The sequence below is a fragment of the Clytia hemisphaerica genome, unplaced genomic scaffold (assembly GCF_902728285.1).
Source record: "Clytia hemisphaerica strain Z4C2 unplaced genomic scaffold, Clytia hemisphaerica genome assembly, whole genome shotgun sequence".
Lineage (NCBI taxonomy): Eukaryota > Metazoa > Cnidaria > Hydrozoa > Leptothecata > Clytiidae > Clytia > Clytia hemisphaerica.
Genome location: NW_027103372.1, coordinates 404,218 through 528,712, shown reverse-complemented (window position 1 = coordinate 528,712; position 124,495 = coordinate 404,218). Strand labels below are relative to the sequence as shown.

At 35.2% G+C, this 124,495-nt stretch overlaps 8 protein-coding genes across 18 annotated transcripts in view; 4 read left to right on the top strand and 4 right to left on the bottom strand.

Moving 5' to 3' along the window:
* LOC136823526 (cysteine and histidine-rich domain-containing protein 1-like) overlaps positions 1 to 20,199 on the top strand; it is a 22,803-nt gene extending 2,604 nt beyond the window's left edge. Inside the window, exons 2-13 of the mRNA XM_067079715.1 lie at positions 10,602 to 10,684; positions 11,015 to 11,064; positions 14,833 to 14,889; positions 15,267 to 15,347; positions 15,742 to 15,809; positions 15,969 to 16,072; positions 16,822 to 16,880; positions 17,255 to 17,325; positions 17,496 to 17,601; positions 18,802 to 18,924; positions 19,116 to 19,181; positions 19,983 to 20,199. Of these exons, the coding sequence (XP_066935816.1) occupies positions 10,624 to 10,684; positions 11,015 to 11,064; positions 14,833 to 14,889; positions 15,267 to 15,347; positions 15,742 to 15,809; positions 15,969 to 16,072; positions 16,822 to 16,880; positions 17,255 to 17,325; positions 17,496 to 17,601; positions 18,802 to 18,924; positions 19,116 to 19,181; positions 19,983 to 20,099 (963 nt within the window). The 5' untranslated portion in view covers positions 10,602 to 10,623 and the 3' untranslated portion in view covers positions 20,100 to 20,199. The remainder of the gene's footprint in view (positions 1 to 10,601; positions 10,685 to 11,014; positions 11,065 to 14,832; positions 14,890 to 15,266; positions 15,348 to 15,741; positions 15,810 to 15,968; positions 16,073 to 16,821; positions 16,881 to 17,254; positions 17,326 to 17,495; positions 17,602 to 18,801; positions 18,925 to 19,115; positions 19,182 to 19,982) is intronic.
* LOC136823160 (collagen triple helix repeat-containing protein 1-like) lies at positions 11,888 to 13,611 on the bottom strand. The gene is made up of 3 exons (XM_067079365.1): positions 13,584 to 13,611; positions 13,119 to 13,258; positions 11,888 to 12,272 (listed from the first exon to the last, which is right to left on the bottom strand). Exons 1-3 carry the CDS (start codon positions 13,609 to 13,611, stop codon positions 11,913 to 11,915), a joined length of 528 nt encoding a protein of 175 aa, XP_066935466.1. The 3' UTR covers positions 11,888 to 11,912.
* Positions 20,200 to 25,230: 5,031 nt separating the features above from the next.
* Positions 25,231 to 29,085, bottom strand: LOC136823516 (nucleotide exchange factor SIL1-like). Its single transcript, XM_067079706.1, has 5 exons — positions 28,984 to 29,085; positions 28,277 to 28,783; positions 27,776 to 28,091; positions 27,184 to 27,498; positions 25,231 to 26,760 (listed from the first exon to the last, which is right to left on the bottom strand). The coding sequence occupies exons 1-5, from the start codon at positions 29,048 to 29,050 to the stop codon at positions 26,475 to 26,477; spliced, it is 1,491 nt and encodes a 496-aa protein (XP_066935807.1). The 5' UTR covers positions 29,051 to 29,085; the 3' UTR covers positions 25,231 to 26,474.
* A 10,654-nt stretch (positions 29,086 to 39,739) lies between these two features.
* LOC136823369 (uncharacterized) lies at positions 39,740 to 80,021 on the top strand. Of its 10 annotated transcripts, XM_067079553.1 has the most exons (29): positions 39,740 to 39,977; positions 40,165 to 40,385; positions 48,331 to 48,693; positions 49,017 to 49,256; positions 60,030 to 60,136; positions 60,432 to 60,597; positions 61,071 to 61,168; positions 61,292 to 61,391; positions 62,084 to 62,207; positions 62,499 to 62,658; positions 63,180 to 63,215; positions 63,447 to 63,520; positions 63,915 to 64,125; positions 64,463 to 64,619; positions 66,377 to 66,459; positions 66,782 to 66,982; positions 67,331 to 67,688; positions 67,960 to 68,028; positions 68,593 to 69,312; positions 69,885 to 71,269; positions 71,496 to 71,657; positions 72,247 to 72,421; positions 72,640 to 72,788; positions 73,133 to 73,407; positions 74,394 to 74,633; positions 75,675 to 75,942; positions 76,914 to 77,057; positions 77,441 to 78,906; positions 79,553 to 80,021. In XM_067079553.1, exons 2-29 carry the CDS (start codon positions 40,271 to 40,273, stop codon positions 79,920 to 79,922), a joined length of 8,016 nt encoding a protein of 2,671 aa, XP_066935654.1. In that variant the 5' UTR covers positions 39,740 to 39,977; positions 40,165 to 40,270; the 3' UTR covers positions 79,923 to 80,021. The 10 variants fall into 10 exon arrangements, with proteins under 10 accessions (XP_066935654.1, XP_066935705.1, XP_066935645.1 ...); XM_067079604.1 differs by lacking the exons at positions 39,740 to 39,977; positions 40,165 to 40,385 and adding an exon at positions 43,692 to 44,028 and having other exon boundaries at positions 77,441 to 77,703; XM_067079544.1 differs by lacking the exons at positions 39,740 to 39,977; positions 40,165 to 40,385 and adding an exon at positions 43,692 to 44,028.
* Positions 80,022 to 86,394: 6,373 nt separating this feature from the next.
* LOC136823504 (uncharacterized) lies at positions 86,395 to 87,538 on the bottom strand. The gene has a single exon (XM_067079697.1). It carries the CDS (start codon positions 87,508 to 87,510, stop codon positions 86,503 to 86,505), a length of 1,008 nt encoding a protein of 335 aa, XP_066935798.1. The 5' UTR covers positions 87,511 to 87,538; the 3' UTR covers positions 86,395 to 86,502.
* Positions 87,539 to 87,542: 4 nt separating this feature from the next.
* Positions 87,543 to 106,762, top strand: LOC136823456 (serine/arginine repetitive matrix protein 1-like). Of its 2 annotated transcripts, XM_067079651.1 has the most exons (13): positions 87,543 to 87,738; positions 94,288 to 94,377; positions 95,361 to 95,489; positions 96,141 to 96,311; positions 98,788 to 98,916; positions 99,285 to 99,441; positions 99,831 to 100,776; positions 100,948 to 101,056; positions 101,193 to 102,111; positions 102,321 to 102,678; positions 102,987 to 103,098; positions 103,727 to 103,888; positions 105,196 to 106,762. In XM_067079651.1, the coding sequence occupies exons 1-13, from the start codon at positions 87,715 to 87,717 to the stop codon at positions 105,313 to 105,315; spliced, it is 3,426 nt and encodes a 1,141-aa protein (XP_066935752.1). In that variant the 5' UTR covers positions 87,543 to 87,714; the 3' UTR covers positions 105,316 to 106,762. The 2 variants fall into 2 exon arrangements, with proteins under 2 accessions (XP_066935752.1, XP_066935759.1); XM_067079658.1 differs by lacking the exons at positions 87,543 to 87,738; positions 94,288 to 94,377; positions 95,361 to 95,489 and adding an exon at positions 95,817 to 95,868 and having other exon boundaries at positions 105,196 to 106,559.
* A 2,290-nt stretch (positions 106,763 to 109,052) lies between these two features.
* On the top strand, positions 109,053 to 110,236 carry LOC136823495 (uncharacterized). The gene has a single exon (XM_067079686.1). The coding sequence runs from the start codon at positions 109,122 to 109,124 to the stop codon at positions 110,145 to 110,147; it is 1,026 nt and encodes a 341-aa protein (XP_066935787.1). The 5' UTR covers positions 109,053 to 109,121; the 3' UTR covers positions 110,148 to 110,236.
* Positions 110,237 to 113,203: 2,967 nt separating this feature from the next.
* On the bottom strand, positions 113,204 to 121,824 carry LOC136823472 (VPS10 domain-containing receptor SorCS2-like). Its single transcript, XM_067079667.1, has 2 exons — positions 121,696 to 121,824; positions 113,204 to 116,735 (listed from the first exon to the last, which is right to left on the bottom strand). The coding sequence occupies exon 2, from the start codon at positions 116,679 to 116,681 to the stop codon at positions 113,280 to 113,282; it is 3,402 nt and encodes a 1,133-aa protein (XP_066935768.1). The 5' UTR covers positions 116,682 to 116,735; positions 121,696 to 121,824; the 3' UTR covers positions 113,204 to 113,279.
* Between the last annotated feature and the right edge of the window lie 2,671 nt (positions 121,825 to 124,495).

The window sequence follows — 124,495 nt, the reverse complement described above, 5'->3', positions numbered from 1 at the left end:
TATGATATAACACCCCTTTCTTAAATAAATGGCCTCTTAAAGTCTTTTATGTTTGCCGCAAGAAGGGAGAAAAATTTAATTTGACCCTCGGTTTTTTCTCTCTTTTTCTAGCCACTTCCCGCGTGTTAGTGTAGACACAACTTTAATCCGGGGAAAATGAAGCGTTTTCATTGGTCTAAAATCACCGATGGTCACGTGACCAGAATTTTTATCCAGGGAAATGCCGTGGCCGCAATTAGTGAGATTGACCATTTTGTTGTGATGATTTGAGCGGGCAAAATTTCTGTACACACCAAAATATGGCTTCGTTGGAATACCGGTTGAAACACTTGTGCTGCGTCAATCCGTTCAGCTGACCAAAATGACACAAAAATGACAAAATGAACTGTCAAGACATTCTAATATCTTTTTGTTTGGTAAAGCAACCAATTTCAAATAAAAAGTATCTTGACAAGGAATAAATAAGCTTTTCGTATAGCCAAACAGAATTACCATAGCTTTTACCAAAAGAAATATATCAAAGATTCAATTTCAGCCATTTTCAGCCAAATCCAACTTTTGTTCTTGCTGGGGGCTTCGTGGGAACTTATCCTGTCCATGTGTAAACATTCCCGTATGCTTGTTATGTACTTGACTACCCGTTGTCAAACCGGAATAGGACAGGGGGACTGCAATAAAAAGTTATGCTAGGAAAACCATAATTTCGACCTCAAAAGGTGACTTTCTTTGGCAATAACTTTTGATAGAATTGTTCCCCTAATTTCCCCTTTTCAGTAGGTCTTCCTCTATCTTATTATGCTTCAGAAAAACCGAAAACATTGCTCTAAAAGCTTAGCCTCACGAAGCCCCAGCTAATAATATAACCCCTGGTTATGTCTTTGTATTCTTATCCTATAAATATAACGGAACGTCCATTCTACGGAAATTGCTGTCACGTGAGTTTTTTCTACCGCGTGATACAAATCGTGCATTTTCATTGGATGTTGAAAATTTATTTGTTACGTCACAAGAAGTTCCAACTTCACATTTTTAAAAAACAAAATGGCGAAAGGACGTATTTTTGATGTTTATGATTATTGAAAGAATTCAGTTGATTTCAAGGTTTAAATTATTTCTTTTTCTTTTGCCATATGTACTAAAAGATTCTACAATTTTTGGGGAACTCAAATATCCAAAAGTTTTTCTATTTTTCATGGAAAAATGAGCTATAAAGGTAATTTCTTTGCTTAAGGTTTGTTTTTTCTTCATGAATTTTCATTTTCAACCTTTCTTTAAAGATTTAATATTTTATCAATTATCTTGGGATTTTCAGGGTTTATTCTAGAACTATTTGGGAGTAGAGAACTTTTTACAGATCTTAAAAAGGTTTACTAATTCTTTAGATATAGTCAAAAGTTTAGACATTGGTAAAACTTATTTCTCCGATCGAACATTGACACACGCAGTTCCAAATTTAGACACACGTGGCAGGCATGTCGACATTAGACTAAGTTACGGTACCATTCCAGCCAAGCTGGAATTAGTGAACAGCACGCTGAATATATTCGGCGTAAGGCAGTAATTTCTTTTGGCGTATTGGCGTAAGGCGTGAATATAAAGTAAGATATCGGCGTAAGTCAAAGCTTTTCAAGACAAGAGGAGCACCGCCATTTAATGCCTGATTTCATAACACCGGTTTTAACGCATCCACCTTGCTCTCCCTTGACCGTCATATAACAATGTAGAGTGTAAATAGAATATAAAGCGCTTTTAATTCATTATAATCCCTAAAATATGGCTCATAGTCATGATTCATTCAGTGCCGTAGCTACCAGTGGGGTGTTTAAGATAAAAACTGCAATTATTGCTCTTTTTGGGAATTATTACGGAAAATGGCAATTTTTTTAACGATGAAATGCTGAATCAGCAGAAAAATAAAGAAGTAAATAAATAAAAATTGCCGTTTTTGGCAATTATTGCTGTTTTTGCAAATAAAAGTTGATTTTATTATTGAACACGTGGTATTTGACACCCTTGCGATAAGTAGCCCACTGTGACTCGTTTAGTTTTGTTTTCAACTGGTTTTTATTGGAAATGCGGATAGCAAAATCGAGTCATATGTAAACAAATTTACAACGGGCAGGGTTTTGTTATCTCTTTCTGGCTGTGTTTCTGCATCGATGCAGGATCTTTTACAGGGCTCGAAATAACGGTCGGACATCGGACATTGTCCGACCCAATTGCTTACATAGAATTAGTAACTTCTTTATTTACACACAAAAACTCTCAAAGTTGCGATCATTAGTGGTAGATATTCATTTTGTGTGATGCTTTTTCTCAACAAATGAAAGCATGCAGTGCTGCAAATAAGGAAATTTCAGTTGGCCGGTAATTTTTTTGAGTTGAGTGTAACGAGCAGGGGGTCTGGTGGAACCATCTTAGAAAATTTGTAGTATGTGATGACTTAGATTGGTTAAACACCTATTTTAGTTTGAAAACTGTTCCTCTTTTAATTAGAAGCGCTATTAAGTATTTATCTAAGCCTCTAATCTTCAAATTTTAACCGGACAAAATGAAAAACTGAGCCTCAGAATGACCGGTAGACACTACAAAATGACCGGTAATTACCGGTCACCGGCCGTTATTTGCAGCACTGGCATGCTTCAAGTAAAAATCAAAGGCTTCTGGCCATTAATTGGCATTTGTTTAGCTTCTTCGTGATCAATGTGAAATTCTATCAGAAGCTTGTATTAGACTTGAAGTATATAGATTTGGAAGTAAGTGTAGTCTGTCAGGTGTATTTTCATTCAAGTAAAGATTACTCATAATTGTTAACAGAAAAATGCAGTAAGATGAAAAAAGTCGGTAAACACAAAACTGAATTACCATTTAATAGGATAACACCTTTTAAAAGAAAATTGTTTAGAAAGAAAATTGAAAGACGAATGTCCGATACATAAAAATCAATCGGAAATGTCCGACCCATTTTACTTAAAAAGCCTTAGGACATGTCCGACCCAAATCAATTTTTGATCGGACAATGTGTCCGACCACCTAAATATCGTTATTTCGAGCCCTGTTTTAACTTATTATTTTAGAACTTTTCATGTTATTGAGCAACGAAAAATTGAAAAATCTTTTTCTCTATGCAATTTTACTATTTTCAAACACCTCTTACATCTTTTGATGACAAAATTTTTCTAACACCTCTGACATCTTTTGATGACAAAATTTTATAGAATTTTTTATTTTAATTAGAGTTTGTTGGATTGTATTAGTATTAAGTTCCCTTTAAAACAATACAATGCTGACAAGTTAACGTAAGACATTGGCAAGTAATCCCTGAGAGAAGTTTATATCGAAATCTGCAACAAAAACCAAAGTGGTCTTTTCTACTGATTGCTTCCCGACGCTCCTTTGCAGCTGTTTGTCAAGTTTCCAACAATGAGGTTGCCACATTACAAACAGCCCTTCTTTTGGCACCCGTGGCCTCTCAGTGCCTTGCACTTCACAACGGGCGGCTTTAAAATCCCATCCTTCATATATTTGTTTCAATCCGTGATCCTAAGGCTTAAGTTTTTCTCATCTTCAATTAATTGAAGAAAGCGGGAATTTGATGTGAGAGTTAGATTGTCAACAAAGTGCCGTAAAAAATCATTGAATAAAAGAAGAACTTGAAATCTTAAATATTTTCATTATGAAGAATTGGTGCTAAAAGTGAAACATAGAAAAGTTTCATTTTTCAATGCATTAATCGAAATGGGGTATTTGAAAAATTTTCTATCCAGACGGCGTCAATCGAAAAACTTCATACAAAAATCGCAATCAACCCAATCAAAAGTAATCGAATAATTGCGATTCAATTGTTGAACGCAATTGAATCTCAATCAAACAGCCCATTCCTGGGTAATATTCGATTGTGTTCGATTGCATTTGAGTAAGGTTAGATTGGTTCAATTGATAGTTGACTATATTCGATTGGTTTGATTGATTGTCAATTACATTTGATTGATCTTCGATTTCGTTCGATTACGATTACGTTCGATGATGCGATTAAATTAAATTGGGTCACTCCATTAGGGCTTTTTAGCGTGGGGGACCGAGTGCTTAAGTACCGTACCAAAGTAAATAAAATTTATTACAATCGAACGTAATCGAAACAACCGAACGGCAAATCCTGGGTAATATTCTATTGCAATTATTCGATTGCGTTCAATTGCGTTAATTGATTTGGCGTTCGATTCGTTCGATTGACACTGTCTGGTTATATGTTCGATTTTTCGCACAAACCCCTGTAACTATGAGCAAGCAACCTGTTACTAAGATGTTGTCTTGAAATTGAAAGTTAAACCACTGAAAACGAAAGTAAAATCGTACTCCAAATTCCGTAATCTTAGGAGTTGTGATCTACAGTTAGGGAAACCATCCAGGATCCTGCCATTCTATAAGCCCAGATAAGCCAGCAAAAACTAAATGACACTTGTAAATATAAGTTTCTCAGGCAATTACTTTTTTATTTTCTGGTTTACAGACATTATGGGGAAAAGTTTTGGACAGGAGGATGGAAAAAAAAATTAAAATAAAATTAATATGAATTATTTTGATCCGTTGCTTGTGTTTAAAACGTTAACAATTTTGTAATAGAAAATTTTGTTTTGTATAAGAAGCAATTAATGTTTTGGTTCAATTGGTTCAGTGTATCAAATCTCTCAGTTTAGTTGACACTTTGGCATCTTCATTGCGTCACAGTGAAAGGTTTTTATTTTAGTTTTGAAAGACCCCATTGGATTTATGCAGGGCTGTCGAAGTTAGGACCACTAACGGTAGTGTTCGAAAATGAAGAAGACAAGAACAAAATCTTGAGAACCACCACAACTGGTCTGTATTTTCACTTACTGTAAAATCGAAAGAGAAATTGTGTATTTTTAAATATGCCGTTCCTTAACTCAAATCAAATTACTTTGGAGGTTCGGTGAAATGTAGGACGAATTGCCGTCCCATGTTTTGTCACAGTTTTTGTCCCACGTTAGAGCAGTTGACGGTATGTGCTTACCTTCAGTAAACTTTGAGTGCTTCATTGAAAATGAAGAAGGTAAGAAGATAAGAAATGCGCTGGATGATTTTCATTGTAACAGTAGGGTGGTCAGTCAAAATTTCAAACTCATTTACAAAATGTCAAACCAAGTTTAATGAAAAGCCCTTATCCTCCAGTATCCTCAAAAAAAAAATGAGGGGTCACTCATCTTTAAACCTTTAGTAGTTTTCCAGATATTTCATTTTTTGAAGATTTGTGTGCAAAAACCTCCCGCCATCTTGTTACCTCTTCACAGCACTGAAATCAAAGTGTCTCACAAAAGAAATCCTTGCGAGAAGTCTGGGGCGAGTGGGTTTTTCCGTAGCACAAGCTACAGACGGGGGTCACCATACCATTAACTTCCTTTAGCGTTTTCCACCCGAATCTATTTGATTAAAGATTTTTTCAGATTTGGAAAGAAAAAACATTTATCTTGTTAAAATAATAACGTTGGTTGAACAATATTGTAAATTTAAAGGAAATATTTGCAGTTTAAAGTGCTTATTTTAACTTCCTGAAACAAGAAGTTTGAAAAAGCGCACCTGCGAGTACTCATTTCAAATTTTGAAAGAACGAAAAGACATATCTTGATAAATCTTTTTGCAAAAGAAAGCTGAATAAATTCTCTTGAAGTTGGAAAAAAAATTTGTGCTAGAAAACTTTTCCTTCCTGGATTTATGTAAGCTCGAAGATTTTTTTTCAAAAGTCCTGCTTTTGTTACTGCCGCAGGCGGGAGCCTCAACCTCCCTAGTAACAGTTTGGTCAATCAATGCCGAAAGTTTAAAAAAGTTTTTCCGACGCAAAAAAAAATCTCAGCCAAATTTGAAAGCACAGTGTGCTTATTTACTGTTTGCTACATCATCTAGGCTAAAAAAAGTGTGAAAAGACACACCCCATTTTTTAATGAGTGATGATATTAATTTTTTGATTGCAGCGCTTACTGGAAATCGCAAAATGTTCCAGGACAGAGAAAAGTAAGAGGATCACTTCAAATAAAAAATCAAAACAAAAACGAAGAGCATGTTAAAAGTTGTCTAACTGTTGGTTGAAAACTATTTTCAAAAAAGTAAAAAGTTAGTGAAAAATTTGAATCAAAAAATTTGGTAGCCAACTGGGCAGGGGGCTCTAACGAAAATTTCCTGGCTGCCTGGAATGCCAGTGTGGAAACAATGCAAAGTCCACGCCGAATTGTTATTTGATTAAAGTGAGGTCCACGCCACGTCCGCGTCCACAATTGCAGGGGGGTAAGCCCCCAACAGGTCAAGGGCTGAGCCCTGGTGGGGGTTCAACAGGCAAAGCCCCGAAAGGCGTGAGATTTGATATTCTCATGCCTAAAAGTTGCTCAAAATTTGTAGAAAAGAGCTTGAATTGCTGGTACTTCTAAGAAAGAAATGTATAAAGTTAAATTAATCAGTGCAGTAGGAAGCATTTTGATATTAGGGAACATACCTTCAGTGACACCGTGAGGGCCAGGAAAATTTTAGAAATCTAGAGCTCTAATTTGGCTAAAAACACACCATAGACATATGATAGTAAGAAAGACTCACAATGGCTATTTTCTTTTGTTCTAGCCGTACATGTTGAACTGGTGGTACATTCATAAAAAAATTCTTTCTCTTTTGTTAAAATTTTGATTGATAAGAAATGTGACGTAACCATACCATTGTTTTGCGAAAGGGGAGATAATTATGCGTGAAAGTATGAATAAATTTTCTTCCATGAATTTGTTATTTTTGTGTTTGTAGAGAAATATTTCAGTCAGACAGAAGGCTTTTTGTCGATTTATGGTAAAAATCAGGAAGCATAACATATAGAAAACTTCCAAAAAACTCTTGCAAAATTGAATTTATGAAGCAAAAGTTTTAAGTTTGTTCTCGATGGTTTTACTTGGTTTTACCCGTAACTCATTGATTTATATTGCAATTTTATGTTTAATTAAGTGTATTCAGAACATTTAATTTTATGGATTAAAACCTCCCAATTACTTACTTAATTTCCATGTTTACAAAAAAGGCTACAAGCCCGCTAGATTGATTGATAAAAAAAGTTGCATTCACAAAATATCACTAATTATGCAAAAAAATAAAGAAAAAAATTACTGACCAAAAATACTGTAACTTTGGATAGCCAAATGGCTAAACATTAAAATTTGGAGGGAAGGTACCTTTTATCATTGTTAACAATATGTCCTATCCTTTTTGTAGCCCTTTGTAGTTAAGAAGATATGTGCTGGAGAATACGAAATACCTCGAAAACTGAAGTGTTATATTCAAGTATGAATATCTCCTCTTGTAATCAGTGAAAACTCCTAATTCTTTCTCCCAGTGAAAACAGAGGAAACCCTTGACAGATGGACATATTATTTGCTATTTGATTACTTAGGAAAACCCGCTAAATTTTACTTTAAAGCAAGCAACACTCTCTAAGAAAAACCCAAATGGCATAATTTATGCGTAAAAAATGTTGTTTATGCGCAAAAGAGAATGAGTTCTAACAGTATCCTGCAGTATCGCTTCGGGACATATTGTTCTCGAAAAACAATAGGAAACCATGGCAACCCGAGCTTCGTTGTGAGTCTTTCTCACTATCATATGTCTATGAACAGGGGGGGGTGAAGCAGTTAGTACAAGACATCATGCCTACTAACTGCTTTCTCGGAAGAAGTTAGTAACACTACCACCTTGGTACACTTAGTACAGTTAGTACTAACTGAATTTAGCCTTGAAAAAGGCTTTTGACCTTCATAAATTCAATAAAATCAAATAAAATAAAATTTAATATCTTAAAAATGATTCAATTTTCCATAGCTTTCAATAGGAAAAAACAATATTTTAGAAAATCAAATTTCTATTGCAACCAGCAAATTGTTTTTAAGATTTAAAAAAAAAATTTCTAAAATTTGAAAAAAAAATCTACTTCCCAAAAAAATTTTTTGGTAAAATATGGTCTTTTTTTTTTAATTTTCTCACAAAATCCTATTTTTTACACAGTTAGTACCAAAATTTGGCAAATTTTTAGTAGGGGACCACCCTTTTTTGCAGTTAGTACATCTGAGTACTAAGTGATTTTATCCAATTCATATGGCACACCACCACGGTACTAACCGGCATGATGTCTTGTACTAACTGCTTCACCCCCCCCTGCTATGAACACACTCAAAAAACTAAAATAACTCAAATAAAGGCAAAATTTAAAGGTAAAATACTACATTTTATGAAGAAATCACTCTTAACAGATTAAATAGGGGGGAGGGGCTAAGCACCCCCGGTAGCCAGTTGGGTGTTTAAGATAAAAACTACAATTATTGCTCTTTTCAGAAATTATTGCAGAAAACGGCTATTTTTTAACGATGAAATGCTGAATCAGCAAAATGTGTTGTCCTTTTAATTAAGGGCTTCAAAGATTTGATTTTCACTTTATTTAACGTTGGAAAATTATATATGTTTTGTTTTTTGCGCAAACCCCTGCAACTATGGGCGAGCACCCCGTTGCTAAGATGTTGGCTTGAAATCGAAAATGAAACCACTGAAAACGAAAGTAAAATCGGCCTGTACTCAAAATCTTGATATACAAGTTGAAGTTTAAACCACCTGGGGGCAAGTTTTTCGCCAAAACTAGGCTAAAACTTTGGGGCAGCCTGGAAACTTCAAAAATTGTCGGATTTGACTGAGATTTGGCACACTTGTTTCTCAGGTGAATATCTGGTGGTGTTTTTTTCATTTTTCTAAAATTTTGATTTTTGGGGCCTTGGGACGAGTTTTTTGCAAAAATGAGGCTAAAACTTTAGGGTAGCCTGGAGACTGGAGAGTTTTTTGTAAAAACGATATTTTGTGACTTCAATAATGAGGTTTAAAGCTGGTTTGTTTTGTTACAATCGGGCCTTTAAATAATATGAAGCTGTGAAGTTGAGCCCAGTGCGTTGCGCACATTCAACTATGATTACATTCATTCAACATTCAACTACAGAAATGCACCATGTAACCAGATGTAACTCATTTTTTTGGTTTGTGCTTTTTATTTCTTAGCCAGATAAGTTTAATTGCCACCATATACAAAGGTTTTGAAGCATTTTGCTAGGAAAAGCACAAAATTATATAAAAGGAAAGATTTGAATATTAAAATACTTGAATCCTTATATAGTACAAACATTGAAACAATGAAACAGACAAAGCAAAGTCAATCAAATACAGTGAAATTAGCTGAAATTAGCACGTCAAAACACTCAAAACCAACTTCGAGTTATTTCCATTCTTGTGACTTGATTTCTGGTTGTCTGGCAAGCTGTAGCAGTTTTTCTTTTTTTGAAAAATAAAAATAAAAGACTTAATAACATTGTACACAAACTGAAATGGAAAATCTTTTATCAAATGTAATATTATACAAAATATATAAAAAGGTGCTTTCCGCAGGGGGGGGCACTCAAGGTAAGTGACCTACCGGACGTGCGGCCCTTAAGGGTAGGTTTTTTATTCTTTGGAAAGTGCACTGTAAGGGTTGATTTGGGTGTAAAATTTTATAAAATACCAAATTTTGAGGTAAAATTTGAGAAATTTCGAAAAATTTTGCCCCTAAAAGGGCAAAAAATTTCGAAAAATTACACTATAAGGGTCGATGTTCAGCTAAATTTTACCTGCACTGTAAGGACCGATTTTAGAGACCTGATTTTTGGCCGAACGTACGGTCGTTTTCACCCCCTCCCCCCCCCCGGTGATTTCACTTATATACAGATTTTTTTTCAATTAACATCAATCCAACAAGGTTACTAAAAAACATAAAGCAATAGAGCGGATTTGTTTTTATAAAACTTGAAAGCTTCGCTTTGAATGTTTACACATTCAAATTCTTGTTGTTGCCATAATGTAGATAGGGCTTTAAAAAAACGTAAACAAGATTGGAATTAAGGCCGGTCTCCACTTGCGCATGCTGCGACTCTGAAACAAATCCAATCAAGTAAAAACAGGAAACATTAGGAGAAAATCAGTGTGCCAATTTGTATAGCTTAACCAGCCTTGACTTGAAGGTCTCGGACCAGCTTTGACCTGGCAAATTAGGCCAAATATACATGGGAATTCACTGGGTTTGTGTTTTTTTACCACTGAGATTAGTACAATGTACTAACTTCTCAGTGTGTATCAATTCAGAACACCACCCATTTTAGTACAGTGTACTAACTTTTTCATTGTATTTTTCTCAGTGGACCACCCTTTTAGTACACTGTACTAACTTTTTCATTGTATTTTTCTCAGAGGACCACCCTTTTAGTACACTGTACTAACTTTTTCATTGTATTTTTCTCAGTGGACCACCCTTTAAGTACACTGTACTAACTTTTTCATTGTATTTTTCTCAGTGGACCACCCTTTAAGTACACTGTACTAACTTTTCCATTGTATTTTTCTCAGAGGACCACCCTTTAAGTACACTGTACTAACTCAATTTAATCTAAAAAATACACCACCCCAGCAGCTATGGGCCAGTACACTGACTCGATACCCCCCTGATTTGAATTTAAATGAATAAAATTACTTTGATTCAACTTAATTTTCAGTTGAAAATAAAAGAATACAAAAATGCTTTATTGTTATAACAAAGGTTGTGGAAAAGAATTCAACGAAAATGAGAATTGTCAAGGTGAGTTTGTATTTCTATAATTTCTCATATATACATAAATTATGACTTCTTTTAATAGGTTACCCAACATATCATAAAGTACTCACTCTTTTTCTAATTTTGTTATGTAAAAGTGCACAGTGTATCAATTGTAAATCTTCTGTTTTAAAATCATCCCATTCGACTTTGAAAGTCATTTTTCCAAAAAGTCATTGCACATAAAATAATTGCTTTCTATTTGTTAAAATATAAATTTCAAATAAAAAGTTTGAGTTTAACAAACTGTTTTTATCACCTGGTTTTCTGGGTGACTCATGACAATATAATTATGAAGAATTTTTTTGATTGTAGAATCTTGTCAACACCATCCAGGAGCACCGGTCTTCCATGATGCTTACAAGGTAAACCTTTAAATGAAATTTATAATTATACCTTTTATTTTTTAGAAAGTTTTAGATTTAGTTCTGAGATTCTGCCACTTTTTCCTTGGGTAAATTTTGCTTCCTGGAAAAACACGTAAATGTCAATAATAAGATTATAAACATTATAGAACTTCTCAACGAAGTGTGTCAATAGAGAATAAAATAAGCGAAATTTTGAGCAAACCTGATTAGATAAAAGTTACAGCCTCTTATAATAAAGTAGGTCTAAAACGGCCAAAAATCATCAACTTCACAGTGCTGTAACTTTTTATCCAAGTGAGATATGAAAATCTAAAACACAGATTTGAAATTGGCAAGGTTCGATATATAATATAATCGAATATTCTAAAAAATTCAATGTCATGATTGTTTTCTTCTTCATTTTTCAACTTCTCAAAAATCTTTCCAACGGCTAAGAAAATGCTCAAAAACTAAAGTGTCGACATACTTTTCAGGCAGACTTTAACTGCAAATTCCAAAAATCAAATATGACCCACCATAGTACTAACTGTCATGATGTCTGGTACCATAACTGCATGACCCCCACCCCTGACCAACAGTGAAACCTGGACATTTTGAACCATTTTTTACTGAAACTTTCCGAGCCTCCTGTGATATTTTACTCTATCTCACTGAAACTTGCTCAATGGTTTGATGTCTAGAAATGTTGAGGTTTTTGTCGGTCTCTTTTTATTGATCATACACTCTGAAATTGATAAAAAACAATCTGATTATACCTTCCATTATCCTTCAGATGAATTTTGTATTCTTCAACCCAAATGACAAACATTATTTTGTACATTTTGGAGATTCTACAAAAAAAAAAATCATTTCTGTGGTGCTTCAATTTCTTCCACATAAATTCTTGTTGACGATTTCCAACCAGTCATTCCATCTCCAGCTTTTAAACCAGCACAATCTCCAATAGACAGAGCGACTTTAACTGTACCAGTGCGATTGATTTGGCAATGTCCAGAAAAGGTTCTAACTTGGTGTAGATCATGCTGTGATGGTACTACTGCATGGGAAATAAACACAATTCCGTCAATAGGTACAGGCGAACATTCACCGCCATTGAAAGTGATGAACCAGCGTTTACAGCATCCAGCACAGTTATAATTTCTTAGATTCCCGGTTACTTGAACTTTCAGATAAGTCTCTTTGGAATTCTTCTTGAAACTACACTCCTAGAAATTCAATGCATCAGATTTTCTTCATATAATATTGGCTTGCCTGCCCTTAACGCTTCTAATCTCTATAGGGGATGATATTCAAGAAAGAAATAGAAAATCTGAAAACGTTTTGAGTGAAGTTCAAAATCTTCATTTTTTCATCCTCTTTTTCATGTTTACTTTGGAAAATTTCAAAAGACTTTGAAATCTTAATATCATCCGCATAAAGTTATCTTTTCAACGAGCTATTATTTTTGATGATACATGGCTGGAACCCCCCCCCCCACCTGGCCTGAGGGGGGGCTAAAAGGTCGAGCGGCAATTGGTACCTGATTTTAGCCAGTGACTAGGGGGGACTAACCATGTTAGGTGTCACCTAATTTTTTCAGATGGACCTGGGGGCTAGATTCTATGTTTGGTGATTTTTTTCTGATTCTGTTTAGCAATAAGCTAAACTAACTGTTGTATTTGCTTGATTGTTTGAAAGGATATTTTGAAAAAAATTGACGTGTCATTGGCTTAGGGGTCACCTAAAATATTTGGCAACCAGGGGTTACCTAAATCTTAGGGGTCACCTGAATTCTTAGGGGGCATCTAAAACCTGCTGCCAAGCCATGTGATATCTCCTCTCCAGTAAGAGCAATACATCAAGACTGCCAAGGTTCTCCCGTACTGTTCGAGTATCATCATCGATACAGCACGGCTCTGATGTGTCGCAAGCACAGAGTATAATATCTGGTAAGCTGTGATTTCCCTATCTAGGGGTAGGAAACTATCCCGGGATAGGGCCCGGTCCGATGATATGGGAGGGTCAGCTTCTCTCTTTCTCTCTCGCTTTAGTGGTTACACTTAAAAACAAACCTTGATAACTCCTGATTGCCTTCTATCATCAATGTTGTTCCACGCGCATTCCTTCCAATTTCTAACAGCGTCCACACCATTTCGACCGTTCAATCCATTCACTCCGTCTTTTCCATTTTGTCCGTCCCTACCATCAATACCTAAAATAAACAATATATATTCACTGCATTCTCTATATAATCATGCTAAGGTCTTAACAATTCGAACTTCAATATTTATATAAAGTTTCAGTTGCCTAAAGATTATCACCAAAGTGGCATGAAACTGCCAGTAGCAGAATAAAAAAAGTGTCTTTTCTTCCTGACTGACGAACCTCAATTATCGAAATTTTTCAATTCGAACTAATAGTTCCTAGTACTTTCTATGATTTGAATTTTTCTGTAAATCCAACAAATTAAATTCCCCGTTCGAATTCTGATTAAAAGTAAGTAAGTGGAGTTAACTGTAAAATATAAAAATATCTACCATCAACACCATCTCCCGTTTCGTCCATCTTTTGTTTTGAATCGTGCAACCGTTGTTACAACACTGAAGAAAAAAAACACAATTAATGTTTTTTAGGAAAGTTAAATGATATCGGAGGGTGCGAGTTGGCTAGTCTGTCCTTTTTAATACACGCTTATTTTTTGTAAGAAATTTGTTCTCAAATCTTTATTGTTCTCAAATCTTTATTGTTCTAAACAATAGAGCTATTGTTCTGAGGGCCTAAATCTGGGACTGGTGTTCTTATAAAATTCTTCTTATAATTTAAAAACGTGTATTCAAATTCAATTCATAGTAAAAAGATATACATGTCCTGAGGATTTGCATACGTCACCAAAGGCAAATCGATTTACTACAGCAATACACAAAATCATGCATAGTATAAACTTGGTCATGTCTGCTTCAATCGATACTAAAAACAAACGAGAGAAGAGAAGCAATATGTATGTAGTTGTTAGATATGGGAACTAGCAAAGAATCAATTGTCTGCGTCCAATAGAACCCAGTCCCCTGGATACAAGGTCTTTAATTTGACCTACTTTCTTTATCCTCCTAAACCTTCCTTATTAAAACCATGATATTTTTTTTACCCCAAACACGCGAATTAAAAGCTGAGAAAATTCATCTTAATTTTGTAAGAAAATTGTTACCCTTGAGTGAATAAATTTTGCGTGGACAAAATTTTGTGGATCGACCTCTTTTTCACCCGATTTCTTTCAATTTCCTTAGAGTCTTGGCCAAAATTCGGATTTTAAATTTTTCGTCATGACAAATTTCTGCGAAAATGGGAAAATTGCGAAATTAATCTTGGCGAAATTTATTCCACTTACGATATGCGTTGTTGCAGAAACTGATAATGGGACCAATAGTTTGATGTCATTATTATAATATTCATTTTGTGTTATCAGCTGGTAGAAAAGATTTGCTCAACCCACTGCAAAATAATTATTGATATGATATACCATTTATTCGGCTTCAATAATCAGTAAGCATTTGCACAGGTGCCTCTCAACTTTCATGAACTTTAAAGCAAACTTTCAGCAATAGAATAAATAATCACCTTTTCGAGAAGAAGTAAAAAAATTCCGACAGTCAACAACTAAATTCGGATAGCTATAAGATGACATATGTTTACACGTGCCTCTCCGACAGTCATAGTTGACCTCCCTAGCTCCGGGACTATTCTCGTTAATCCTATAATTCTGATTTTATTGTTGTTTTTCCATTACAGGGATGGTCATGCTGCAAGAAACGATCAACCGATTTCACGGAATTCCTAAACATCCCTGTAAGTGTGAACATTTTCAGATGAAGGTTGCGTACCTCTTAATGATCAAAATCAACAAAGCCAAACTCACTTAATTGTCAATGGTGAAGGTTGTTTATCTAAACTAAGAAACTATTACATTACTAATTCGGTTTCTAAATCATTCCACTTCTCGACTACCATTTATAAAACAAAAAAAAACAAGAAATTCCCAGCGTTGAAAGTAAGAAAGAATGACTTGGTTCTTGACAATGATGGCTACAGTACAATCAATACAACTTTTTGCTCTGAGAGCGTCCCAGAAGATGGTAAAAATTGATTCTCCACAAATAAGCCAATGCCTATATTCTTCAAAATATCTTGGCATCTTGTATGAAGTATATTTCTTTACTTTAAAGGGCTGTTCCAAAGGCTTCCACAATCCGGAGAAACCAAAACTACCAGAAAAGAAGGTGGAACCAACACCTGACATATCTGAGGTATTATTCATAACAAACTGACGTATTCTTCGTCATTTTTTCCAATTTTTAAGTTGATTTGGGGATTTTTGAGACTAAATTTGCTTTTTGTCATGAAATTTTCTTTCAAGCAATTTAAACAGTCATTTTGACACACATTTTAGGTTGATGGAAGTGAAGAAAGTCTGGTTTCAGCCCTCTATTTCGCAAAAATTATTGAAAATCTTGGATAAAAACAAAGAATAGTTAATGAATCGCTGCAAATTTTTTTTGAAAAGCTGAATTTGGGAAAGTTATTTTATCGCGAAATGCAAAAGTTTATTACTGCCACCGTGGTCTATTATTATGTTTATTACACGAATTTCGAAAAATGTCTGCAGATAGCAAGGTTGTTGATGTTCTATTTGATTTTTAGGTCATAACGGACGGTTTACCGAAACTAATGAAACAAAAGGACCCCGACACTGTTCTAGAAAGACCTAGGTAGCTTTTCCAGTTCTTTTTCTTTCAGCTTTCAGGGGGTAGCCTTACTTAAGATAAAATACTTTTGTTACTTATTCACTTATTAACAACAGCTCAAAAGGTTTAATTTTGTTGCAGTGGTTGAAAGTCTTTTATATTTTTTATTTTTTTATTTTTCAGTGACGGTACCCCATCGATAAAATTGAATTTCAACATTTCACAATCCCTGAAAACAGCTCTCCAGAAACTAAAAGAAAAACTGAAACAAAATAGTGGTGAACAAGGTATAATAATGTATATTTCTTCGATGCTCCATTGTCCATATGACAGGGTTCTAGCAATGAAGTTGATAATGTTAAGAAATCTTTGGCTATTTTAAATCTTTCCGATTTTTGGATATCTAGACAAATTACAGGGTTCATTAATTTCGTACTAAATTCATACCATCATAAAGTTCAAGAATAAGCACAACGACCACAATAAAACCATTAAACTGGATTGGGCTCTTCCAGAAAAAATCCGTTCATGGGGGGTGGAGGATATATTATTTTCTTCATGAATTACCCCCTGGACATTTTGATTTTTAACCCCCTGGACACGGGTTATACCCCTGGACAAACATCAAATCAGCCCCATGGACACAAAAAATTACCCCTGGACATTGGAATTTACCCCCTGGACATTGGAATTTACCCCCTGGACATTGCAATTTTTTGGTATTTTTTTAACATGGACGGATTTTTTCTGGAAGAGCCCATTGGGCCATTCCATTTTATATCCATCCATCCATACAGGGGGTTTCAAAAATTGTATTTTCACTTGAAAAGGTTCGTCCACCCTCCCCCTGTATTGAAATCTAATGGAATGGCCCATTGCTACTAAATTGATGAGGTTGCGCTTATTCCCTCTGGTAGCACTTTTTTTCTTACTGGATACCCCTAACCCTAAAGCTTTCCTAAAGCATTTATGAATTTGACGATAGAATTAGTGTTGGTCATACTGAGAGATTATTTCGATGCGTGTTTGTTTTCAGACGATAACGATGACAGTATAAAAGTTGGAGCACCTTGTAAACATAGCGGGTGTGAAATGGTAAGCAAATCTCCTTTTTAATATATGTGTTAAGAGGCCCCTAGCGGTTTGCGTGATGGCGTAATTATAAATCAAGATTGATGGCGTGATGATGGGGCAACAATTAGAAGCGTGATTTGTGATTTGGACTATTTCTTGCTATTTTTGCGTGCTGATAACTTTCATGATGCGTGGTGGAGAAAATAATTTGCGTCGTAGCAAGCTGAAGGGTGCCTCTTTTTAGCTGAGGACCTCCTTACAAACATTTTTTTAAATGTGTACAAAAAACGAAAGTGCACAACTGTGTACTTGTGAATTATGTTACTTATATTTATTCCGAATGAGATTTTTCTCACTTTCTTTAGATAATGATTATTATTTATTTTTCATTTTAGAAATTTTTAGGAGAGGACCGAACACACGGAGAATGTACTTATCACCCTGGATATCCTGTTTTCCATGAAGGGTATGTATGGGGATAATTATATCTATGAATTCCCTTACACTTTTCGCTCAAAAAATCTTGAAACATGACGGTCAAATGAAAACGCTTTGGGGGTGGTTTGAGCGTAGGAGAATTACATTACCGTTAGAAATATAAAATAAAATTTCCTTGTCTTTACGTTACTCTTTCAGTTATAAATTTTGGACATGTTGCAATAAACGGACATCTGACTTTAACGAGTTTTTGAAGCAAAGTGGATGCTCAGTAGGAACGTGCGTTTGGATGAAACCAAGTGAGGTTAGTATGTATCTACACTAAATCGAAATCTATTTCCGAACAAATTAGTGGAGTACTGGGATGCCCATTGATATTCAGCGCCCAAAACTGCAAGCGTTAAATGGCCCCTAGAATGCTGGTTTGACTTTAATCGCTGATTACTAGTCACAAACAAGTTTAAAAGACTCGGTTAGCCAGATTCATTAATGCAAGCGTTTCCTTGTAAAAAAGTCCAAATTCGACATGATTGGACGAGGATTAATTGATAATTTTGAAATTTTTACAGAGCTTTTTTCCTTCGAATTTCCCACTGTTTCTGTACTGCTAATCGCTTGGTTTATAATAAATCGACAAAATTTCTTTCCGAATTTATCAAAGCCAAGGGTACCTTGAGATTTTCGTGAAGTTGAAAAATTGAGACTTATAAATGAGTAGTGAAGGCATAGTCGGTAAACTTGACCAAATTGAGACTTATGTTTTTACTTTTTATGGGCTTTTTGACGTAAAAAATACTGATTTTCTGATTTTGACGTCAATCTAAATGTCGCATTTTTGGGTAGTTTTTAAAGGTTGTAAACCCGATTTTTCTTTCAAGTTTGACCCTTTCAATGACAAAGTTTGCAAACACAAATGATCTTGTAATTCAGTTTTTTTTAGAAGTCGTAAATATTAATAACTGAATTAGCAAAGTGCTCTTCCCGAGTACATAGCCCTTTTCACCTTGTTGAAAATCTTCAATCCTGTATTTTGACACAATTTGACACCCTTAAGTCTGAATTTTAACGATAAACGGCAGGTTACTTATTTCAAGTCGACTATTTTTAGTTTAAAGCCTTCTTAACTCAATCCGAAAAAAAATTTAGGATAGCTATCTGAAACCGTTTTTTAGAAATCGTTAAAAATGTTGACCTATATTCTGGGGGCCACTAAATTTGTTTTTCGCTTTCTGAAGTCACTCAGATCGGCAAAATAAGATATTTTGAAACGGTATTTTGGGGAAAAAAAGGTGGTAAAGGTTGTAAATTATTAGCAAAACACAAAAAATGAGAGCAAATGTAAATTTGACCCAACACTGTAATATATTAATAATGTTTTAACTTCCGAATTTATTGCAAATCGTATTTTGCTTCTGCTTGAAATTGACTCTGATAGGTTTTTATTGCACAGCTTTTTACCTTTCTTAAGATCACTTTCAGAAAAGGATATATATTCTTGTTTTAGATCGCAGAGAAAAAGTCGGTTTGTCGTTACGATTGGCATCAAACGTCGAAAAATGTCATCATTTCCATATACGCAAAATGTTGCGAGCCTGAAAAGTGTTGCGTAGAAGCGAACCAAACCTCGGTAGATATCATACCTGTTTTCAATTCAAAACATCCACTTTGAGAAGTTTCTATATCAAATCATTTAAAACGGATCGAAAATTTAAGCATATCTGAAAATATTTGATTTTGTATTGTCTCTATTTTTCAGACAAAAGACTGGTCAAAAGAGACTCTTTTTGAGTTTAACTTCTTTACTATACTTATATTTAGATGAAAGCATCCGTGGCATTCAATGGTGGAGTCAATGTGTTCGATCTAGAAGTCAATCTTAACGGGGTAACAATGAAACTTGTTTGATATTTTTCTACCATTATTTGTTTCTGGTTAGTTAAGGTCGCTACCCACTCAGCATTTTATGGTCGGCGAACAAGGCGCACATCTCGGGCGCTTTGGTCGCTGAACGCTTTTCCTATTCCACTGACTCAAAATAAAAGGGAGATTAGTTTATTAAGGGGAGATATCATGCACATTTTTTCTTTTTTCTATTGTTGATATCTTTTTGCACACGGTACAAGAGAGTTAAATGTCTCTTCTGATTGGCTATTTAAAAAAGAACAATAGGGAAGCCGCACAGCCTAGCGAAAAAAAGTTGAAAAGTTTCAACTCTTCTCTTGTTGCGCTCAAAGCGACAGCCTTTAAAGGCTCAATTTATGCAATTTATGCAATAATTAAGCCGTGCGCCTTGTTCGCCGACCATAAAATGCTGAGTGGGTAGCGGCCTTTAGGTCTTTATCTCATTTTTTTGTAATAAGCAACTCTAATTTTCGGGTCAACTCTAGGGTTACTTAGCGTTTTAGCTCATCTTATGAAAAATTTACAAAGATCACCACTGATATTATACCATATTTATATAACTACATGTGGTCTAAAAGAACGACAAATTACGCATGCGTGTTATTAATGCAGGAATTGTCAGTCGAACCCACTGTAATGGGGCCAATGGCTAGCCTTAGCCCTCGAGGCTTAGCAACCTTGTTGCTAATAAAATGAAATGTGAATGATCGTACTGACACGAAATATTTATATGAATTTTGTATTGTATTTATCAAGCTTTTGATTGAAATTTTCATCTACCAGGTAATTGTACCGGAGAAAAGCAACGTTGAGTATCTTGGCACGAAATGCGAAATCAAATTAATAAAACGTGATCAATTCAGTTGGCCAAAACTCGAATTTGTTGCACCATCCAGTTAAAATGACATTTAATAGTTTTTTTTGCATTTTTTTTAATATTATGTAAAGGACACTATTATCTGAGCTAATATTTCTTTACTGGCCTTTGGATCATAGTACCTAGATGATTTGATGAAAGAACACTCTGACACTTTTTAATCCGGTGGACTAAGGAAATTAAAATCGAAAATTTATTCGTCCTTTCAAAGATTCTTTTTTATTTGGAGACAAACTAAAAATACTAAACTAGCATAGATATATTAGGCATTTATTATTTGATACTTTTTTATTATTTCTGTTAATAGATTTTCCGTTCCTCATGAATTTAAAGTCTTTTTTATTACTTTTTCCAGGCATTATATTATCTACTAAGGGAATGCTTTAAAATTTCGATAAGATTTTTTTCGTCGAAAAATCGCGAAATTTTCTGGTTAGCCCACAAGTCAGCTAAAAATGGTACTGAAAACGTCAAAAATAGTATCCATGGCAGTAGCAGTGTCAACCTTGGGGAAATCAGTTTCTCTTGATTTCTTTTGCAAATATAAAGGTTTACAAATTTTTTGTTTCGGATGTTTTACCAGGTTCGAGCCAGGTTAAAGCAAAAACTTATATAACAACTCCTTGAACTTTCATCTTAATGAGCTCAAATTGGAATGTCGGTACTAATTAATGTCTTAATGAATGACGAACGATAATTGTTGATATGTGTGGACGTCATTTAATTTTTTAAATGAAGAAAAACCTTTATGCAAAAATTCCGATTTCAAATCAAAAGATTCCAAGAGTAATTAACATGTTCATACAAACTTTTTCTTTTGTAAGAATAGCTTCTTTTAGAATATCAGGGTGTGATTTTGGAGTTAGAACAACAGGCCTTTTGTTTAGAACAATGCTCGCCCTCAGCCAAAAAAATTATATTCTGATAAAAAAAACGTGTACTTAGTGAGATAAAATCAATTCATGATATGCATCACTGCAATGACGATGTAAAATCAGTCAAACGTCACTTACAACCAATCAGCTGTTTGCTCCATGATGTAATGTTAGAAGACATTGCAATGGTACATGTCATGAAAATAAATAGTGTAAGGGATGGAATAACTAATCTTGTTTTTTTTTCTCTTTAAATAAATTAAAATAATGAGATCCGAATAATATTCGATAATTCTGGAATTTCTACATCTTAAGCCACGCCCAAAAAGTATTACTTGATAAAATGGTTTCAAAAAATCAATGAAAACAAAAAATTTCATCTAAACAAAACAGTCTTTTTCAGTTTGGACATAGGAAGCGGTCATAAAGTATCTACTAGAGGGGGCTGGAGGATTCTAGGGGGTACGAAAAAATTTTGCTACCCTTAGGGGGGGGTGCGAAATTTTTTTGACATCCCACCAGGTTGATTCAAAATGAATTTTTTCTAACCATTTATGAGTCTTTTTTTTTAATTTTTGCCCTGACGGCCGATCAACTTTAAAACTACACCGATCATAATCTATTATTTTGTCTTTGCATGCTGCAAAAATCTTAATTTTTAAGAAATATAGCTTGAAATTCTAGTCTTATTTTCAATAACTTCTGCACTAACTGGAAGCACCTAGGGGTCACCTAGAAGGTGCAATATCTCTGCACTTTAGTCATTTTTAAGGTGGTAGTCTACCGCCAGATTTCAAAAGTCAAAAAATCACATTTTTTGCAATAACTCAAGAACTTCTTTACATTTCGTAATGAAATTTTCAGGAAATGTATATCAACTATTAACATTTCTAAAAATAAAAAAAAATTCTAAAAATAACCAAAGACGGGGGTAAAATCAGTCAGGGGGTAAAATACTTTATTTTGCTTGTGTCAGGTTTTCTGAATAGTCGGCTTGACCTATGAAGTTAGTTTTTTTTTTAAATGACTAATATTTAGAAAAGGTCTGGAATGAGTGAAAAAAAAAATTGAAATTTTTTTCCAGGGGGTAAGAAACTGAAAAAAACGCTTTTTTGAGATTAAAAATCAGGAAACCAATTTTAAAACTTTTTAATCCATTCATTCAATACACAATCATGTAAGGAAACTTCCCTGAAAATTTCAAGTCTGTAGCTACTCTCAATCCTAAGATATTTCTGACAAGGTGAATGCAAACCCCCGGAAACGCGTTTTGAGAAAATCAAAGAAAAAGGCAAAAGTCTGCAAAAATGGGTATTATTTTAAGTTGGAAAGCTCTTTTCAAAAAATTTCTTCACTGAATACTCATCCAACCAGTCAGGTTTCAAAAGTTAAAGTAAAACATTTCACAAAAAATTGATAAAATATCCAAAAATCAACAAAAACATGTTGCGCTAAAGTCATGTATACATAGCAAAGTTTGCGGTAATCTTGCGATAACATCAAATTTGGGTGAAAACAGCCACATAAGTGTGTCAAAATGTTCATTGAAAGTCCAGCATAACTCTCTGTAGGCATGAAAACTTTTTGTGTGCATATTTTTATTCACATAGACTAGATGACAATGAGCAATGAGCTGGCTTCTTGACCGAAGGAAGGCTGTTATGAGTGGCGGGTGTCAGATGAGAATGTGCGTCTCCAGAAGTTAGGTCCAGTTCATTATAATGCACATTTCCATCTCTGTTACATCATGTTGTGCTTGGAAATATCTCAGTTGCATTTAAATCCACTACAAAACATTATGTGAGCCACCAAAAAGCACACACCGCCTCTCACCGCCTATATGCTCCTCAAAACAAAATGGCGGCAACTTAAATGTTTTTCGTAGAAATCCAGCAACATAACCAATGTACAGCAACTTTATGGCTTCTGTAGAGTCTATTCTTCATTTAAACAAATCATTTCCATCAAAGAAATTAAGTTTTGATCTAAAACCTGCCAAGAAATCTGCAGAATCATGCTAACAGCTTGCTTTTCAGCTTGTTTTGATGTGTTACACTACTGAAGCTACCATCTTTAATTTTAAGGATGACGTAATGCCACGGAAAATAATATTTTGACGCTCGAAAAGGGCGTAAAAAGAGCTTTCTTTTGGCGTATCACATTGCTATGTTTCGGCCGAGATTGAAAAAATAAGTCCTTAGCAACGGGATTTTTTCCGTTGCTAGGGCGATTTTTCAAGCACCCAGCAGGACAAAAATGCTCACTGCGACCTGAAAAATAAAGATATCTCTCTGAAATTTCCAGGAGATGTTCAGAAAGACCTAAGGATCTCAAAACACCCAAAAACCAAAATTCGACAATTTTTTCGATGATTTTCCATTTCTCGGTAGACTACCACCTTAAATTTTTGTAATAGACTTTTTAAGAATGTAAATTTTCAGGTTTTAGCTAAATGAGAGGGTTAAAAATTTAAAATGCTCTCTGTCGGCGCAAACCGGTTGTGCCTCAGTGTGCCACACAAAAATGATATAAATGAGATTGTAAAGTCCAGAAAGCGATGTCTGAAATCCAATTTCACATTTCACCAACATTCATTTAAGTTATGAACAAGGCATGGATTGCACGAGGGGGGGGTTGCTTTGGTTGAGTGGGGGTTCGAAAAATTTTTGGACATGTCTAGGTGGGTGCGAATTTTTTTTCCGATTTTCGGAAATCCTCCGCCCCTCTCTTGTAGATACTTTATGACTCTCCCTTAAATCATGATTATCAAAAATCCTGAAATCCTTTATGATATGAACATTTATAAATTTTTACTTCATTCAGGTGGGAAATTTATTGGAGAACGAGTACATGTGATCTTTCACTCTAGCGTACCTGGACTACAATCAGTGCTAAAATATATTGGCAATTTTGGGTATTTTAACGTTTTTCAGAATATAAAATGCTACAATTAAGGTCATAATATATTGAGAATTTTGGTTATTTTAACGTTTTTCAAGATTTAAAGTTCTGGCGAGAAAGTCGATTTTTGGCTATCTTTTTAATTTAATCGAATATTTCAATTTGGGAGGGGTTGGCAGACTTCCAGGCTATATTCTGAGTCTTATTGGACTATTTTTGAACTTTTGGATCCTCAAATCCTAAGGTCCTCCTAAGTCTTAAGTCTCATGTTAAAACTCGGAGTTAAAACTCTCCTCTTAAAGTAGGTTACTTTAGAGCACTTACAAATCGATTGTGGTTTAAAAACTTCCCGGTGGATTTCCCTTTTTTCTCAAATATTATGACCTTGATTGTAGAATTGCAGTTTCAGTACTTCCACTTTGCTTCATTGGATTTTTCGATTTTGGAGGGATTAAATGACTTCCAGGCTATATTCTCAGCCTTAAATTGGAACATTTTTGAGCTGAGCGGTTTTAAAGTCTTCAGGGAATTCCCCTTTTGTGCCAAATATTTCAGCGCCGATTGTAGACAGTTTGGTTTTTGTGGTTTAAAGTAAACCTAAATTTTGAGCGCCACAGACCTACATTTTGACGACCAAAAGGTACTGTTAGCATTTTATCTATCAAATCTATGCTCGTATTCTTTAAATGTTACCAACATATTGGGGGCCACACAGTACAGTGTGTCCCAAAGAATGCAGACAAATTTCATACAAAGTAAAATCCTCATGTAAAACAGGCTGCTGTAAGGAAGCATAATATGGAAAAAACTTAGTTATATTGGTGATTGTATTCTTTTAGTATTCAGACTGATTTTGACCAGTTTCTTTTCTACATCTCGAGGCTCCTTTTCGCTTTATCAAAGCGACCTTGGTTATAAATTATTTAATAATTACGGCCGGGGCGTTTATTCGAAGTAATACGGTATTTCAATCTCCAAAGCTATTCAATAGTTTTGGGAATCGACTATCTATTGATTGAACAGAGAATTTCAATTATTTTAAGCGGAGGATATTACTTTATATAAAAAATTGTCCGCTTTTTGGGGTGCACAATGTATACCTGGGAATTCAAAACATTAGGTCGAGATTTCGAAAAACGTACTTTCAGTGCCAGAACATTTTACCAACCAATAAGAACGTACTCTGACAATCCCAAGTGAAAATATCAACTCGGAAGGCTAGAAAAGAGATTTTAAAGTTGACAGGGTGACTCCTAAGTCCCTTAGCAACCGTTTTTTTAATGTTTGTTCCAAGAAATTCTCATTGAATTCTTTTAAGATATTATTTTCTAAAGGAGACGCGTCTCTCGTGCTGGCAAGGCAGAAAATACGCGCGCGGCACAGGAGAAAAGAAAATTATCTTTGTTCGAAAAACTAGTTCGATTTTCTCATAATTTCAAGAAGATACTTTCGAATATTACAATAAAGTTAAATTCGTAAAAAAGATTTTAAAGTTGTAATGTAATTATTCCCCACTAAGTCTAATAAATAAATTCAAAAAAAGTTAGTAAAAATCTAACAAATGTTTAAAAAGAATGTTATTGGCAGAAATTCAGTAGACTACCTGCTATCTCTGCTTACAGTTGATCCTTTTGAATGTAAGCCAAAATGCTAAAAAAGAGTTTGAAAAACAGAATATAAACTAATGATAAAACTACCAGAAAAAAAAATTGAAAAGATTAAGTCCACGAAGAATATTTTTACAAAACGTGCTGATATACTAAATTAAATCCTGACAAAATAATTTTCATTGTGAAAGAGAGGTCAATCAATTTCAATAGGCAATTTACACATCCAGTTTGATGCAAATTTCAAGAAAGTTGAACTGCAGTCAACTTCCTAACAATTAATACAACAAAAAATGTGACGTAATTGCCATATAAATATGTTGACCTTCCAAATTAATAGGACAGAAAATTATGTACAATTAATTATTCTAATAAAAATTCAAAAAACTAAATACTACATTTTTTTAAAGATTTTTTAAAAATAATCTAATCTACTAAAGTAAAGACGACACTACCATTAAATCCAAAAGTTGGTCTCAAGCCATTAATCAACCTCCAATCGATTCATCTTAAACAGAAGATACGGGAGATCAATTTGTCTATCAATGACGTCATACAATGCGCTCATTCCAAAAAAGTTGAGCTGCAGTCAACTTTATCTTCACCAGCCCACTGTACCGCGTCATCTTACAAAACTGATGTCCCGCATTTCAAAGGTTGAAGTATTTTGATCCCAGCTACGCAATATAAAATTGAATATGCTACTATGTTAAAAATATGAACGCGAATATTCTGCTTTATTCTGTATTCATATTGATTCTTTCTTTATGAGTTCATACCAAAATAAATCGCCTGTTCATCGACCTTCCATGGAAAAGTTTTTGAGTAGATTGGTACTCAAGTTAAAAACATGTGGTTGTTTTAATTCGACAAGTTAATACCAGTTCACAGCTGGGAATTTGTATCATTTTGGTTCTTCAATCTTAAAAGCAACCAAGATATCTGCCACTCAGTCCTTAAAGTATCACGAGAACAAATCCTTCTCTTCCACATCAACAACACACTACTGTGTTCATCAAACTAATTGTTTCAAAATATTTTCAGCAAGTTGTTGTTTCAACGATACCAGATAGCTCTTAAAATCTTGATCATCTTCTTCTACTATCGTTGTCTCAAGAAGTTTTAACTGCTTCGTCAACTCTGAAATATATTTTTCATTTTTGAGTTCTTTGACACATGATTGGACAGAAACGACGAGAGCTTGAATGACTTTCTCTTTCGAATCATAATCTTCACTTTGAAGCATTGGAACAAGTAGATGACACCAACCAGCTTCTTTGAGAGATTTGAATAATGGAGACCTGAATGAAAAATGGGAAAAGATTGTCAACAAATATAGCTCCCTACCAAACCTTAGCCGCGGCCTCTCTTTGAATACTTTAGGCGCGTACAAACTTTCACGAGGTCGAAAAATCAGGACGAAAATTTGATATTTATTACGATTTCGAGATTTTATAGATTTCCAATTTTTTTGAAATTTTTTCGCGAGCATAAACTTTCGCGAATTGCCCTGTTAAGAATTTTCAAAGACATTTACTTTCGTGAAAAAGGCCAAAATTTGCAAAAATCACGAAAGTTTAGAAGGGCCGTCCTATGAAATGCTAAAAGGTAGCAGTCAACATTCAAAATATTCAACAACAAGATAATCAAAAGAAATGGTTTTTCCAGCCCCCTGTATGGATATAAAATGGTATGGCAAAATCAAAAGAAAAAGAACAACTTACTGTTCTCCTGGTTTTATCTTTCCAGCTTGAATCAACTTCTGCATAATTTCATTTTGTTCAACAATGAGATCATACATCATGGTCACAGCTTTCACCTTCAAGGCATTTGATTCAGATTCTTTGATAATACGAAGAACTGAACCTAAACCTCCATATTTGACAAACTCATTTTGAATTTGATGATTGCCACGAATGACAGCTGATACTGCATATAATCCTTTCTTCTGAGTCAACTTTTCTTTTGCTAAGTCCAACATTCGAATTAAGAATTTCAGGCCTCCGTGTTTGAAGATTGCATCTTGAACCTCTTTGTTGCTGAAAAATAGAAGAATACCAAATAAAGTCAATTCACTCTATTCTTTCTGTAGTTTGAACTAAAATATTGGTCCCCTCAGCTGGAAATTTCCTTCCACTTAACCTTTCTCTGATTCGAAGAAGAATCAGAATCGTTCCTTGAAGATCGAATTAGAGAGAGTCAACTATATCTCAAAATGGAGGGAGGAGGAAACAATGGCTGTTGATCATAGAATAAAGTTTAAAATTGCCTGTTTAATACGAGCCAATGAACACAAAATTTTATTTCCATGTTTACCTTTGTGCAGCACCACCAATAACATTAGCAGCTTTTTCTTGTAAAATTTCACTCGAGTCATTCAACAAATGAATAACTTCTTTCAATCCACCAATCTTATCTAAATCACGTCCATTATCAATTTGATGCACGTAATCTTCAAGAGTATCGAGTGAAACAGATTTTTCTTTATCGGTTGCTTTTTCATCTTTTAGTTGGTGGACGATATCTTGCATGATTTGAACATCCGATTTGATATTCCAGCCCATGTTCTTTTCAAGATCTTTCTTAATCTCATCCATTGAACGAAACTTTTTGGCTTCGGTTTTTGGCTCATCTGAAATAAAAAACCATCATAAAATAATTGTTATGTTTTAAAATAAGGAAAAGTGATATCTGTGACAGGAAATCATTTTGCATGTATAAGTTTGTAAGTTTTCATTATTGGAATCAAAATACATCTTGATTTCAATGATTTCTGAAAAAAATCAATAAAATTTGTAATATTGTACCAGGACTTACCTTTTTCCTCACCAAAACTCTCTTGCAGCATATCCTTTGCATCATCAGACCAAGTGACATGCTCTATATCCTTTGTACCAATCTTGTCTTTGAAATCGTGAAGAACTTGTTTCAAGTGTGATTTCTTGTAATGTATCTTTTCATTTGAAAATGTATCATCTGGTAATTCATCAGCAAGAATAATTTTTGGTCCTTTCTTTTTCTTTTTTATCTCTTCAGTAGATTTACTGCTGGAATCTGACACATGGAATTGTTCTCCTTTTGTCACAGACTTTTGCTCGCTACTTTCAGAATCCATCAACTTAGCTTCTTTGACACCTGTTTGAAAGTTCATCCGAACATGGAGTCCTGCAGGTATGGCTTGCCCTCTTTTGATTACTTGCCATTCATGGGTTGGTATGAAACGCTCAGAATTGATACCATCCTTGATTGGCATCTCATCTGGGATGCCATCAACAACACCTTCACTGATGTCTGATACAACAATGTCATTTTCCCCATATGAAACTAAAAGATTAAGAAAAGAAAGTCAATTTTGGTGACTGACCAAAACTGAAAAAGAAGTTATTATCATTATTAATTGTCAACGAAACTGCTTTTATCTTTTATTTATAATATTTTTATTGGGAAAAAAGTTTTCAAACAAGATCAGTTAAGGTTGAAAAACTCTTTATTTGGAATAAAATTCATAAAGCAGAAAAACTTACAATGATGAAATGCAACAGCAACAACTAAGGTCCAAACAAAACACCAAGATAACGTTAAGTACTGCATCCTTAAACAATATTTCAGTTTTGAAATTACTCTGCCAAATAAAAGGAAAGTATTTTATTACATATAGAATTTTTATAAGGTTTTCCCTCCCTTAAAAAGCTGATGAAATTCAAGATAAGAGTCAAGATAATTATAGGCCTTTTTCCATGAAAAACAACATATATAATTTTCATTTGAGAGCAACATAAAGCCACTTCAAGATTCGCAATAGCTTATCTACTGATTTTTGGTGGTGTTGTGTTATGGGCCCTTAACATCTGACATCTGACGAATGGCTTAGAAAGCTCTCTATTATGAGCTCTTTTCATTCTCAGGTTTTTATTCATTGTATATAGTGTTTTAAAAAGTGAAAGTGAAAGTTAAGGTGGTGGTTAAGTTAAGACTCAAAGAATGGAAAGAAATTATGGCTTTCAGAAAGCATAGTGAAACTCCCTTTGGGCTAGTTATAGACTTTTTAATAAAATTCTCTAACTGTCTTTCTTTGATTTTCTAATTTTTTCCTTTAGAGATGAAACAATTATTTTATAGAAACTCTTTTTTATTCAAATTCAAGCTCATAACATGCTATCGCGATGCTAATGACTTTATAACCACGTTACTTAAACTTACCGTGAGTGGTCCTAAATCCGACAGCCCTGCCTAAATCCGATGGGTCTTTCAAAGATACAAACTAAAATAAAAACGAACCATTCGCTGTGACGCAATGAAGATACCAAAGTTTCAACTAAACTGAGAGATTTGATACACTGAACCAATTGAACCATATATAACAATAATTGCTTCTTATACAAAACATAGTTTTTTATTACAAAATTATTAATATTTTAAACACGAGCAACGGATTCAGAATAATAGAGGTAATTATTTTTACAACTCACACTTTTTCAATCACAATAATTGACATATTGACATTATAGTCATCTTGTTAGATGTTTTCTTTCGCGAGAGTTCTTGCAATAGTTTATTGTTCAACTTGGAGAGGGAATGTTGTTTGTAAACATAGAATTTTTTTTCATAGCAGTTATTTGGGGGGGTCGGATTTAGGCAGGGCTGTCGGATTTAGGACCACTCACGGTATCCATTTATCCGGATGCATTACAAAGGGTATTTTCACTTTCATTTTCTACCCATTGTATTAGCAAAATTGCGTAGTCAGAAAATAACCCCATGCAGCAATAGGCCTTTTCGCTTTATTGCAGTGGCCAAATTGCTGTGGTGAGATTCCAAAGGAAAATATGCAAAACCTATGCAAAAAGATAGTACTAATATCAAACTTACATGCATAATTGGCATTATATTATATAAAGTGTAAAAAAAAAGAAAGATCAATTTTGCCTCTCCCACTGATTTCAAGATCTGTGTTTTGAAAATTTGGTGTGTGTACTTCATTTAGTGGAATTTTTTAATGGCATCATAACAGAAAATGCTAATAACTTTAAGAACAGATTTCAAAAAGATTTTTAATGTTTAGCAATTTCTTTATAAATTATGAAGTTAAAACCTATTATCGTATTCTTTGTCAGCATTTACAAACTTTGTGTAAACTTATGTTTTCCATATTTTCTAACTAAATTTGAACCATACCTTTTTCGTTTCTGTATTTTTGCATATGATTCAAAATATGGCAGATTGAAAAGCGAAAGTCTATTAAAAACTTTTTGCATCAATGTTGTGTCATTGCTTCAATGTGAGAGTTTTTAATTATTCAACATGACATCGTGATTAGCAAAAGGTCTATTGCAAGGATATCTCTGCTAACAAAGAGGTCATTTTGTGTCAACTGACAGAAACCAGCATCAGGAGATAAAAAAACACAAAAATGTCCTCCTAGTTATTCAAAAGACTGTCGCCTTCACCAAAACATCTATAAAAAGCTAAAAAGAAAAAGGTCCGGGTGTCAAGAAGAATTTTTGTAGCTAGCTTCTTATGTATCAGTTTTGGCTGGCGTACCGTGAAGTCGGGTAACTTGCATTATAGACCTTTTCAAAAAATTTCGCCCTTAGGATTTTGCCTGGGGAAAATAGAAATGTCCCAAAAAAGGGATGTTCCACCAGTGGGATTTTAGGGGAATTTTTCCTGAGGCATAACCATTCTATAGAGAAGGTCTGGAGAAAGTTTCAGCTAGATCATATTGTTTTCCCGTAAATTATGCTAAATGACCCCACTATTTCTGCATATGTTTTGCATACTTTCTAAGGGAATTTCACCACGGCAATTCGGCCACCATAATTTTTGCATACAATTCAATATGGCAGATGGAAAGGCGAAAAGGTCTATTAGTGGAGGCTAACATGCAAGCCCTCAAATGACTGACCAATCAAAGCAGCAAAATTTCAAAACAAATAAACTACGAACGCAGCTTCGCTCGCAGCTCTACTCTTCCATTTTTGTTTTGATTTAACTTTGTATTTTATTTAAGGACCAGACAGGTCATTCATTTGAGGGCTCTATGCATCATGTTAGCAGCCTCCACTGATGCAAGTTCCCCGACTTCACAGTAATTTTATCAATAGACCTTTTTTCAAAGAGGCCACCCTGTTGAATAATTATGTACCTAGTCCAGCAGAAAAACAATGATAAAACCACGCATAATTATTTTAATATGCATGATACAGTAATATGCATGGCTCTAATATTGTTTTTATGGCTGGACTACATAATTATTCAACAGGACGTCCTCTTTGAAAAAAGGTCTATACAATATACTTTTCAGCACCAGACAAAAACACCGGACGGTCTGGTATCAACAAGGTTCATACTAAAACTGAAAATCAAAAATACTGTAGTGCAAATCTTATCCACAACATCGCAGGCAAAAAATACTAAAATGCCACTACAACCACCGCCGCCGCGCCGGCACAAAAGCAAATCAAAACTTTGTGCTTATGCATATGTTTACATGAATGATTAAAAAACCAAAATCTCAGACCTAAACATTGGAATAATCAAACTAAAAATACATATTTTCTGTTCCAAATATTCTCACAAACAGTAAAATTCTTCCTGTTTAAAATCGATAAAATCGAAAGTGATCCCACAGATGACAGATAGCAGACAAAAGTACTAAAATTTGTAAAGTTTCTTTCAATCCACATCTTCGGCTACCATTTATAAATAATGACGTCGATGACGTTATTCGAAATCCAAAATCAACACTGGTTTTTTTCTGAGTGGCTCGAAATTGCATCATAAAGCTTTTCCCTTTACTTGAAATTACTAAGTGAATACTGATTGGTTACTACCAAGATTTGATAGTTTTGGATTTTTGATCTATATGTTTTGCCATGTCAACTAAAATTTAGTTGACATGGCAAAACATAAAAAATTATGAAAAGACTGTGAGCCCGATGGCGACCTACTTTCCCGCAAAATTTTATTCGGCATGATGTACGCGCATTTTTTTTGCGCGCGCAATGGATTGTCATCACGGGAAAGGGCGTAAATGCAGAAAATGAGCATTTTGTTTTTAATGTTCAGATTGTTTCAGCCTTTGCCCTAACTAATATTTGGCATATGAAACAGATCTGTTTAGTTCTCCAATGCCATAATATTGAACTCACGCAGTTTAAAAATCACAAACCAGAGCCACTTTTGAGAAGAAACATTCGAATTTCATGTTAGGTTAGCGAGTTTATGTATTTTCATTTTAAGGTGAAGTTTCTGAAAGCGATTTTATGTATGTCACCTACTATTGATTTGTCTAGATCCTGGGTCAAAAAAGCGGGTTGTTTCAAATCTTGTCAGTCATTTCCTTCATCTTCAGTTTTGATACCGTCCACACGTTGATCGAGATCACCAGGATCTATCGATCTATAGACAGAACAGAAACCCGTAACCGTCTCTGTTGAAGATACACAAATTTACTATTACGGCTGTGCGATCCTCTTCAACCCCTTGCTATCTATTATCAACTCTCTATTTTCAACGTGAATGTGAAAAAAGTTTCAATAGTACAGCTTTATTTATCAACACTTTATTTTCAATATATTGTTAAAAAGATAAAAACTTTCGAAGAATTATAAAAAAAACAGCTTCAAAGGAAATTCGTTAAAAGTTACTATCCAGGTGATCAAACTTTTCTAAAATTTTGTGTTGACATTTTAAAGGTCTCTAAATTTTATCATATTCCATCTAGAACGTGAAGTATGATGAGCTATTTAGAAATGAAAATACTAAATGCTATAATGTGCGATCGTCCGTGTTGCCTCTTTCTAATTTACCGTTCATATGAAAATCACCATGACCTTTCAATCATTTATCATCCATCATTCTGTAAGATCATCAACGATTCATCTTGATAGCTAATATACACGTTTTTTTTTTTTCATTAGAACCCAGTTTATAAGAACATTTAGGCTGAAATTCGTCGAAAAATTAAGAACATCGTAAGAACATGCCCAGCCTCAGTTTGGAAAAAAATGACAAGAAACTACAATTTTTCTTCTTTTCAAGCAGTTTTAACCCAACTTAGGCATGGATTTTCTAAAATCGATAGTCAAATATTGTCCAAATTGTACCAATTTTATATGCTCTTTATTTTGCATGATATTGTCGATTTAGAGTAGTCTGAAAAATTAAGAACGCATTTAAGAACATTTAAGGCTGAAAATTGCTAAAAAAATAAGCACATCCAGGCTCAGCCAAATTTTAAGTGTTCTAATAAAAAAAAAAACGTGTACATCACCAAATCATATCTTTGTTTTAGAAAGACGAAAACATGAAATAATTATCCTAATAATCTTCCCTCCCTCCCATTTTTCTTCAAACAAATCCACATCTAATGACTAGCCACGTGGCATCGCATTTGTCTAATTTGCTTTGAGCTTGAGCAATGGATTTCAAATAGGAACATTTTGTAAAATAAATTGATTATCGGTTATATTTGCACATCTTATTATCTTCTATTTGGACGTCGCAAATATATTTTTTCAAGAAAACCAACCTCGCCGTTAAAATAAAAACGCGTGTGAAAATTTTTCTTTTCTCAAATAAGGGGTTGAATATTTTGAAAACTGACTTTTTCATTTTCCCCGTTTCTGATATTTGTCCGGTATACAGTATTTGATTACTGTAGGGGTGTGGCACGTTTGACTAAATAACACGGTGTCAAATAATCCCATTTCTAAACATTGGATAACCCCCGAAACATCGATGTCGAACTCTAAACCAAGATTAAATCTATTGAATCTATTTGTGTCACTTTCCTTTCTTCTTTGTACACTACAAAAAATACTTTAAAATATCCCACTCTCTATGCACACATCAAACGATATATAAAGCATTAAAGCTAAAGGAAAAAGAACGCAATAATAAATTATACATCTTCACTAATTGCTTTGGTCGAAAGGTTGTATGACCGCCAAACCGACGCCTTTTGACCAGCACTGTCTAATTAATTTAATGAGCTTTTCATCAACGAATCAATTTGATTGTAAGAAAAAATAACAACAGAGTTTATTTATATTCATTTGTCGGAGAATCCTTTGTGATCCATCCAGATTGATCTATTAGAATGAAAATTATTAGAATCGCTGCTGGTTCCGGTTATTGCTCTCTTCATAAATTATTCAAATGCAATCATAGCGACATTCTATAGCTTCCATCCCTTCTAATCAAAAGTTTTCCAAAAATAAACCGTAAAATTCAGTATAACCTTTTTGATACAGTATTTGGTGGGGTATAGTCTCAATAGTTTGATGTTCTTTAACTCGAATTTCATTAGCACCGTGAAAGGGGCTCCCCGAGCGGTTTGCGTGAATGCGTGAATGGACATTTTCGGTAGCGTGAATGCGTGAAAATTACAAAAAAAAGCATGAATACGTGAATGCGTGAATTAAATGGGCTATTTTGTGCGTGATTACGTGAATTTTCCCTTCTTCCACCGATTATGTGCAGTTTTCCCGAATTTCCAATGTTTCCCCGATTTTCTGAAAATCGGGTTATTTATTGCGTGAAACTTGAGGAAAATGCGTGAATTTCGAAAAAAAATTGCATGATTGCGTCAATTGAGGCTCCACTGGGGGTAGGACCTCGTGAAAATACTCTTAGAAATAGCTATATTCGAACCATCACAATTTGAACATTTTTAATGACAATGTCAGGCTGAGCCTGTTAAACGATAACCGCGCTTTTTTATCGCGTTTTAACAAAGTGTAACTGACTTCCCTTTGTGGAAAGATACTGGCTAACCAAATACCTCTACAACTAAAAAGTTTCAGCAACTCAAACAATTGCTTTCTGTTCCTGGCACAATAAACCAATGGCATCTCAGACCTCCACAGACCCACTGTAATTACAAATAAAATAAAGTCTTTCTCGATGAGATAGTGCTCAGAAACTTCATACCCGTGGTAAATATAATACACCTAATCCTGAAGCTTGACTCCCTGTTGGATTGTAAGTCTATGAAATTTGAAAACTCCTCAGATAACCCTTATTCGAAATAAGCAACTGAATATAGATTTTAATCTCCATCCATATTGACTCTCCCATTCATCCACAATGTCTGGAAGACTCTCACTAGTGAGATATGGTGATGGCTTACTAACACATAACATTAGTACAGGTTTTATTCCTAAAAGTAGCTTTGGATTCTACTTGTCCCAAGTCCAGTAATTTATCCTCTACATCAAGTACGATATGAACAAACACATAAAGAGTTCAAATAAGTTCCTTCAAATTATACCAGAAACTTCTCTACTCAAATTCAATTTAGCGAAAAAGGAATGATTAAAAATCAGTTAACCATCCTCCTTCCTTGTTGTACCACCTCCTAGCATGGCCATAAAAAAACCAAAGAAATGCAAGAAAAAGCAAGAAAAAAATGCGTCTTTGTTTTCGGTAAATGGCATCGTAACCGGATGTCTCTCTTCTCTTTCCGGGCATTAAAAGATTCTTTAATGAGCTCTCTTTAATTGCGACTCGAAAGTAATGGATGATTGATAAAGATCCCTGGCTATCATTGTTTTTAATTTTAAATCTTGGATAAGTAGAGCAAATCATATTCTTAATCTGAATAAAAAATGTGTCCCGACCACGTTCGTGAAAGAATCATCGGACATAAGTATTTTATCTTCCTCAGACATTAACAAGACACTCATCAACACAACTCTTCTCACAGGCCCACTGAGACACCTTCCCACTGGAAAAATTGTTGAAAATATAGTCCCCAATGGAAAATTATACTTTACTTTTTGTCTCCGCTGAAAATAATCAAATAAGAAAATCCTCATACTACGAAATATTGTGCTATTTTTTCCATCCCCACTGAATTTTCTGGCAATAGAATTCAAATCTCAAGCCATAAAATATGGGGAATTTCAATCCCCCATGAGTTTTGGCCCGTTATTTTTACCCCCACTGGCTGAAAAATTCCTACACCCTGCAGTTTCGACCAGGTAACTCAAGGATGGTGAAAGTGCTGATCAAATCGGATTAACAGATGTTCAATCAGGATCTAAACAAATTAAAAGTAACATACATGAATTGGAGGCTACTGTTCAAGAGGCACTGGAATAACACCCCTGTGTCACAGACCAGGTGGAACCCCTGTCTAATTGAAAAAATTGGCCAAAATTCCATTCTCCTTCCAAAAATACCTTACAGTTTCAGCCCCACTGGGAAATCGCCTTTGTTTTATCCCATTTGAAATTCAATGGAAAATACTGGAAATTACTGGAATGTACTCCACAACTATCTCCACTGAATATTTTGATCTAGGAACAATATAATCTCAATTGAGGTTTTGTTGAAAATTTTCATCCCTACTATGGGAAAAAGTCCCACCATGGCCCAGACTACACCATGGCTACGAGGTCAGTTGAGTATGGTGCTTTAAACTTAAAATGTGATTGCATAAAAGCCTCCATACTTAATTCTGAAACAAAAACAACGACATCCATTCATTTCAAATGCACCACGTAAAAAAGCAAAGGGTCAAATGATAGAAAACATTTAATAATTTTAATTGTTTCTACGTGAACAAGAAATTGACTGTCAAGCTTTAAATCACATCTATGTGGTCTGTTAGTAATGAGTTACGGTAGTAATTAAGCTGGAATGATCGGTCTGACGTTACTTTTCTGTTAATGGTTTCTTTTAAAGAAAATTTTCAAGTCTTTACTTTGGTGTGACCCTTCATGGTGTGACATATGTATAAAGTCTGAGCAGAGGAAGTTATGCAAAGCTGCTGACATGAATTACAAACTTATATGCAGATGGATATTTTTCCATGTCAGAGGTTGAGTTTTCAAAGAACATATCATATCAACCTCTGACGACCAATTATAGAAATTTTATCACGCATGCGTCACTCTAATCACTGTAGAAAGAATGATGAAGAGCTTCTACATGATTCCCAAATGTATAACAGTAATTACTAAACCATTGTAAAAATTCCTATTGAAATCTCAATGGGGATAGAAATTCTATTGTTCCAAGGTTAAAAAGCCGAGTGAGTGAGGAGTAGTGAAGAGTGAAGAGTAGTGAAAAAACGAAGAAAAAAAAACGAAAAAAAATGAGTCGCAGTGGGATGGTTTTGTAGTGCAACTTTTAAACATTGAATTTCGAGTGGGATGAAATCAAAGTACAAAGTCAATTTCCCAGTGGGGCTGAAATTGGATTGACGTCCAAGATCTTGGATTATCGTCATGGTTACTTTTCTCTGCATTGATTGCGCGATGAATAGAATCTCGATTGGTCGGCACAGCGTCGATACCATATGATTTCGGCCTGCGCTTTTCACGGCACTTGTCTCAGTGACAGGTGAGAATTCTTATCTTCAGCAAGCGAACGTAAATTGAAAGAGATGAATGCCAATACTTATGAAAAAGCATCTTTCTTAGTATGAAGATTCAAAAATATACTTTTCAATGCTTAGACGTCCCAGTGGAGAATAAAAGAGGATTCGTAGTAGCTTTCCGAGTAGCGTAGATAGACTGTGACATAAATATCTGCTCTCCTACACAAATTTTGCGACACGCCTGTCTACGCTACAATTCAGGACGAAATTTTACGGTATATATCTCAATGCTTTGGGTTTTCTAGTTATGAGGGCTCCCAGAGTATTGTAATATCCGGGTTTTGCGGCTTAAAAGCCAAGAACTCTTATCTTGCCTAAATCTGAAGCGTCAACAAAAAAGTCAACGAAATACCCTGAGTATCAGAGGTTAAGTTTTCAAAGAATATATTAACCTCTGAAGACCAATAATAGAAATTTTATCGTGCATGTGTCAATCCAATCACTGTAGAAAGAATCAAAGATGAAGAGCAAATATTACCTTATCAATGTCTAGCAGACTGTATCAGTATGCAGTTTACTATTTACGAATTCCCCAGAAACCTCCAAGTGTAATTGAAGTGAGTTTCTTTCGAAAGAAATTTTTTACATGATCCCCAAATGTATAACAGTAATTACTAAACTATTAATTATGGAAATGTCACTTTTAATTGAATCGAAATAATAGACAGGTTTTATGTTATGATTCTCTATCACTGACTCTTTTTAAAAAGCATTGATGATAATTTTTAGTTGTGTTTTCAACTACGGGAATGAAAATATCAGCTTTGAACTTAATCCAAGATCTTGGATGGTCGTTATGGGAACTTTTGTCTTCGTTGATTGCGCGATGAATAGAATCTCGATTCGTCGGCACAGCGTCAATATATGATTTTGACCTGTGCTTTTCACGGTATCAACGAAATTAATCGATTACCGGATACTTTTTCATCAGATACTAAAAGATCTTATTCACACGATCTTTCCCCTTTTTTATTACCGTACTTGATATTAGTGAGGGGATCAATAAATATAAACTGTAATCAATTTTAGAATTTTGATAAAAAAGGATTATTTTTCTGCACGGCGAGTAATACTCTATTTTTAATGATCCTCAATATGACGAAATACTGAATTGGATTCAAAATTTAATATTAATATTTTGTTTGCAATTTCTTATTGTTCAAAAAAGTTAAATTTATCGAGGATTTTCTTACAAAATTCATGAGCATTTTGTGCAGACCGAAGAAATCTGATTCACTAAAGCCCCAAACACATTAGCAATGACAACTTTCAAGGCTTATTTCCTCGTTTTTAGCATTTTTTAAAGTTTGGGCGAGAAACTCATTTTTATTATACACACCCGGTATTAATATTTCAATTTGGGTGGGGTTTATAGACTTCCAGGTTATATTCTGAGTCCTATTAGAACATTCTTGAACTTTTGAATCTTCAGAAGTCTCATGTTAAAACTCAGAGTTAAAAATCTATTCCAAATCGTTTGTGGCTATAAGATTTCGTGGGAATTCCACTTTTTCTCAAATATTATCGATATTGTAGATTCTTCATTTCATTTTATTTTTAACATCGAGACATTATGAGACATTTAGATTAACAGGTTGTCTAGAGGTTGAACTTGTTAGCGGTCAAAACTAGCTAGAATTTTTCTTTCAAGTGTGAACGTACCGTAAAGATAACTTAAAGTCGAGCTGAATTTATGAATGGAATTTTAAATAAAATATTTATTCCACATTTGAATACAAAGTTTTGAAAACTTTTTCCTGAATCAGGCATTATGTATTATGGCGAGTGAAAGAGCGAAGGCTAAATACCATATGATACATTGACAAGATGATATGCATAATAAATAAATCTGAAAAATCTTTTTTCTCCGTGCGGAAAAACTTTTTCCCAATGAATCAACGATGAAAAGTTGATATACAGACTTCTTTGAGTTTTCAAAATAACGCGAAAATAAAGTTTTAAAGTTGAAAAAAGAAAGAAATCAAAAATATTTTCGTCAATTGGTGGTAGCATCTCAGGGAGATTTTAATTGATGTTTTGAGGGTTTTAATGGAAAATTTTTCGGTGGTTTGAGAATATAAACTGAGATCAAGAAAAGAGGAAACGATAATTTTAACGTATTTTAACGTACGGTAAAGTATTTTAGCGTATAACACGTCAGAAAGTTCGCAAAAAGTGCCGCAACGTTCTTTGAATCTTTCAAAATATTAATGAAAGAACTCTTTTGCATTTTATACTTACAGATATTGAAAATTTGCGTAAAAGTTGAGGGAATTTGTTCACTATTATAGACATTTAGATTTTGTTATCACAGATTTGGTTGGTCGCAAATTTACTATATTCCTACCCTGGGAAAACGCCATGACGAGTAAGGAGACTTGACCAGCATTGAAGAGGTTTCATGGTGACGAAGTATCAGTATGGGTACACAATATCGCGAAGAATCAATACAAATTGTACTAAACAGTACAGTAGATGAGGAAAATGTCGAAGCTCATGATGAGTTTGAAGATGATCATAGTGCTTCCATTGAAGGTAAGAGCCTGCTCTCCCGCCGAACGTTATGTTATTTGAAAAGTATGAGCTGATTATTTACCCGGGGTACTAGGGCAAGATGGGTTACAGGGATGCTCCGCTGGTCAGGGTACCTTTTTCAACCTCCACGAGTCGCCCAGGTAGGGTCGCAAAACACCAAAATAGAAAAATCAGTCCCTCGTAGGGTGCCTATTTTTGGAAAATTTGGTGAAAAAGTAGAAAATTTGAGAAAATTTTGGAATTTCAGTCCCATTCAGGGTCACTTTTTTCGCAAATTTCGAGTCCCACGTAGGGTTCATTTTTCGAACCTCAGCGGAGCACCCCCGTTGATCGACAAGGGTAGTACCCCCCCCGGGATTATTTACTCTATCCTAGATTTATTAAGTGAATGTAAAAGCTAATGTATATTTGTGTCAAAAATTAAAAGTGAACATTAAAAATACAGTAGTGCGTGTGACGTTTCGACGGTTGTCTTTATCAACTAGATTTTTTAAGTTATTTCATAGGATTTGCGTATCTTATTTTAGCTACCGTTAGTTCCTGAATACTGAAAATTTCTAATTTCCACCCAGCCAAAACTTGACCAAAACCTGTTCTTGTTGCCGCTTTACAACGAATAAAAAAACAAGACTCTGGCGGTTATGAAAGTTACTCGACTTGGGTGGCCAGTACCAAATTTGTCCACGCATTTTTATACAGCAGAACAATTATTCTTGTCATAACACCCCCAAAAAAATAGCAAAAGGATCCTGGAAATACGTCAGGAATATATTTGATCATTAATGAAAATAAGCTATCTATCTATGTATCATCATCTACGGTATTTTCTACTTAATTTACATGAAAAAAAAAACACAAAAAATTGCCACCGATAAATCGATAGAATTGGTGCCTCATTAATTTTGTGCTTTACCGACACCAAAATTTATATTACACGTCAGCCTGCCAGCCTAGGGTGGGTTTCATCGTCTTTTTCAGTATCGCACTACTTTAATCGTAGAAATTTTAGCGAGAGTAATTTTAGCGTATATTAGCGAGTCAGGAAAATCTTGATTTATTTTAGCGAATCACGATTTCAAAAAATTTCGCGTGGATAAATTTTAGCGAATACTTGTCTCAGAAAATTTCGCGTGGATTAATTTTAGCGAATCGCCATTTCCAAATAACTTTTTGAGATGTATTTTGGTGAAAGTTCGAGATATAACGGAGGTTCGAGATAAGCGTGTGTTTTTAAGCCTACATTTTCTTCCAGAACTCTAGGGACCGACAAAAATAAATATCTTTATTAGTTTTCGCAAAAATCGTAAAAAAAAAGAAGAAAAAAACTGGATTTATTTTAGCGAATTGCGTTTTGGAAAAATTTAGCGCGGATAAATTTTAGCGATCTGTCGATTCGGCGTGTTTTAGCGAGATTAATTTTAGCAAAAATAGGGAAAACTCGCTAAAACGCTAAAATTAGTCTCGCTAAAATTTCTACGATTAAAGTATCACACTAGATTATGCTATAATCTAAGACAAATCACTAACTAAAAAATATGCCCGAAAGCCGAAGAAAATTTGCAAACGGAGTCTCTTGCCGAAAAGAATTTACAGTCGGTAGAGTTTGTCAGTCTTGTCGTTTCTTCGAAATTCCCCCGCCGATTTCTTACCGTGTACCACCATAACGGCTTTAGACTCTGTGCATATTCCCGCCTTTACTACTATCCCTGTAACAGACGATAACATCGTCTTTGCCGTTTGCGAGTTTTTGTCGGCTTTGGGCTTATTTCTGTGATTCGTCTTAGACTATAGCATAATCTATAATCATATGGTCGAAATATATTGAGAATTCAGGTTATTTTAACGCTTTTCAAGATTTAAAGTTCCGGCGAGAAAGTCGATTTTGGGCTATCTCTTTAACCTAATCAAATATCTAAATTTGGGAGGAGTTGGCAGTCTTCCAGGCTATAATCTGAGCCCTATTGGACTATTTTGAATATTTAAATCCTCAGATCCTAAGCTCCTAAGTACTAAGTCTAGCGTTAAAACTCAGAGTTAAAACTCTACCCTTCGAACCTACTTTAGAGAGCACATTTACAAATCGATTGTGTTTCAAAACTTCCTGGGAAATTTACCTTTTTCTCAAATATTATGACCTTGATTTGTACGTCTCTACGGCAGTGCAGTCTACGGTCACACAACAAACCACTCCATACCATATAGATTTTTACGGCGCTAAAATAGTGAGGTTAAGTATACCGGGATAATCACGACGACGGACGAAAAATATAATAGGCTAGTGGAAATACGAAATTTGATTGGTTGAAACTCACTAGCCTGTTAAATTTTCGTTCGTCGTCGTGATACCGGGATAATCACGACGACGGACGAAAAATATAATAGGCTAGTGGAAATACGAAATTTGATTGGTTGAAACTCACTAGCCTGTTAAATTTTCGTTCGTCGTCGTGATGTTACCGATTTACTTAACCTCACTAATATCAGTCAAGTACTATTGCAAACTAGGAGAAATGCGTGTATTTCGCTTAAATAGGATGATTTATCCTAAATAAGATAAAATCGATAGCTTAGTTAGGAGAAATAGCAGAAAAAGTTGATTTTCTGAACAACTACAGAGATCCGCGTCTTTTTAACTCTCTAAATCAATTATACTCATAAAGAAGATCATGTTAGGCCAAATGTCAGCTTCTTATCAGCGCGGAGTGAAAAAATATAAAACATTTATCCTATTTTGGATAAAATATACAAATTAGGAGAAATAATGCTTTTGTTACACGCTTTGCCGTATGAAAAATATGAGCGTGAATCAAAAGTGTCGAAGGACGAGAAAGTGTTCATTCTCCTTGACACAAACCACACAAACGTAAATTGCGCAAATGTGTCTACTACAACAATAGGATAAGTTTATTTATATCTAAGTTTCTATTTCTTCAAAACATCGTTACGAGCAAAGTTTTTACTAAGAGAGTTTGATGCATAAAATCTGAAGTTTGTCAAAAGTTGAATAACTTCTGAACGCACGCTGACTGATGGATCAGACTTCACAAGCATACTATACTAGCTCCAAATTCCTTAAATTTATGCAAAGCTTGACGCGGATCTCTGAATTTGTTCAGAAAATCAACTTTTTCTGCTATTTCTCCTAACTAAGCTATCGATTATATCTTATTTAGGATAAATCATCCTATTTAAGCGAAATACACGCATTTCTCCTAGTTTGCAATAGTACTTGACTGAATATCACAGATTTGAGATTCCGCACCTCTATCGAAAGTCTGAATATGGTGCGATGTAAACAAACAGGACACCACGAGTTTCAGAAAAAAAAAAAAAAACTTGGAGGAAGGACGCATATCATTTCGTCATCAAAAAAAGATCTTGAACATGGAGTGTTGTTATTTTTAAGAGTCATTTTAAACTGTCAAAGACTTCTTGATGCTTAAATTACGATGAATCTATAAATATAAATTACTGTATAATATTGAGAGGACCAGGGCTGCACTGCACTTCAGTTGAGAGGAAAAAATGGACAGTGCATGTTCAGTATATTTTTCTTCATCATCCATTTCTCGTACACCATCTCCTGAAGAATCAACAGGTGAAGAAGAAGACTGGTTCCCTGATTTTGGTTTGGATGATTCAGGTATAAGTAATTCTATTGCCTACCAGCAGGAAAAACCACTTTTATTCATACAATATCAGTTAGGGAAACCATCCAGGATCCTGCCATTCTATAAACCAGCAAAAACTAAATGACACTTGTAAACTTAAGTTTCTTACCATTTCCCATTGAAAACAACCAAAAACATTGCTACTTCCCAAAGCCGGAGACCAAAACAAATCATCTTCCAAGATTATGGCGCCCTTTTGGATCTATTGTTAAGACCATCTAAAATGGTGGAAAGAGTTGCGGAAAGACAGAGGCGCCCGCTGCTTCCATGGGTGGTAACGCCAAAACGCCCAATATGATCTTCCAACAGAAGGCGAGTTAGTTGCCGCGCGAGTTACGTCATGCACTCCACCGCAGTGCACAACAAAGTGTGTTTCAATGAGTATCATTAATTATAAGAATATCTTATGTGCTTACCTTCAGTAAACTTTGAGTGCTTCATTGAAAATGAAGAAGGTAAGAAGATAAAAAATGCGCTGGATAATTTTCATTGTAACAGTTTGGTCAATCATCGCTGAAAGTTTGAAAAAGTTTTTCCGACGCAAAAAAAAATTTCAGCCAATTAAAAGCACAGTGTGCTTATACTTACTATGTTTGCTACATCGTCTAGGCTAAAAAAAGTGCGAAGAGACACGAACGCCGTTTTTTAACGAGTGATGTTATGATTTTTTTGATTGCGGCCGCGTACAGGAACTCGCCAAATGTTCCTAACTGAATATGGTGGCACAGCCGCCTGACAGCAAAAATAACGTCGAAGTGGAGAATTTGAGTTTGATAAAACTGTCAGACGGTGTCAATCAAACAAGTTTGAACAAAAATTGCAATTAAAACAATCAAATGTGATCGAATGATTGTTATTTGATTGTCAAAAGCAATCGAACTACTGATTCCTTGGATTCAATTGTGTTTGATTGCGTGCGAAAAATAAAAATAAAGAAATAATGAATTAATATTACATACTAAAACGCCCCTGTCTTTCACTCTCGTCTAATTTCCAATCTCGGAACGTGCAAAACGCCCTTCCGCCCCAATATCCACCCAATCATCTTAAATTCACTTTAATTGTCCTTTTGACTTTCAAAAAATATATTTAAAAACTATGAATTAATAATATAAATTACAAAAAACAAAAACTTTGATACTTCATTAGTGAAATATTCATTAAATTCCTAGTTTCAATTTTCAGTGGGCGTTTTTCTAGCGCTTTGTTTATCGCGCAACTTTGGCGTCACACAAACTTTCTCAGCCGCTTGTAATAATTATGCATTGCCAAATTTGGTTCTCCATTGTCAAGTCAGGATCGAGGTGACGTCACCTAAGCATAAAAAAGAAAGGATTTCGTCAGTTTTATGCATATATTAATTTGCTAGATATTCTATTCGCTGCGCAAGCGCACTTTTCATAGACTAGTCGGAGTACCTTTTTTTACTCGCAGGATTGATGTTAACTTTTCATCTTCATTATTTTTAAAATGAAGCACAACCGAAAAAAAACGCAACTTCATAATGTTGCATATTTCCAGTGAGTAAACGATTCTGACAATTAACAAAATTGGCAATGATGATTTTTTTTTGGTCAGGCAAATGTCTCTTATTGGGGCTCTAGTCTTGACCCCTAAGCCTACGCAAGATTGAAGCGTTTGGGTAAACGAGACAAAACTCGAAAAAAGCTGGTGTTTTGAAGTGCTTCCGTGCAATCAAAATATCGCTCTTTGTGACGCACTGTTTAGAGCTTTAGTGTGGGCGGCCGCCAATATGCCACGAAAATAAGATAAGATTGAGCGCATAAGTACCGTGCCGTACCGTCAACTGCTCTAACTTGGGACGATTTGTCATATCTTGGGACGGTTGATTTCTGGACTGTATTAATTCACTTACTGTTTAAATCTCTTTAACAACAAGTTTGTTTTGATACTTCAACCAAGTTTATCAATCAAAATTTCACCATCTTATAATCACAACCAAATGTATTTTTTAAAGCATTTTAAAAGTACACCGTAACTTGGTCTAATGTTGACATCCCTTGTCTAAATTCGACACCCATTTCTAGAGCTGAAAATAATAGAAAGGTTGAAACTATTTTTCTTTGCTTAGTGGTAAGAGAGGAAAAATTCTTTTTCAATCACCGATTCCAACTTTCATATTATTCCTATCTCTAAAGAATGGTGTCGAAATTAGAAGACGGATGTCGAGATTAGACCAACTTACTGTACATGATTTGAAGAAGTAATTAACAATTTAATCACACTCACGCTGCTCACATCTTGACGCCATTTTTTTGTGTTGTTTTCTCTGGAGACTTTTTTCCAGTGTGCGTGATTGGTTGACATTTCAAAGTTACCAAGTGTCGATAACAGATCTCACAAGAAAGAATGGATTTTTTTATATCTGTGTTGTTTGGGCGCTCGCGCGAATGCACCGATTGCATTTACACGTTACTTGTCGTTAAGATTTGTTCCTTTTGCGGCGTGAAAGCCTACCTGGTGAGATTAGCGTACTCACTTTATTTGCTATCTATGATTTGCGATATGTTAATTAAATGACTTTGGAGGTTCGGTGAAATGGTGGCTGAATTGCCGTCCCATATTTGGTCAGATAGTCCCAAGTTAGAGCAGTTTACGGTACGAGTGTAAATATAATTGAATCAATCCAATGTAATTGAAGCAAACAGCTGAGGTAATATTCAAATATACAATTGAACTTGAAAAAGACACGTAAAGTGGTCAAAATACCGTAAAGAAAAAAATGTGGTATGTTTTATTTTGATTTCGTTGCACATCACAAGGCTTTTATGTTTCACACACAAATATACAATTGTGTAGCCTTGTTCAACACACGTCTAGCTTGAAAACCTGGCAATGGAAAGCCATTTGCTAGATTGGATATTTTTAATATTTATGATGGCATTGGTGATTTGTTAAAATATCTTGAGAAAGCAATTATTTTACGCTTAATTACTTTTGAGAATTCTCTATAGCATGTCTAAAGACTTAAGGATGCTTTAAAGATGAAAAGACAAACATCTTTAAACAAAAAAGTTTATAATTGTGTTACTCCAATGTTATTAGAAAGGGTGTCTAGGTGTTACCTGTCTCAAACGCCAACAGTATAACAGAAATGAATCCAAGCAAAATTCTTTCTTTTTTTCATCCAAATAATAGACTTCAAAGATATTTTATTTTCCTATCTTTGGAATCTTTGAAATACTGTGCTATGATACGTTCTTTGGTTATTTATTCAGCTTTAGCCCAATATTGAAAATTGATTCCGATTGGATTACAAAGTCAAAAATGTATGTTTTCTGTAAATTGTTTTTGAAGGCATATAAACTGGTTGGTACACATACTATGGCTTGTTTTTACTTTCATTAGGGTTAGGAGGGTTAATATTCATCACCTATAAACAATTAATTTTTCTTGTCTGCAATTTGTCTTCAAGTAAGTCATATCATGTCTCTCAACTTCATGAATTGGAGACCGAAAATTCGAATGTTAAAAGTCATGGGAAGTAACTTTGATTGACTTGGGTATCAAGCTGAAAACTTCTGGGAAAGGAAATTACCAGTCATGCCCTTACAAGTCCAAAAATTTACATTTTGATATACCAAGTGAATGAAAGTGTAAACCCATGCTTTCAAAACTTTTCAAGCCCACCAAGGAAAGGGATTTTCCACATCATGCAGAACAAAACTTAAAAGTCAATGTGAGTTTAAGATAGACTGTATTTTGTTTTGTAAGTGAAGAATGAGCCAAAAACTTCTGAAGACACACAATTGGCTTTGGAATTTACCGACTTTGTTTGCAACAAAGCATCTTTTAAATATTAAGAGGTCAAAACCTTGGCTACCTTTCAGCTCCCCTTCAAGCTTCTTTTTTTAGTTTTCATGACCTCATACGAACAAGATAGGCCCAAAAATGTACATAAGAGGCTACAGATCCCACAAAAAGATTTCTCTACTCATTATTTTTTCAATTGTGATTATTTTCAAACAGTGATTTCCACCTCTTTTCAATCTCAAATATAAAACAGAAAAATGCTACTTCAAATTGAAAACTTGTATTATCTTATAGTATAGGAAGCACTACTTGAAAAAAAAGCTTAGTCGTTTTCATTCCACACATAAGCTTTATTTTACAAGAACAGTTCTACCTTCTACCCTGCCTAAAATCTAAAGTAAAAGTCTAGTTAGAGATAGGAGCGCCAATAATTAACAAAAATCAGGCAAAAATTGAAAAATTACTTCTTACTTATAGCCACTTATTCTTTCAAATTTCAGGTGCAAAGATCCTCTCAGCCAGCATGAGCAGTGGAAGACTGTCGTCTAGGATACCTCAACCACAATTCAGTCGTAGAGCATCTGCGTCAGCCATCATGGAGTCTTCAACAAGGATTGAATCTACAACCCTTGATAGACTTAATGCATCATTTGATGCTGCTGTGAAGCAACAAGAATCAAGTGGACGATCAGATGCACCCACAGCTGCTGGCACCAAACAAAGGAGGAATAGCCTACAACGTAATCATAGCATGTATGAACGGAAAAGTACTTTAAGACAACCAGTACCTGTTGTTGAAAAGATTGAAGATCATCCCAAAGATACTTCAAAGTTACCTAAGAAATCTGGCCTTAATCCTATGCGTAAGTTTTATCAGAATGAAATTTACAATGTTTTTGCTAAAAGGGCCCGACAAATATTGATTGTTAACCATACCTTTGAACTAAAGTTAAAAGTTATTGCTCCGCTAAGGCAGAGGAGCAGGAAGAAGACGAAACCTGATTTTCCTGACTTTCCTAATTTTCAATCGGGAAGTAAAAAACTTTAAAATGTCTTAATTAAATGTTAATTAAATGACATTAGACACCAGAAAATTATTTTTTGTAAAACATTAATGATTTGGTATATTTTGTATAAGGAAATTCATGACTTTTTACTGAAATTCTTTTGTAACTTTTATTCCCAGTGGTAAAGAGGCACAAATCATTCAGTGCTGGTGAAAGACCCAAAGTCAACAAACGTTCACCAGTGTCCAATACCCTGCCAGTCATCGAACCAGCTGTACAGCAAGACACTCTATCTGTTGCTCCTCCTTCAAAGAAAAGCATCAACTTGAAACGTAGAGGGACTTTTCATACTTTGGATATTGCAAAGAAAGAAGGAATTATGAGTCGAAGACCAGGGACTAAAGTCACTACTGTAAATGGTAAGAATAGTCTATTGTTCATTGTTTACATTACTGAATTTTGAACTCCAAAATAATTTCGGACCATAAAACATAATAATGACAATGCAAACAAGTCAAACAAAATCAAAACAACTGCACAAAAACATTAATTGAAATTAGAATCTGGTTAACATCGTGATATTCTGCAATCTGCGTCGCCATAGCCTGAGTGATAGGTAGTTCCTGCCGTCAGCGCTTCAAGTTCCTTGTTATACAAGCTAATCATCTTCCACCATACAATGAAAATTTTCTTTAAAGAAGAAGCTCACTGAATTTACAACTTGATAGCAGTTGATTCTTGCTAATCTTATCAAGACAAATCGTTCTTCAATATCATTTTAAACAGTTTTGAAACAAGTTTCAAGTTCAGACCTTTTTGTGAAAATTTAATGGGAACATTTTATTGTCTCAACTCTATGTTTATCTTCTCATATACTGAGCTCTTTTATTAAAATCCAATAAAAAGAAAAACCCCATAAACTAACAAGCTGTTACATATTTCTTCCTTTCGCTCTTTGCTTTTGTTTTTTTATTCTTCCATTTTTTTTCCTGACTGCAATTTTTCACACTTATTTTGATTTTAAATTTTCATGAGTCTGAAGAGTAAGAGAAATATTATTATACTTATTGAAGAAAGATAACGTCGAGACTTTCTAGTGTTTGGTGAGAATGCTGTACTGTTTTCTGTAACAAGTTGTGTGAAGACTTGCTTGATGATGTAAAATGACGGTTGAAAGTTTCACAGGTATCTCTATTTCTTCTTTTCGTTATTCTTTGTTTTTAAAATATAGCTGAAAATGATTGAATTCTTTGATACATCTTTAGTAAAAAAGTGTTTATTAACAAAAGCTTCTTGCTCATTTTTCTAAAATTTAATTGTTGTTATTAACATTTCGATCTTAGAATTTACCATGACTTTGAAACTTTGTAAGGTTAAAATTTAGTTGATGCTGACTGCAGACATCTTAGTTCCTTGAGTTTTGCAAGGATATTCTTTTTTAATTTCTTTGTTTGGTACAGTCTCTATTATATTACAGAGACGGAGCCATTCATTGGTCACTCACAGCTATGTTTGCTAGAGGGACTTTCTATGTCTACCTTCTAAACCATAGGGAACTTTATTAAATAAGGGCGACAGTCAATGACTCATGTGAACAGTCTATAGGGAGTTTGTTTTGTAAAACTAAATTGGTCAATAGAAAGCGACTTTTAGGGAGGATAGTCCTGCAAATTTGGAGCATTTGTTGAGATTTGCCGATTTAAAAATGATTTTTAGTGAGTATAGTTTATGAGTTGACAATGATCACATCGGGGCACATTCTCAAGGCGAAGGGATTGCTCAAAGTCAAGTTTCCTTTGCAAGTATTTTTCAGACTCCTTTTCAGTGTTCAACCCACAGGAACCCTTTTGATCGTTTTTCAAGTTTGACTTGTTTCATAGACACGAAACAGTGTCATCTCAACGAGATATTATCTTTCTTCGTTTAAACAATTTCTAACCATCGTTCTTTTCGATGAAAATATCCAGTTATCATTTCATTTTTTCGTCTGTTAAATAATTTATGAGAAACATCTTCTATTTTTTTCAATGTTGTTGTCCATCTCTGCGTCAGTTTCTTTACTTCTTTAGAATTTTTTCAGGTTCAATCTTTTCATAGTCTTCTTATACGTTGCCCATCCAAAGGGGGAAGAAATTTTCTTATCTCTGAAATCTTCTTTTCTTCGTTTTGGTTCTGATGTTGATTATTAATCACTTCATTTGATAAAAAAACGAAGAAAGGGAAAAAAGGGGAATTTCAGAAAAAAAATTTTTCAACATTTTTGAACATCACAACATTTGAGACCGATGAAGACTTGAATACCAAGAAAATTGATCAATCTACTTATGACTGTCAGGAAAATGTCACACAGCAGCGCCTTTAAGAAAGTTTGTAAGTTCTTAATTCATTTCTTTTAACTCTTAATATTGATAAGGATATAGGTTCTCCGCCTTTATGTTTATAGGCCCAATTTACTATCTAGTTTAGGGATTGAGCATTAAAGAAAATTAAATTTTAGTTTATACACCCTGTACACGTTTTTTTTTTTATTAGAACCCAGTTTATAAGAACATTTAGGCTGAAATTCGTCGAAAAATTAAGAACATCGTAAGAACATGCCCAGCCTCAGTTTGGAAAAAAATGACAAGAAACTACAATTTTTCTTCTTTTCAAGCAGTTTTAACCCAACTTAGGCATGGATTTTCTAAAATCGAGAGTCAAATATTGTCCAAATTGACCAATTTTATATGCTCTTTATTTTGCATGATATTGTCGATTTAGAGTAGTCTGAAAAATTAAGAACGCATTTAAGAACATTTAAGGCTGAAAATTGCTAAAAAAATAAGCACATCCAGGCTCAGTCAAATTTTAAGTGTTCTAATAAAAAAAAAAACGTGTATCACAGACCCGCTGGGACCCCACTCGAAAATGCAGCGAAAATTTCGTCCCCGGTAGGAAAATACCTTGGAATTTCAGCCCCACTGGGAAATTGACTTTGATTTCATCCGCACTCGAAATTCAATGTTTAAAAATTGCACTCCAAAACCATCTCCACTGGATTTTTTAACCTTGGAAGAATAGAATTTTTATCCCCATTGGGGTTTTGGGATTTCACTAGGAATTTTTATCCCTATTGAGGAAATAAGTTCGGCCGGGTCTGTGAGACAGGGTGTGCTTTTATGCTATTTTTGCCAATTTTCAAACAGTAAGGCGGTATTCTGCCAGCGTTTGGTTTTCATTTACAACAAGTATAAGTTAAGTATACAATAACATTTCTAGTTATGTATGCAACTTTAATATGACAAGAAAATACGATTAAAAAACAAGAAGTCCATTTTGTAGCCTCATTGTGAGGTGTCAACATTCTCCCATGGAGTTGACTTGCTAAGGTCTCTTTTGGTCAACTTCTCCTGATTTCCTGTGTTTATTTTCCGCTTGTGTTTGTCACGCGTCCGCTTTGCTCTATTCATGTAGTGCTAATCAAAGGAATTTTCATCTACTTAAAAGGTTTATACTGTCAAGTTTTCATAAGAATTGCTTTTTGAAAATTGTGTTTGATAAGGTGTTCTTGCAATTTCGGTTTGCGTGAACTTTACGTGCAATAAATATCAGTTTCAATATCAATTCTCAACTCAACCTTTGATTCAGTGTTTGATGAATGTACTAAAAAAGTTTTAGTCAATGTTAAGTCAATTTACGCTCCAGAATAAATGGCACATAAAAATTCCTATAAAAAGCAAGTTAGAAAAAAATGAAAGTGTGCTATTGTATAAAGTTTTGTCAATTTTCTCTTTAATACTCTTTCTTATGTTATTCTTAATATTTTGAAAGTTGAGCCCTTTGTAGATGACCCCTACTAATGACAATAAACGGACTGTTAGACACACTTTTCTCAACATTGTTGACATGCACTTTATAATTCAAAAGTTCAGAGAAATGATTAAGACGTTTAATAGCAAATGTCAATATTCAACTTTTTTTAAACATGCATGAGACATTTTTACATACACAACATTAGTATGAAAAATTTTTGTAACTACGTTGTTGAAATTGGAGAAAATTTAGGAAAGAAAAAACTGATTTTCGAATGGTGTTGTATGTATACATGTTACGAGTTAGAAATGCGGTCTAATTACTTTTACTCGAGTATTGTTTTTCAATGTCATTTTTCTGTGTCGGACTTCTGATCATAAAAGTGTGATTTTAAAGTTAGGGCTACGCTTGAGAAAGATTTTGGTTGTCGATAAACGTAAATGTTAATAATTTTTTACCTTGTGACTCTCGTTTAAGTCAGCATTTTCCACTGAAAAGAATTGACCAAGTTGACAGCAATACACGTTTTTTTTATAAGAGCAAAATTTTTGAAGCCTTTGGATGTTCTTAACTTTTTGAGTTTTAAGCCTAAAAATCTTTTAAACATGTTCTTAACTTCACCATTTTTTATGTATTTTTGTCCATTTTCCTAAGAAATTGAGTGTTCAAGCTCTACAAAGCCTTAAAATGTTCTTAACTTGTTCTTAACAATTTGGCCATCGAAGCCTTTCTTCTTATTATAGTTTGTTCTTATAAAAAACGTGTAGATTTGACCACAATAATAATGATGGGGATTTTTATTATTAAATCACGTTGATTCCCAAAGGCTTGATGAGGCAGAGATATTTTTCTCAAAACTTTTTAAGAGCTGATTGCCTCATCACTGAACTGGAGAAACAGGAAGGAAATGTAGGAATACTATCTTGAAGGTTTTCTTCCCTGCTTCCCCTTGCATTCGAGTTTTATTCTTTTCTTCTATGTAAAGCATTGTCAATGTTTTTCCCACTGGAGACACTCATAATAGGATAATATATAATGAAATTTTTCTAGCAATAATAGTTTATGTTTCGACTTCCTTTATTGTATTGTCACTCTCTTGATTTCAAGCTGGGTTTGATGCTGGTTAGTTGTTTGTATATAATGCATTGAAATGGCATTTTAAGCATAATGAAAAGTATTTCTTAGTTTGTGATCAGGTATGCTGTGTCTTAGGTAATATCAGGATTCTTTTGTCGTTATCTTTGACATTTGCCAATATTCTTGTTTTAAGAAGAGTGGAAATCTGGATATTTCGGCTATGTTTTTGAAACAGTCGATGTAAATTACGCATCAGATTTTATTGTGTTTCTTATAATGAACATCTTGTGTTGATCAAGACTTTCTTGGCTGAGAGCAACCTTGATTTACTCCTATAGCATTAGCATTTTATTGATTATTTTCATGAAAGAGAGAGAAAACGACAAAACGATTCACACTGGGTTCGTAACAACAGTGGCCTATTCTCGTGTCATCTACATTACACGTTTTTTATAAGAACATTCAACATTTAAGATGTTCTGAATTTTTTGATTTTTACCATTTTGTCAGTTTTTTGTCCTTTTTTTTGTCCATTGGGTGTTTTAGAGTCCACAAAGCCTTATAATGTTCTTAACTTATTCTTAAGATTTTGGCCATCGAAGCCTTATGTTCTTACATATCTTGTTCTTATAAAAGACGTGTATTACTCCTCATCCAAAGAAAGAAAAATCTCGTTTATACAAAACTGCTTGTTCACCATTTTACGAAATAAGATAGTGGATTAATTAAGTCAAAAGAAAAGTCGAGATTTCGAGATAAGATAGATAGAGATAAAACAACCAAAATTCATCAAGAGGCATCTTTATTCTTTAATTGTCTTTACTTCATAAAGAGACAAGTATTAAGTCTCAACTTATTGCTTGATATGGTATCAAACTTTTTGAGCTTTTTGATTGAAGGAGATGTAACTGCCACAACAGTTGTGTCTGTTTCATGTTTAAGATGTTATAGAGTTAAAATATGAATTATGACAAAACAATTTTCATGGTTTATGAAGTGTTGAGTCGATCTATCGATTTTTGTCATCGTTTATAAAGTGTATTGTGTTACATGAAAACGTGTGATTATGATGACACATGTGTGCTCTTTTTGTCTGTTACTTGATTTTCAGTGAACACTTTTCACGTGCTTTTTGTTTTGATGCTCAATGTTACTAGAGTTTCAATACTGTAGCATGGTTTTGTTGTGTACGTGCGTTCTTTCAACTTTTCATTGCTCTTGCTTTGACTTTTAATCCAGACTTCAGTAAACTTGCTTTTTGTTGTTATGATGGATTACTTCATTATCCTCGTAGACTTTTCAAATAACCGCTTTTTAAGATCTGGTCAATTATGGCTGAACACCAGCTCTTCTTTTTTTTCCTGATTTTTACGTTCGATTTTTCAAATGACTTTTATTGTTTACTTCCTTCAATTTTTAGCTTAAAGAGCTTGAAAAAACCAACATTCCCTCAGCCAGTTCTGAAATCTGAGTTGTTCTTAGGTTGTGGCAGAAATTGTGTTCTGATCAAAATTTTCTTATGAAAAACATGAAAAAAACAAAATTCTTATCGTCCCAACAATGTGCATCTAGAAGTGCATCTGGATTTTGGTTTTTTTATTTACCTTTCTGAAGTATTAACCCCTTAAAAGTTTCTTTATCGAACTGAAAGTTTGTCCTGTCCAGAGGTTGTGGCTTTAAACCCTTTGATAAAGAAGTTCATTTTCCCATCCTTTCTCAGTTTGTGAGAGCGAAAATAGAGGTGGGAAGGAACTTTATTTCTTTCTTTTTTCAACCCCCTAAAAACATCTGCTGGTTGATGATAAGATTTCGCAGTGAAAACTTTTGTGTATTGATTGTTTTTAATTTTCTTTTTTTTTCCCGAAAAATATTGACTTCTTCATTTTCTTACTTGCTTCTTGGCCAATACTCCAGAAATATTCTTTAAAATGGTAGTAAAGTCTTTACGGAGTTTCTCCAAAATAAAGGTCATATGGAAGCATAACTTTTGGTTTTGTCTTTTTCGAATATTTTCTTCATTTTCTTCTTATGAATTATTCTCTTCTTCTATTCATTTTGTTTTTCAATAAGATAAGAGAATTCAGAAAATTAAGACGACACGAATCGAGAAAAATAGAAAGAATATTATGAGGGGACATAAATACGGTATAACTGAATAAAGGCTGGATAGATTCCAAAAGCTCAAAAAAAGGACTTTTTGGGCAAATGTTTTATCTATTATCGTTTGGTTGATTGATTTGAAGAAAAAGGAGTTCCTCTTCGGATAGAATGATGGATTCCGAAAAAATCAAACAGAAAGACAACAAACAAGGGGACGCACCGACCACCAAAAAGTCTTTATTGTTTGGTCGACGGCCCTTATACGTCAAGAAAACTAACCTAAAGAAGATCAAAAGTATAAATGAGAAACGAAACAGTGCGTCACCTAAAATTGCAACCAGCACCACATCCAGTCATTCAATGACGGTACCAGTGTCAAGGAGTGAGAGTATTTACCGTGGTGTCAGTAGGGAAAGTACCAAGAGTAACAAAAGTAACAGAAGCAGTAGGGGAAGCGCAGTCTCACCCTTCCCAAAACACACCCTCATGGATGGCAAAGGTAAGGATTTCAAAAAATGACAAAATAAAAGAACGTTCATTTAACAGGGTTCCTATATGGTGGGACATAGAAAACATTGAAAGAGTTTCTTATAGAAATATAGGAATTAAATCTATAGAGGTCTGCGATTCAGACTACCTGGGGACTACCTTCTATGACTATTATACATCTGAAATAGAAGGTCTTTTGAAGTTTAAGAGTGCAAATGCTTGGTTTTGAATTTGAAACTTTACATAAATGAGAGTTTTGCTTCTTCATATGGTATTAATAATTTCAATACGAAAATTTCATCAACAAATAAATTATGAGTTCAAAACAATTATTGTGTTTGGCTCCAGGTATGTTGTCATGGTTTCAAAAAAATGTGCTTAGAATTTCTTAATTTCGTATTTCTCTTTGAAAATAGAAGTTTGGTTAAAATCTAATATCTAACTATTTAAATAGCTAACGGTTTCAAAGCGCAGTTTTCCTTAGGGTTGTATGGTGGCATTCATTAATTGTATACAGTAAAATACAATTGAAGAGTTTATAAAATGATTGGTTCAGGAAATTCGACAGTTTTGACATGGTGTCTGGAATGACATCGAGTTTCTTTTTGTTTGTAATTAGATACTACGCTGAACGTTTGTGTTTTGTTGTGTTCGAAAGTGGATACACAGAGATTTGTTGTAATGTTTTCAGTGTGTTTTTAATCTGTTATGTGTGGTGGGTGCTTGGGATGAAGTAGTGGTATTAAATGTTGTATGTGAATTTGTTGTTTTGAAGATTGATTTCAACAACAATCAAGAGTTAACAAGAGATGTGTAAGAAATTTCATTTCACTACCTTCGTGCTATTTTAAAGTATTTCAAAATGAAACTTATTCAAGTACTAACAGTCAACAATCGGTCAACAGATTTCTAATTCAATCTTTGAGTTACGAAGACTTTCATCTTATACAAATTTTTGAATTATATATAAATTTCTGTAAGACCTAAACTGAGGGAGCTATTGGTTCAATTTAGAGAGAGGATTATTAATTACGAGAATCATGCTCTGTTTTTGAGCATTTTTAAGCATTTTTTCGACGATTTAAATGCTTTTCGTAGGAGAAGTATCATATTAGTCTTCTTTGGTTCCTCTCAAATTAATGATGGTACTTATCTATCAACCATTCATTGGCCAGGCCAATATTGGGCCCACCTAAACACTCAACACATCTCATTAACTATTTTCCCTTGCCATAATTATTATTGAGTTGTCTTGCTGTTTTCTTAATTGCTTCGAAATTATCTCCTAATTAATGGGAAAAAAAGATAGATTCAAAAAAACTGATATGATCATACTAGATTGCAATGTTTAGAACGACGATATCAATCAATCGATTTGTTTTTTATCAGTTTGTGTATACTTTCGAATTTGTTTGATGTTCGAGATGCGTTTTTTGATAATTTGGGTTTATGTCTCGTTTATGAATTAAAAAATTAGGGTAGTCTAGCTTGTCCTGGTCTTTTTGTTATTTTTGCTCGGAGATTTTCGTTAAGAGATGAAATAAAAGAAATATGGAATGATTTAGCTGTGGTAGCTTTTAGCACACTATTTTTTCATAAAAACCAGTTAATTATTTTGAGAGATGACGACCCGCAATTTTTTTAGCCAGCAATCGTTCTCTTTAAGCCAAATTTGAGGTTTTATGAGCTAACCTATTTTTACTAATCCGAACCATGAAATCATTTTTCAGAGACAGGGTTGTTCTTGAATTGTTCTTTTTTAAACGTTTTTGAGCCTCATTATTCTTATAAATTGTTCTAATAAAAAGACGAATATAGATTGGGTTCTAGAGAGTCTTTGTTTTGTAGTACCATCTACACACATTGCATAATGTAAGACATTCTAACCACGTTGTAGGGAGATCAAGCATGTCCGACTCACTTTGACGGACACTGATTTCATCAAATCAATGAGAGAGTTAAGTTAAGTGGGAATAATTTTCGATGACGTCTTTCTTCTTAAAATAAAAGTTAATCTGTTTACCATGATTTCATACAGAGCTGTAGGATTGTCTTATATTGCATCCAAAGTCAAATTACATGAGAATTCAAAAGAAGGTTAGGAGCTGCTAAATTAAAATTTCTGAATGACGGTATTATTGAGATGTTGAAACAGAGGTTATGAGATTTTTCTTTCCATGTATGATTTCGTAAAAAGGAATAAAAAAGATGTTTTGAGTGATCCTCAGTACGCCTGAGACGGTTCACAGTTCACCATGAAAGCAGGTAAGATGGCGCATCTTTTCATGGTTTGATTGTCTGACGTAATGATGCCAACCCCATTACGATGATAGATAATTTAAAATATTTCTGATTGATTCTAAACACTAAAGCATTTTTGATGTTAAAAGTTTTCACTTTCAAGATCCACTCTAAATTTTCTTTACAATTAAAAAAGAAACCTTAAAACCTGTTTCTTTTTTTCTTGGATATAGTTTCCAAAGCAATGGAGGGTATCCAAAAGTTAGTGACGTCCTTATCGTCAAATTATAATAGCGTTTTGTTAATCAGATTTCATTAAGTAATTAATAGGAATTAGTACTTTGTCGAATTTATGAGGTATTAAAAAAATGGGGCCATTTAGTTGCATGAAGAGGGTATGATTGTCGCACCGATGAATTGTCAACTTTTATCTAAAGGAGATTTAATCCGATCAAGTTAATCCGATCATTTTTTCGATTGATCAGAATTTTGAATGTTTGATTAAAATCTGACATTCCCTTTTTAAAGTATTTTTAGCCTTTTTTTCAAACTTCTAATATTTCCCATGTGAGTTTTTCCAGGTTTTACAATGATTCTGTACTTCTAGAAGGATCAAGTGTCTTTAAAGTGATTGACAAACTCTTGATTTTTCGATTGTTTATCATTTCCTCATAATTCAAAATTTAGATTGTTTGTGCAAAACATAACTTAATCCAGCGTCGAACTTTCATTTCCTACTAAAATGTCATAAATTCATATTACGAAATAAATTTATTTGATGACGTCATTGTTTGAATGTAATCCAAGAAGCTTTTTTTTGTCAGTCTGAAACTTTCGTTAAGGCTATCAGATTTTCGATATGTTTGTTCATATGATGTAAATATCATAGAATTAGAAATTTTTGTGTCAGATCAAAAACGGAATTTTAGGGATTTGCTTCATTAAATGGTGTATTTGAGATTTTAACCTTTCAAAACCTGACGTAACAACTTCACTCAGAACGGTTTTATTAACAAAACCTCCATTTTTAGATCCCCTATTTACAAAATATTTCTCTGAAATTTTTGATAATTTTGATGACAATATTGACCTTTTGAAATTCTCCTTATTTTCACATGGCGAAGAATTTCCTTTATGTTTTTGTGAAACATGGAAAGATATGAATTTAAATTTCATTTTTAAACACTATAAATTTGGCTCATTTCTCTGACACATTGGTTTACACTTCGTATTAACCAATTAGATTTCTTTTGATTTGTTGTAATGCATTGCAAATTAAACCGAGGTGATCATTTTACCGTTTTGAAGCCCTTTTTATACTACTTGGATTTCTCTTTCCAGCTGATTCCCATTTCCCATACAACAAATCCTGTACCTTAGTGCGTAGTATAGTATGGCTAAAGGATACCTAAAGGCTGATCAAGTGAACTTTGATGCAACTGGGCCTCAATGAGGTAGAAACATGAACTTTATTATTTCTATTTCTTTTTTAGACCCTGGTCGTGTCCAGGTTTTTGTCCGTTTACGACCGCTCAACGAATCGGAAGATCTCAATAAACACCCGCTTGCCGTGACCATCGCGGATGACGAAAACAAACAGGTAAATCTTGTAGATTATTTCTTTGGCAACAATTAGTCTTGATGTCTTGACACTATTCGACTCTGTTTTCTACTAGAAGGAAGAAGTTTCTGGTTACGCATCAATGTCATATGTTGTTTTTACTGCAAATGCTGTCTTCCTAAAACTGTGAAATTTAAGTCATCCGTACCATCTCAGATAATTTCTTATCACATTGTCTGCTCTGCTAAGTTAACTCTGGAAAATAAGTTAGATCTGATCAACCACACCTCAATTTTTCTGTGAAAGTTTAACACTTAATACTCTTTAATTACAGATCAATCTATTCGACGGTAAGAAAGACCAACTTTTTCAATTCGATGGCGTCCTTCCTGACCATGCTAACAATAAAGAAGTGTACAAAAACGTGGCTGAACCTCTGGTCTATTCTGCACTCAGTGGCTTTAATGGAATTCTCATGTGTTATGGTCAAACCGGAACAGGTACGAAAAAAATTAACTTCTCTCTAGAAGCCTTATCCCTTCAACTAAAATATTATGCCTGTCAGTGTTTTGTATTGGACTCTACTGTATTGGAACCTTCCCTAAAACACGAAGTACCCTTTTTTACTGGAAGGTGTTCTGTATTCTAAAAGATACTTCCTTTCGATGGCGCAACTGTACTCGTTATTTCATGTGTTTTTTATATTCTTTAGTCTGTTTTCTTTTGTGAATGAGCAAGGAAAATTAATTTTTAAAGGATATTTGCTTGCATATTTTTCAATCGACGAAAGAAAGTCTTTCTCCCCTTTCGGTGCCACACGAGTGCAAATTTTGTATGTTCTACCTTCTCAGTATAGAGGCACACCTCCTTTCTTTATCATAAGAAATATTGTATCATTGATTTACACCTCATAGACCACGTGCAATTTCATGTTCAGTGAACTGTCCAATAAGATCTCTCCATTCTTTTGCAGGTAAAACGTATTCATTGATGTCAAATGATGGGATGTCAGTACGTGTTATGTACCAGTGCTTCAAAGTCATCAATTGTGATCAACGACATCGATATATGGTATGTTTCTCTCTATCCTCTATGCTTAAATACCAAACGAATAGATTCTTCTTTTCACTGTACAGAGTGTTCACAAGTTTTTCCTAGTTAGTAATATTTTGTTTCTTTATACCCTGCTCACAGGTGACATGCTCGTACATGCAAATTTATCAAGAGAAGATTTACGATCTCTTGAACGAGACAAGGACTGTCGAACTATCGCTTCGTGAACACCCCAAAAAAGGTGAGTAAGCTTTAGTATAGACGGTCCATCTTTGACACTGTCTATTTTTATTGTCGTGAACATTAATAGTGAATTTAAGTGGGCAGAAAGTTGGCCGTCTAAACTCAAGGAATGGTCCGTTTTTGACGTCAATGCATTGTCTTATTTCAAACTTTTCCAAGCAAAGATTTCAACTGCCTACTCTAACAACTAAAATAGGCAGGGCAGAAAGTTGTCTGTCTAAACTAGTGCTAAGACAAACATGAGCTTTCAGTGTTGATTTCTTCGTTCGAAATAGGTTCGCTTTTCTGTCTTAGAACCACCGTGTTTTTAGAAAGTGGAAAGTAAATAAGACCAGACAAATAGTTTTATGGTCAAGAACTGACATGACAAAACAAAACTGGACCCCAAAAAATGAGTTTAAACTCATCTTTCCAGCTTATTATTCAGGGAGCGGTTCGATCCATTGTACCTTTTAAATAATTCAGAAATATGAAATTTCGGAGGGAATTTTCTAGAAAAGTGATTTGTAAATTAAAAGAATGATGTCACGAACTATTCAAATATTAAAAAAATTACATCGAGTTCTTCAGGGTTTTTACTGATTTTCTACCATATCCGAGACCCCAAAATTACATAAATAAGTATTATGTCTCGAAGGTGTTCTCTTGGTGTTATTTTTACTTACTTTCAACTCTGTTTTGATTTTTAAGGAGTTTACATTGAGAATTTGACAGAATATGTCGTGCACTCGCCCGAAGAAGTTTTAAATCTTCTCAAAGTTGGACGGAAACGTTTAGTGTTCGCTGAAACCAAAATGAATCGTGTCTCTAGCAGGTAAGGGACATTTTTTTCTTCAGCAATTTGGGATGGTTGATTCTTTTGCTTAAAATCATCTTCTTCTTCAGGCTAAGTGATGTTTTCTGTTTTTGCTTTGAAACAGAAACTTCAATAATCTAGCATAATCTTTTTTAAACTGGGCATCTTTCTGAAATGGAAATACCTTTCACACTAAACCTAATACATGGGAACCTGCTTTTCATCTACATGTTTCTTTGGTAACCACCAAATTCTAAACATAAGACTTGAACTAACTTCCTTGAACTATCTTTTCATCTTCATTCTCAGATCTCACGCCATCATCCAGCTGAAGATTTTGAAAGAACGTGTTGGCAATGACAACCCAGCAAGTCGAATGGCATCTCCATCTTCGTACGGAATGAAAACTCCCGATTTCTATTTCTCAGATGACGAAGAAAGTGGTCATGATAGTTTCGCTGGAAGCATGGTTAGTCCGCCCAGATATATACCCTGCCTCCAAATTTTCCATAACTCTCTAGGGTATACTTTATATACCTTAGTAGAAAATTCTGACGAAAAATCGCTTGGTTGCAAATTCTTTTACCAATGAATCTTTTTTACTGGCGATATTTTTCACGGACGAATTCTCTACCGATAAAACACTTTAAAGATGCAAATTTTCAGGGATAGCACTTTCACGAATTCTAGTTTTAGAAGAAATTTTACTACTAAAGTTTTCGTGAATTTTTAAAATGTACATTTCTCGTGTTATGTTTTTCGTGTTACATTTCTCAGTTAATCAAGAGGCCTGTTTTTGAGAAATGATAGCTCCCGTCTTGATGAAAAGCCTATGACGTCAGAAAGACTTATGTGCTACTTTCCATTTGCTTCTTACAGGGGTTGAATCCCAAAAAAGGGAACTTCACTAACTAAATTGAAGAAAACGATGAGGAATAGAAAGTATTCCTGTGTAAATTAACTTTAAATTTTGTATTCTTTACATTCTAGAACGATACATTCGAAACACTGAGAGGCGATGATGACGTAAGGATAGTTCCTTCAAAATATTTCCAATGATTATTTGATTCTCAGAATCTCTTTTTGATATTCCCAATGAATTTGATTTCTAAACTGAATTGATGTCGCATTAGAGATATTTATTCACATTCAGTCCTGAAACACTTGATCATTTCAGAAATTTTCATTTAGAAGTTTTAATATTTCAGTAATTTAGTATTTTAGAAGCTTTAATATTTCGACCATCTGATTTTACAGGAAAATGAAGATGTGCTTGGCAACTTAACTGACCTCGAAGATGGAGTCACTTCAGTCCGTGGAAAAATCTATATGTAAGTCAAAACCATTGATTCTAATATTCATGGTCTGTATATTTTGAAACCAATAGAAGGATTTGGAACTAGTGAGATCTCTTATGAGAGATTTTCGTGATGAAATTATGTCTTAACATCCGATCTCGCGCTATGAGTAAGTTGCACCACTTTTTTCATTTTTACTGATGAACATATGCGTTATTTGTCATTTCTATCGAACCCCACTTGGAAATTGCCTCTCAATTTTATTCTCATTGAAATTAATTTTGAGCTGGAAACAATAGAAATCGGGGTTTCAATAGAAATTTTATATCCCCACTGAGGGAAGAAGTTCAACCGGGCTGTGAGACATTGGTGTATTTTATGTATACCGATCACCATTCTATCGTATTTTATTTTCTTCTTTTTGTAGATGCGATTTAGCAGGTAGCGAACGTATAAAGAAAACCAAGGCTAGTGGTGAACGTCTATCAGAGGCTATGCATATCAACTCCTCTTTGTTGGAACTCGGAAATGTCATCCAAGCTTTAGCTGAAGGAAATACACACGTCCCGTTCAGAAATTCTACTTTAACCCGACTTCTACAAGAGGGATTATCGGGGAATTGTAAAACCCGTCTTGTGGTGAGCTTTCAGCTGACTCTTCTCTTTGAATATTCTAGATGAAAAAAATCTCATGATTTAGTCCCTTACCCTTTTGAAGGACAATGATTAAGGTTCTGCGCACTGATCTTTATAAACCCTGGACCAAGCACAGTAGATCTATTACTTTCAAAAAAAGTCTGACCAAAGAGTTTGCTTGAGAAACTGCCGTCAGGGTTTATAAAGCTCACCGGTGCTGCGTCGTTTGTTATGTTTATTGCTGCGTAGTACATCTTCTAAAAACACCTCTTATACGTTTTAGTCTTCTATTCAGCTTCTTTTCTTTAAAGTTATTAAATACATAATTTTCCTCAATCAGGTATGTGTTGCACCAACTGTGAAAGATTCCCATGAGACAAAATGCAGTTTATTGTTTGGATCACGTGCTATGAAAGTTCAAGTTACCGCGCATGTCAACTATGAAGTCGATTACAAAAAGTTGGCTGAAGCGCTTGCTGCTAAACTTGAAACCCTCGGTACAAACTTGTTATTTATTTCGAGCCTATTGAATTATTCATGTTTTAGGAAAGTGGTTATGTTTCTATGTACCTTTTTTTAGCATGTTATTACTTTCTATATTAGCACATTCTGATAAATAACGAGATTGCTCACGGGAATTTCTAACCCGGGCGAGCAAACCTGCACCTGTCAATAATTTTTTAGACCTGTCAATCATTTTTTAGCACCATATTCAGTCAGTTTTGCTTTTCTTTTCACTTGTGGTCCTGAAAAAAGTGTTTGTAAAATAACGAAAAAGGACGAAAGTCGATTTTATGCATTTTTTTGTTGAAAGTTTTGGAAAACTGGACTTTCAAGAGAAGGGAAAGTCATGACTCTTGACTCTCCACCCGCTAACCAACCTGATCCATTTTGAAATACTGTACTTGAGTCAAACTGCACTGAGGTGACACCACTTAGAAAATTTTTGTTTCTTAAAAATATAACGGGAATTTTTAAAAATATCAGAGAGCTCATAAAACCAGAAAAAGTTTGGTCAATGCTGACAAAATAACACAATTTTCAACGCACCGTATAGGATTCGAACTCTCAAAAATGACACTCTCACTTTTACCAGTAGTTCACCGCCTTATCCACTCGGCCAATAGATAAAGATGATATTATGGAGGTAACAATACCTTATCGGGGAAAACTTCGTCGGAGAAAATTTTCGTCGGGGAAAATTTTCGTCGGGGAAAAATATTCGTCACTTGGCCAAAATTTCGTCACTTTTTCCCGACGAAGTTTTCCCCGATAAGGTAATTGATAATACCATATTTTTATTTGCCATGACCTGTGTAATTTTATTTACCCTGTCAAGGTATTAATTTCTTAAACAAATGATTTTAGATTATTTCAAACATGCGGGAGCCGAACATTCGTCGAGATTTTTAGGACTCTTTAGTTGAAGACTGACTCTTCTTGACTTATTCCAATTCTGTAATGGGACTTCAGCAAACGGGCTGTAAACCCTGCTAGTGCCTATGAAATTAGAATTTCTATCTGGGGGGTTAGGACACTCTCCAATATCCTTAAAGTCTCAAAAGACTAAAAAGAGAAGCTTTTTCTTGCATACAGTACCCATACAGCAGACAGAATTCACAGAGCGTACACGCGCGGGCGTTTAAACACGATCGCGCGGAATGCGGTTCAAAAAATTCCCGTGAGCAATCTTGTTATTTATCAAAAAGTATATTAGCCCTTTCCGAGAAATCTTTTTTTTTTACTTTCATTATTTCACTCTTTATCTTTCTGGTTAAGATTGTGGTATTTTCTCCTTTTTCTAACAAAAGAAAGGCATGAATAAGTAATGATAAGTTATACTTTTGACATCAATTGTTTTCCTTTCTGATACAAAAAGAGTTTCCTACGCAAAAAGGGTTCCTACGCACTCACATTTAAAACGAAACGGATCTAACATTAATAAGAGCCTTGAAACCTGAAATCTTCAGCTCCAATAATCTTGTATATTATTGCTGAGATATCTCAGAGATAATGTATAGTTGTTGTAAGTTTAGTCTTTTTAAAAGTAGTTCGTCGTATATCTACAGTGGCGAATCTGAGAGGGGGCTCAAAATTTATGCAGGAGAGTTTCAATTTCCTTATAAGGAGGACGGCTAAAAGAAACACTCTCTACCATCAATTTTGAACCCCCCTCCTCCCTTTTAGATTTTCTATTGATCTACAATTAAGTACGCAGAATAAAGACTGAAAAATATTTTCATTTAATTTTTAGAACAAGAATGGGACATTCAAAAACAAGAATTCATTTCGCAATTGCAAGGAGAGATCGGTCATCGTAGAGCTATTTCGCCAAATGTAAGAATGATAACTTTTCGAATTGTACAGTCAAATGGTCACTCTACCGCTAAGTTTTGTTGAAAGTTTTCATCGAACGTTCTAAATCTGGATATACAACGCCACAATCGAACGTCTATGTTTTGATTCAAGAAGATATTTATATCATAATTTCGAAGTTAGAAAAGTACATTACTTCAAGTTTCATGCCTTACGGCAATCATCAGACGTACAAATAAAAACATTTTCTTGAAATGCAATCAGAGAAATCTATAATAACTGACCACTGCTGTACCCGCCCTCGCCCTCGCCCTAAAAATTAGTATTTGAAATATTATTTCAGGAAAACACACCGAGTGTGAAAACCGATATCACACAAGTACGCTCACTGCTTGTATTAGAATTGATGACACTGCAACTTTTTTACAACTTTCAAAACCACACCCAATCTCACGGTACCGACGATATGATGTCAACGAAAGCTGTCTTGTTCAGTGCAAACAATCAAGATATGATGCTTAGAAGCATGGAAGGTTTGTTGGAGGTAAGTACTCTTCCTTTTATATATTAAAAGGGATATTGGAACTTATTGGGTATATATTTGCTTAGAAAAACAATTGTATTTTCAAACAGACTGGCGTTTATAATCCGTCTAAACAGTGATATGGTTGTTGTATGGTAATACCATGATTTTTACGGAATAATATCAGTTTGTATGATTATACTACTAATGTGTTCCTTCCATTACTTTTACTTATTTTCTACTGTGTCTGAATTAGTCGTCTATAGCATGCTAGACTATTATCAAACGGAAGGCGTCAGTCTCAGTCATACGCAATAACAGATTCAATAGAGTTGTATATTTTATAGTAAATCACCAATCTCTTTTCAGCTGTTGCGAGACTACGTACGCGATCGAGCACCAGCTCGGTCTTCTAACAAACGAAACTATTCAAACCAATCAAGTAGCGGTCACTCATCTGTTGTGACCAGCCCTGATTACTTGGATCAAGGTACACCTAATGACGTCATGCCAAACACATTGGAACCGGTTGCGTCATTTCTCGAGCATGCGCAAATCAATAAAGCAAATTCACAAGAGACTGGGACAGAGAAATCGTTCGCACAAGACACGAAGACTGTGAGTGAGCGTTTGAAACGTGTCGTAAATACGATGATCCAACTTCGAGAAACGGTCAACGATAAAGCATTACGTCACTTGAAGGATACTTTCGAAGCCTCTTTACAAGGTGAGGGAAACAATGTCTTGATTTACATAAAAATCATGTGCTCAACTAATGTAGACTTTACAGGTGCAGGCTTGTTGAGGGGCGTAGATTTATTTTATTATGGCATAATCATGAGTTTGAAGTGAATACAGTCGCTCTCGTGTCGTCTTCTGACCAGCCACTAAAACCGTTGGAAAACCAACGGATCCGGCGAGACCATTCCATTCGTGGACATTTGTTCTATCATTGAGATATGGGTTATGGCATAATGTATATTTTTTTCTTTCAACAGATTCCGGTAAAAGCATTGCTTCATTGAACACTTTGGATGACGTTGTATCAGTTCTGGACCAACAGAAAGGTAGTTGTTTTTCTAGTGACCATCGACAGAACGCATGGTTGTTCAAAAATTGTCCTTTTCTGGATGGAGTGTTGTCATTTCCAGAATAAGTTGATTTCGTATATTGAACCTTATCAATATGACACACATGGGCCCCGGCGAGCCTTTTTGAGTGAGGGGGCCAACAACAAACGATATCTATTTGGGGAGAATAATAGTTTTTGTGGTTTGATTTGGTCTCAAACCAGCTTAAAATAGTAACTCTTAAAAACGTATGACATGGTCTACCAAAAAGTGGGGGGGGGGGCATGGACCCCCCCGGGGCCCATGACACATGGTACTCTAGTATTAAATCCATTACGTGCTTTATAACTACGGGTGTTCATGATACGGCATACTTCAGTTAGCTGACCCGAATTACTGATCTGTATATTCGTCCAGGGGCTGCATCCTTCTTTTTTAACCATTTCCAAGGCTGAAATGTTGTGACTAGATACAATTAAAAAGCCGGATTTTTCTGTAAAATCTGACGCTTTTGGTGACAACGCAACCTATCCCTAATACTATTTTTTCTTTCAACTACAGATCTTCTCTCAACGTTCGATTCGTACGACGATGTCCAATCATTGGAAAGTACTTTATATTATCTCCTGATGGATAAATCCTTACTAAGTAGTATGATTTTACTTCGTGCACAAGTTGGTGATTTGATGGAAGGCTGGACCTCCCTCCCCGCTGGCACAGGAAGTGATGTCAAGAGACTTTTAGAAGAACTAACAAGTGAAAGAACAGCGCGCGATAAATTACAAGATGAGTTATATTCTCTTCAAGAGGAATCCATTATGTCTGAAGAGAAGTTAAAAGATGTCGAATTAGAACTTAAAGCTATACGCGAGCTAAAAGAGAGCTTGGAAAATAAGCTACATTCGTTTGAGAGTAAAAATGAGACAATGGGTGAACAACTATCTGCTATGGAACGAGAGAAGGATCTTTTGGAAAATCGTATCACAGAAATTGACAAGAAAAAAGAGGGTCTTGAAGCTTGTCTAAAAGACAGTGAAAACAATAACGCGCGTAAAGAGCGTGCAATGGTGGACTTAAAAAATGAGAAAGTTGCTTTGGATAGCTTAGTAGCCACACTCAAAGAGGAGATCAATATGCTAGAGAAGGAGCGTACGCGTGATGTGGAGGATAAGAGACACATCGAGGAGGAGCTGGAGGACCTGAGAGATCGAAATATTATTTTGGAAACAGAATGGTCGTGCTGTAAAGAAGAAAATAGTTTGCTGGAGAATGAACTCAATGGTAAGTTGGTGTTCAGGGCTACGTTTTGGGGTGATGGTTGTATCTTTAACTTTTTTTTTTAAATAAAAATACCCTTTCAAGGGTTTCACCGCACATATCATCAGTGGACAGGATGAAATGAGATTTTCTTTGTAAACAAACATAACCGCTCCTCTGTAATGATTAGGATCTTTATATCTTGCCAAATTTCTTTTATAAGAAAATACTTACTGGGAGTTTTCCCAATCGTCGCTGTGAAATAAGTAGCAAACTTTAGAATTTGTAAAAAAAAAGGCTTCTGAGAGGCCAAGTGTAATTTAGATTAAATCTTCGAATATCATGTATGGCACTTTGCCGGGGAGAGTGGTTTAAACATGTTTTATATTAGTATACAACTTAGTCTTGATTCGCACATTATCGCGAAAAGTAAACACTTGTTTTATAAACTAAAACCAACATATTATACACTTTTTCTATAAATCCCTTCCTACATGTCAAAAACTGAAAGAACATACTCTGATAGATGACTGATAAGCATTGAGTTTATCGAAGGTTGGCGATGTTTATCTTAAACTTATTCTCCTTTCTTTCAGCTCTGGAAGAAGATAAAGCCTACCTTGAGGATGAGATCGGAAAGTATCGTGAAGACGTCAAAATGCTGGAAGAAGCTCTATCCACACTTGAAGCACAGGCTGCGGATTATAAGAAAGATATTGTGGCCTTGAAAAACAAGGAGGATCGACTTATAGTCAGTATTCGAAATGAAAAAGACAAATTCAATAAAGAGTTGAATTCACTACGTCAGGAAATGAGTACGTTACGTGTTGAACGACGTCGTACGCAACGGGAGATTTCCGTATCACGGGCCGATAAGAGCAATACCGAACGAGCGTACAACGCGCTGAAATCACAAAAAGACTCTTTGCAGGATGATGTTGTGTCTTATAAACAGGAGGAAAAGAGGCTACAACGTGAAATATCCAGTCTGAAAAATGACAAAGCAAAACTAGAAAGGGATGTCAATAACTTGAAAAGTGAAAATATCAAATTGAAAAATGAACTACAACATGTCGATAAAATGAAATGTGATTTGAAAATGTTGCAGAAAAACGAAGATCGAATCGCGTCGATGTTTAGTATCGAAAAAGATCGATTGGTCGAAAATCTTGTGCATTTTAAAGAGAAATACAACCGAATGGAACTCGATTTCAATAAAATATGTACTGAAAAAGATAAACTTGTGAAACAGTTAAAACGCTTTGAAAACAAACATGATGAATCGGAAAACTCAGCACGTCGCTCTCAAAGTCAACCTACAAAAGCCTCCACACCTGATAACAGGACTAAAAATCTAAAATCGGCCGCTTCTATGCATGGCATGCTTGCGCGGAGAAGTGTACACTCAGGTGAGGTATCTGAAGTGGAAGGCAAAGTGTTAGACTTACAAAGACGATTAGCTTTCTTTATGGCAGAAAAGGAAGATATTCAAAAAGAACTGATAACGACCAGAGAAAGAAATACAAAGCTCACGGATGAGTTAAAATTTCTAGAGGATGATACGTCTAAAATTCAGACACTTCTTTCCACGCTAGCGGACGAAAAATCTAGCCTAGAAACCAAGCTCAATAAAGCTTCGGAATCGAGAGCTATTCTTGAAAAAGAGAGAGATGAATTAAAAGGAGTCGTTACTATGGCTCATAAATTCACCACTGAACTACAACATCAACTGGATAGCGTCACCGAACAGAATCGTGTTTTAGAAGTAGATCACGCCACCTTAAAAGAAAGCGTGAATGTTCTTCAAAACGAGGCTGTGATACTGACGAACGAGAATAAACATATAAGAATGGAGTTTGAGAAAGTGGATGGTGATTTGAATTCTACGAGGTCTATGGTAGAAGAAATGAATACCAAGATCACAGACCTTAAAAAGAAAGTAAAGAACGCCAATGATAACGAATTCTTGTTGCATGATAAGGTACAGATTGCATTCCTTTTTTTACTCTCTTCCACGATGATAGAATGAAACAAATGTTGTTTGCGCTCTACTTTTTCCAATTTTCTGAAAAACTCGCAATTTGCTTTACATGCATTACTTGGAATCTCATGTTGTTGCAATTTGTGTATAGTAAGACTATAAGAACAATTTTCCTCATTCATTATTTTCTGGAATGATAAATTTTTTTTATCATTCAACATTTTAGCTATCAAATTTGGAGACAGAGAACGTTTCGCTTTCACAACAAGTGGATGTGTGCCATCAAGAAGAAGATCTACTGACTAAGCAACTTGTCTTCTTACACGAGAAATTCAATACACTGGAAAAAGCTCTTCACAATATTGCCGAAAACGAAAGTGATGCAGAGGTAATATGGTGTATTTTGGTTCTGAAACATTTAAGACACTTGAAACTTTCTAAGGCCATTAGTTCAAAATTTCGTTCTCTTAAAATGAGAAATAACTGATTTTTTTCTCAATTATCGCTAAATATTCGCGTTACATGAATATTTCATGTGCAAAAGAATGGTCATTAGGTCTGATAACCTGATATTGTTCATTATTGAACTAGGATGTCAATTCACCTACTGATTGTATATGACGACAGTTTCTAATTCTATATTGCTACAAGGATGAATGGGTGACTGCATGGGACTAGTTTAGGATGCGGGATAAATTTTAAAACGGTGGTTAGCCCGGGGCGGAGTAAGCAGTGGCGGACGTTTGTTCCAAACTCTACCGCCCCTTTTTCTGAGTCCCTGACTATGCGCATTTATATTTTCCCGTGTTTTCTCTAACGGAAGATAGCATCGTCTACCAGTTCTGCTGCCTGATATCAGATCAGCGATTTAACCGCATATCCACATTTATTCTTCTGTCTGTTTATTAAGTTTTAGGTTAACGTAAAGGTTGCGCTACTCTTCATTTTTCTCAAATTTTAATTTCATCAATTTTCAGGCATTAGAGAAAGTGAAAGAACTGAAGATGGCAAATTCGTCATTGCGCAGCACGATCAACGAGTTGAAGAGAGAATTGGAAGCGGTTGTCTTAGATGCTGAATGTTTGAAAGATGAAAGAGAAGAGATTGAAAAATTACTTCAAGTTGACAGCAAAGAAAACTTGTCTCAAACAGGTTCGTTGATTATGTATTTCTAAGAGAAGAGTTTTTGATGATGAAAGTCTTTGGTTTGTAGGTTTTTCGAGAGTGACTGTATTATAGCTGTTTAGAAGGACTCACACTCACACAAAGAAATTCTGTTATGATGACCAATTCATTTCGATGAGTGAGAATATCCTTATAACTCAAGATTTTACCTCCCCCCTTGCTTATGGTCAACTATACTTTTCCAGGCTCGTTGTTCGACAATATTTGTCGGTTGAAGACACAAGTTTTGAAAGTGAAACAAGAGAAGATACATATCGAAGAGAAAATGAAACTGATTGAAGTTCAACTCATCTCGCTTGGTCATAAGAACGAAACACTGGAAAAAGACAGTGTGGTGAGTCCCATTGACTAAACATGTTGTCCTAATTAGAAAAGCTGTCTCTGTATTCAGATTCCATTCGCAAAATTATATAACTTTTCCCGTAAAATACAAAATTAAAAATACCAAATGATTAGAAGACTTGTTGATTTTAGTTAGAAAGGATACAAACCCCTAGTCTACACGATAGACAACTCCAGTCTTAGAAGAGTAGGAATTTTACGCTCGAAACGTAGGAATCTAACCTAATAAATCCCTTCACTAAATTAAAATAAAATTAACATATTCCCAAAAAGCTGTTAATTCTGTTAAAATCTGGTAGTTTGTAAAAAAACCCTCGGTCTTTGTTTTCTTTCAAGGAGAAGAGTTCAAGACTTGAACAAGAAAAAGCCAACTATCGACAACACATCGATAAACTACAACAACAAATTGAAGAACTCGTTCGCGAGCGAATACAACTCGAAGCTGAAGTTGAATTTCTAAAGAAACAGAATTCAGAGCTACATCGTGATATTGTCATTATTTTGGATGAGAATAGTAAACTGGAATCTGAGCTACAAGACTTGGAAGCAGAGTTTGGTAAGCAGGAACAAGACCTAGAATCAGCAACTGAAGAGACCAAACTTCTTCTCAGGTAAGGATTTCACATTTTACTCACGATGCTTTCAAGAGATTTGAGGAAACTATATTATTTTCAGGATATTAATCGTGATGCTCTTTAGAGGGCGTGCGCCCTTTTTAGGCCTACCCCGGTGGAGGTCCTATAAATTAACCTCTGTCCGTCCGTCCTTCCATTCGTTACCCACTTTTTGGACAAAGATCTGTAACTATAAACCCTCGAATGTGACGGAGCCCGATTTTCAAAAAAAAAAATTTGGGGGGCTAATTTGGGCCAAAAAACGGCTAAAAACGGCTAAAAAACGGGTTTTTTGAACTTTGTGAAAAATTGAATCATTAATTTTTTCTGATTTTTTGCATGAAAGTAGGTAAAAAAACGAATTTTTCAGCTCAAAAACGCATCTTTATCTATAAGAATCACTATTAATAAGCATACATCAATGTTCTTAGTCAAATTACTCAATTATTTCATGAGATAGATGTTTTTTTGCCCATGAGGGCTTACTTTTGAAGAATATGTGTGTTTAGACATGAAATTTTGGCTGCTTGGCGTGTTTTTATAGAAAAACTGACCAAATTCGATATTTTTTTATAAGCACGAAGTCTTGAATGTGAAAGAATATTTCAAGAGCATAAAATTTTGGTTTCTAAACGTTTTTTTATAAGAAACCAACGACAAATTTGAGTAGATCGTCACTATTTGTGTCCTGAATGATTGTTTAATGGTCACACTCACGTAGATATCAATTATATATGTGTTAAATGCATAACCAGGTAGGTCCATAAAACTATCACTTGTTATAATTTGAAATATCTATTTCAAGCATGTATCTGAGTTCAAGTAAAGAATACATATTTTACGACAATGCCAAATTTGGTTAACACCAAGAACAAGAGATTTAGGGGTTGATTCGTTCATCACTTTATTTTAGTTGATGAACGAATCAACCCCTAAATCGCTTGTTCTTGGTGTTAACCAAATTTTAAACTTTTCACCTACAGACAATTATGTTCAGCAGAAACACAGAATTTGAATCTGAACATGCAACAAAGCACCAACCAAGACGATTTGGAGCGAGCTCAACAACAAGTGCAAGAATTACAACGTGAAAAAGAGAGATTGAGTGAAGAACATCTCTCTAAAGATCAGCAAACAAAAACACTGAAGGATCGTTTGTTGATGGCTGAACTTGAAATCTCACAATTGAAATCTGAACATTGTATGGTCGAGAGTCAGCGGAGGTATTTTTTATTGTCTAATATTTGTCATACATGTCATACACATATTAGCCTATTTCATAATATTCGTGTTTTTAGTGCATCTTTTGTTAAGAGTTCTTGAATTTTAAAAGTCAGTTGGATGATGACCAAAAACTTTTTTTTCAGCATCTTTCAGTGAAATCTGGACATTTTTGTGCATTTTCTTTACCCTGTTAACCCTTTAAGTGCCGATGTCGTATATATACGACATGGGCTATATAGGAGGGCGAAGCCCTCCTGTAATGCCCAGTTTGAGTTAGAAATCGTTATTTTTGGTCGAACTCGTAGGAATTAGATTGTCCTTTATGGTCAAGCAAAAAGAATTTCAAAAATGAGTCTTTCCAGCGAGATTTTAAGCAAAAAAGTCAAAAAAATGCAAAAAATTGACAAAAATTCACTTTTTTGAGATTCTGACCGTTTTTTGACTATTTTTGGTCAACGAGTGATCCAAGAACCTCCAAATTTGGCCCTGTTTTACTTTATTCTGTCTTCTAGTGAATTGATTTGAAGTTTTACCACTGGGCACCTTCCATCAGTTCAGTCAGGTCCGCGCAGCGGGCCTGGCTGCTTTAATTCCCCTAACGTACCCCCCCCCTTGGCCGCCGCCCACCACGCCCTTCCTAAATCGGGCGGCGCCGAAGGCGCCCAAAAGAAAGAGGAGACTCTAAGCTATCCAACGAGCTATATACGAGCTTCTAATTCTTTCTAGATCAGGAGATATAAGCCCTTAAAGTTTGAACTAGCGATTTTTAAAAAAAAACTTAGAAAAAAAGACCCTGGCACTCAAAGGGTTAATTGAAAAGAAAATTTCATGTAATAAATGCACGAGTCCTATGAAATAGGGTTAATTCAGTTAGATCCATTCATAATTCCTTTAGCGGTATCTATAAATCTAAGATACCCCTAAATAAATCGAATCTTTCATAATCTTTGGATTGAAAATCTTGATATTTGAAAATTTTGGCTTGATTTCAAGATTGTAAATTCTTCCAAGTCTTCAACACCAATAACTTGTACTTTCAGAACGTTAGCGCGCAACTTAGATGCTGCCGACCAAGAACGAGCCTTGTTGAAAAATGAACTCCAAGGTCTGGCACGTGCTTTGTCTCCTCTAAAGAAAGAAGTCTGCGAAGTGGTCAAAAAACAACACAGTCTCCTTGACAACAATAACAATAAAGATAACGTCACTGATGATCGTGGTTGCCAAGACAACAACGATGAAGCCGTGACCGAGGATAATGATGATGTCATTCCAAAAGAAAATGAAGCTGGTCTTGATTTACCGGATGAGGTAAGAAAATTAAATTTTTTCAATCCATCATGCACTTTGAGATTATCGCATTATTTTTTTTCAAGTTGAAGGATTCGAATTGAAGGATCTCCTGTCAAGAACATGGTCAAAAATACCCCCTGTTTTTGTGACATTTTGTATATGATATCTTTAACCAAAGGATTTTAGGTGATATAATGTGGCTGACACTAAGTTTATATATTCCTCAAAAGGGGAAAAGATCGAATTTCAAAGTGCAGAAAAAACGGTTACAATATCTCTTCTAGATATCCCTAAATTTAACTCTAAATCAGGTGATTTTTTGTGGCTTACATTGTCATGTGGCTTACGTTAGTCACAATTTTTAGAGAACAATTGTGGGTTACCAGGTATGTGTAAAAAAAACAGCGAAAATTTCAATGAAACGATAGAGAATTAAAATTTTTATAAATGGGTGATGGATTGTGGTTAAAACTGGACGTGAAAACACGTGGTTGACATTTCCAAGTAGTCAACTGTAAATGTTTGTAAGCCACAAACCATCACCTAACAGAACTTTTCAAACTACTACAAGCCTAGGTGAAGCTTTGAATTTGAAGTGTGTAAATTTTCAGCTGTCAAAACAAATGTCAGCCACATTTATCACCTGAAGTGTAAAAAAATTGAAAAATTGTCAATTTTCAAATGTCACACTATTTTTGACCATGATCTCAAAGACTCCTGGTTAGCCTAATAAAACTCTCTTCTACACACCACCAACATACCAGAAAGTTAGTTCTAGCCAGACACAATTTTCACCTAACCGTAACATTCGGGCGTTCGGGATGGGTCCTAGCTGGCACACAACGTTGTTTCAACGTTTATCTAATGTTCGTAACGTCCATATAACGTTAGACGAACGTTGAAACAACGTTGTGTGCCAGCTGGTGTACTACAGGCTAATATTTGGTTTAATTTTCTCACAAATAAATATAATTTGGCATCTTTTTAAGGTCAATCGAATGAAAGAGGATTTGACGTCATTCAACGAAGAAAAATCAGCCTTGGAAATAGAACAAGGCCGTTTGGAAACGAGGCTGAAAGAGATTGGGGACGAAAAAGATGATTTGAGATCCAAACTAAGGGATTTGATACAAGTAAAACATTTTCGTACATTGTATCTTTGAATCTTGTTTGACGAGTTCCTATTTCTTTTTTGTCATTTCATTTTTAGATTCTAGCCAAACTTTGTTGGTATGCAGGGTCATGATTGTCTTTCTTAGTGTTTTACTTTCTTTCATTTGAGGATTTAGTGAAAATAAGTATACCGCTGTAATCGTAAACGCAAACGCAAAATACAACAGGCTAGGTCTAACCAATCATGTTTCGTATTTCCACTAGCCTGTTACATTTTCCGTTCGCGTTATTCTACCGATAGTTAGCTTTGCTGTTGCATTTAAGATGTTTCATGGATTTTCTACCACGTGTGCGAATTTACGTCTGAAAGAATTTTTCCAACTTTACTTTTCTTTCTCTAAAGGATTTGGACGAGAGCAATAAATTAGCATCTAAAGAAAATTTGTCAGAAATGGAGGACTCCATTCGCATGATCAGCTCTTTAATGAGTGACAGCGAAACATTGGATCACGAAAAGGTAATATTATCTGATGACGTCACAGACGCTCACTATGACAACAAGATACTAACCATACGCGTTGATAACCTTAATACAGAGCTTCGTTCAGTGCAAGAAGATCTCAGTTTGGCGACGGTCGATCGATTGAAGTTGAAGGATCAATGGAGGCAAGTAAAAAAGCATGCATCACACTTCTACACCAACACCGAGCATAATAAAGGTCTTAAATCTTTGCACCGTGAGCTTGATAACCTAAAAACAGATCTCTCTTCATTCGAACATGAACAAAAAGACCTGGTGTCAGAGCTTGCAAATTTGAATCAACAGCTAGTCATGGCTGAAAATAACATGGCGAATGTCAGCCATTTTAAACATGTCATTGAGAGACACTTACGACTTTATAAAGATCGTAACTCACGTCTTGAATCGCATTTGCGAGTCATTCATAACGATCTTATCGAAATGGAAGCACATAGACCAAAAGCACCGCGAAAGAGTGCAAAAGTCCTTTTAGAAACCATCAACCTGCACCATTATTTCTCCTCCTTAGAGGATGATTTGAAAAATACGGAAGCTCAGAATAAGAGTCTGGTAGAAGACCAACAAGATTTGAAGGAGCGTTGTAATGCACTTGAACAAGAGAAACAAGTCACTACTGTTAGCTCTGAATTCATACAAGATAGCATGGTAGGTCAACACACTTTTATCGCTCAATTACAAAAAGACAAACAAACACTTGCTTATGAAAAAGAGAGACTACAAACTAAACTATCGTTATTCAAAGATGATAAAAAACGAATGCTAGAGGATATGCAACGGTTAAGTCGTAGCCTGGGTGCCACTACTCGATATAATCGTGAACTCGAGGCTAAGTTACAATCATTCAAAGTTGATTTATCAGATTTTGAAAATCGAGCCCATGCCCACTCAGATAGCCGTAACGGTTTTGATAGTATTGATGGAGTTGCGGCTAAATCAACCGACTACTTATGCACAATGTGTCGTGAAAAGGTTGAACGCAAGTTCCTAGGTATCTCCAAGAACACTCAATTACTTGGCGATGAACTTCTAGATTGCATTACTGACAATTTGTCGCTTGAAACTGCAATCTTTACATTCCTTGAAGAGAAAACTTACTTGGAGCATGAGAAATACCATCTTGAATCCGATATCAATCACAAGTATCCTAGCAACAACGATCATAGAGATTACGTCATTTTACAACAAAACAGACGTTCTAGAACTTATTCCTCGCTTTCTAACCACAGCGAGATTTCTAACATGACAGCCACTACTAACCAACAACTGACCCCTAGACAATGGTCTGGATCACAACTCTCTATCGATAGCGATATCTCAACCGTTAAAAGGTGAGAGCAAACGCCATTTAACTAACGCCCTAAAAATCCACCCTACCTTGGATGCGTTTTATGATAAAGGGAAAGAAAATTTCGCATTGCAGACTCATAAACACTGCACAATTTGGTGCATGTTTTGCTAAAACAACTGAAAACTTCCGAAAAGCACCAACCAACAATCCGCCCATGCATGAACATATCCTCCACCCTTCACCGCCCACAGATCCAGACCACACTGTCTTTAACATTGCATGCTGCACTAACCACTACAACTAATCTTTATACCTAACCACCTAGTTATTTAATTACCTATCTAACCCGTGTACTCTTGTGCTTGATTTTATCTTTTACTATTGAATACCTATCCTGCCTGTTTGAAACCAACCCTCCACCCTTTTGTTTGTGGCTTGTACCTTACCTTACCCTCCAATGTTTGAATATCGAACTAAATGATCAAATACTCCTTGAAAGTGTATTTCCATCAATTTTTGTACCCTCCCTAGAAATGATTTTTAAACTAATTTCTTCTGACCGAAGCACAAAAGTATTACACTATCCTCCCTCCCTCCTATGAACCGTCCGCCATCCTAACCATACCCCTCCTATAAACCGTCCGCCATCCTAACCATACCCCTCCTCTTCTCTCTCCTTCCTGTAGGATGACTCCACCCATCTTTGAACCAATCCCAAGACACCGTGCAATGACCACGCCCTTACGACGTACGTCTGACAGTGACGATGAAATTGTCCGTCCAAAACCACGGCCAAACAGTTGTGTCGGGATTTACACCATCAATTTTCCAACTTCCACATTGGTTCGTTCTAACACGACAACATCCGTTACCACTCCCCAAGTGGCACGTCTAATGGCAATGTCTTCAAGCAGCAGTCGTTTAAGTCGGAAATACCGCATTGCTGAGCAAGAACGTTCCGCTGTTAAGCGTACCCGGCGTCCATTGGCTTTACGGATGCGAAGATACCGTGATTTGCTTGTCTTTGGGAATTGTGCCGGAAAGACTCGAAAATGACTAATGGTGATTTTCATTATTTCATTTGTTTTTTTAATATTTTTATTTAGCTGTTTTTTCGTTAATTTTTATGACATTTCTCCCTACTTCTAGGGAGTCTTTTAATTTAGGTTTGATAATAACAGACCTCTATGAGATTACTTTTCATCCTCATAGATTTAAATCTAACTTATGAATTATATTAAGATTTGTTTTGAAATAGTTTATGTTGGTTCCGTTTGCATTCATCGAGTTTTATCATTTCTCGTGTTTTCTCCCTTTTCTAAATGATTCTGTCTCACTCAATAGACTTGGTTGAAAACCAACGTCGGCTTTTTTTAATAATCAAGATATAATTCCAAATTATCCTACTGATATTTCTTTGTTGATATTTTCTGTACATTATCATTTCTTGTGTTTGTTAAGTCAAATCCGCCGCTCACCATTATTTTTCTTTTGGATTTACTTTTCACTTGGGTCCTGCTGTGCGGGAACCGTTTCTTAATCAATTTATGCCATATCCAACATTTGGCTTTCAAATATTGGTTTTCTGGATTGGCTATTCCAAATTGGCGTCATACTTTCACATTCTTTATAGAAACTTTGATAACATCACCTTCTTTGTTCGACTTTTCCGACACAAGAAATTTAAGCACTCTTCGAGTATAATATTGTAAAATATTTTTTAAACCATAAAATTTAAACAAGTCATCAATAATTTTAATACCGTCAATATTTTATCTTACAATTTATTTCTCATTTTATATAAATTCTGTCATGTAGTGTACATTAAAGTGTTCAAAGTTTTTTTTTTTTCGATGTAAAATTTTTTGCTAGAATTTTTTTTATTTAATAATATTTATTTCGACCTAGTCTTGAAATCGAGCCTTTACTGCTTAGTTTCTTCTATCCATCTCTGCAACTTTTGATGATGCAAATCAAAAACTTAAAGATTTACTTCTAGGACATCCTTTGATTCATGGTTTTCTTTGAAAAAACCCTGAAATTAAGGTTTTTTAAAGTCTGCCTCAAAATCATATCGGCACGTTTCTTTTTTAACAACTTTTCAGCATGTGTTTATGCTATATCAAAAAGCTGTACACCGTTGGAAAGATATTTCCAAAGAAAATAATCTGATAGATTAAAGATTTTTAAGATTTTGAAAAATGAAGATGCAAAAACGAAGAAGAAATAAATGAAAACTTTTTTCTGCTGGTTCAAAAATTATGACATCAGACTTTTTTAGAATGTTTGAACCTTGCTAAATTCAAATATAAAGTGCAGATATTTCGTTTTTTTCTCTTAGGTTAAAAGTTACAGCCATTTGAAGCTTTGAAGTAGACCTAAAACGGCCAAACATGACCAAAAACTGAAGAAACGACCTACTTTACAGTGCTGTAACTTTTTCCCAACTTTTTATCTAATGAAGATAAGAATAATCAGCGGTTATCCTATAAGTGAGCATTTCGGGTAAAATACGTACGGACCGGTCTGTAAGAAATGTGACGCATATGATCAAAATGAAATTATTAGCACACTTTCTTAGATGGTTAAATGTTTATCAATATTATTTGAAAAACTAGCCTTGAGCCATTCGGACATCACTTTACTCAATATTTTAGCCAAATTTTAATTCTGGTCTGTAAAATCATGGTAAAATACAGGTGACCAAATTTTCTCACTGTTATAATATTCTATAACAGTGAAAATATAACATTCCCCTGCCCATAGTTTGACTTTTTGCCAAAAAGTGTCACAAAACCTTCATTTTCCAAGGGAAATTCACTAAAATCACTCAAATATCACGTAATTATGACCCTCCGTCTTATGATTTTTCTTCCAAAGTTCCACCTCCCCTGCTTATTGAAATCCTTACAATTAAAGGTCTTGTTTTTAAATTAAAATGATATGGTCTGCTTACTTATCAATTTCAATTTAGACACGGATGTGGAACAAGATTGGTAAGAAAGAGAAAAAATCAGCATAATACATGTTTTTTTATAAGCAAGTCTCTGCCCCTACATCAGGCTCGCATTACGCTTAGCATTCTATTGTTCTCAAACAATAGAGACATTGTTTATGTACCAAAAACTGAGCCTGCATATGCTTATAAACGTTATGCTTATAAAAGAAAAAACATGTATAACAATAGGCAGACACTGTCCTGATATGGAATATGTGTCTGATATGAAACGGAAACACTTATGTAAAAATAAAACCTTAAATACAGAACAGCGTGTCCGGTTGTCCATTTTTGTATTTGTTTTGATACAGTACTTTTTTCCGGACACGGTGTAGAATCGTTAGTGTGAGTGGTGGAATATTAACGTGTCATAAAGTAATTCCAAAATGGAGGCGAAAAGAGTGAAGAAGACGTTCGTACGCAATAATACAAAGCTTATATTTTATAATATTTTTTGAATGTCCCTTCTTTTGCCCTAATTCTGCTGTATTAGCCTTCTTTTCAAAAATCTTCCTCTCAGGACATAATTTTCAACCCAGCCCGCTTATTCCAAACCCCCTAGACTAGTCGTTGAAAACAGACCCATATACAAAAAATTCAAGCTCCAAATAAAAAGAATCGAAGAGGTGAGGTTGAGTGTCTTTTCTGAATTTCAACGACTAGAAGACTTCTTCCCTCAAAAAACGTTGTTTAATTTTACAACCTTTTTTAGGTTTTTGAGAATCCATCAAACTTTTTTGACTAAATGATATTTCATAGTAACGTTAAACATGGGAACATATAAATAAATGAAGATTTCCAAAAATGCAATAAACAGAAAGAAAAATAAATGCAATCCCGCACGGGTGGTCTAGGCTGCATGCATCCCCAAATTAGTTTTGATATAGGGGATGCGAATCGGGCTCTGATCTCGCTTCCGAGAAAATTACCGAATAGCTATGTATTTTGCAGAATTTTGGCGACTTGTATTTTTCAAAAAACTCGATGTGTATTGTTTGAGTTATTTGATGACGTAAATAGAAATCAAATAAAGATTCAAATAAAAAGAACATATGGCTAGAAATCGGGAGTTTCTAAACATCGACCAGAAATGGCGACCACGACCAGCGACCACGACCGGCGACCAGATAAAGTTGGGTTATCGAGTTTTTCCTCTTTCTCTACCGTAGAGTCTTTCTCTTATGATCAATTATTTATCGAATTGAAGAGTAAAGCTCACCCCTGTCTCACCTACAGTGATTATAAAGCCACGTTCAAAACGCTCTTGGAGCTTGAATAGAGTGTCAATTTCTATCCTTTTGTATTTTCGGCATCAAATTAATTAGTGACAAAATTTGTGCTGGAATTTATTTAGGGAGCTTTATATTTGATCATCAGATCATTATTTTGTCAAAATAAGTCATTTTGACAATGTAAGGACAATAGAATAATTGATGAGATTGAAATCTCTAAAACTGGCCTTCCCAGCTTTTTCCTACTGACAATTTCTATCTATTCATACTAAAGGCATCTCATTCGGTACAATTAAAATATTTGGTGTAATAAAGTTTACAGGCATCACACTTAATTGCTCTGTCAATATTTTTGTCAAAAAGTGTCACTTTGTCTAGAAAATGACTGGTAACGTTAAAAGTCACTTTTAGTATTCTCTAGCTAGAGTAATTCTCAGCCACGTGCTCAGTTGTTCATTTGAAAGCCACATCAGGACTCAATTTGGATGTTCTCTACGGTGGAGAGAGCAGGTAAACTCGATAACCCAAATTTATCTGGTCGCCGGTCGTGGTCGCTGGTCGTGGTCGCCGTTTCTGGTCGATGTTTAGAAACTCCCCTAGAAATCTCTCTTTTCTCTTCTATTTCTTTTTGTTTATCGAAATAAATTGAATTAGCAAACAAAACTCTCAAGATAACAAAAGACGACAAACTGTCAATCAAAGTTCTCTATCATTCAACTCTTTTTTTGGTTAGCAGATTTTTTGCTAAGTTCGGAAGCGTTTTGTGAGCCTGATTCCGCCTGATTCGCATCCCCTATATCAAAACTTATCAGAGGGGATGTGTGCAGCCTAGCACGGGTCAAACATACAGAAATCTGTATGTCTCTCCTTACGATTTTAGGTGAAGAAAAAAAGGCGTTGGAAGAAGCTTCTAGTCGGTTATTTCAGGTTATTTTCCTTTTCTCCCCGTCGCGCTGAATATTTAATTAGTGTTTACATTATTTGATTGACAGTTTTATTATAAGTAATAACCGACTAGTTTACTAGTCTACAAACCCCCCGTTTATTAAGTACCCGAGGAGTACACAAAGACCCTGTATTGTCAACGAGCATAGAAAATGTAATGCGTAAACTTACAATATAGTTTATTCAAAAAATAATTTAGGTCGAAACCTCAGGAAAACCCCACCCTGATCAGTAGAATTTTCCAAATTTTGATGGCGTTATCATTTTCAAATAATTGCCGCTCAATCAATATTCTTCATTTACCCCCGGGGGGGGGTACTAGGATTGATGGGTGTCGGGTATGTGCGTGCCAGACCTCTGGACCCTTACCCTTAGAGAGACTGAATTTTGGTGAAAAGGTGACCCTTAGAGAGACTCAGTGTAGAAAAACCCAACCCTTAGAGAGACTTTTTCACAAAAAATTTCTATAATGGGCCAAAGAAATTCGATTTTTAAAAGAATTTCTCCAATTTTCGAAAAATTTCTCTAATTTTTGAAAAATTTTCTCACTTTTTTTAAAAATGTTCTCACTTTTTTGACTTTTCACTTTTCTTTGACCCGAGTTTGTGAAAAAACCGACCCTTAGAGAGACTGATTTTGACTTTTGTTGTTTTGGTAACCCTTAGAGAGACTTTGGGAGGGTGAAAAACCCTACCCTTAAGGCACGCACATACCCAGCACCCATTTTTGCCTAAGTACCCCCCCCGGGCATTTACCAAATAAAAAGTTCCTCCTAGTTGTAGGAAAATTGCGAATTGCCCTTTTTATTTAACCACCAAGAAACAGGGGCGTTTTTTCTTATCTCCATTTTTCATTAATATTCTTTTTGGAATTTTCTTCATTAACTAGAATTTACCCTCTTTAAAACACCCCCTTCTCACATACCATTTTTCAGCCAGTGGAGTATAACTAGGTCACAGTTTGCTTCAGAGCAAACTGGTGCGACCGCTGTTTTACAGAGCAATTAACACTTTTTTGGCAGTCAACAGAACAACATCCATCACAAATCATGTATGATACTTCATAAAAAATGAAAAACCTCGTGAAAACCAGCACATGTAAAATGCAATATAACTAACAATGCCAAAAAGAATTGCAGAGGACCGAGAAAAGTTATAATTCAAAATAATAACTCCAAGAAGTACATCTAAAAACAAAGACTACCTCTGAAATCAAAACACTTGCATCCTAGCTAACACGCTGAACTTTCTAAGCCACCGTACCATCCACCCATACCTCTCTGGGCCACCGTACACGCGGGATATCTCTTAGATATTTGCGTGGTTATCTCCCTAATATTCAGCCACCAAAAATGAAAATTAAAGATGGTAACTTAAGCTGCACGATTTCACTTTCGATTTCAACTTTCAACCTCCCGACTCCGTAAAACAAAAACACGACGGTAAAAAACCGCCTTCAGGCGGTCGAAAATAACGCAACGAAACTCGATGGGAATTGATATTCTCATATTTTTTATGAATGGGGATTTTTATTCTTTTGTTTTCAAGTTAGAAAATTGAGTGGGACAATAGCATAATATTTTGCAGTGAGGATTGGTTTATTTGATTGCACGCTTTTTTTTATAAGAATGCACTTTGTAAGAATGTCCATGATGAAAATGGCCAAAAGATTAAAAGAATATGCTAAGAATATCACCATTATGGAATTTTGCTACTCAAGCTAAGAATGTCATTAGAGCATTTAAGAGTATTTTCGATCATAAATTGTCCCCCAAGTTACAATGTACTAAATGTTAAGTCTAGTCTGAATTAGGATCATAAACCTCTTTCATTGGAAAGAAGATAAAGAAGAACTTAAAATTTGATGCCTTTGATACGTCATTACATTTGTCGAAATTAGTTCATTGATATCAAAAAGTTATCCTGAAACAACAAAAAAAGATTTTCTTTTTAATGTCTTTAGTAGAGCCATGTTGGGTGAATCGTTTTATTTTTTAAAGGATAAGTTTTCTTTCTTCATGGAAATGCAATTTGTAGACGTTTTGTTATTGTTTTGACAAGAAATTTAATAGATAGAATAATTTTTACATTTTTCAGCAACTTAAGAAAATGAAGTTTTTTTCATTTCAGGAAAACTAGTAGTCTGATGAAATTTACTTTATTATACAAGAAAGTGAAGAAAAAAAATGGCTAGAGTCTTAGTAACCTGGTTTATAAGCAGTAAAAAAATGTGTAGCCAAATTAAAAAAAAAAAATTATTATATATTGCATTTCACTCTCTTTTATAACATAAAAATATATTTATCATTCTGAAAACTGTGTGTAGGCAAAAAGTAATCATCTCTCAAAAAAGGTAAAAGATATTGGACAAATTATTTCTTTTTTCGGACCATGTTGTTGCCACAATATTATAAAAAACATAAGAAATGATACATATTGAAAAATTATCCATATTAAAAAAATCAAAATCCAGGCTTAGATTTCTTCTTCTTTGGCTTTTCCTTTTTCCCCTTGTTGATTTTTCTGTTGATTTTATCCTGTCTTCTCTCCTTGATATTTTCAGTTCTTTTGGTTTGCTTTTCTTTCTTTTGTTTTTCTACAGTTTCCATTCTGTCTTGCCATTTTTTCTGGCTATGCACCTTTTGCTTGTCTTTAGCTTTAATTGTCTTTTTCAAAAGTTTTGGATCATCTCGTAATTTTTCACCCTCTGCTTTTTTTAAAGCTTTATTCCAAGCAATTTCCTCTTTAAGTTTTTGGGCTTTGTCTGAGTCCTGCTGTTCTAATTTTTCAATTTTGTCTTTGGATTTTTCAGCTTTTTTCAATAATTTGTCTATTGATTTCTTTTTGGTGTTTTTGTTTGAAGATCCTGTAGCAAAATCAAATTTACTGAATACCAAATCTCCATCGTTATTTTTAATTGTATGCTGACTTTTGTCAGACTTTTGCTCAATATCAGTAGCATTTTTAATATTTGATGAGAGTTTATCACTATCCTTCTTTTTCTTATCCTTAGTTTTACTCTCAACTCGAGATTTTTTGATGTTTTGCTTTTCTTCTTGCGACACCATCTTGCGTTTCCCACGAATTTTATCCAATTTGGCGTGTAATTTCTCCCTCAGCTCATCCAGCGGTACACTGGTAACTTCTGAAACTTTGATAGGTTTGATATGCTCATTAAGGGCTTCCTCTTCCATCTTCTCTCGTTCCTTCTTTTCGATCTCTTTTTGTAAATCGTTTACAGTTTTGTGTTGTGCTGGATCAAGACGAAGCATCTTGGCTTTCTTTGCAAGCAACTTCTTGTCGTTCTTGTTAAGTTTCTTTTTCTTGCCTTTGACAAATCCATTTTCACTCTTATCCTCACTAACATAACTTTTAGGTGGAATTAACTCGATCAATGATGTGAAATAGCTCGATGTTTTGATAATTTCTTCAACTTTTACGCCTCGAGCACTGCATTCTTCGTCCGCCATCTTTGAACATGTGAAGTCAACACCACAAACGTACGGTTACGACTTTTAAGACCTGATCTACACGACCAAAACTGACCGGGATTGATCCTAACTTTATCCTGATTGGTCAATTCTACTAACAATATTTTTAGCTAAAGTGTATATAAAGTTTTAACTAATGCAAGCGGGTCACTCGCGGGAAGAAGTCACTGAACAAACACAACAATGGCGGACGCAGGATTCTTCAGGGTAAAGATTCTTAATTTTAATAGCCTTTGTATTTACTGTAAAACTCTGTGTTTATCAAAAGCGTGGATTAGCACATTCGAAAATACTTTTTTCTCTGATACAGAAAGCAAAGACAAATCAGAACTTATATGCAATAAAATTGTGATCCAAGCTGATCTGATGCATGATGCAGCTTGATTGAATTTCTTCAAAATTCAAAAAAACAAATTCGAAATTCAAAAAAAAGCTTCCAAAATTTTACATTATTTTTCTAGAATATCTTTAATTTCAACATCAAACATCAAAGATAGTGAAAAGTTTCCCCAGCAAAGGAAAATTTTGAAAAATGCATTGGCCAAAAATGTGATTTTGGGGCTATTTTTGGGGTGGTGAATACCAGACGATGTCAATCGAACGAATCGAACGCCGAATCAATTGAACGCAATCGAACGCAATCGAATGATTGAAATTCGATTGCCGAACGCAATCGAATGCCAATCGAATATTACCGCGATTTTCTCGATTGATTCCATTGCGTTCGATTAGTGCCTGGATTCGATTGGTTCGATTGATTCGACTACGTTCGGTTGGCTTATGCATTCGACTGGTTCGACTAATTGATTCTGTTGATTAACGCTGATTCTCGTTCAACATTTGAAGAGTTAAACGAGATGATATGAATCATTTTAGCCTGGATTCTAGAAAATGCAGATCATGCAGGCCCACATGTTTACTGCAGTTTGTGTGTCAAAGCCCGTTCCTTGCGTTGATTTATCTATCGTATCGATACTTAACCTACTTAATAAGAGGCGCTCGAAATTGAAAGGAATTGAGGTAAATTGGAATCTAATTTAATCGACCACCCGTCGAACGCAGTCAAACGTAATCGAATATCAATCGAACGTAATCGAATATCAATCGAATCAATCGAATTTTACCCAGAATTTTACGTTCGATTGATATTCGATTGCGTTCGGCAATCGAATCGCAATCATTCGATTGCGTTCGATTGATTCGATTGGAATTTTCGTTCGATTCCGTTCGATTGACATCGTCTGGTGAATACCGTGAGTGGTCCTAAATCCGACAGCCCTGCCTAAATCCGATGGGGTCTTTCAAAGATACAAACTTAAATAAAAACTAACCTTCTTCGCTGTGACGCAATGAATAATTGCTTCTAATCAGTTACATCAATATGCCTTCTTACCTGTCTTTTAAAAAATATAAATAAAAGTAATCACGGAAAAAGACGCGAAAAAAAAAAGACATAAGTGTGAGAACAGAGTAACCAAACTCGTTAGAAAAAGTACCATTAGAAGTCATAAAAAATCAACCTGAATAAATGCAATCGAAATCCCAGAGAACTTCATAATTCCCCAAACAACATTACATTACTATATCAAACTCCCATTACATAAATTTTACAATTACGTCAGAGTAGACTATACGCTCGCTACCGAAGAGGTTTATTTGGAAAGGGTAATTACATTTTATTGTTCGCTTCTTTTTTAAAGATTGGCCGGGTTGGAAAAGTATGAATTTCTTTGTACATATTTTACATACCCCAAATATTTAGGAGGCTGAGTTTTAAACAAATGGTCAAGTTGAAACGAACGATAAATGTATCAAGGTCTGTTTTATTTACCCCCTGGTGACTTAACAAAAGAGACTTAACTCGATGTTACAATCCAATTATTGAAAGTTTGTCTCGGCCTTTTTATAATGAGCGAGACATACGTTCTCTGATTACGCAATTTTCATATTGACATTTTCGAGGCATTTTGATGTAACTGCTAATACAAAACATAATCTTTTATTACAAAATTGTTGCAACGGATTCAGAACTCACACTTTTTTGATCACATTTAGGCAGCAATCACAAATATCTTCATTTCACGTGCTCGTTGTATCTAAAAAGTGAGTCGGTCAACGGCCGGTCGGTTTGTAGTAAAAAATTTCGGGTTTTCTTTAAAATTGGTCTGTGAGGCGGTAAAAGGTAAAAAGGCATTAACCGAAGCGGCAGGAGGCCAAATCGCGTGTATGTTTTGCGGGGTTTCAGATTATGAAGTTTAAACACTGTGACCTTTGACACATAATGGCACGTGTAATGATAAACAAAGTTAAAATGCTGCGAATGCGCTAGAATTCGCTCACAAAAATCGGCAATAATAAAATTTTGAGCAATGGAAACGTCATCAAAACAAAAAGTCCGAAGAATTTACGGACTCTCCGACTCAATTTTACTCAATTTTCAGGAGTCAGTCGGGCGACGCGAAACGAAGATATTTGTGATTGCCGCCTTATTGACATCTTGACATTATGGTCATCTTGTTAGATGTTTTGTTTCGAGAGTTCTTGCAATAGTTTATTGTTCAACTTGGAGAAGGAATGTTTGTAAACATGGAATTTTTTTCATACAGTTAGGAACATTTGGCGAGTTCCTGTACGCGGCCGCAATCAAAAAAATCATAACCACACTCATAAAAAAATTGTGTTTGCGTCTTTTTTACGGTTTTTTTGCCTAGATGATATAGCAAACATAGTAACTATAAGCAGACTGTACTTTTAATTGGCTGTTAAAAAATTATGCGTCGGTAGAAATTTCTTCAACTTTCAACAATGATAGAACACACCTATTTAAAAAAAATTAACCAGCGCATTTTTCATCTTTCTACTTCTTCATCTTCCATGAAGCTCTCAAAGTCAAATAGAATTAAGCACATAAGATATTCTTATAATTGTGAAATGTCGTTTGCGCTTTCGCTACGGTGGAGTGCATGACGTAACTCACGCGGCAACAAACTCGCCTTCTGTTGGCTGGTCATATTGGGCGTTTTGGCGTTACCACCCTCGAAGCAGCTTTGGTCTCCGGCTTTGGGGAATAGTTATGTTTTTGATTGTTTTCGATGGAAAATGGTAAGAAACTTAAGTTTACAAGTGTCATTCAGTTTTTGCTGGCTGATAGAATGGCAGGATCCTGGATGGTTTCCCTAACTGTCATAGCAGTTATTTGGGGGGTCGGATTTAGGCAGGGCTGTCGGATTTAGGACTACTCGCGGAATTGGGCTCTTCTAGAAAAAAATTGACAGGAATTTTAAGATAAAAAAAAGTACTCGGAAATCCAGTCAATTTTTCAAAGTGCTTCGGAAATTCCGCTCAATTTTTTATATTTGAACACTTGGAAATTCCACATAATTTGTAGATAAGGCAATTACTTTTTTATTTTCTGGTTTAGGGAATCGCCGACGTTTTTTTTGCAAAAATAAAATTAAAATTAAATTGAAATTCATAGAAATTTTATTTATTTTTGCACTTCCGATTCTGTTTAATCTGCCATGAAATGGATTTTTTTAGAAAACTTCATTTTATAAGAGCAGGAAAGGAAGATAAAAGGGTACAAAAACCAGGGGGGGGGTCTTGCAGTTACTCCTTGACACTATGTGGAGTAACTGCAATTTTGGACATTTTCTACAGACACCACCACCCTTGCAGTTATTCCATAGTGTACTAACTGATTTTACCCTCAAAATTGGTGTATACCACCCCCAAAAATGCCAAATTTGGCAATTTTTTCACTGAATTCCTCATTTTGATACCATTTTACTGGGTACGTCTTATTAACGACCGTTCAAGAGTTAAATATCTCAATCATTTTCCAAGTTTGTTAAAATATCTTTCATGCCTTGATTGAAGAAAAAATTTTGTGATTTTTTTTTGACTTTTGAAAAAAATGTTTTGAATTTTTTTGCTTCCGGAATTTTTAAAAACCTAAAATTTTAAGTGAAAAATTGAAAAATGTGCTCACTTAGTACACCATATCCTACCAAAATCGACAATTTTGGGCTTAGGCACCACCCATGTTGCAGTTAGTCCACTGGTGGAGTAACTGTTTTCCCAAATTTTGGTTTATATACCACCACGGTAGTAATTGTCATAGTGTTTATATAATAACTGCATGACCCCCCCCTGCAAAAACAGTTATCTCTTTTTCCCAATATGCTTCCTCCAATGGCGCTCAACACAATTTTCCAGCTGAAAAACTTTCTTTGATTTTCTGCTGTGTATATAAGTTTCCTCAAAACACATTTTATTTTCTCCAACATTAAAGTTTGAAAACAACAATTTTATTTTTATTTTTTTTCCATCCTCCGCTCCAAAAGATCATCTCCAAATGTCCGTAAACCAAAAAATAAAAAAGTACTTGCCTAATTCCAGATTTTTCCACCCAAAAATTGATTTTGTATTGGAAATTCAGGAGTTGCAATTGCTTTCATATTAGAAATCCAGAAATTTCATTTTGCCTCGGAAATCTGCCGTCGCCCACCCCCTTGTAACAGACTTTAACTGGAAGAGCCCATGGAATTTGACCTCAAAATCAGTTAGTACATTGTGAACCAAGTGAAAAAGGGTGGTGGTCCTTTTTAAAATTATCAAAAATCAATTACTCATACCTGCTCATACCGTCAACTGCTCTAACTTGAGGCGATTGGTCGAAACCTCGGACTGGTGATATCTGGCCTATATTTTTACTTACTGTTAAATCTCTTTGACAACAAATTTGTCCACCAAGTTTATTAATCATACTTTCTGTCATAACATGTCACGATAACTTTCACTGATAGCGCGCCTTTTTTAACTTTTTTGTTTTCATTCAAAATGACCGGACGCCATTGGAGAATTAGAGAACACCCACCTCCTAACAGCCTATCATCTGATGGGATTACCAAATAAAGAGTGTCTAACTCAGTGCGAAAGAGAAATCATGTATTTTTTAATACACCGTTCATTAACTCAAATCAAATGACTTTGGAGGTTCAGTAAAATGGTAGTCAGAAAATCTGCCGTGTACTATCTTCACTTTCTGATTTGAATGATGGCGCTACAATAGGACGTCAGAGGGAACCCCTCAACAGTTTTCTATCGGGCATGCGTCAACTTTTGAAAATAATTCAAGATTGCGCAATATCCGTGGTTGTTTCATTAAAAATAAAATGGCCGTATTGTTTTTACATCTGAAAACACAAGTGAGGAAGACATTTTTGTTCATTATGTTTTTAACAGAAAAAGTAAAAACACTTATAAAATAGTGATTTCTCTTCTCTTTTTAAAAATAAAAGTTTATATAAACTTTTATGTTTGTTTTTTTCTGCCATTTTAGAATGAATAATTATGGTGTCAGCCCCTCTAATTATGCGAAGACCATAGTTATAAATTTAAAAAAGAGGGAATTCTGATTGGTTTTAAATTCAAATTTGGTGTGACAGTATATAGTTTCAGCTACATAATTTGTGGGTTCTACTGGACTCTATACTTTTCCCCCCATCAGAATTAGTAAAGGCAAAAAGTAGTTGAGCTCCAGTTCCTGGACTAGTGAAATGGTGGCCGAATTGCCGTCCCATGTCTTGTCAGATAGTCCCAAGTTAGAGCAGTTGATGGTAGTGTTCTGGAATAACTGCTTGAGTGACCCTCCTGGTTCAATGCCTCACTATGCCCCGGATATTGGTCATGTTTGGGCCAAATTAGCAAAACATCTTTGGAAAATTGATGTTTCGGCAAAGTTCAGGCCACAAAATTTTGTATTTTTGCCTCTGAAACCTAACTCCCTTGCATACAAAGGCCAGTTTTGGTTCATGCTTGAAGCTTTTTCAAGGTCAAAATCGCTAAAAGCAGCCCAGAAAGAAGCTTTCAAATAAAGAGCATCATCTAGTAACACATGAAAACCAGAGTATGGAATCAAAACTATAAACTACGCTCACTCATTTTTTTTGGTAGAACAATAGGTATCAATTTGTAAAGATTTGAACTAAGAAGTTAGTTTGCCTTGTTTAAAGTCATCTTCATTATTAAAAAATGTCTTGTTTGATTGAAACCTCCCTGCAGGTTCAGCCCCCTAAGATTTAGTCCCCACACAAATTCAAAATGGACAGTCCCCTATCTAAAAATGGGAAAAAAATTCTCATATATACTTTTAAAGACTAAACTCTTTCTCAGAATTTTAAATTTACTGGCCTCTGACTGATCAGAACCGCAGAAACTTCTGAACAGGTGGTAAGGTAGGCAAGATGTGTATCTAGCAGTTGTTGGAAAAAAGATATAAGCCCCAGTCATCAGACCTATAAACAGAACTCCCTCCCTGAAAAAACAGCCCCTGATCTTAAGAAAAGAGAGCCCCCAGCCAGAGTTTTGAGTTCTAGTCCCCCTCAGAGCTAGGGGGTTACATTCTATGGGGCTTCAACCTCAATTTCTCTCTCTCAAGTTATTTTGAGAGATTGAATATATCTGTTTAAAAGTTCTGACTCTGCTGACATTTTGGCTTTCAGTTTGAGAGGGTGGGTTTGTCATAGTTAACCAAAAGCCATGTCAAATTCCAGTCTTAGCTTTGATATCTTGAGATCTTGATTTCAAATCTACACTGAAAAATGCATTGACAGACAAAATCAGATGACAAATAATTACCAGATAATAATATTTTTACTAACTTTTGTTTTGTGTTTTGTGTTCTTAGTTTAGACCTATACAATGTTGTTCACTTTTGCTGCGTTCACTAATAACCAATGTTTTTCTATTTAGGGCACAACTGCCGCCCAGGATTCTCGTTTTCCTGACAAACAAAAGAAATTGATGAAGTCAATGAGATTTGAAAAGAGCTTAGGAGAAAAGGTTTGTATTAAAGGGATTATCAGATGATTTTTAATATTTTTGATATTTTCCAAAGCTGAGATATTCGACTTTGAAATCAAAATGAAAATCATCTGATAATCCCGTTTAGATTTATTTTCATTTTGAAATAAAATCTACAGTGCACTGCATTGTCTGAAGATTGGGCCATTATGCAACGCAGTGTAGATTGTAAAGTAATTCTTTATTTCTCAATTTTGTTTATTTTTTTTCGAACTTTGAATTTTCTGTGTGCTTTTATAAGTTTCACTGTTATCATTATGGTGAGTCTGCAAGCAATCTGCTGGTTGAAAGTTTGTAGGCAACAAAATGTAAATTCTATTTTCAGAAAAGGGGACACTTTTGCTGGTAATCTGCTGGTTACAAAGAAAACTACCTTAAGTGTATTAATTTTTGCAAGGATCATTTTTTGCAAGTTTTTTTTTTGAGAATTCGCCAAATTGTTACTCACAAAAAATATTAAGAACCATTATTTTTTTGCCAAAATTTTTATCAAATGAAAGAAGTTAGCTGAAAAAGGAGATGATTTGCAAAAATAAGTCTTGCAAAATTTTAAAATCATTTTTGAAAAGAATCGTCTTGCTAAAAATATCTGATAGATAAAATTTTTTAACTTAAAGGTAGCAATTTACCAGCAACAAAGCAAAATAACTGGCAATTTGTCAGACAACAAATTTAATTAGCCAGCTACAAATCAATAAATAGGCAGCTGATTGCCAGCAAAAATGAGGTCAGCTTGTTGTCGGCAAGAATTTCATGGTCTTTGAGTTGCTTGTTAAGTCCCTTGTTAGAATATCAAAATATTGAAGCCTTTGGATGTCCTAAATTCTGAGTTGGAGTAAATCAGGACCAAAGCAGTTTTAGAAAATTTGAGGTTCTGGCAATTTTTGCAAACTGTCAATATTTCAGATTTCTTCTGTGATTCTTCCGATATTATTATTTTTTATTTGAATTTTTACACAAAGGTTGACATGGAGAAAGTCAACTTGGATGTTGTCAAACCATGGATACAGAAGCGGATCACTGAGCTTTTGGGTGGAATAGAAGATGAAGTGTTGATCGAATATATCTTCCAACTTCTTGAAGAGTCACGTGTAAGGATCTTTGTTATGAGCTCTTGCTTCTTTTCCTATGTAGTATTCTTTCTTAATAGCAGACTTAGTTGTTGCATAACTTGTTTAGAGCTAAGTAATTTTGAATTTAACAAGCGCAAATATTTTGGATATGAAGCGTGGTTTTGTTCAATAATTCAATAAAATGAATTGTCTGTGGCTGTCTTTTAATTTTGTTGAAATCTCTACGACAATATTATTATCATCTATGAATGGCAACGTCTGCTTTTTAGAAAGAATACTATTTTTAACTTCACAAAATCATATATTACAATTAAAATCTAATCTTTTTCTTTAATTTTATCCAAGTTGTAGGTAAGCGAAACCTTTGATACTGGTTCTCAGCTCAAATTGCAACTGGGTATCGTAAAAGTATTTTTCCTAAATTACACAAACAAATTTCTGATTGCGGTTTTTGTTTCAAATTGTCCAGCTTCTTGAAAGTTTCTTTATGAATATGTTTTTTAGTCTTAATGAAAATGTACTAATATACCGGAAAATCTGTTGCCTTTCGTTCAGTTCCTTTTATGGTCAAAAGAATTGGCTCTTAACTTACAAAAGTTGTTGATTTGAGGATAGGGATGTAATAGAATAGCAAATTCAATCTCATTCCTGACCTCTTAATCATTACAGCATCCAGACCCAAAAGAGCTTCAGATTTCTGTGACAGGATTTTTGAATGGTAAAAATGCACGCATTTTCATGGGAGAATTGTGGACATTGTTGGTCAGTGCACAGGAAAATATTGGAGGTGTTCCAGCTGATTTCCTTGAAAAGAAGAAAGAAGAAATTCGTAAGCGAAAGGTGAGGCCATTATGACTGTTATTGTTCTGTTATGAGTCTTTAATTTTAAAATTGTAAAAATATTTTTGTAGATATTGTATTTGGTAAGAATTCTGATCTTTATTGACTTAATATTAGTAGGGGCCAAGCCTGGGGTGCCGTGACATCTTTTTTACGACCTAGCCATTTTTATTCTATTCCAAAGAACAGTATATTACAAGATATTTTTGAGAGGGAGGACGCGGATTAGGCCCGGGAAAACTTTTTATGACCAAAATAGTGACGCCATAGGCAAAACTGAAAGGGAAAATAAGGGGTAGAGAAATAGCTTATTTTCAAAAGTCAAAATAACCGAAAATGGCTGGTGCCAGCTGATAGAGCATGAAATTTTGAGCAAAAAATTGTATTACAACAACTCTCTGACTAAAACACACAAAGAAATACAACCGCTTTAAGAACAACTAACTGTCAGCTCTACTGTGATTTTGACGTCAAATTTTGTCTTGGTTATACTGACGTCGGTATGTTTTTGAACTTCAAGCAGCTGTAATTCTTTGTGTGTTTTAGTCAGAGTTGTTGTAATACAATTTTTTGCTCTATCAAATGGTACCAATCATTTTCGTTTATTTTGACTTTTGAAAGGTCCCCTACTATATAGGATAGATTTTGGAAAAAAATCAGTTTGTGTACAACTACTAAGGAAATGCATAATTTTGAACAAAGCTTTCTAAATTTGTTCTTAGAAATATCTCCATGCCTAAAAAGTGGTATCAAACTCGTATTGAAGGCTTCTGATTTAAATAAGAGAAACAGATAATTAGTTGCGGAAATAAATATATTGGTTGTTTCTGGAAAGTGATAGGGTGAAACATTTAAAGCTTTTAACTGACAAAAGACTGAGATCAAGTTTTTTTTATGTAATTCATAAAAAAGCAAGTAATTCTGGTGTTTTGGCCGGTCGATACAATGCCCAACCTTGTGCAAAGAAGTTACAAAAGGTTGTTACTATAACGAGGAACAAGAAGTAACGAGAAGTAACGAGTAGGTAACGAGAAGTAACGAGTTCTCAAATGAAAGTAACGAGTACCAAACCTAAGTAACGAGTAGTTCAGTCAAGAAAATGACGCTCCATTGTCTTGCTTTTGTCACCGGTTAATTATTTTAACATTGATGACGTCATTTCTAGATTTTTTTTCAGGCACCTATATCTCGTGATATAGGTATCACCAAAATTGACAAAATCTAATAAGGTTAATTTCAAGGCTTTATTGTCAAGGTGTCACATGCCAAATTTGAAAAGAATCAGACAAGCCAATCACGAGATATAGGTGTCCGGATTCCTGTACCAAAAAGGGCCCAAATGATGACGTCATCACCAAAATTGACAAAATCTAATTAGGTTAATTTCAAGGCATTAATTATTGTCAAGGTGTCACATGCCAAATTTGAAAGGAAACAGACAAGCTAATCACGAGATATAGGTGCCTGAAAAAAAATCTAGAAATGACGTCATCAATGTTAAAATAATTAACCGGTGACAAAAGCAAGACAATGGAGCGTCATTTTCTTGACTGAACTACTCGTTACTTAGGTTTGGTACTCGTTACTTTCATTTGAGAACTCGTTACTTCTCGTTACTTCTCGTTACCTACTTGTTACTTCTCGTTACTTCTTGTTACTTCTCGTTCCTCGTTATAGTAACAACCGTCACAAAATGTAGCAAAATTTAAGTTTAGGTATTTTAAAACAAAGTATTTCGTGAAAAATAATGAAATATATTTTGCAGCTAGCCAAGAAACTCATTCTTGAAACAAACAAAAACACATAAAAGATCAATCCCGCCCACGTGTTTCTCTGAGATTTATTTGCTTTCAAATACCAAAACACTTCCACCTTGAATAGTAATGGGTTTTTTTTGTGATCAAGTTCCAGAGATTTTCCTCTGCTCAACATCCTAACTCTTCGCCTATTATTAAAATTTTGAAAATAATGACTTAATTCATAGAAGTTGGTTTTAGTTATCTTCCAAGGTGCCCGGTTTAAGAACCAGACTAAAGGAAATTGTAGAAGTTTGTTTTTACGAGAGCCTTTTTAAACGAACTTGATGTGTATTCAGGTAGAACCTATTTATTTAGGACTACTCTAAAGTGAGTTTCGCGAGCGAGGTCGGCTGCTTAAGTGTGGCAAAAATTGATTTGGGCCAAATTTTGACATTAAAGGTAAACTGCATGTAAGATGAAGTTCGCATTCAGCAAAAAAAGATCGAAATCATCGAATAGAGCTCCAAATACTATAACAAGCAAGTCTCGTCAATTTTTTGCCCACTTTCTTGCCTTTTTGCCTAGTTTGGCCTGTAACGTTGGTCTTTGACCGAGAAAGGTTTTTTGCCAGATCTTAGTAGCGGACCCCATCCCACCCACTTTAACCTATAAATCCATGAATTTATAAATTAATCTTTCCAAATCATCGGGTCATGAAAAAATGTTCTCGCTTTCAGCAAGAGACTGAGCGAATCCAAGAAAACCTTCGAAAGACGCAATCCATGGAAGCAGATAGCACGTCCAAAGATACCATACCAAGTATGTCCATGATCAAGGAGATTGCAAAACGGTCCATCAAAGAAGAGGTATTTATTTTTGATTAACATTGTATTATATTATTCCTTTTATTATCAGTGTTCAAATTTCTTCCGTCTCACTGAAGTATATAAAGAGGCTTTTTTGTCTCAAAATTCTGGATAATTGACCAAAAATTCAACATTCAAACTTACTAAATTTCAACATGTGCTAATTTTCTGTGTAAATTCCATTGTGCGTCTCGGACAAAAAAACCTTACTTTCTCCACTGTTATATCGCTCGTTGCTTTGTTGTTTTGTTAGATTGGTAACAATTCTTCATTTCAAACTTTCTCAAATTCTACTTTCATTTTGAACACTACGAAGTGTGGTTTTCTTTTCCATACACAGCTTAATCCAATTTTTTCCTTGCCCATAGCTAGTTGACAACTTTCCCAGATCATCCGTACCGGGAACAACTGTCGACCCCATCGCCAAATCCTCTCTCATGTTGGATCAAGCACGGATTCGTAAATCTCTAGTTGGATATTTGGAATCAGTTCCCACGACGCCTGTTACCAGAAGTAACAAACCAGGTGCGTACTTAAACCCCAGATAATTTTCAGATTACTTCATTTTATATTCTCCAGTCGTCAGACCATATCCCAGCCGTGTCTGTATGATACAGGCAACACGATGGATTGCAAAAGAAGTACAAAGAATCGAGCAAAAATGTATTTTGGGTTTACTTTGTTGCCATTTTAAAGTTTACATTCATAAATTTCAGTATAGAAAGTGTCAGTCCGTCGTGATAATATTAAGACTTGATTGCATCTCAACAACCCTTGCCTTACTTTAATTTATACCTGATTCAGTTAAGAAAGAGGACGGAATATCGATTGAAAAAGTCTATTTTACTTTTTTGCTCGTCACTTTGCAAGTTGTTTCTTTCGGTTTTTCTAAAATTCTCTCATAATATCCTCAGGTTGGATGGCAGAGCATGACAAACACGTCGAGATCGCAAAAACATCCAATGCTAATGTTCTAATGATCGGTGACTCTATCATCCAAGGATTGGCTCGATATCCCAAAATCTGGTCCAAACATTTCAGTACCATGAAAGCCTTGAATTTTGGTATCGGCGGTGAACGTACGCAACACGTTTTATGGCGTGTCGAGAATGGTGAGATCCCGTTGAACGCTCAAATGATTGTTTTACACGTCGGTACAAACAACACTGATCGGGACGACCCTAAAGACATTGCCAACGGATGTGGTGCGATCGCTATGATGTTTCAAGAATCGAAACCCAACGCGAAAATCATCATGACGGGCCTTTTACCACGTGACTTAGAACCAACGCATCGGCGTCAACAGTGCGCGAATGTCAACAAATGCATTAAGAAGTTATGCAAGAGTGGACACATACGTAATTTCTATTACTTGAAGCCAGACGATGATTGGGTGTTGGAGAACGGTCAACTGAACACGAAATATTATTTCCAAGATCATTTACACTTAGTAGAAGAAGGCGATGAGAAGTTCGCAAAATCCATCTCAGAAATGATCACATTGATCTACAGCGGTGGAAAACCTGTTTATTCGTCCGACTCTGATAGTGAAGAAGAATTTCTCCCGAGACGTAACGGTGCACGCGATCGCAGCCGATCGAATTCCCGTTCCCGCTCAAGGTCTCCAGTCCATAGACGACGTCGTAGCCGCTCACGTTCAAGATCTGCCGTACGAAGGCGTAGTCGCTCCCGTTCGCATTCTCCACGTAGACGGCGCTACTCACGTTCTCCTGTACGTCGATATCGTTCCCGCTCAAGGTCCCGTTCACCACGTAGAAGACGTGGAGGTTACGGTGGTCACCGTAGAAGGAGTCCTACGTTTTCACGTTCCAGGTCAAGGTCAAAATCACCTCGTAGAAGGTAAATGGAATTTCTTGCCTAAAGGTCAAATAGCAGTATTGGGATCCGATAACGCATAACGCCTAACACCTTAAGCCTCTCTTGGAATTAATTGGTATGCACTTAGACAGAAAACAACAAAACATCTCAAATAGTTTAGAATCTCTAAGAACTATTTTGTTTCCATTTCAGACGTCGTTCGTTGTCGGGAAGTCGTTCACCGTCACCAACACGTGTAATTAATCCAAACCTCCGTCAACTAGCAAAAGAACCATCCCCTCCACCTGTCAAACGGAAAGAAGTAAGCTCATTATGTTATTTTCATATTTCGGTTTTTATACTTGTAAAGACAGAGTAGCCAAAGAGTTAATATTCCCGGTTGAAAGTTGGATACGCAATGCACTTGTTCTAGTAAAATTTTCTTTGTCTTCCTTCAGGAGAGTGACGAGGAACGTGTGCAAATTAAACCAGCAGACGAAGGCCTCATGAAAGATGATGACGTTACCACCACAAAGAAGAGAAACATCAGGAAAAGACGCGATTCTACCGACCAATCAGAAGGCGAGAATGAAGAAATGAACCAATCAAAGGACTTAGATAAATCGCGTGATTCGTCTGAAGAGAGAAGTAGTCGTCGTAAGGAACGTCGAAATCGAAGAGATGGTTCACCGTCTGAATCACGTAAACGTTCGAAAGACCGCAACCGTAGACGTTCATCCACTCCTCCGCGTAAACGCAGAAAAAGCCCCTCTGCCTCACCAACACCTCAAAAGAGAAGACGGCGATCGCGAGATTCATTGAGTTCTCGTTCTCCGTCCCCAGACGTTAGACGCCGTAAAGGACGCAAGCAAAGAGAACGGGAAAGAGAAATCCGTGAAAGGCAGGAGCGAGAAAGGCGCCAACGTGAGAGAGAGGATAGAGAAAGGGAACGTAGAGATAGGGAACGCAGAGAACGTGACCGACAACGCCGTCGACGTTCTTCCGAGCCTGACCGAGTGGACCGCAACGCGGAAAGACGTAAAATCATGGAAGAAGTTGACCGTCGAATGAAGAATAGTTCAGGCTCCGAAGCTGCCAATTCTCCTCTTCGAGAAAACCCTGACGAAAGCAGTGATTCTGAAATTGAACGTGTCGAACGGGAACAAGAACGCCGCAAACAACTTGAACGTGAAAGACGTGAACAGAGACGTAAGAAATCAGAGGAACGTGAAACAAGACGTAACGAACGTCGTCGTAAATCGCCGTCGGTTTCCGCAGAAGAGATGGATCAGGAATCAGATGAGGAAGAGGAAAAAGAGCAACGTTCAAGACGCAAAGTATTACCGCCCAAAAAGAAAAGATCACCATCTTTCTCAGGTAAATAAGAAAACAATTGTTTAATATTCAGACCTAGACATGAAGGGAAATGAATTTGTTGTTAAATATTGGGTGTTTGGTAAGGTATTGTTGTTTGAGAAAGGCACGCAAATAGTAAGATAACTCTTTGCTTCTAGCATATTCAATTGTTTGTGAGTGATCAAATAAGTCAAATAAGATCGTTATCATGTTTCTATTACACCTAACAGAAGATGACAAGAAGAAACGCGCACAAACTTCAGACGAAGACCTCTTAGAACGTGAAGACAGAGATGTCGATAAGAAACGCCGCCAAAGCCGACAACGTAAACGTGATACGTCATCCGATTTTTCCGATTTAGATAAACGGAAGAAATCGGGTTCGCCCTCACCAAGGCGTAAACAGAAGAAACAGAGATCGGAGGATGATGAATCGGAAGAAGAGAGACGTTCCACGTCGAAAGGACGGAAAACGCGAAAAGAGGTTTCACCGGAGATTTCTGAAAATGAGGATGAAGAAGATGAGACAACGACGAGGAAAGTTGTTGTCAAAAAACGATCACCCTCCCCATCGCTATCCCCTGAAAAGTATGTTTTTAGTCCTCCAACCAGTCTTTATATTTGTATTTAGAATTTCCTTTTTCTTCTCGTTCAAGGTTAAAAAAATCCTAAATGAGCCAAAACCTTCGATCGAAAAACATCCCTGGGTAACTCGTATAACTCCCTACTCCGTCAGGTCCAAACAGCCCTTCTTCACAATCGATACTTTTACTTACATTTTAGTGATGTGCAGAAAGACGTTCACATGTTAAAGCGAACTTGATTGCTTACGGATCGCCTTTCAGTTCAATTTCTTTCATGGTATAAAAATCTGAGATTATTCCTTTCAATATTAGATCACCTTCCCCAAAACCATCATCACGGCGTAAACAACGTAGTCCGTCACCGGCTGTTCGACGTAAGAGAAGTCCTACGCCCGACAACGATCCAGAAGAAGATGAAAAAGAGGTCTGTTGCTTTAATTTATTTTTGAAAACTAACCGTACATAGTTTTATAAAAAGTAAAATCCACATGATTTAGGCGAAATTTTATGACTTGTATACCTATTCAACCATCTTGAAAATTGAATATCTATTGATTAAACAGAAATTTCATCTTATTTTGATTATTGTAGTTTAGATAATGAGAAAATTTGAAAATTTGTCTGCTTGTTTTATGTGACACGCTGTATGCAAAGCTTAAAGCTAATTTTTATTACCGAAACAAGCTGAGATCTGTAGTTTACTGCGAGTCCGCCAGTTTCAACGACGCTGCCATTCAATGACCAATATATATTAATACAGTGTTCAAAGTTCTTCCATCTCATTCTCAATGAAGTATCTAAAGAGACTTTTCCGTCTCAAAATTCCACGTAATTCACCAAAATTTCAAGAATATGTCCTAATTTTTTCTTTTTAAAATCCATTTTCCGTCTTGCTTCCGCCTTGCTTCCGCCTTGCTTTGACCACGGTATTAATAATAATAGTACTCACAGAATGAAAATACCCAAACATGGTTTTGTAACAATGGGGTGTTCAACCTATCCGCCCTTCTTATTATGTAGTCTAAATTTTTCTGTCTGGCTCTTCTCTTTAGGTTGAAGAAGAAGAAGAAGAACCGAGCGAATCGGAAGCGGAGAGCTCTCGAAGTAGTCGGAAGAAACATCGAAGTCACAAAGAGTCGAGAAAAGAAAGGAAACATCACAAGAAACACAAATCAAGGAAATCCAAAAAATCCAAGAAAAGCAGACGACGTTCCGTAAGTGTTGCTAACGGGTCTAAGATATTTTTGCGAAAACCCTGCTTACTAATAAACACCAACCAATCAAATATTTTATTATAATGATCATGTTAAAATTATGATCTGAAAATATATCTTTATTGATGTGCAAGCGAAACCGTTAACCGGTATTTGCGACGACGGGAACCGTCTAGTCTATTACTATCGTTTTCTAAGTTTTTATCTAGCCCCTTGAGAATTGTAAGAATTTTCGTTTGACTTTTGGTTTCAGACTTTCGACTTAAAAATTCTTTAACGTTTGCTATTTCACTTTTTACTGAAAACATGCATACATGATTTAACATTTCCTTCAACGAGACTTCTCTTTTAAATGACAAAAAGCATTTTAAGTGTTTATCATATTGAGAGGAATTCGAAAGTCTGGTTTAAAATATTTCGGTGAGGTATAATCTCAAGGATATTTGGTGTGTTTTTCTGTGGTTGCGTTCTTACTTGGTTCTTAACATGTTTTCATGTTTTCTAAAATTTCATTACGACTGCTGTCAATCATTAGATAACAGTCATAACACTTTTCTGAGGCTGGCTTATTTGTTCTAAGGCAAATAATTTTAGACACTATCGGAGAATTTGACGCTCAAGAAACATTCATTTTTTAAGTGAGCATTCCTTTTAAAAGACTAGCTATTACGAGGCTTAAGATCATGATATGGTCAAGTTCAAGGAATTATTACATGGCAATCCATGTTTTGTCAACTAATAAAAACGCAGTGGCAATTGTCAGTCTTAACTCATTATGATTTAATCATTCATCTGATAAAGTGATCACAAATGTTCGAGATCTTGTTCAAAGGTTTATTTAAATTGAATTGTATGTACTTAATCTCGTTTGAGAGTTTATGTGATTTCAACCCCTGAATGAATCGTCACATACGCTAAAGTTTTTACCTGTATAATCTCTGAGTTCAGGGCTTCGTCCATCCGATATCAATAAGAATGGTCAGCTTCCTTCCATTGATTCCATAAGTTTAAACTTCTTGACTTGGCCTGCCATGTGGTGATGTAAACTAGTGTTTGTTTACTGATAACAGAGACGCTCGTCTCATTCTGTTTCTGTCTATACATTTCTACTTAGTTGAGGTATATGAGGCCTACCCATCTTTTAATTTTACCTAGACTAGATTCTTGCTGAATTCATTGAAGTATCTAGACGCCATCCAATCTTTCAAAAAGTTGGAAGTGGATCCCGGGCAAAGCTTTACCAAAATAAAATGCTACTTTAAGCTTTTCAAAAATAATTTTATACTCTTTCTTCTCTTTTTTCACAGACATCATCAGAAGAGTCGAGCGCCGAAGAACAATCCAATAGTGAGGATGAACTTCGTGAAAGAGCATTGAAAAGCATGAGTGGAAAGAAAAGTCGTGGTTCATCTGATGAAAGCGATTAAAGATGGAGAAATATTTCAACTCTCCGCCTAAAATGATCGTTTGTGATAATGATGATGATGATAGATTAAACAGTTGTCACGCGCGACCTGTCACATGAACGTATTGCTCGAGATTGATCAACTTGATATGTTGTGTATGGATAGACAGTAAGATTTTTGTGATAAATGGTATGGTGTGATTTCTTGACGAAAAGCACGCAACAGACGTCTCTTAAAGAAAGGCTCCATCAGGTCATCTGTTGTCGAAATGATTTTGCAATGTTCTCTCAGATATTCACTCCCAAAAAAAGTCGTACACTTCTCTTACAAGAGGGGGATGTAATAGAGTGCTTCTCAAGTTGGATGACACCTAATCGCAGGGGATTTAACCTAGCTGATTTTTAGAAAGGGGTCAAGGTTTCTGTTCTTTTAGCATTATGAGAATACTGCAAACTGGAGGGCGTTTCCACCAATGACCTTTGTTCATCAATAACGGACAGATAAGGAAGGAAGGGGAGATGCTGTTTCCCTTTTATCATGAACGATTTTCTATTATGGTTTGGTTTGACTTATCTGATTACTCTACTCACGAAACAAAAACAATTTGGGGATCGGTTCAAAGGAACAAGCCAGTTTGGTGAAATAACAATTTAATTAATATTTCTTGAAAACTTTTCATACTTTTTTTCTTTACAGTACAAAACTTGTTTTTAATAGTTTAAATGTTTAGTAGATACATATCATGAGAATTTTTCATAGCTTAGAAGACTTAGCCTTGTTTTATTATCATTATATATATTTTTCTCCTATGAATAGCTCTTAGTAGTCTTGTTATCTTTTTCTTTTCTCTCCCAGAAAAAAAAACCTTCAGAAAAGCAAAGTAATTTTTATCAGTGCTTATTAATAGTAATGGCACTATGCGAAAAGAACCCTCGTTCCTTAGTGAGTTTTGTGTCTGCCATTCTGATTTAATTTTCAAACATTTTGTTCGTCTTGCTAGGCTGTAAACTGAAAGATTTTACAAGAAAATTTTCTCAATATATTTTATTTATTTTTTTGAAAAAGTTTAATTTTTAAAGCCGTGTTTTTCTTACGTCATTTGTTTTACAATTTTCTTCACAACAGATTGGCTTTGATCAGGTCAAGTCGCTTTTGAGTGACATGTTTTATTTCGCTTCTCAGCTTGTTTTAAATAGTTTTTAAAGTGAAATTTTATTATGGAAAAATTCCAGAAGTAATAAATTCAGCATTATTGTTTCAACGAACATTTGTAGCGTTTTGGTTTCATAAGGTTTCATGATCTTTCTCCATAAAAGCTCTCAAGCTTTGTGTATTTTTTTGAGGAAAAATGATTTTTTTTTTTGTACTTCTGAAGAGAAAATATTTCAATTACTCTGTATTTTCAAAGGAAAATAAGAACGTTTCGTATTGTATGTATTTTTGAAGGAAAAAAGGCCATAATGTTGAAGGAGGTCTGATATCCTGCTTTCTATACTTGACAAAAGGGGATGCGGACTACGAAGGGCTCGAATGAGATAAAAAAGGTAATTTATCTTAAATGTATTTTTCGAGGGAAAGGTCCACAGTAATTCCCATTGATTCTGGAATGTATTTCCAAAGGAAAATGGAAACGATTTCCTGTTATATGTAGAAAGATGGAAGGCGTTAATAACTTTCTGTACTTTGAGGTACACTTTTATATATTTGAAGGAAAAAGATGTTATAGTAGAGGGCATTTTGTAAAATCGCTCGATTGTTTTGTTAGAAGCACTTGTTATACATTTTGGAAAGCTAAGGGGTAGGGGAATCAAAATTACTTTGGTTCCAATTTTTTTCGGACACCTTGGTGTGATTTTCGGACAAATATGACGGTCTCAGGCAAAAATCATAGGGTTAAAAATTAATGAAAATTTTAGCTTGAGAAAACGGAGACCTGTTGTATATTTTTGGAAAGCTCTCAAAAAATTAAGATTACAGATATATTGCAAGTATAGGTGATTTCAGTACCTAACTCGAGATATTGAGCTTCAAAAAGCGCAAAAACTGGACAAAACAGCTGTTTCTGGCTGAAAAACACGGTTTTACTTACGTTTTAGAATTATTTCTGTACTTGAAGAAAAATACTGAAGTAATAAAGTAATACCTCTTTGCAAATAAACTTTTGAGAAGAAAATCTCGAAATGAACCAATAGCGTGTCGGTAGATTTTTCATTTGAATTCCATTTAAAGAAAGTTAAATATTTCACACGTTTAAATATTGAAAGTTTATGGCTTAAAGCTATGAATTTTTCAAGATCTATAGATTTGCATTCAAAATTTTGTCTTTCACTGAAAATAGTTCTTTTTCCAAGTTTTTAACCTATTTTTTTAGTCCAGTTCGGTCCAGCAGTATCAAAAACTCTGTCAGTATCTAAAATACAAGTCTCAACCAAGGAAATATAACTGCAGAATTAACATTTCATGGTATTTAAGCATTCGTATATGCTGAGATTAACCTCGTTTCTAAATATAGTATAGCCTATTCATGAGTTTTTGATGATATTGTTTTAAGAGTATATTTTATTCATGTCCAAGCCTGATCAGATGACAAAATTCTTATAAATATAGCGATTTTCTTCGTGAATTATATAAAATGTTGTGGCTAAAGTTTTATTTTTGCTTTCAATATCTTTTATGTCATTTGGTCATGCAAGGTTATATATTGGTGAATTTTTCAACTTTTAAATGTTAGTGCATTGTACCCTGTGAACTTCTTAAATACAGCCACTGAACGGACATCATTGGAAAATGAGGAGGTTATATTATCCATTAATTTGAAGTTTCTGCCTTTTCATTTTTTTAAGGGACTCGGAGTTACGGTAGATGGTAGTCTGAATCGCAGACCTCTACAAAACCCCAGGTAGTATAGGGAGCACGAATCTGTTAGTGGATGCAAGCAGCCTAGGTAGATGGGTAAAACTTTGTCTTTTATTTCGCCAAATTTGCCAAAATTAGTTCCCGCCAAAATAAGTTCCTTAAGGTAGTCTTTTGTCATTTGACAAATTAATTCTCCCAAAATTCAATTTGGTCCAGTTTATTTTCAAAACCATGGTACTCCTATGGTTTGAAACAGACCACACCCTTGTCCTGTCTGGTTGGCTCTATTAGAGAGGTGGTTTTCTTGCTTTCCCTTTTGGAGCATATTTTCGAAAGCTTTTTCTTGTCGTCAAGATTTCCCTGCTTCTTGGAAAGAATGTGCCTCTTTTGTTTTGTTCCGTGGATCAAAATCTTAGAATGCTAACTTTTCTTCTTACCTTAGGGAATTAATTTTCGCAGCAACTAATTTTCGCGAGACAGCTTCCCTCGCGAAATAATTCAATTTTCGCGGGACTTATTTTCGCGACTAACTTTGACTGTAAATTTTCCCGGGGATTTAATTTCGCGAATTGGCGAATTTTTTCAGATTTTCACATTTTTCGTTAGTTTGATTACGAGATTTTATGTGTACAGTAGAGTCTCCATAACTCAAACGGCTACTAGGAGTGACAATTTATTGGAATTACAGACACATTCGAGTAATGGAGACATGTTTAAGAGAGTTTCTTAGCTGAAAAAATTTTTAGTGCAAAGAAACTTAATTTTTGCGAGGATTAAATTTCGCGAATTTAAAGAGAGATGAGAGTTTGAAAATTTTCGCGAGGGATTATGTTTTGCGAAAAAGACGAAATTCGCTCAAATTCGCGAAATATAATCCCCGCGAAAATTTACACCCTTAAGGTATTATTTTTATCCCATAGGAAAAACATTAATAATACAGTTCGATTGCTAAACAAACCCACATCATCATAATGTGGGATAATCTGGACAATAAATGTGGCGGAACTTCCGGTGTTCAGATAGCGTCATACTTCGGTTTCGGTCTTTCCGTAATCCTCTTCCTGGTGACGACTCCATTGACAGTCGGTATTATTTACGGATTGTCAAAAAGCAAAGTGTTGTTGACACGAAATTATTATCTGGTCATCCTAAATATCACAATCGCTGACATGTTAACTGCTATTCTTACGGATCCAATGTCTATCAGTTTTCATATTAAGGAAGCACTGGGCCCGAGTGTAGCTACTATAGCAACCGAAGAACAATCAGCAATGCATTTTATGTTCTTTTTTGCGAACATTGTTGCTGTTTTATCAATGGCGTTTTTAGCTTTGGATCGTCTTGGTGTTATCTTGACGCCATTTTTTTACTATCGAACTTTAACAAAATTTCGAATGAAAATCGTTTTGGTTTGTACTTGGATCGCTTCACTTGGTATAAGTATCGTTTATTTTTTCATCGGCTATATTCGTTTTCTAGTCGTGTTTTCATTCTCGACAGTAGCTCTAACTCTTATCTTTATGTTAATCACGATGCTTTTATTACGACGCCGATTGAAAATCGCAAAAGCGTACGACACTCAAAGGCGAGACAGTCGCACCAATGTACTTCATAAAAACAACAATTTAAATGACACTCTCCCTGGAGACACCTTAGGGACGTTCCGACGTCGCAGGGACACGGCGATTGAGTTTACGCAAGCTGATCAGAAGATTACAAAAACTTTCCTATGGATGTTAGTGTTGTTTATCATGAACTACGTGCCTTGTATTGTTTTGGTCATCTACATGAACATCTGCGTAGAATGTAACTGTGATTTCGTTCATATTATGCGGGACATTATCTGGTTTTTCATACTGGCAAGTCCCTTTTGTCGTGCATTGAACTTTCTGATGCGATTGAAGACTTTGAGAGAACAAGTACAGAGAGTCTGTTTTCCACCAGTAGATGGGAGTGAATCAATGAGTAGTCTACCTTTGAACAATATTTTGAACTAACAAATGTTCATCTAGGACTTTTTACTATATAGGTATAACAATTCATAGAGGATCTTAATAGTGAATAGTAATCTTAGATTACAAATATACATTTACCAAGTACAATCACTTTGCAAACCTTTTGTCCGAACGAACGAACGTATAGTTTTGGAATGAAACTTTCTTCGTAAGGAATATAAATGGAGAAAATTTCATAATCGAAACTACAGCAGAGACACGTTTTTTACAAGAATAAACTATATAAGAACATAGAGCTTTAAGAACATTTCAAGGCTTTGTCCCGGGGGGGGGGGTACTAGGGTTGCGAGCTGACAGGGGGGGATGCCGCCCGACTTTCGAACTTTGGACCCTTACCGGGACTAAAAAGGAGAAAACATAGGAAAATTTTGGGAATTTTACGACCCTTAGCGGGACAAATTTGACCAATTTTGACCAAATTTCGATCTTTCAGGGGGTAAAAAGTTGAAATTTTCCTAATTTTCCGACCCTTAGTGGGACTTTGGAAGTCCAAAAAAGGTACCCTTAAGGGCGGCACATACCGTACCCTTCATTTGCCTAAGTACCCCCCGGGGGCTTTGTTAACTCTAAAACAGCCAATTTCTTAGGAAAATGTACAAAATATATGGTGAAAATAAGAACATATTAAGAATATTTTTAGGCTTAAACTCAAAAGATAAGAGCTTCTGAGGCTACAAAAATTCTTAAAATTCTTATAAAAAAACGTGTACCGATTAGAAGTTTTCTAAATGAAAAACCTAAATTAAAGTCTGTCCAGATATAATTGGCAGTGGAAACAAGAATGTCTCTAACTTTTGATAGTCAAATATAATTATAGAAATTATTTTTGCTTCTTTTAGAGAATGAAAAGCGCTATATTTGAATGTATTTTGGTTGAAAAATTCGCGATTTTTAGCGGTTAAATTTGCGATTGCAAAAATTGAGCTTTTTTTCTACTTATGCTATAACGTTAATTTTTACACCAGTGGTGGTTCAACCTTAGGTTAAGAAGTTTGTTAAATTTCAAGGCAAACAGAAAAGTCCTTCGGAAGTATTGGGACCCGAAATACCCCTTGGTAGCACTTTTCTGTGAAATATCAAATCTCCAACTTATTACTAAAAACGGGGGTAGTGATATGATTGATAAAACAGTTTTTCGATCATAACACATTTTACGATCTCTTTGACCTCATAGCCAAACTGTGTTTAGTGTTTTGGGAATTAGCAAAGTTCTTTAATGACTTAAAAATAACAAAGGTAATATAAGTTCATGCTTATCTTTTCAATAAAAACAATTATACTGTGATTTCACTTCGTTTCGAAATAATCAATGATACCAATAATACCAATGCACCAACACTTAACATTTTCCAACTTTTAATTGCACTGTTCAAAAAAGATAACATAACCCCCGTTTTTAGTAATAAGTTAGAAATTTGATATTTCACAGAAAAGTGCTACCAAGGGGTATTTCGGGTCCCAATACTTCCGAAGGACTTTTCTGTTTGCCTTGAAATTTAACAAACTTCTTAACCTAAGGTTGAACCACCACTGGTGTAAAAATGAACGTTATAGCATAAGTAGAAAAAAAGCTCAATTTTTGCAATCGCAAATTTAACCGCTAAAAATCGCGAATTTTTCAACCAAAAATACATTCAAATATAGCGCTTTTCATTCTCTAAAACAAGCAAAAAAAAATTCTATAATCATATTTGACTATCAAAAGTTAGAGACATTCTTGTTTCCACTGTCAATTATATCTGGACAGACTTTAATTTAATCTTTCTCAAAAGAAGTTACCCTTGAGTCGTTAGAGATCTCGGGAGGCGACTAAGGCAAATAAATTGATGAAATTGTAAAATTTGATGTAAGATTATGAATATTATATATAAGAAATTCGATCAACATAAAAATCCTTTTGTAAAATGATATAAAATCTATAAATCCTCTCTCATTTTATGTAAAATACTGTTTTCTAAAATTTACTTTAAAATGAAGTAAGAGGCCCCCCCAGCGGACCCTCAATTCACGCAATCACGCAATTTTTTTTCGAAATTCACGTATTCACGCAAATTTTCCTCGAGTTTCACGCAATAACCCGATTTTTCAGGAAATCGGAAAATTTTCGGGAAAAATCGGGGAAACATTGGAAAATCGGGAAAACTGCACATGATCGCTGGAAAAAAGGGAAAATTCACGTATTCACGCACAAAATAGCCCAGATTCACGCATTCACGCAATCAAAGAGCGAATTTTCACGTTCACGCAAGTTTTTTCAATTCACGCATTCCCGCATTTTTTCCCCAATTTTCACGCATTCACGCAACCGAAAATGCCCATTCACGCATTCACGCAAACCGCTGGGGGGCCCCAAATAAAGATGTCAGTTTTAAACTTAAAACTAAATATTACCCCGTTTACTTTGGGCTCAATACGAAAAAGCTTTGATGAAAAATTGCAAGAAACCCTGAAATGGTTTGAGGAGAAATTTAAAACTTCAAGCAAATAGTCCAGAGTTTTTTCTGTAGGCTTAGGTGTTGTCAGAAGGTGCAGTAGGATAAAATGTTTTTGGGAACTTTTTTTGAGCTATCATACAAAACGTAAAATCATATTTGCGAAAAAAAACATTTCTAAAGAAATACGTTGTTGGAAAGATAATCTTGATTAGATTGCTGTAAGAATTTTTTAAAATGTGGAAAAAATATATCTTATACTTATCTGCACTTTTGAATTTCGTTGATTTCAAACATCTCTTTTAGATCAAAAGCTACAAAAAAGTTCCAAATTGGCGATAATTTTCAAAACAAAGAAACCTCTTGCAAGAAAGAAAAACTTTTGATCTAAAAGAGGTATCAAATCTTAATTGATCATCTTCGTTTACACATTTTTAGAAAATTTTACAATAATCTGTCCAGAATTACCTTTACAACTAGGTTGCTATTTTCATAATGTTCTTCCCTTCACTTTAAACGTTTAAAAAGTACAGACTGTCAATCTTTTTTATCAAAAGAGATCTGTAACCCTCAAAGATCATGTCAGCACGTCCAACAAAAATCGCGCAACTTTATCAGCTATTACGAATACAAAAAAATTCTAAAATAATACAGTAAACAATACCTAAAGAATGATAAAAATTTATTCATTTGACATATGGGAGGGAAGGTCTGGCCCCTCCAGGCCAACACAGTCTTCATCCATAACTAAATGTTTTTGCATGATATCGCTTTTGTCTTTCCGGATAAATACCCCGCCTAGATAACAAAGCCCGCGTTTATTACGGCGAACACGGACGTATAAAACAACAGCAGTTAACACCAAGATCAATGCAACCATGACAACCACATAAATCCAAACTTTCGAAGTTGTCCCCATTTCCCCGTTTTCCCCATTTTTAATCGAATGCACGTAACCCAGATTTTTCGCCTCGGTCACGTGAATATCTTCAACCCGGTAAGCAGGAATAATCGGTTTACTTTTGTTTATGTCTTTTAATATTCTCTGAGCGATACTTTCCGCTGATTCATATTCCCGGCCTTCCATCGGTTTGACATCGGTAAATGTAACCCGGGCGCGCATCGGGTTGGTGGATTTGATCTCGGTGATGACGCGCTCTTCTGTATTGTCAATATCATAATCATTTACGAGGAAATTCTTCAATTTGTAGAGGAAATCACTTGCCCATGTGTGCGTGCCAGAGTTCAAACGGTCAAGATATGAAGAAAACAATAAATCGATAGCATACGCGCTCTTGTAAACCCGGACAAGACGAACAACGGTCTGTGCGTTGACCGGAGAGACAATTTGACATTCCACTTGGTAAACACCAACTTCGCCAAACGTATGATTGGCTTCATGCGAGTCGGTAGCACCGTTGTAAACACCTTTGAACGACCATAAAAACTTAATTTTTGGTGAGTGCTCTGGCTCCATTTCCGTCTGGCCATCGGCCCCTCCAAGCCTCTGCAAGGTGTACGTGTTGGCTTGGTCAGCTATAACAGGTGCGTTATATTTGATGTAGGCATTATGGTATGTTTTATCGAGCACAATGATGGTGAAAGAATCGGTGTAAGTGTTTTTACCTTCGTGCGCCATTAGGTTCACCGTGTAATGACCAATGTTCGTGTAGTAATGGGACACTTTACTGACTTTATCGAAGGTTCCCACTATGGTTGCATTATCACCAAATCGCCAGCTATACATTGTGTTTTCGCTTCGCACGCTATGCGTGATATAAAAATCCACATTCTCGTTAATCCCAACTGTAATGCGAGTCGATTTGATTTTTACGACCGGTATGAAATTTCCACATGGTTTTTTAGTTGGAGATAAATTTTCGTCGACACCTCCTTTGCACTTGTCACCTTGTCGCTTTCTGTAACCTTTGGTGTTGTAAAAGAAACCAGCACGATCACAATATTTGTGCCCTGTCCAATGTTTCTCATTGGCTAATTTACAATTGTATGAATCATAACCGACAGGAACACGGATATAGTTTGTATCACATTCAAAATCACGTTTGGTGCAGTCACAAACAGCATAATTGATTCGAAGATTGTGCGACGGGGGAGAATAACAATCAGCAAGCTGCGTTTCAGGATTTCGCTTCACTTTGAGAAAGCTGAACGTCTGTCCTAAAATACATTTATCATATCCTCCAGGGTAGTAGCGCTCATAATCATCATATCTACACTGACGTTTCAATACGTTTGAGAAATCGAACTTCCAGACAATCCATTGATCTTGTTTGACATCTGAACCTTGTGGTTGATAGCTGAGAAATCCAAAAACATTCACAATCAAAGTCTTAGCTGTTTGATCAGCAATAATAGCTGTGATGCGACTATAACGAGCTGTCTTGGAGAAGGTATGCCACTTTTTACCAAGGTCAAGAGAAACTCGAATTTCTTGTTTAACTGAGAAGGAAAGAGGCATTGCGGCTAAAACATTTCCATGATCAAGGATAGCATAAGCGTAACTATTTTCAAGAGTTTGTTTCCAGTAGCGACCACCGTCTGTCGAAATGAAAACTAGATGATCATGGTGGAGCATTTCATCCTCTTTGACACGAGTATTCACAATTCGACCCTGGGCTATAATAACACCCGGGGCACTCTCTTTCGACATGAGCGGGGCGGTGAAACTGGAGTAAATCCCTTCAACAACAATATGTAGTTTAAGACGGCATGCCGAATCGTCTTTACCTACAGTACACATGTTATTCAGATCAATACCAGTGCTACTGATGCGTTGGTAGTTGAGTGGATTCCATGAAAAACCTTTATCGAGAGATATGAATGTCCCGTTTAGTTGTTTATTTGCGATATAAGTGGTTGACATCCCTTTCACGCGAGTAAAGTCTATTTTAGGCATTTTATTTTTATCAGTTAGTTTGTTACATTTGACATCGTCCGTAACAAAATTGAAAAACGTACCGGTAGAATCGGATAAGTATACGGTAACTGTCCGGTCGAAATGGAAAACGCCCATTAAGATTTCATTATTATCTGTACTGATGACTGCATGATGCTGGTGATCCTTGCTGTTTCGGTACCTGTAGACGACCTTTGTTGCATGCTGCTCGTATTTCGGTCGAATGATGTAAATGTTCATATCGTTAGCCTTTTGCATCAGAACAAATTCATCTCCAATGTAAACCGAGTCTTGAACTAGCCCAGTTTCTCGTCTCATCATACGGTTGATCCCATTTGGTTTAGGGAATGGAAATTGATAGAGAGCTGAAGTAATTTTCCCGTCTATTTGAGCACCGAATATGTCGAGTTTCTCGAAAAAGAAGCCCTGTTCTCCAGTTTTTCCGAGTTGGACTGTCTGCCAGAAATAACTCTTTACGTTTGTGGTGACACTGAGCCAAGTCTCACCGGAATCGCGACTCCAAAAGAGGGCCTGTTGTCCGTCCTTCGTGTTATCAAAAGCTGCTATTATGTTTTTCTCGGTTGGATGGAATAATAAAAAAGTGGGAGCAAAACCCAGTTCAACTTTATTGAAAGTCTTTCCTTCGTCGTGGGTGATAAATATAGTTTTATTCTGATAGTCAGTTGCAATAATGAACTTCTTGTCAATAGGTGAGAGATAAATACTGTGTAGCCAGTAACCTTCAAATGGCTCGGTCAAGTCGTTGCGCACAAAATTAGCGCCGAGGTTTTCGGATTGGTAGAAATATGCGAAAGTATGGCATCCTTTGTTGTCAAGGCGACCGGTACTGACAGTGCTAGCAATCATACATGTCAAGATAAAAATGGTGTCTGTCTTGTGATGTTTCCAGAAAACGAACGCAATGTCGTTCGAATCATTTCGCATAACGAATTCCGTCGTATTGACGTCAACTCCATCAATAAGCGAAGATTGTTGCCATGGATACTGTTCTAAAGAACGCTTCACTCTATTTTGCTGACCAGCATCCTGCCGATCAATGACGCTGATGTAATCATGATCTTCAGTTTCCGCGGGAAAAATAACAGCGCGCGAAAAGTTCAGATTGATTATGAGCAGGACGGCGCACCATAAACTTCCACCAGTCATTTTTGAAGTGTTTTCGTCATGTGTTTTGGTATAATTTTTGTTTGGACAGTGAAACTAAAAAAAAAATAGAAAAGAACAATAAATCATAGAACTATTGAAAAAAAAGCTTTAATTTGATATAAGATATAAATTTTGGACAAAGCGACTTTCTCCTTTTTAATAGAATCTCTCAAAATATCGATGCCCAAGTAGTGTCTACTAATTTGTAGAATAAGGCATTTCTATATCTCTGTTAAATCATAGAGGTATAAAGAAAACAGGAGTTGAATGTGTCGGTAATTGGTCGTTAAAGTCTTTTGATTTCTTTTATAAAATGTATCAAAAGAAATTCTAAGCTCGCCCGATGAAATAAGACTTTTTAGTAGAACTCAAGTTTGCTCTGAACATTCTAATAATCAGTATTGAAGATTCTAGCCTTTTAATATACGAAAATTAGATAAAACTTCGTCCACGAAACAAATTTATGTTCCATTTCGCTATCCGTTCAATTTTGTTTTGAAAAGATATTTTCTCAAGCCAGAAAATGAAAAGTTCTTTATAAGCACACACGATTTCAGACTCAATTTGTAGACATAAAGTCGCTGGAGAATTTTGGAGGAAAGTATCAAGCAATAGAGTTCACCTGAAAGAAAACATTGATCGAAAAATCTTATCATTTGATGAAGGATTGCCAAGTTTACAGGCCTTTTTTTAGTCCAAATATTTTCTTACGCTGATGTAAGAAACAATGAATCTCGTCTCATCTAATTTCTAAAGCTTAAATGAGCCAATAAGATTTAACCTATGGATAAAAGAGCTCATTAAAAATGCACGATATATGAGATTATGAGCATGCATACATCGTAACTTTTTTAATCGTAGGGCGAGCTTGGTTACAATAGCATACTTCTCCTGTCTTTCTTTATACCTCCATGGTTAAATTCAACTCAAAACAAAAATACAATAAACCTTCCATACCATCAATTCATATCACACTTTGAATTCAAATATTTGAAAAAGTGAACACAAACAAATTGACGCACACACACAGAGAGAGTTGTCAACTAAAGCAACTAATAGAGGTAGAGTGATTCTAGTGACTCTAGTGTAATCTGAACCCAAGCATCCTCTTTTTATTGTTATTTTGTTCGGCACTTAAGAAATCTAGAAATCACAAATAACATTTGTATTCAACTCTCCATACATACAAGAATGATCGATACTCTTTTGACACAAATAAAACAAACAAGGAGCAGGAGATGGTGACGTATCCGAGAGAAGTTCAATTTGCGAGGTGTAGAGGTTTGGTTTAAATGAGACTCTAGAAAGGCATAACATAAGGAGAAGTTTTTAAAAATGAAACCCCCCACCAACATGTTCAGAATGACGTCTAGCCTAAAAAAAGACACATTTTTTGTCTTACATTTTCACCTGTGTTCACAAGCCGGGACCGATAAACGATTCTGCACCGTAAAGAGGTCAGTGTCGTAAGATTGGAGGAATCATTTAGCTTCTATTTCCCGTCCATCAGAATCATCAATAGCGTAAGGAGGTTAGCTAAGCTAGTTTGTCTCAGATCACCCCAACCCAGATAGAATCTAAATTGTCTCCTCCTTTATCGCAACCTAAACCGATCCACAACTTACATGTAATAAGTTAGAAAAAAGATAGACGATGTAATTTTAGCCCTCTAAGAAAAAACAAAAAAAACGAGAAAAAAGGATCAATCCCGGTTTGCTCCTTTCAAAAAGTAAAATTTGACCCAATTTAAAAAGAGAGTCCGGTACCTACCCCAACCGGTAAACCTGGAAAAAGTATATCTGCAGGTTCCGAGCTGCAAATACAGCAAAGACACTCTCTTAATTTGATTTTCATCTAATAAGGGAGCGTACCAAATAGTAGAGCGTCATCTGTGAGAGTATTTACTGTTGACGGGGACTTTCAATAAATTATATCGAATGATGGAATGTATCGAATAGAAGAGCGTCGAATTAGAGAGTGTACATCAATTGTATATTCCATTAAAATCGATTTACAACAGCTTATATCCATTGTCCAACAACTGTACCTTATACAATTTTTATATACCAGCAAACTTTCTCAACAAAGAGCGTAAAAAGAGTATCAACAGTAGCCTGGTTAACTAAGCCCGAATTCACAAGGCAAGACTAGTGGCAATATAGCGTTTTCGGCGCTTTAAAGATTTTATACTTAAGGATTTTAAGTTTTCCCTGGAATAGTTATTCAGTCACAACTTACCATCAGATTTATCCTAGTGGATGAATCAAACTATCTTAGATTTCTAGGCTATATCAACAGTATCAATAAATTAATGAGAGAAATATCCCACTTAGAAATTTTAATTGACATGTTAAGATAAAAGATAACTGAAATCCCGACGAGTTCATGTGGAACCTGAGAAAATATGGAATCTTGAATTATCTTTAGAAACACGAGCTTTTTCGGACAGGATCAAGAAATGAAATTGGTCGAAATCGAATTCAGGGTCATTTTTAATATTATTTCGACAAAATGAATAGATATACAGTAGGCCAACGTAGCTCCGTTTTTTTAGAAACTTCGTAACCCCGCGTGTTTTAACCGCGGGAGAAAACGCAGATAAAGATACATAACAAGTCAAGTAAATTCTTTTTAGTATCAATCACGCGTGTAAGTTCCGGTATGCCAGTATAAATACACAAAAAAGTGTTGTTCACGACAAATCTATTTTTGTAAGGTTGACAAGTTTAAGTGACATAAGTTGAGGAGAAATTCTGGAGATACTTTTGGTTTGTATGAAAGGCTTTTATTGAGAAAGTTTTTTTCTACACGTCAGTATCACTAATTAGTTGATCTCTAATAAATAAACCCATTCATGCTCCAAACACCCCTTATTTACCAATAGAGCATGAAGTCATGCTTGAAATTTTAGTGTTGTAAAATTCCGAGATTTAATTGAAAGTTGGGTCGCTGAAAGAGTCAATTCATCAAATTTAAGCTTTGAGGTGTAGAGTGTCTAAGCCCCTTTTTCAAATACCTATACATGTGGGTGGACAAGGTTTGCAGACATTCAAATTACCCACACAGAGTGTTTCAGGGGTGTTATCTCAAGTTTTATTGTAAATGAATGAGAAATTAGCCAGCATACCAAAATACCGATCCGTCTGCCAACTAGCCCACCCTCTCTAATTTTCGAAGTTTGGAGAACTGGTCTTTACACATGGTCTGTCCCAAAACTCTCGTTGTCCTCTTCTGTTACACATCCGCTATCCAACAACCCTCGTCGTGTTCACCCTAAAGGAAGTACGCGTGTCGTCCTCTGCTGTTGTAGTTTTATCTTCCCCTCCTCATTAACATCCGAAACAAAATCTATATCTTAATACATTGTAACTAGGTCACTTGCTTTAAATACTTTTTGCACTGCTCCATTAATGTTGACGTCATCAAAGTAACCTATTTCTTAAGTAACAATTCTTAAATCCATTTAGCTATACCTACGACATACTGTAGTCCAAAAATGAGAAACCGAGTTTTTTCATTCAACTGTAACTCATGTATAACGTAAATTCGAGGAAAAAAATACTTGGTGTATTATAAAACAATTGAAGATCGATGCCAACTTCTAGGTCAAAAGTTGCTTTAAGAGGTTGCAAGGGAGTCCTGCTGAGTAAATCTCAAGGTCGTGACCATTTTTAGCTCATAATAACAAGAAGTTCTATAAGGGTGATTTTCCTCTCCGAGATAGACGTAAATGAATCTGTCTTAACATGTGGAATTTTTATTACATCATGATTGAGTGACGTCAAACAAGACAAAAGAAAAGTTCTCAAGAAGGACTGAGTGAGGTGAAAGTCATCCAGAGGAAGGTGACTGAGGGTACCTGGTGACAACGACGCTCTAATGCCCCCTTTCGGACCTTTATCAATTTGCTCAATAATAAAAAGGGTCTCAAACACCGAAGAGTTTGTTCTAATAGTACGTATCTGACGTATCCTTAATTAAAAATTATTTGAAAAAAAAACATTTTAACCAAAATTATGGGTCGTAAAAATGGTTGAAACCATTCGAAATTTAGCTTATTTAAAGCATTAGATATTTGAAGTTTTGCCCGAATACTCTCGGGTACTCAATAAGCGTCCCTCAGCTAATAAATTTTCGAACATTTTCCACCCAGGACATTGTTATGCCAACCCCAATTTATAGAAATTTGTTTTGGAAAGTTCCCTGTTTTGCCCTAATTCTGCTGCTCGTACTAGAGCTATTTTTGCGAAGCGAATTTATGAGCGAAGCAGTTTTGCTATATTGTGCACGTACCTTTAACTTCTATCCCAAGCGAAAATTTGTTATAAAATTTGCTATATGAATCACATCTTCAAACCGATAATTTTATCAAAATGACCTTGAATGGTTTGGCTTGAAGCCACGAAAACTTTCTCGGTTTGGTAGCTAGCACTGCGAAAAAAGCCGTTTTAAAATGGTGTACCCTAGCAGTGAACAGCAACAAAAACAAACAAGACAAAAGAAAAGTTCTCAGGAAGGACTGAGTGAGGTGAAAGTCATCCAGAGGAAGGTGACTGAGGGTACCTGGTGACAACGACGCTCTAATCCCCCCTTTCGGACCTTTATTAATAGACGAAAACGATGTAAATATATTTTTATTATTATTATTATTATTTTTTTTCTTCAAAAAGGACACCTTATAAATTATACCGTAGATTTTTATGGTGATTAAAGAGATGTTAATAAAAAAATTACCGGAAGCCGAAACACGGACTTAGAATCTGAAGTTGATCAAATTGCCGCGCGGGCGGCATGCATCTAACTAAGCAATCTAAGCAGCGGTTCGTCGGTTTTAAATGTTTATTTTGCTGTTAAATGGAGAAAAAAATAGTTTGAACGGTGACAGAAAGGATCTTCATCATCCCTTGACTTTTAACAGCAAGTATCAAGTATCAAATAAGGTCAATCAATGAGAGGTTTTTGCAGGTCGCGCGGGCGGGAGAAGTGCTCTTATCTTTTAGTGAACGAAACTTACCTTGCAAAACCAAGTGGATATTCTATGATAAAGAAGTACGGAGGTAATCAAATTTGCCGAATTTGTCAAGAAATAAATCAAAACTGCCCAAGAACCAACAAGCCATCTTTGTACATTTTTGTTTTTGTTTTATTTTTATGTTTTGATGATTTCGACAGACGATCGGATTCGAATAAAAATGTTCGATCGTTCGACGAATATCGTTCGATTTTATTAAGGCACCATTTACACTAGAATAACAGAAGGAAAAAAAGAGCGATGCGTGGGCGGCGGCGGGTGTTGTGCCGTCGTGGATTATGTGGTGTGTTTGGGGCATTAAGGCTCTTACGAACCTGTCTCTATGGGATGAGCTGGAGTTTTTATAAGATACTTCACTAATTGGTCATTTGAAGTGATAGAGATGACGCGTTCTTTAGAAAAAGTAACAAAATTGTTTTATAACTGGTTAACGACCAACCAAATCAAATAAGAACTTGTAAAAACTCCAGCTTGTCCCGTCTCTATAGCGGCTTTATTAGAGGGATTTTAGAGTGTCTCTTATTTTGCCAGCAACTTGCGAATCGAGGTGGAGTCTGGATCGCTTCGCAACCCTTATACAATACGGCTAGTTCGCTTCGGATTTTGAAACACAAACAATCGTACCGCTCAAAGCAAAAACCCCCCGATTTTTCTTTCCTCTTCCGTTCGCGTCGATTAAAAAAAACATAATGGTAAGTTGAGCTGCAGAAATAGAAATTTGACCCCTTTGGTCGTGGATAGATTGTAAATGACTCTCCAGGATTTTTAGGCTCCTTTTTAAAAATTTTCCACACATTTTTATTCCAAATTTTTATATTTTTTTATTTATTCTTTATTTAGAGTTGGGTAAAAACCTGCTAGAAAATACAAAAGTAAATTCTAATTAAGTCCAACTGTCGTAAAAATATTATATAAAAGCTATTAAAATAAAATCCTAAGAAAAAGAAAACGAAAAACTATTTACAATTTTTGCATGTGCATTTGGAAAGTATATCGCTTTCGTTTAGAGCTTTAAGAAAAGTGTTAAGATCATCGTTTGATTTAACGGAAGATGGTAGTTTATTCCAAGAGGATACAGCTCTAAAGTCAAACGTATTGACTCCAAAAGCACTGTTATATTTTTTATATGATGGCAAGATTAGAGTATGACCGGAACGAAGTGTATAACGAGATTGCAAGGTTGTGAATATACCATGCATAATACGCGGCCCAAGGCCATGCGTAGATTTAAAAACTTCAGTTATGAGGAGTTTAAGATTTCGTGCATGAATATCTACAGAGTTGCAATCAGTTAATAAGGTACCATAGTTCGAGATTGATTTATTTTTCAGAGCACAAAGTGCTCTGTGATGGCATTTCTCAATCAGGCTATTTCCCCCCTTTCCACAGAACATCCAAACAAGTGGGCAATAATTAAAGGGTGAAAGAATATAAGAGTTAACGAGAAGTTTTGCTTTGTCTTCCGATAAGAAATTTCTTACCCTTCTTAATGCCCGGAGTTTTTGGTTTGATTTTTTACATAACTCGGTGATATGAGGAATGAATGACAGTCTGCTGTCAATTTTTATGCCCAAAAGCTTAACAACATCAACACTTTTGATGTTATTTTTTTCTATCGGAAGAGAAAGATTTGTGTTGAAGGTGCCAGGATATATGAGTTGAAACTTTGAGGGGTTTGCAACCATTGAGTTATGCTTAAACCAATCAAGAACTATGCGTAGTTGACGCAAAAGTTTTAGATTGACATCGTCTATGCTGGGGCCAGACGATGATAAAGTATTATCATCTGCAAAATTTGATATCTCTTTTATAATATAAAATAAGTCATTAATAAAAATATTAAACAACAAAGGACCTAGAATAGAGCCTTGAGGTACCCCAAGTAAGATATCAAGCCATGAGCTTAGATGTGACCCTACACGAACTCTATGCTTTCGATTGCTGAGATAACTGTGCATTAGTCTAACAGCACTCTCACTGAGTCCATAAGCAGAGAGTTTTGCAAGAAGTAGATTAGAGGGCAAGCAATCAAAGGCTTTCGACAAGTCAATCAAGACCGCTCCCACTTTTAAATTGTTTGCTATAGCACTTTGCCATTGTCTGATCATATTTAAAATGGCATGTTGAGTGCTATGGTCTTTTCTGAAACCACAAAGAAGTTTAGAAAATTGAGGCTCGAAATGAACGTTGAGTTGATTTACAATCAAGCGTTCAAATATTTTTGATACAACTGGGAGTAAACTTATCGGTCTATAATTGGCTTTGTCCGTCAAACAGCCTTTTTTTAAACTAGGAATAATGTCAGCAAGCTTAAGTCGATCAGGAAAAGTTCCAGATTCCACGCATTGTTTAAAGCACGTGGTCAAAAATGGTACACAGGTATTTGCAGCAATCTTAAGCATACGAGTCGGTATTGTCCCGCTTACAGATTTAGAATTGTTTAAGCTCAAAATGACCTTGAGAACTTCAGTCTCTTCAACCTTGGTGAAATCAAAAATTTGGTCTGAATTTCGGTTTCGATTTATTTCTTTAATACTTGGATGATTTTGAAAAGTTAACATCAGAAGTATCATCCGAATTCAGGGATGTAGATTGATTTGACCAAGATGGAATTTCAAGAGTTCAGTGATCCTATTAAAATAGTGTTAAAAATATTGGCAACATGTTCATCTGATGTATGTAAAACATCATTTCTAGCAGTTGAATCTTTCCTTCAGCTTTGCAGTTTTTATCTGAAAAATTAGTTTTTATGGCATCCCAAAAATTTTGGAATTTTGATTGT

Bases quoted from the DNA above. Each gene is read 5' to 3' on its own strand.
- LOC136823516 (XM_067079706.1), bottom strand. From the start codon at position 29,050: ATGCAGTACTTAACGTTATCTTGGTGTTTTGTTTGGACCTTAGTTGTT. The intron at 28,092-28,276 runs GTAAGTCCTGGT...TTTTTATTTCAG, and splicing joins GAGTTTTGGTGAGGAAAAAG to ATGAGCCAAAAACCGAAGCC. The intron at 27,499-27,775 runs GTAAACATGGAA...TCTATTTTTCAG, and splicing joins ATTGGTGGTGCTGCACAAAG to CAACAAAGAGGTTCAAGATG.
- LOC136823369 (XM_067079544.1), top strand. From the start codon at position 43,911: ATGGACAGTGCATGTTCAGTATATTTTTCTTCATCATCCATTTCTCGT. The intron at 60,598-61,070 runs GTACGAAAAAAA...ATTCTTTTGCAG, and splicing joins TTATGGTCAAACCGGAACAG to GTAAAACGTATTCATTGATG. The intron at 77,058-77,440 runs GTAAAACATTTT...CTTTCTCTAAAG, and splicing joins AACTAAGGGATTTGATACAA to GATTTGGACGAGAGCAATAA.
- LOC136823456 (XM_067079651.1), top strand. From the start codon at position 87,715: ATGGCGGACGCAGGATTCTTCAGG. The intron at 94,378-95,360 runs GTTTGTATTAAA...TTTTACACAAAG, and splicing joins AAAAGAGCTTAGGAGAAAAG to GTTGACATGGAGAAAGTCAA. The intron at 99,442-99,830 runs GTGCGTACTTAA...TAATATCCTCAG, and splicing joins TACCAGAAGTAACAAACCAG to GTTGGATGGCAGAGCATGAC.
- LOC136823472 (XM_067079667.1), bottom strand. From the start codon at position 116,681: ATGACTGGTGGAAGTTTATGGTGCGCCGTCCTGCTCATAATCAATCTG.
- LOC136823160 (XM_067079365.1), bottom strand. From the start codon at position 13,611: ATGGACGAAACGGGAGATGGTGTTGATG. The intron at 13,259-13,583 runs GTAGATATTTTT...TGTTTATTTTAG, and splicing joins AACGGGAGATGGTGTTGATG to GTATTGATGGTAGGGACGGA. The intron at 12,273-13,118 runs GTTTGTTTTTAA...TTGAATTTCTAG, and splicing joins GGCAATCAGGAGTTATCAAG to GAGTGTAGTTTCAAGAAGAA.
- LOC136823495 (XM_067079686.1), top strand. From the start codon at position 109,122: ATGTGGGATAATCTGGACAATAAATGTGGCGGAACTTCCGGTGTTCAG.
- LOC136823504 (XM_067079697.1), bottom strand. From the start codon at position 87,510: ATGGCGGACGAAGAATGCAGTGCTCGAGGCGTAAAAGTTGAAGAAATT.